This window comes from Passer montanus, unplaced genomic scaffold (genome assembly GCF_014805655.1).
Source record: "Passer montanus isolate IOZ18808 unplaced genomic scaffold, ASM1480565v1 scaffold12, whole genome shotgun sequence".
Taxonomy (NCBI): Eukaryota; Metazoa; Chordata; class Aves; order Passeriformes; family Passeridae; genus Passer; species Passer montanus.
Genome location: NW_024358722.1, coordinates 99,276 through 243,454, shown reverse-complemented (window position 1 = coordinate 243,454; position 144,179 = coordinate 99,276).

The window sequence follows — 144,179 nt, the reverse complement described above, 5'->3', positions numbered from 1 at the left end:
ATCCAATTTATATGTTCTTGGATCTCATTGAGAACCTCCAGGCAGTTTGGTAAAATGTACATTGCTGATGTATCTACAATGTATGCAGGACAGGACTGCATTAGAAGAGCTATGAGCCTATGCCTAGGGTCTCAAATTCCTTTCAATATTTGCTTCACCCAGGAGTGAAATTCTCATTAAAACAAGTTCCTGGAATTGCTGTTTGCATGCAAGAGCTTGGAAGTGTGACCAAAACATTCTTGAAGGGGTAGCACATGCTGGCTGAAACAGGTTCCTCAGTGACACCCCCAGGCAGTTTGGTAAAATGTACATTGCTGATGTATCTACAATGTATGCAGGGCAGGACTGCATTAGAAGAGCTATGAGTGACACCTAAAGATGCCCCAGAGAAGGGGTGGGGGGTGTCCCTCCAGGCCACCTCAGCCCAGCCACCCAGCTCAGCCAGTTGTGCATGGGCCAGAGGCCATAAAAACAGGGGCAGGTGTCATCTGCTGGTGCCCACCAGGCAGCTGGGACCCCGCTCAGTGCTCTCTCCAGGGTGCAGACCAGCCCTGCTGCTAATCCCTGATGACAAAGTGAATGAGTGAAGACTGTGATCCTTCAAATGTATGTGCTTCCTAAAAAAACCCAAATCTCATAGTATTATTTTTGCACTGATATCCTTTTCTTTCTCTGTTGTTCCAAAGATAATCTACCAAGGTCCATAATAGTTCTCTATCATCTGGAAATACAGACACTTTATAGATATGTGTGTATGGTGTTTTAGAAGCACAATCAATTTGTTCCAAATGTCACAGTGTGTTAAGTAACCACTGGGCTTTTTTTTTCTTTTTAATACATAGGGTGGAAATAACCATCTTTTATTTCCTTACTCTTCTCCAGTGGAAAGAAACCTCCAGGGATTTAATTATCTAACTTTCCTTGAAATTTCTGAGCCATCTTCCCTAGGATGAAGCGCTGCCAGTCTCTGGTAGTGCTGTTTGAGAAAGAGCAGTCCCTGTGTCCCAATACCCTCAGTACTGCAGAGGCAGATCCACTGCCAGCCATCTCAGAGATGTCCTTGGGCTCTGAAGGCAGAGGCAGGTTCAGAGCTCCTTATGGTTTGGGAGTCTAGAAGCAATTCTTACGTTTCTGACTTTGTTCTTAGTTTTTAGTGCAGAACAGTAATTCCAGTACTGAGCAGAGCTATTTTTAAAAAACAGACTTTTTTTTGTTTGGTTTTGTTTTGTTTTGATTATTTTTGGGGGTTTTTTGTGGTTTTTTCTTTTTGTATTTTTTTTTTCTTGTTTTAAACAGAGACTTGGCAATGCATTAAAAAACCAAAAAAACTTAAACCCCAATGATCTTTAATTTTGAGTAGTGACTATTTTATCATTCAAGGCATTTAGAACTAAGACTTCCCTGTCATATATATGTTTCTGAGGTACTGCAAAGAAAAACAAAATAGAAGATGAAAATGCTGAAGCTTATGCTTGCAGTATTTGCAATTAAGGCCCACTGATTGTTTTATTTTTTTTTCTCTCTCATAGTAGATAGTATAGTATAACTTGCCTTTGATTCTCATTCTTCTGCATATTTTAAAGAGGGCTTTGAACCATTCTAAAGAAATCTGTTATAACCACGTAAAACTTAAGGGAAAATACTTATCTCAGGAAAACTACAGTGAGTATAAAGCTTACTTACTATGTTCAAAATAACTTTTTGGTAAAACCATCTTTTTGATCACATGTAAGCTAAAGAAATCTGGGGTGCAGGGAGGCACTATTTCACCTCTATGTGCATTTTAAATGGAGCAGGAACAGTGTTTCTAATAATGAGGCTGTGAGTATTCACCTATGTCCAAAGTAAAAGCCAAAAGGTTTCAAACTATCCATTGGAAAAAATTCCTGGCCATAAACATACCACAGATAGACAAAATTCAGTTTGTCTCTAATTAAACACAGGCTTAATTTTCCATTTATTTGAGGATCAAACCTCAAAATTCTGTCAAAATTTGTAGATAACTACAAAGAAGTTCCTATTACAGTTTTTTCTCTCTACATTACTGTTCTGGATCCTAACACTTTCAAAACCACCAGCTTTAATTTCGTTGTTAGTGCTTAACAATACACAGAAAAAAAAGAATTTCCTTTTCTCTAGGGAGCACTTAGATCTGCCAATTTGTCTCAGTATATATCTAAAATTTCTTATTTTTTATTAAATAAAATAATAAAATAAAGCTCATGTTGGCCTAATGAGCACCCTCTTGAAATCCCACATCTGGTTACTTGCAGGTAGCAGAATTTTTCAACCAGCCTTTGATCATTACTACTAATTTCTTCTGAGACACGAATTTTAAAAAGACATGTGAAAAGGAGTAAAGAACAAAAGGGTATAAGGTCCAAGCCCATAAAATATCAGAGTAAAGGATAAGGGTGATCAGAGCTGCAAGAAATATGGGAGATAAACTCAACAAATGAGAAGTGTTATTTGGATTAGGCTGAATTTTTACACCTACACTAAATGCTACATTATATACTTCTGCATTGGGCTTAATGAACAGTGGAGTGGTAGAAAGGCTTGCTCAGAGGCCATGAGTCTAACAGGGTCGGGCATAGTGTTAGAAAAAAGAAAATTTCAAACTGCAACAACTACTAAAGATTTCAGAAATGTGTGACAGTTGACATGCTAGACAGGGAATTAAGGCAGGAAATGTAAGTTAATTGTTTCTCAAAGAAAGAAGTTTCAATGTAAAAAAAAGCTTTAATTTAATGTTATATATCTTGATCCTGTAATAAACCTGGTATTTCATACTTCCCTAAAGATACTCTTGGGTGCTTCAGTTCTGATATCTCCAAAGTGTATTGGCTGAGTTGGAAACAATCATAAATGTAAGTAAGAATCCATCATCTGGGAGCGTTTCATCAATCTGAATGAAAACTGAAGGGAATCAGGAAGGAAATCAGCCTTTTAATTTACAATAAATAACTAGTGCTTTTTGATATGGTCTAGAGGCTTAGATATGCGATCTATGAATGACATTAGGCCATTTCTTACGTCAGCCCTTTTCCAGGTGCTTTCTAGAGAGGGACCAGTTTGGATGCCAAAGCCCTTAGATGTCTCATCCAGCAGCTTTCTGTACAGTAAGGTTGAATATATGTCTGAGCTGCACAATATTTCACCAAATATCTCAGAAAGCATCAGCATTTGATAACAAACCAAGATAAAATGTTTCGATGCACACTGTTCAACCTTTGGAGAGAGTATATGGCTATAGATAGCACAGTACTGATGCCAGTTATGTTGCTCCATGTGCAGCTGAGAAACACTTGGATATTCCAGTGAGGGATATCACATAAGAACAAAACCAGAAACATTCTATTAAATTTAGAAACCTACTGACTAACAATTTTTAAACTTCAAGTACATATGTATAGTCATGTTGAAATGTTGCCTACACAATATCACATACTAACTTAGGATAGTAAAAGCCCATCAGAAATATTTAATTATCAATAAAGAAAAGGTTCCTCTTTTGTTGTTGTTGTTTATGTTTTTAAGTGCAGAGATTTTATGCTAGAATGTTTCTAATTTTATTTTCATACACTTAAAGATAAAGCTGCATTATTAGAAATTTACTAACATATTTTCCCATCTTTCTACTATGTTTTAGCAAAACTGCAGAGAGGCATACTCGGTAACAGAGAAAGTTTGTGAATTTTGATATTCCAGTTCATAGTTACATCCTCAGCTGATGCAGCTGAGCAGAGCTCCACTGATTTCCTTTGCATTATGCTCACACTGACTGCTAAGCCTTATAAAGGAGCTACACTGCGGCAATTATTTCTGGGCAGCTGACACTCTCCAGGAAGGATATAAAATTGGGTGGGGTTTTTTTTGTTTGTTTTCTTTCAGGACTGAATTTACTTAGAATTTTATAGGCTTTTTTCCTGTAGAGATGTGTTTGTTGTACTTGAACAACAGATGTTCACTTAGATGCCATGCTTCATAGTCTTAGAAAAACAAGATAAAATTGAATTTAATATTTTTTGCCAGATTGTGGTAAAGCTTATATTCACTTCAGGAAGTAACTTTGCTGAAAGGTGTCATCTTTCAGTGGAAGGTGAAAGAAAGTGAAAGCAAAAGGCAAACAGAGGGTGCAGTCAATATTCAATTCAAAAAATGTCTCAAAATCTAGACATGTGAAGAGACCTGGCTTTATATTAAAACACAGGTCTATGTCAGAAGTTCATCAACAAGGCCAATTCTTTCAGGAGACTAGTAAAAACATAGCAGAGGGTAAGGTGTGGATCTGAAAGTATCTCTGCGAGAACTACACATTACAGAAGAGGTCTGGACACTGAGGTACATCCTGCTTTCTGAATTTTTTGGTAGTTTAAAAGGCTGTAGAAGAAGCACTAATCAGCTACATGTGATTTTATTTTGTCAAGATTGGCTGTGCATCATTCCCTCACTAGAGCCATTAATTCAGAGACCTTTAAGGCCCAGAATGGTTTATAGGTCTCCTAGTCTTGTTCTGTAAATGACCTAGGACACTGAAGTTCATTTCAATAGCCAGTATTGCATCCAGGAACGTATTGCATCCAGGAAATAGATCAAATTTTCTAGGGAGCTTTCTAGGGACCTTTCCTACCAGATTGCCTCCTGCAATTGTTATCTGTGAGAGTATGGTAATGTAAAGACATGATTACTACCATAAACCAGCTTGTTCAACAGTGCCGAGGCTGCAACTCCATTTGGGGTGACTTGAAATATGGAGAAACAGTGAGGATTTTACAGTGACAAAAATAGGTCTACTTGCCCAACTGCATTCTCACATGCCAGCTGGCTCTGGCTAGAGTAATGGGATTTGAAGTGACAAAAGTGAGAACTGGTAACTTCAGATAATTTATGCAGGCTGATGGTGTTTCCCTTGCAAAGAATATCAACATACATGTTATGCTTGCAGGAAGCAGACTTGAATACACAGGAGAAAGAAAAGGTTATGTTAATTTTGTGCTATTGAGGGAACTGAGTTTTCCCCATAGGCTTTCTATGATAAGAGCTGTAGGGCCTGGAGCGTTAACACAACAAACATCTTGACAGATTTCACCTGCACTGTCAGGAAAGAGATAATCATTATTGCACTGTAAATATTTAAAAGGTAAGCTTTCTAGCAGGGGCAGTTTAAAAAAATGATCATCAGGCCTTAAGCTGCAAAGATTCCTATTTTGCTTCTATCTGTAGTTTTTTCCCCCCTCACCTCTAATGTGGAACAATGTGGTGTCCAATGCTCCACCGAACATTCTACCAAAGGCCAGAAAGATTTAGCATTTCACACTGGATTTCTCACACACACCTGGGATGAGGAGACAAGGAAAGTTAGTAAAACACTATAAAAGTGGGGATTTTTAGAGGCTGAGGACTATTACGTTCTACATAAATAGAACAATTAGAATAACTAATTCAGCAATACTGGTCATTATTTATGAGTATAAATGAACACCGTTCAAATTAAAGTAGCAATTTGTTCTTAGGCAACCAAGAAAGTCAACAATTACCAAGTTATTAAGTGTTAGATGACATTATATTGAGCAAATGGGTCAGAACCAGCTGAAATAATGAAGGAAATGTGAAAAAGCTTCCTATCACTGTCTCATTAGCTAAAACAAGAAAGATTTGTCTGATTTAAAAAAAGGGAAAAAAGGTGTCAAAGTCTTAAATATGTTATTTGATCACAGTGTTAAATGTTTCTACTTGTTTTACTTTCACTTTTCTTAATTTCAATCTGTGTTTATCTGAGATGTCAGGCTTGTCCTACCCTTGTACCTATCTGCTTTTGTGCATTTTCAGCCTTCAGTCAAATAAATAAAATTCCTTTGCTGTCCATTTTTCATTTCTTTCCTCTTCATTTACTGTCCACGATTACTTTTCATCTTGAAATGCAGAAGCATGCAATTTACATAACAAAAAGCTCTATCTAAATAATAATAGATTTTGGAGTCTCAATCAGAGATTGTGCACTGTTTCTTTATATCACTTTTAAAGAGATCACATAAGAAAATGCAATTGATAGCATATGAAAGCAGCTCACCAATCTTGATTTTCCTGTGTCTGTAAATAGACTATAAAAAAAAGTTAGAACTTGAAAATAGGGAAAACGATCTAGCTAGAACTTAATGTCTCCACATACTAGGCAACAGCATTCAAGTAGGCAGGTAACCTGCTGATGTTCAGAAGTACCAATGAATTTTAGGCAGTGGTGCCAGTAATTTTTATTTTTCATCCATAAATTTCTTTTGTATTTGTATTTGGGATGCCTGGTTTTCAATATACTGGAATTTTCCTGTAGGCATTTCCCATCTGTATCTGCAGTTTAGGGAAATAAGAAGTTCAATATCAGAAATTAAATCAGTATTGGAAATGTATGCAGTTACTTCTCAGTAAAATTCCTCAGCAGTTCATTTCCTCAAGCCACAGAGGACTGAATGGAGAACTAAATATTCAGTTAATTGATAAATATGAATTTACTGAGAATATTAAATATTCAATTAATGGAGAGAATGATATTACTCTGAGCACTATTAATCACATCTATTTCTAGAGCTAATAACTGTTTGAAAAGATGACATGTGATGACCATTGTTTACAGTTTTTTGCTAAAAGATTCCTGTCTTGTTATCTATCTGTTTGGTACATCTGCCTGGTTTTTTCCACATGGTAAATTATTTGGGAGAGGGAGATTTATTTCATTGTGTTTTTACATGGTGAAGCTTCGTAGCCTGAAATCTCAACGCTGAAATTCTACAGTAACACAAGCAGTAATATCAATGTGACAGGAACAATGATTCTCCTTGATACAGGAAGTAGGACAATGTATCTCCTTGATTAGGAAATAAGAAGGAAATCTCAAAACACATTTTGTGAATATCAACTGCTTTTTTAATCCTCATTGTGGTGATATGTTCTTTATTGTTGTTGTTTATTTTAATTATGGGTATTTCTGTGCTCCATTTGTAAGGCATCATTTTTACTGGAAGTTCATAAAGATGGGAACAGATGCCATGGTGTTTCATGTGGACCTCATAAAGATTAGCAAGTGTGCTTCCCCTGAGCCACTGAAGCTCACATACGCATTCACCTGGGCAGTACACACACCAAAGTGAATTTGATATCTCAGCAGTCCCAGAAACTTTGCTCTTAACTGACACTAGGACATGACCACTTACAGCAAAATCTTCAAAACAATTTTCAATGATGCCTCAAAGAATAAAGCCTTGAATATAAATAAATAAAGAGAACAAATGCCAAAGCTATGAAAACCACACTGCCAGGAATATACCCATCAAAATCAATGCAGACCATAATCAATAGTTAAGATTTTAATATTCTGAGTAAGTCTTTGAAAGCTATCCTTATATATGCAAGCTAGGAAAAGCTTTGTAAGCAGAAAAATCTCAGAAATATTCAGTGATAGCTTATCAAAAAGAGGAAGTCTTGGTTATGTTCAGACAATGCTGATAAAATACTTTTGCCTGGATTTGTGCAAAAGATCAATTAAACTAATGCTTGCAAAGTTCTTTGGAGGTGAAAGCAGTGGGTGCATGATGCTATCATGCTAATGATGCCACTGGTGAATTCTCTTGCACAGCACTTCTTCAAGACAGAAGAAAAATAGGCAAGAAGAGAAAAGGCAACTCCCTTTGTATGAGCACTGAGAAGCAAGGCACGGATTGACAGCCACTTTGCTGTTAGGGGCTCTATTTCCCCTATGACAAGTTTCACACAGCTCTGACTTCATCCCTTGGGATCCTGTATGCATTCATGGGCAGCCCAAGAGGGTTACAGCTGCAGAGACACAGCCTAAATTCTACCCAGGATCATGCCATAGCTGCCATCCAAAACGGCAGCCCTGAATTCAATTTCATAGCATGTTTAGCTCAAATCAAAGTCCAGGTGGGCAACCTAACCACATTCAAAGTGTTAAACTTTGAAAGTGCCCTTGTGATGTGGCAGGGATGAAGGCATGGAACAGGTTGCAGAACAGGGGTGAGCTACATCCAAAGAGTAAATGTAAAAGGTGCTGCTTACTTCCCCCTTTCTGCCTGCTACACCTCTGGGGCATTCTCCCTGCCCCTCAGTGCAAGGGAAGATTCACTCCCTCAGAGCACAGGGGAAAAGTTTAGGTCTCATGAGCAGTAAAAACCAAACCTTTAGAGCATTTTCACAGTACTATAAATGTTCACAGTGCTATATTTTCACAGTAGAGGCAAGCTTCCTATTTGGAAATTTTTCTTTTTGGTATTTTAGTGTAAAAGAGTAAGAGTAAATAAATAAACATAAATAAATGAAAAAGTGCAAGAGTAAATTAATCTCTTTTTTCCCCTTTAAAAAATAATGATAGGACATTTTACTACATTTACATAAAGTTTGATAAAATTATGTATTGTGAAACAAAGTATTTTTTTGTACACGAGGGATATGCTTTTAATATAGTCTTCTGTTCCTAAACTATCCCAGTGATGTTCTTCACTAAAATCTTGACTACAGCTGCTGATCTAAGAAATAGCAGCCTATCTTCCATACATATAGCAGCCTATCTTGCATACATAATAATGTATCTGTTCCTAGGTGGCACTTAGCTACTCTTCTCCACTAATTCCCAAATAGAATGAGGAACACTAGAGGGGGGAATCGATGTGCCATGCTTGACATACTACCTACAATGCAGGAAAATGATTGCTGTCAGTTTTCTTTTTCTAGTAGACTACAGGTATCTTGAACTCACAACCAAATACATGAGGAGGTTTTATGCCTTTTATTTCTATAAAGAAGAAAAGTCTTCAAAAAAGGAGGAGATGGAATCTCCAGATCCTTGAGGATGTATATTTGCATGCACTATGCCCTACTGCTACATGAAAAAATTACTAAGAATATTTGGTATAACTAAAATTTATATTAGTATTTTCCCCTTCCATTAAAACATTTAAAAACTAGTCTCTGTCATGCAGTTATTTATTAGATCACTTGCAGTAGTACACTCAGTTAAGACATCAATTTAATGATTTGCAAGAGTGGTCTTGCTGTTCTGCCTTTATGACTGTCAGCAGCTACAGTATTGTTATCACACAAGTATAATCTTACTTCTGAATTATTAATTAATTAGTAATTTTTAGAAGAAATGAGAAAAAATAGATATTATCTTCACTGGTACCTCTCAGGGTGTCCATTGAGTCCGTGGAGAAGCCATCACCTCACTCATAAAATGGAACCACCTGTAAACTGAAATTGCTGTGTACAGTGTCAAGAGCAATATAATTTATTTTTTGTGTCACAAATACTATATAATTGGAACAAGATTTTCATCATCTACAGTACATTGTTCTAACTGGATGACTCTAGTAGCTTTCTTTCTTTGGACTAGCTCTCTTTGGACTAGCTCTCTTTGGACTTGTGCAAGGCATCTGACACTGTCCCACAATGTTCTGTGGCATTGAATCGCAGAATCAATATGGTTGGAAAAGACCTTTAAGATCATCAAGTTCAACCATTAACCCAACAGCACCATCCTGTTCACCACTAAATTATGTTCTCAAGTGTCACATCCACAAGTGTTTTTAACACTTCCAGGGCACTTGGCAGGCTTGAGAAGCGGGCTTGTGAGAAACTTATTAAGTTCAACAAGACCAAGCGTAAGGCCCCTGCATTTAGGTTGGGGCAATCCCAAGCACAAACACAGGCTTGGAAGAGAAGGGGCTGCAAGCAGCCTTTCCCAGAAGAACTTGAGGATCTTGGTAGACAAGAACCTCAACATCATTGGACAATGTGCATTTACAGCACAGAAAGCCAACCATATCCTGGGCTGCATCAAAAGCAGCATGGCCAGCAGGAGCTCTGCTCTTTCAGTCCCCACCAGCAGTAGCATGTTTAGTTCTTGGGCCTCCAATGTAGGAAGGACATGGATCTGCTGGAGCAAGTGCAGAGGAGGGCCAAGAAAATCATCAGAAGGCTGAAGCACCTCTGTGTGAAGACAGGCTGAGACAGTTGGGGTTGTTCAGCCTGGAGAAGAGAAGGCTTTGGGGAGACCTCATGGCAGCATTCCAGCACCTAAAAGGAGACTGCAATAGAGCAGGCTTGTTCTTGTTCCTACAGGAACAGATAGTAATAGAACAAGAGAGAATGTCTTTAAACCAGAAGAGAGTTAGTCTTATATTAGATATTAGGAATAAATTCCTTACTATGGGGATGGTGAGATACTGGATGTTTTGCCCAGAGAAACTCTGGAAGCCTTATTCCTAGAAGTGTCCAACACCAGGCTGCATGAGACTTTGGTGGTCTGGTGGAAGGTATTTCTGCCCATGGCAGGGGTGTTGGAACTAGAGGGTCTTTAAGGTTCCTTCCAAACAACACAAATGTATGATTCTAAAATATTGTTGTATTTAATCAGGCTGTCTAATATCATCATCTTAAGTAATTTTTCTAGTACTGTAAGGTTGTATGTGCAAATAATTACAATTTCAACAAATAAAAATAATCATATACTCCCGTTATATTAAAAGAATGACTCACTTGACATTCTTACTCTAATGGATACTTGAAAAAGAGTTTTAATATGATTTTATTTCTGGGATAACAGCAGAAAGTGAACATAATTTTAAAACAGGATATTTTAAGTCTGTTACCTGCTCCTTAGAGCAAAAATTTCATGATAACTGAAGTTAAAATAGGTGATACATTTTCCTGTGTGTAACTATAGTGCAATAAAATGGAATGTGTAGGAGTTAATCTTTCCAAATAAAGCTGAGGCAAAAGTCTGTTAAAGATTTTCTTTGGTATTTTTTACTTGAATTTGTTTTTGGAAATATTTCTGTTGACAAAGTGAGTTTTTATTTTCTGAATAAGTCTGTAATAATGTATTTTGGGCACTGGATGTGGATTACATCCTTCATTTTATATGTAGAAATTGGTTAACTAACAATATAAGCACGACAATTTTGCCTACTTAAATAGATCTTTGATGAAATAAACTTTACACCTAGATGGAACTTTATCATTAAAATAGGATAACTGGGAAGTAATGATTTTATTTAATGAAAGCACAGTTTCCATTAATTCCAGCGTGCACATAGTTCTTTGATATTTATTCAAATTATGCCAAGGCATGTGGTGGCTAAATCTTCCCAGATGTACTTTATTATTGGTTCCTAATGTAAAGTTCTCTATTAGGAAGACATGTGGGAATGTGTTGATTCATTCTGCACAGGACAGAAGGGAATTTATGAATTAAGTGAACATGTACTTCAGTGTGGATCTGTCTGTGGTGAAGAAACCACTGCTTCTAGTCAGGGGTTCTAACTGGAAGTGTGTGACATAGTAAGAGTATGCCATGATCCAAGGCACAAGACAGTCCAAAATCGACAATTTGTGTTTTTCAATACAAAGTTTGATTTTCAGTCTTTTTCAAAAGAAAAATAAGGTCACAGATTTCTTTTAATAAAGTTGTGAGCTTAGGATATGAAGATACTTGTACAGCTGAAACCTATTTCTCCAGGTCTTCTGTGCTCCCCCAGATACAACACTGCAAAAAAGGGCAACATTCTTCTTCCATGTTCTCTCAGGGCCAAGAAAGACAAACATCACAAAACTGAAGGGAGAGCAAGGAAGATGAAGGGCAGCTGTAGAAGACACAAAGAAACAACAGCTGGAACTCTAGGACTCTACCACCTGTGACTAGGAAAATTAGATCATGGTCAGCTTAATGCATAAATGCACAAATATTATGTATTAAAGCATTGATTTTAACAGAACAATTGATACAACATATGACTTTGATTATAGAAAGGACCTCAGTACTGCTTTGGCTTAATCCCTTTCTAGAGCATCTGTAAACCACGAAAAACTCTCCACTGTTACCCTTGGAATATAAATGCACTGTGTGTTTGCAACTCTGTCAGCACAATTGTTCTTTTTGACTAGTTTCAATTCCCTAGAGACACTATAGGAAAAGGAAAACAAAATTCAGATGACATTAGCAAGATTTTGTTTTATTTTTGGAATAGGTTATATTTACCTGTTAGTTTGCTGTAGCACAAGGTGTATCAGGGACCAGTTTGAAATGGCGGCTTTCTTTGACCTAAGGTAAGAAAAAATGCATTTCATGGAAGTGCTGAGCAAGCTGTTAGTCTGCAGCACTCTACCCCTTGAGAGCATTAATACTGTTAATAAAGTCATAGTATTTCTATACACACAAACCTGTTTCCTGCACCCTTCCCTCAGCTGATTCTCTGAATTCTTTGCTCAGTATTTGGACCATGACACAACTATTGACTGTGCTCTTCTTTTTCCCATCACTGGAATGGATCAGAGGAAGCTTTCTTTCTCCAAAAGTTCTTGGCTGGATGGTCACGTAACTCTGCTGCTGAAAGAGCTGACTGCTTGGCTCTGTGAGAAACACTCCAGGGGAGAGACTGGGACTGCAATGAGAACAGAGAAAGCCCCTGATGGACACAGTTCCAGAGCACACAAGGAGATCTGCTTTAGGTCAAGACTTCAAATGGACATAGAAACTTTTCTTTTCAATTAAAAAAGATGACCAAACCAAACCAACCAACCAACCAAAAAGCCCTGTAAAACAAAACAAAGATGTTTGGGAGCCTTTGAAGAAGGAGTAAAAGGCACATGAGAGTCAGGTAGGACAAGTCTATGAACAGTGAAATGTGAGGACAAAGAAAATGTTTGGCATATCTTAAAATGATAAATTAAATCTTAGGGTAGCCATTTAGACTATGCATTTCCCATTGAATGCCGATTTCCTAAAAGTTTTCTGGAAGATCTGGTAAATCTGCAACACTGTATTTCATAGAAAGTAGTATTTTCACTCTTCTAAATCTCAATATGCTGGATTACCAATCCTCTCTGGATTCGTGCGTGCATATGTATGTTTAAAACTGCTAGTCCTGACTACCTAGGCATATGTAGAAAATATATAACAAATGACAAAGTTTACACCGGAAGAAAAATATATCACTGACAGTGCCTTCAAACAGCATAAATTGCTAAAACCAGATTATAACAGAAATTGTACCATAAAACTATATTATTTTTATTTTTTTTTTTCATTCACAGTGTGTTTTTGGTGTAACAGATGGAAACGTGCTGTTACAGACCTGGTAATAAATGACAAAGTTTACACCGGAAGAAAAATATATCACTGAGAGTGCCTTCAAACAGCATAAATTGCTAAAACCAGATTATAACAGGAATTGTACCATAAAACTATTTGGGTTTTTTTTATTACTATTCACAGTGTGTTTTTGGTGTAACAGAGGGAAACATGCTGTTACAGACCTGGTAACGACTGCAGCTGCACCATGACAGGGAAAAGGGATTCCAGTTTAGGCTGCTATAGGTACTGAGATTAACCTACCCATGCTGCATTCCCTTCTACACTAAGTGACAGTAGCTTCATTTGATCATATAACTCTTGCTATGAGTAAAGCAAGTTTGCTCAACAAGCCCACTGTAAAATGCCAGAGTTGTGTTTGTTCAATCATATTAAAGAAAAGCAAAAGAGCACATGAATTGTTTTTTCAATGTCCATTTTCAATCCTGTTGCCATAAACCTTTCTGCCAGGGTTGTCTTTCCACTTCTCTAGCGATAATACTTGCCCTACACAGGGTTCCTTCAACCCAGTTTTGACTTTAATACTAGGGCAACCACTTGTGTACTGCAAGCAGCAGGCATCCTAATCATCTTTTCACCATCAGACTGACAAAGCAGTGCTTTTAAAAAGCATTTTTCTTTTATATTTAAGAACTAAGTCCCTAGGGAGCAGTACCAATTTACACCAGTCAAATATTTGAATCAAAAAGCCAAAAAAAAAAAAGGAAATTCCAACAAAGAGCACACTGAATGACTGATCCAGGTACTGAAGGAATCCCCAAAGTCTGAAAATACATCTGATCTTTAATTAGCACCATGGAGTCAGAGTGCCCTACTGTTCCTGGCTGGGGAGAAGCGAACAGAAACTACATCTTTTTCTTGCTTTCTGAGGAAGCAGTGGCATTTTCTTTCTCTGTCAGTAACTGCTCCTTTAAGGCATGCACACTAGGATTTTTCATCCTGCCAGTTGAATCCACTGCAAAATGATAAATTGTGTTCTCTGTGTTCAAGTGGAGAATTCACTGTACTTCAGCATTATCCTTTCTTTAGAGATCCTGGGGTTGGTATTCTTGCCCTGGGAGAACTGAATGGACCTTGTCACATTGCTGTGGCTGGGTGTGATGCTGCTTAGATCAAAGAACTGGTTCACTTAAAGCAGCTGCATTAGGAATGTACAGGCTGCCTTTGCTAGGACTGGTTCTAGATTTTCAGAATTTGCCTTTGCAACCCCAAATTTTTAACCTCTTAGTTTTTATTTATGCATGATAGGCCCCAGTGAGACCAACTATATATTATTCCAGTGTTGCATTCCTTACATTGTCCCATAAATTCCAATAAAACCACACCTGTACTTTTAGGGGGAGCACACTGAGTATGCTCAGGGTAGTGGTGCTCAGCACTCCTGCATGGTGAAAGGCTTGTCTGTGCCACATTCCAAGGCAGGCAAACTCAGGTCCTGCCAAAACGTCTGTGGGAAGGTGCTGCTTCTCCTCCTGCTCTGCACAAACTGGAAGCTTTTTGATCTGCAGGAGCTCCCAGCTGGGAGAAGTGAGCCTCTGCCCAGGAGAAGTGGTTTCTGCTAGAGAAAATTACTTTCACCTTTCCTCCATCCCTGCCACCCCACATACAGCTTGTAGGATCAGTATGCTTCTCCTTGCCCATGTAATCCTTAAATCCAGCAAGAGACCTCAAACACTGACCTGACTTCTTCCCTGCTTCCCTGTGTTCCTGGGCTAACCACAGGACAAAGAGCCCAAACTAAATTCTCTAGTCAGTGCGGGGTACAAAGAAGAGAGGGTGAGACCAGCATCATGAGATGCCTGAAAGGGAGACTTCTCCCTGTGCTTCCCACTCCTGCTGGGCTGCCCAGGGCTGACAGTTCCTTGGGGCTCTGGGGGCTGTGTCTGAAGTTGTAAATGTTGTCTTAGGCACAAAGTATTAGCAAGAGATTGAAAATATTTTGAGTTTTGGTTCTCAAAATCAGCTTTGAATGTTATCCCTTTCAAAAGAAGCTTCACATGTTGAATGAGAAAACTTTTAAAGCTTCAGTATTTTAGCTTGTCAAATTAGTGAAGAGGATCCAAGCTAATTTTTCTTTTATTTTTACTGTTAAAAAATTTAGTCTATCTATAAGGACTGTTTCATCTGATGTTTTGAAGAATTTTTGAAAGTAGATATCATGTAAAAAATTAAAATACTGAAAAAAAATTATTTTTCAGAGACTATCTATGCTCTCTTTCACATTACCCTTCTCTTACCAAATTGACAGCATGGAATGAAATTTTGATCTCCCTTTTCTTAGAGAAGAGATTCAGCCTTTTCTAATTATTTTCTATTTTCACCTTGGATGAAGTAACTTCAAAATCCAGTACTTCTATTCTTAAAATTGAAAAAAATTAATAACAAGAAATTTCATAAATATGTGAGGCAAGAAAAATTCCATTAAGTTACTGTTTTCAAGCAGTCAGAATTAACAATTCAATAAAAAAGAAGAAAAATATATTTTTGCATATTTTTTAGTTCTGAAAACATTACAGGATAATTTTACTGAAGTTAGAAATCTCTGATCAAAGCCTTTTTTTTAAATTCCCAGGTATAATATTAGAGTATTCTAAAATGAAGCCCTCAGTGAAAGTCCAGTTGGAGACATTTTTATAGTAAGACTATGAAAGTGTCAGAATCAGCATAAGTCTTTAACAACTGGTAATCACAAAATAACTGTTTTTAAGAAGAGATTTTAAGAGATGTTTTGCTTTTAAAATAATTCTGTATATATTCAGGTATTAAAGGTTATCTGAAATAAAGAAGTTGGAGGAAAGATTAACCAAGGAGACAAAGATATATGTCCACAACATCTCTATTCTTATTTGATTCTATAAAAGACTAGTACAATATTTGTTCAGATAACTGAAAATCTTTTGATCCTACTATAATTTTATTAATGCCTTCAGTTTTTGATTTCTGTGAGGAGAAAATGTGTGGTTAAACCTATTTTATTAATTCTGCTGAATATTTCTCCTTTTATATTATTAAATATGTATTTTTCTCCTTTTCCTTTCCTTCTAGGAGCATATTTGCTACCCTATTTTTTACTCTCTGCAGTCAGTGACGATCTATTGCAAAGTAGAAATTAATTATTTTCATGTGAGCAGCCATGATTTCATTTATTTACACTTTTCACTTGAGTTATATAGGTGTCATTTCTAGGTAGTTTCTTTAACTAGCTTGAAATCTCTCTTTGCTAAGAAGTTGAAATTCATGGTGGGTTTTTGTGTTCACCTGGGAAAATCATGGTAAGTACTGAAGGGCCCTGTCAGGCCATGTCAAAAAGTACTTCCCAGAAATTCTTCTGCTTTGACTTTTCTAGGGAAAAATTGAAACATTCAGTATGTCAAATGAATTGACTCTCTATTTCTCCTATTCACCCTCCTGAAACCCTATAATATGATATATAACTGGAAGATGTGCTGATCTATTGCACTGCCTGTTAGTGGCCCCTAGGTCTACTACTCCATGTATTCTTCTGGATCATGAGTTAAAGTCTCAGGGATGCTCCTGAAAGAGTCTCTGCAAGTACAAATGTGTCTGCTGATCAAGAAAGCAAACTCCAGCTCAGTGCCTTTTGATGAGAAAGTCAGCTGGAGATGTAATTGGTCAGGTGGATAACCTCTGTGCAGATGTTAAATGTAGGATGATGAAACTTTAGAATGCTTTTAAACTACATTTGGTACAAACCACCAATTAACACATCAAAGGCTCACAGGAAGCAGTATCACAAAAGCTGTGGAGATGAAAAAATATAGCTACTGGTGAATTTTGAATATCACATTGACAAAGCAGGACTTTTCAGTAAGTTTCCCAATGCTTTATCATGGTTGTGCTTTTTTCAGCTAAGAGACTATTTCTCAGTCTGATCAATATTCTTTAGTAATCTAATTTTCAAAAAATCTAGTTTTAAACAATAATTTACTGGATTTCATTTTGCAGCTTGCTGTAGAATCTTGAGCAATTGTTTGTTTTCTTTTCTTTTACACCAGTTTTGCATTTGTCAGCTAATACAAATTTCTTTAAGCAAGTCTGTCTATTTTGTGCCTTAATTTTCCCTCATAAATCATCTTTCTTTATGGGAGGGTGAATCTTCAAAATATCATTTTTCTGTTAGACATAATTTCTGCGCTAGCAAAAATAAGAAGTATACAACTGAAAAAAAAACAGAGAAAAAACCTCTAGAAAATGCCTTCCAAAGTGACAAATTTTTTGTAGCTCCTGTGTGTTGCTGTTTGAAAATCAGGGTCCACATTTAAATGACAAGATAACACTTACTGGTTGCTTTTGAAAATGCATCTATTATTTTAAAATCAGTAGACCTCTGAATGATAAAGCAGTGTTGTTGTTGCTAAAGGTGTTAAGAGTTTTAAGTTGGGGTTCATGGTAAGAGAAAAGAGCTAGTATTGCAAACATCTATTTTTTATTATTATTTTGTCAGATTCATCCACTTTAGCTCTTTCATTTAATTTTTCCCATCTCTGCGTCTTTTTTTCTTGAACAAAAGAAAGAGCAAATTGCTATCTTAATTCATCCCTGTAGCCACATTCTCCACACTAATTTTGAGCTCTGTTCAAAAATTCCCCAAAGACAGAATAGCAAGACAAAAAGTAAATTTTGTTGACTGAATTACAAAAAAGGGTGACCTTGAGAGCATGAACTTTGCTTGAGCTATAATGGGTGCAGTAGTGTATAAAATTTAAACTTTTCTCTGTGGATGAATGTCAACACTGGTTTGCTCTTTTCACAAATGATGAAGTAAGCACAATGCTGAATATACACAAAACCTTTAAAAAGTACCCTTTTTTTTCCCTCCAGAATATCCATCAAGCACATCCACAGCGATGGCAATTTTCCACTCGCCTGTATTGTGATACTTAGAGAACACCTTTCTGACTGAGTTCACTCAGTTGCAAGGAGTTAGGTCACCCAGGCTCTCTTTGGGAAACTATATTTTCGAGGTTTTCCAACTGACTTATCCTTCAAAAAACACAGTGCCACAAAGTAGAACAAATTGAAGAAAAAAATATCACCTAGGAAAATTTAATTTTGAAAGGCCAACTTGTAAAAAAACATGCCAAACTATATCAGTTTTGATGAATTTTCTGGTCAAACAAAGTTTTAGGTCTTGTCTCTTTTCAGTTGAGCCGTACCCCTTCCCTCTCGGACAGTCAGGTGTTGCCTGCAGATATGGGACCCCAATGGCCATGGAGATGTAAGAGAGCCTGGTTTTGCTGCCTTCTTGTATTTGAGGTGCACCAGGTTTCCAGGATCATCCTGTGGGAACAAGATGCTGGGAGCCATGACAGAAGAGGAAGAAAGGATGAAGGGGGAAAGGGGGACTGGGAATTTTCAGGTGTTTTCCTATAGACATGTGAGCTGAAAACTCCGGGCACTTCATCCATCTCATGAGGGAATTGCAGCGCTGCAACAGAGGCTGCCTCCATTGAGATATTATGTCAGCTTTGTCAAAGCTGGATTGAATTTATCCAGATAACCAACATATCCAGTTGCTGCTTCTCTTTCCCTGGCTAGCTGATGATAAGAGAGGGGGCGCTGCAGGTTCCCCCTGGAGCTCCGTTGAATCCCAGCCATCAGTTGTTTCAGAGCATTATAAAACACAGGCAGCGCACACGGGTCCCAGGGAAACTTTATTTGATGGTAAACTTCCCCTTTTCCTCTCCTGGGACCCCAATCAAGGGGCAAACAGAGACTTATATGTGGGGGAAGGTCAAGGGAAGGCACAACTTTCAACAAATCAGGAGAGTTGGGAGTAAAAAACCTAGGTGGGGATAACAATAATGAACCAATAAACTTTCAAGGCAGGAAAAACGGTTTCAATAAACGGCTAAAGTTTGGAGAAATAGAAACTAGAAATTAGCCGCTGAAATAACTGGGAAAAGGCAGAGACAAAAGGAAAACAGCACCAAGGAAAACTACCAAACCACAAATCAAACCATAAACCTACTAATAAAACAAAAAGCACAATACAACATCCAGTTGGTCAAGTCAGCTCCACATCTCCCAGAGCTTGGATATGACAGCCAGAAAGGCTTGTGTCCTACTCTCTTGGCAGCCCATCTTCTCTCTGAATATGAGATTACTCTTTCCAGTAACAAAGAAAGAGATTGAGGTCTATTCAACTAAACCACAAATCAAACCATAAACCTACGTGGTTTTTTTTTTGGTTTTTTTTTTTTTTGTTTTGTTTTTGTTTTTGTTTTTTTTTCAGTGAACAAAAAGGCATTTTGAGAGTTTTCCTCTTTGACTGCTTTTGTTTGAGAATTCCTTTCTCCCTCTCTGGACTAAAAGACATGATCTCCAGTCTGTGACTCAGTGTTTGGAGAGCAAAGGCAGAAGGGGCAGAGAGCAGACATCAGAGCAATGGGAAGGCAGAAGGATGTGGGCTGGTACATTACTGGCTAGATTTGAAATACCCGCTGTTATTCTTCTCACATCCCATGGTGTTTCAAAGACAAGATTGCATATTTTGTCAAGGTTGATTACTTAATGCTTCTTATTGCATTCCCAACTTCCTGTAAATATATTCATGAGAGCAAGTTTCTACCCATAACAAAAGCAGGCTACAAAGAAATGCAAGATGATGTATCTAAAAGCATTACACAGAATCATACCAGAGTAAAATTCTAGGGCACATTTGGTTTTGCTACAATATTGATTCTATGTTTATTTTCCAGTAGGAGAAGAAACTTCCCTGTGGCCTAGAAACATTTTATGAACACATATATGTAAATACATTATTTAAAATGAAGAGCAAATAATTACGTTATTAGCTGTAGTGACATTAAAATTCCATTCAGACAAAAATTAGAATTTAATTTACTATATGTTTCATGATTCTGAACATAACATTTTCATTTATTTTTCTTTAAAAAGAAAGAGTAGACAGTGGGAGAAAAATAGGTATTTGGAGCCAAATTTATCTGTCCCCTGCACATATGGATTTTGCAGAAGAGAAAGACATAGCCAGATAATTTGTAAGATTGAGGACTATTCCATGAACAGTTATCTAGAAATATATTCATGGGGGTGAAGAGTTTTGAAACAATTCAAACTCTCACCACATCACAAGGAAAAAATCAGTCAGCACTAAGTGCACATTAAATGCATTAAAAAAGTTTGTTTAGCTAAATGAATACATCTGGCTCTAATTAGCGCTGTTATATAGGGAGGCTTGATCTCCTTTAGTGGAAAGAGGCTGAACTTTTTATTTTTACTTAAATCAGTAGGGAATGCAACTTACAGCTTCATATCCTAATGCTAAAACTGGAAACACTCTTATTAAACCTTTGAGCTGGGTGTCTGGATGGCAAGTTACACCTTTCTGTGACAGAAACAGAAAATATGAAGGAATATCTTCTTGATCAAATGTTTATTTATTCATTGCAGATAAAGAACTCCCTGGAAAGCAATGAACTCTGCCTTCCTCGTGATGCTTTAAATCCTTGATGACTGTACAAGACACATATGTATTGTCCCTTTCATGTGCTGGGTTTATTGCCAATGTTAAAACATCTAGACTTGAGGGACAGTGGTGACATAAGATAGAATAATGTTAGAAAGACAAATTGTTAATTGCAACAACTGTTTTGTAACTAACTAAATGTGAGTTAAAACTTAGTTTTCTTCAAGCAGAAGTTCACAGAGGAAAACTCTGGATCTTTTCAGTAGATCTCTTTAATTAATCTCTTTAATTAATATTTTCACCTCAAATACAGCTATGAGAATTTTACTGAAATATATAATAACTGAAAAGATGAATGCTGTCATAGAACAAAACTATATTGCTATAGTGAAAGTAATTTAAAATCTTCATTATCATATATTGAGAACCTCAGTGTTAGTAAAAAATATATAATAAAATTGAAAATATGAACTATCTCCATTTTCATCCTAGACTTACAAAACAAAGACTGATAAGATGGCAACCAAAGAAATGGGAAGACACTGATGCTAATGAAAGATGTGTGATATGCATTGAAGTGAGTGGTTATACAAACTAGATTGAAGCAATTCTTGCTCTGCAGCAAGCAGAAGGATGTGGGAGGTGAGGGAAGTCTGAAGCCCCTGGCTGAGCAGAGTAAAGGTCTGTAAAGTCCAACAGAGCCTGCAGAGGGGAGCCAGGGAGAGAGTAGTGGAGGGAAGGGAGCAGAGACACTTCCACCAAGGAACAGTGTCAGCACCACAAGTACCAAGATCCCCTTCAATAACAGGTAAGATGTCACCAAACTTTGCTTCAGCAACCCATAAAGTATTTCACCATCACTGCTCATTTACAGCTAATGCACAGTTAATTTGATGTATCCTGAAACTGGGTCAGCAATAAGACACAACTTTGATAAGTAGCAGCAGAGCAGCAGATGTGTCTCTCTGCTTTGATGTCTCATGGTTGCCAGGATAGCTGTCTGCCCTGCTGTACAGAATCTGTGTCCAGGTCCTTTTAAAAAACAAATAAATTGTGCTGTGGTCAGAAGAGCCCTTTGTGCTCCTGTCCAGCAATCAGGGGCTGTGCAAAGCAAGGAGAACCTGCATCTTTTGAGATATGAGACAAAAGTTTCAAGAAGAAAAGAGTGGTGACATCCAAACACTACAAAGGACTGATGCTCCAAGCATCTATGCAAGTGAAAAGAAACTGTGATAAAAACTCAGCCAACTGCTTTGTAGAGCATTTCAAGGCCCATGAAGCAGGCTGAGGCTCCCCCAACTCCCAGAAGGGTTAGAAAGTTAGAAAATATTTCAGACATATTCATCCCTATGTTACTTTGAAAAAGGTAAGCAGTATCCTAGAAATTCATCCCTGTGTTAGTTATTCAACTCTGTAGGATTGCTGTTGTGCTGAAAAAAAGAAAGGTCTCTGGCTTTTGTTGATCAGATCCACCTATGAACAACATAGTACAGGTGCAGACACAGTGTTTTTATCAGTGTTGCAATGACTTGCCAGAGAAAACTAGCATGAGGCAAACCCCAGTGGCTTTAAGCTAAAAACCTGTCATGTTTTCAACAAATCTTACTCTCAAGAAATGTCTTCCCTAAAAAAAAAAAAAAAGAAAAAAAAAAAAGAAGTTTCATTAGACTTCAGGATTACGATAGCTGTTTTTCAACTCTTCAAGGAGTCCTGCAAGACAGATGAGACTGAAAGTGTGCTCTGCTTGGAAAAGCCCCTGAGAGCACACTGTCAGCCCAATTAGGCTGTGTGAGAAATTTTGAGGCTCAGGCAGTGGATAAAGTTAAGTGACAAAAAGCCTGAAGTCACTTGTCCCATACAAAGCTCTGTGAATGGAAGGGATGATGTTCACTCACCCAGACAGGGAAAAATAGATGTGAAAAATGAGATCTCAAGGGTGGCCCTTAATGGCATTCTGTGCTGGGGAAGGTGGGTCACAGGTAGGTGGGAAATATGTGAAAATTGAAATTAAATGGGTAAATTAATCTGAAATTAACTTCTGTGATTTCTGAGCTTCTTCTGTAGTTGCAAAAAAGTGTCAGTACTGAAGAAAAATGTGATGAATTACCTGCTCTCAGATTAAACCATTCATATTATTAACCTGCTATCAGATTAAACAGATCCATGCAAATATGTAGCTGACATATTGGAAATGTAGTGATGTCAAGTCACCTTATGAGGTGACTTATCCACATTACATAAAATGTAAAAAACAGATAGTTTGGATTTGGCATACTGCTATGAATTCTTGCTTTGATTTCTACTGCTATGAATACATAAAGCACAAGACTCTAGAGACAGTTTGTAGTGAATGCCCCTCTTGGGAATACCTCATAAATAGTTTTCCTGCTTGATACATCTGAAAAAATTTTGTAGATTTTTTTTTTTTTCTTCAAATGCAAATAAACATTAAATTGAGGTCACTCATTCCTAGCTGATTACATAATTGTCTTGTATTGGGTCTATAAAGTGCATATTTTCATTGGAAAGCTGCACCTGTACAAAATTGTTCCTCCTCCGAAGGCACAAGACATCTTCAAAAAGGTCACAGTGTCACTGTTGACAGGAGAGTTCATCAGTGCCTTTCAGCCACTGACAAGAAGAAATATTCTACTCTCAGGTACAGCTCACTCAGAGACAGATTTTTTTTGAGGGAGTTTTTCTTGTGCTCTCTGCTACTCAGTGGAGTGGTTTCACCAGCTGCAGGCTGCTCTGCACATGTGGGCACACACTGCCCTGCTGAAGGGTGCCTGAGGCTGCTGAGCACTTGGTGCCCCAAACCACGCAGCAGCAGGTGGGATTGTTTGGCCCATGATGTTTGACCTGGGGACAACTTGGCCTCTGGACCTTCCAGGGTCCCCATGACTTGCACCACTCTCTGCTGTCCTGCTCAGGCTGCTTTAGGAAGCAACTGCTCAAATGCAGAAAGCTGAAAGTTAATCATCAGAAGGTGTTTGATGAAGCCATTTTCACTTCTCTAAGTCACATGAGTCCCTCAGCAGCATCTTGTTGGACTGAGGCAAGAGGGCATGAACAGAGTTAACTTCTCTGCTGGCTCCCTGTGCTGTACTCCTGGGGAGACACAACTAAACTCAGGCAAATCCTCAAGTAAATCTCTCTGAAATACTTTTTGAAGAGTTCCTTGCATCTTCTCTCACTCTTTCTTAGCCATGGGATTTAATTTAACGCTGTGGGATTTAATTTTTCTCACACAGTGTTGAGATGGTGATACCTTAGCTTAAATGCTCTATCTTTCCTCTCAGTGGATTTCAACATTTCAGTAGTCAGTTTGTAATATCTTTCATATTGGTCAAAGCAGTTTTCTGTATCTTCTGCAGATAATTTCAATCTTTTTCAAATTCTCCCTTGAAAGAAAAACATTCTAATAACTTCTTCTTATGAATGAAGTTACCTTCTCCACTACCTGCTTCCCTCCCTCTGCTGTGGGTCAGTACTTTGCCAGAGCTATTCTTTCCAGATCACATTTCTGATTCCTTGTGACTGGGCCACTTATCAGATGCATCTTAATACTTCCCAACAATATGTGGGAAAAACTGAGCCAAAAAAAATTTCTTAATAATTTGTGTTACAAACTAATTTCTAAACATGAAGATTATGATTTTCACAGGTCATGTGACTAAAGTCAGAATTCTTGTCATAATAACACAGAATCCTGTGATCTGTTTTAGGATGGCACTCATGTATTAATAATTCATTAACTTATTTTAGATTTTTTTTAAAATATAGCATATTTAATTATATATAGAAACCACCGTGGACTTTAACAAGAAAAATTTCCTTTTCCTTTTCCTTTTCCTTTTCCTTTTCCTTTTCCTTTTCCTTTTCCTTTTCCTTTTCCTTTTCCTTTTCCTTTTCCTTTTCCTCTGTTTTCTTTTTTTAAACCTTTTTGTTCTTTTATGAAATAGATGCTTCAATGTGCATTTCATTGAAGCTTGTGCATTTCATCTGAAGATTCTCATTCTAATTGAAAATGTCTGACAAACAGCCTGGCAAGTGATTGGAACTGAGGGATACAAACAGACATTAGACTCAAAAAAGACATACCTCAGTACAGACAAAATCTTTTCATCACAGTGATTGTCCTGAAGGAGGCACAAGAAGCAAACAGTAAATAATCTCTTAATAAAACAGAGCCTTCATTTAAAATCAATTAGATAGTCCAATCTCTATTACTTATATACTTTCAGGGACTTCATTAGAAAATTAAATGGGAAAAAGAACTCCCCCTCTTCTTTCTTTCCCTCTAATTTTAGACTTAGAAAAGTAGACATTATATATATCAATATGATTATCTTAAGTGGAAGTCATCTTCTTCTGCACTTTGTATATAAACAGTCATTGTTTTTCCAGCAAGAAAGACTTTTCTTCCAGGCACCATTGATTTTATTATACACACATACACAGATACAGATGGTTACAGCATATTTTTTGACTTATTTAGTTGATTTAGTGATTCTGGTAAGCCTGGTATATCTAAGACAGCAGGAGAACTGCTTGTCTGTATTTTGCCTGTAGCCTGTTGTGATGAGGAAGACATTACTATATTATCTCTTGTAGGGGACTTACATTTTACCAGCTGACAGCAAAGAAAATCTGTTCAAAGGATCATGTAATTTCTTTGGTTTAAAAGACATAGATTCACAAAAGAAAAAAAAAAGGATATTTAGACTCCAGGAAGTATGTTGAAAGAGGAAAGGAAAAAAACCCAAAATCAAAGAGTATTGTAGGTTATAAACTCCAGGGTAAAAAAGAGTTTTTCTCAGAAACCATTCACTCAAAACCATGCTTTATTTTCTTTAATTTACCAAAGGCTTTTGGGCTTGACACCCTGTATACTCATGACTGTCCTCCTGGGCAAGGAGAATTGTACAAACTTCACTGAGGTCAGCTCTGAGAAGCTGACTCAGGAGATCCCCTTCCCACCCTTCTCTTTAATATTATTTAAATTAACTGTGATTTTATGAATAAGATTATTCTAAGCAGAATTCATTTATTTCTGCACCCTTTTCAACAATTTTGTTGTGTAATCTGTGAATGGCCACTCATTGTTTTTAAAATACAGAAGGTTATTTCTGAACACCAAATCTGTTGCTTACACAGAGGTACATGGTTATAGCTGGTTCCCATTTCCACCATGGGTGTGATTGTTCACAATTTTTTGTGATTCTTAGACTTCCGTGAAAACCCATTTGCCCCTGTCTGAGGTCAGCTACTGGCAGACTGGCACAATGCAGAAGGACAAGCAGCCACCACAAATCATTTTGTTGTTACCACTATCTAGAGGAAAAGCAGAGTATACATGCAGAGAAAATTCCAGAAAAGGCAGGAACAGAGTATGCATGTCCACTCAGGTGTTTCAAATATAGCACAAATATTTTGCTGATAAAATATCAGCAAACTCAGTTACTAAAAGGGCTTAAGAACTCCTTATGGTTACTGAATTATTCAAGTATTAACTGTAGGAGTGGGGATTATAGAAAGAATGCTCCTAAATCATAGAATCTTTAGAATCTCTTTAATGATTAGGGTTGGAAAGGAGCTTAAAGATCATCATAGTTCCAACCCACCTGCCATGGGCAGGGATACCTTCCACTAGCTAAGACCAGACTACATTCTTAATGTTCCTCACAGATTTCCCTAATACTGGAAGAAAAGCCAGTGCTCAGGGCAGAGCAGAGGAATACCTAGGTCAGTAGCTTGTTCCTGGAAGTTGAATATTTTGAGTGTGGGAAAAAAAAGGGTTTGTGATATTTTATAAGATTACAGATTAGATACAGCTAGATGTGACATTAGCTACATCATGCCGTGATACCAGGGAAGATCTGGGAATCAGGTAAATTGTCTGAATTGAGCAGAGAATTTATCTGGAAAAAATACAAACATCATATTTAATCTTAAATAGTATTCTGAGAATAATGCTATCATCTTGCCGGGCATCCTTCAAAAGAAGGGACATTAAACACAAAAAGAGAAAATGTACATTTTTTAATATAAAGAGAAGGAAGATCAGTCTCCCAGTGGATGCCTTTCAAGTATGTGGCAGGCATTTTTTCTTCATGTAATGAAGTGATTTTTGTATCTGCTTCCAAAAAAAGAGTTTCTGTGCACAAGTTTTTTCATCTATATTGGGAAAAAAAACCAAAAATCAAAATCCCGAAAACAAAACCCATCCCTTAACTCTAAAGCCATCTACTTAAATTTCAATTGAGATACTTCTGTAAGATTTAACCTTTAAAAACTTAGCTTCCTCCAATTTGGCAACTTTGGGACTATCTCATATCAATAAATAAATTACCTTTGGTCTGGGAGTGTTTAATGAGTGCTTTATGGAAGATGTATGAGGCATGGAAAAAAGGCAAGGAACTTGTAAATGTATTGCATCCACAATGAGACAACTTATTATCTTTTGGCCATTTCCAGTGAAACAAAGAGTACTTCTGAATACAAAAACAGCAGAAAACCTGCAATTTGAAAACTATGGGACTCCCTACCCCCTAAGGGTGAGACACCACATAGATGAGTTTTATAGCTATGAGGAAGTGAAGGAGGAATGAAAGTCTTTGTGCCTTGTTGTAAGCATATAAAACATTATTTTATTTTTTTAAAAAGTCTTTATAAAAGCTAACTTTTTGATAGTGCTTGGTCAGTCATTTATATGGACAAGAAATCTTGCTTTCAGAGGCCATCGTGATACATTTACAAATGCAAAAGTGCATGTTTTGTGTGGTGGTTGAAGCTTTTGTAGAAGTGAATATCCTGAGCTTTGCCTTTAGGCAAAAACTCTTAAATAGATTTGGCATTAAAAAATGACATTGTATTCTTTCCCCATGACCTGAATCCTTTTAAACATTTTCATAAATGGAAATTAAATGCAAAACCATTTCAGCATTCATTAGGAGCAATTAAAAAGAATTTAGCACGTTTATGGCTGTAGTTCAGTGGGTTGGTACAGCTCTGCTCTACATCAGAGTTGCAGCACTGGCTATTCCCCTCAGGGCAGTTATGCCAACAGCATGCTGGCACAGGAGTGCAGAACCACAATCTTCCTCTTCAGAGCATGGATGGGTAGAGCTTTCAGGTTGTTCTGAAATGTATTTTAGACCCTCTTGTCTTTGTTCTAATTCAAAGCTGTCTCTCCAACATAGCTAACGGATTCAAATGGGAGTGAATGTCCTATAGGATGTGTTAGTGTACCCAGACACAGAACCTGATCTCCATTACCTCACTTCATTGTACATTTAACCACAGCATTTCTCCTAGCTATTAATGTCTCAGAATTATACTATTTAAAGTTTTTCTGTTCTGTCTCACAGTTTAATACCCTTAAGTATTAACTCATGGCCATTTCACTTGTTTTCTACTATGTATAACTTTGCTATAATACATGGACAGAAATGTAAAAGTAGTTGAGTGATAAATCATGTCTGTCATGCACAAAATATCTTCCTTGGGGTAACCCATGAGTGCCTCAAGCAGTGTGAATTCCATGGCTTTACTGTTTAGTGTCCAGTGTATTAACACACTGGTATGTAAATCATATCTCATACTAATCACTGCTTATTTTACCCCAGGAACAGAAAATAAGCATTAAACTTAATCTTCTATGCCAAATTTTGCTTTGCGTAAAATTTTCACTAGCCTTAATTCTTGGGTAACTTCTCAGCTTGAACTTTCAAAAAGTAGAAAGCCTTTTTATTCTATGTGGTAAATAGAACTCAGCACTGCTGCAGCAGAGGGGTTTTCATCAGGTTGGATTTCCCATCTCAGTTCTTGATAACAGACTACATCCTTTAAAGCCCCACAGTGTCCTTCTGACTTCCATGCTACCATGCTTCAAACAAACAAACAAGCAAGCAAGCAAACAAAAAAACACACAAACAAACCCAACTCTGGATGCATTAGGATAAGCACGCCCAGCAGGTTTTCATTGAGAAATGCAGAGGAACCCTGATTTTTGCATCTGGATGAAAATATTTTGATGAGAGAAAATTATAGTTTCAATTGTGACTGTTCAAAAGTCTTGAAAGAAGTCTTAATAAAGACAAGGAGAAAATAAAATATTAAGAGATGTTATAGTTGAACACTGAATTTTCCTGAAGGCTACAGCTGGGATCTGAATGGGCTGGAATGGCAATATTTCATTTTCAATATGAAAAAATTTCACCTGCAGAAAAGTCTTGATCTGCCACTTCAGATAGCAGAGGAATTTAGAATTACTTACAGAGCTTACTCCCATCTTTATTGTCTGCAGATTTTTTTTCCAAAGAAATGGGTTTGTTATTTTTTAATCCTTCTGTTTTGCTCAGATGGTGATAAGGACCACATTATAATGAAATCAGGACATGTAAAGGAATTATTTTTTATTTAGAGGAAAAAATGTTTCTTCAGATTCCACCAAGGCAAAACAAACCTAAACAAAGAAGCCTATGAATCTGAAAACTGGGTTTACTTTCTTAAGCATGACTACTTCAGAGTGGTGGGGAGATTTTTACACTGCCTTTTTGAGGTCAATTTCTCTTTAGCTAGAATATGATTAATTGCTGAAAGGAAAGGGAAAAAACGGTTTCTGTTTGATTAAAATGGTGTTGAGCATATTTACTATTTTTTTCTGAAAACCAGGGAACTTAACAAAGACATTTCTGTGATTCTAGTGATTTGTTATCTGAACGCTTTGTTCCTAGAACAGATAGTGAAACAAGTGTTTCACCTTCCCTCCTTAGGGCTTTCACTTTCTACACATTTCTCTTTAATGCACAGATTTATCAGGATTCACTAATGAAAATAAGTACAGAGGATTGTACTGTCTAATGGGCTAGAAAAATACCATGTCTCAATTCTGTGAAGCGACATTTGCCATCATGCAGTGGCCTCTGCAGAGCCTGCAGTCAGATTCTGTTCTCTTTGCTGGGTATCAGTGGGGAATAAGCTATCCTGGGACTGGTGAATGTCACACATGTGACATGCCTGCCTAATAAGCTCTTTGCAGTCTACTCCCTGGGGTAGTTCTCCTTGCTGGGCTGTGAATTGGCTATTCTACAGCTTAAGCTGTTGCTAAAATGAATGCAGTCTGAGGGACAGTGCAGCTGCCTCTCCACGATGAGCAGTCTCAGACTAAGCTTTCCAAGTGAATGCTGGAGGTTCTGAATAGAATAGAACAGAATAGTTTAATTTTTTCAGCTGGAAGGGACCTGCAAAAATCACCTAGTCTAAATGTGGCCAATGGTACCTTATCTTCTCAAATTTAAGGTCTTGGGAATGCCAAAGAAGTCACAGTGTATGCAGAGACTCTGCACACCACCAAAGCAGTAAGATTTGAAGGAATATCAAGCCTAGTTTGGTCCTTTGAAAAAATGTATAATTACTAGTGATGGAAAATTGCTCTTTCAAGTAGTAGGAAAGAACTTTTATGCTTTACTAGTACTTCTTTGTCTGCTTACATCTCATTTTTGCAGCATGGAGTGTTACTAATTAATATATTCATGTATTATTAAAATTTGAGAAAAGATGCACTTGTATATGGAAAGCACTTCTAGGCAATTTAAATTAAGCTGCATACACAGCTGTGTATTCAGTTAAGATGGCACAGTACAGGCTTAAAATTCTGATCTCTTTTTTCATCCATCTTTCTGTCTCTACTGATGCTTGTCCTCATTTCTAAGTTTCCATGTAGATGTAAAACTTTGAGCTTCATGCTGTGGTAGTGTAATTTGACAGACTTCAAGACTGACTTTCAAAGCCATTTGCTCAAATGATTTAAGCTACTGCTAAAACCTTCTATTTTGAACACCTAGGAATGAACAACTTAGTAATCAGATACAAGTCATGCACATTTTTTGCTAACTGTTCTCGTTTCCATGTCTGTAGGGGAGATTGTTATTTTTATAAGAAGTTAAACGTTAGTTAGTGAGTGCATCAGCATAACTTGATTTGCCATGTGGGTGTAATAAAAGCAGTACAAAGGCCAAGAAAATTTTCATTTTATGTACACATTAAAAGTTAACCTGCAGCCTTTTCCACTTTGCTAAAAGTCCAGCAAGTACAGTACATAACTTTGTGCCCCAAGCTTTTAGATGAAACGAATTTAATATTTATTAGTTGTTTTTCATGGTAGAGCTACCACTCATCACAGCTGAATGCACTCTTTAGGCCAGCTAATTATCTGATTTGATCCGTTATCATAAAAACGAGGTGAATATTTATTTTTAAGTTCTTTTTGGTAGTCAAAGAGTCTGAGGAGGGAGAGGAAAATTGCTTGGTCTAGTGTGTTTGGATGAAGGGAGTAGCTGTGTTTAACCAGGGCCAGATTTATGAAGGGGATGCCAGTGTAAAGATTCCTGTTGGAAATGTTCCATGTGTAACACCGTGGTTTGACCCCAGTTAAGTCCACAAGACATGTCTCATCTAGATGGAAATTAGAAAAATTAAGGTAGTTACATTAAAGACAGAATAAAGCTGATCTGTGAACACTTGTGGATCTGCTCCCTAACTCTTAAGCCTATTGGATTTTTTTTTCTTAAGGTTATTTAAGTATTCTCACATTTCTTTGGTTGTTTTATGTCAATAAAAATCTATGCTTTAAAAACAGAAAATCCCTCTCCTGCACTGACAGTGTGTGTTTGCAAATTTCATTATGCCCTTGAATGTCTCATCATGAAATACAGGAAGGAGACATACTTGGTTTAAATATTATTTTTTTCAGGCATTCAATCTTAATCCCATCAAGGTATTAAAAGAAAATAAAAACAGATACAAGGAAAAGATAATCTACTATTCAAGTGTTCATAATGCAAGTGAAATAATTGGCTCTTTCCTGCTTTTCCTTAGCTCTCTGTGATTTTGATTTTGTTTTGGCACAGTGCGTGTTGTAATAACCTATAGACTGCTAGCCTGAGAGGGTGTTCTCATCTACATTTGTGGACTTGCTATAATATTTGGTACTTCAAGTTTTTTTGTACTGCTTGCTGTGTACACTTATCTTCAAAGTTATAAGATGACTTATTTGTCAAACTTCTGTCTCATGCTGGATTTAGAAAGTTATTTTGGTCTTTTTTGGTTCTTTTTGCTAATTTGTAGCAAATAATATTTTCTTCAAAATATGTATTCAAATCTGGTAAATAGATAATGAAAGAGCTTTTGTCTTTAGAGGTGTGATCCTTGGGAAATCCAAGCCAGTATTCTGCAGTCAAATTTCTTTTTTCAGCATAGCTGATTTTACTTTGTGGTTATAACTAGCAATATAAATTATGCAAGGGAATTCTGGTTGCATTAATACATCTCTTACAAAACCTAATTAAGGCATCACAAAGGAAGCAAAAGTCTTCCCATTTGACTTCAGAGGCTGAGGCCCCTGAAATATTGCAAAACCCATGAGGAATCAGCAGTGTGAAGGAGACTTGGTAAATGATAAGAATGAGGATGTATCGATTTTTAAAAATTTTTGTTTGCTTTTTTTTTGCTCAGGCTGCTGTTTTCTCACTCAGTTTCCTTTAAACAAAACAAAACAAAAAAGGAAGGTAAATATATTGAATCTGCTGAAAATTTCAGATGCAATTGTCTACACCATACACCTATTTTCTTATCAAAGTTGTTCTTACAATGGGCACTGGGCAACTTGCATCATCTGTACTTGTAAATTACTTGACAGGAAAGCAAAAGGCCATAAGAAAGCATGCATATATGGAATAGTGCAAAGCCAACTGGTGCCATTATTTTATTAAATGGAACAGCATATATGAATACTCTGATCCATGTTCTTCATATGTTTACAAACATATAAAAGCATTTGGGAGAACAGAGGAATCATGACTGTGTCCTACATGATTAAACACAGTCAGCTATTTTCTCACACTTGATATTTACCTTTTCAGAGCAGATTTCATTTTATTATTTTTCATTGTATAAGATTTACTTGTGGAGACTGACAGGAGGGTCACAGATTTCATTACAGCAAAATGACACTTAAGAATTTGGAGTTCATTCTTCTAAGAACATATTGTGACTTGTAGGTGTCTCTGAGGAAGACAATAGGTCTGTTACTTCTCTCTTCTTGCTCTGTATGTCATATCTCCTGCACTCACTAAATAGATAAAGAACAGAAAAAAAGAAATTAGAAACAGTAAAATAAATGCAGAAATATTTCCCCAGTAAATTGCTATATTTTATATATATATAAATATCTATATCACCTATATATAATCTATACACACACATATTTAAAGGACCGTTTATTAAGAGATTTCTACATTTCCCCTCTAAATAATGTACTCTGACACTCTCACTGGCAAACTCAGCTCTGCTATCTCTGCCACTTAGAAACTGTCTTATGAAGATCCTTCCTTTAGTGCTTATTTTTCTATTAAGGTGTCACCCCTCCAGCTTTATGCAGCAATACATTCCTGGCTATCTTATGAAACAAATGCAGAAATGCATGGAGAAAATTAAGGGGCTAAATTTTAAAACCATTTGAGCAATGAGGAATTCTTTTCTGCTTGGAAAAAGAGGAGAGGGAGAGGAGGATTGTCACCTTTCTCAGAGACACCTGACCATCAGCAGAGCAAATCAGGGTTTACCATGTTACCATCTTGACCTGGCCCTGTGCCTGTGAAGAAGCTGATGTGTGGTGCCTCTGTTCTACCTCCTTCTTCACTCATTGTTAGAGATTTAGTGAGTGTCTTTATATTCTGTGATAAAGCCTTCCTACTCTGCAAATTCGATTTGAAAGTGAAATAGTGCCAGAGAGTCTTTAAGGAGTATGTGATGTTTTTCAAGGGGTATCCACTGTATTTCAAGACACCAAAATCATCTTTGATCTAGGTTTACATCAAATGTTAATCCTAAAGTTATTAGTTGTGTTTGTTTTGTTGCTATACTCTCTTTAGTTCAGGACCAGTGCCACTTTTCATTTCACAAGTCTGGACACTTGCTTTTGATGTCAAAAATGAAAATAAATTTACGAAAAATACCAGGGTAAAAAAGGATTGGTCTGCTGTTAAACTGAAACTTTCTAGAAGACACACTAAAATCAAGACAAAGTCTACTGATTTCTCGACACAGATGATAAGTTTAATTTTCTAGTAATTTAGGGAGTACTAACAGTAATAGTAATAAAGTAATTTAGAAAATCTTTCAATATGGGATGATAATTGTGTCTGATACATTTTGATTTTGAAAATATTCAGTTCATACACAGCAAATAATTTAGACATTATTATCTTGAGAACATTTTCTTCTGTGTTTGTTCTTAGGACTTTTTTTTAAGAAAGCGTAATGTGAAGGTAGATGCAAAAGAAAGATGTGAGGGACTGAAAAAGTATCATATTGTTGGATTTTAATGTATTTAAAATCCACAGCAGCAAAGAAACTGCACCCTGATATATCAGGAAAAATAGGTACCAATGAACACATTTCAGGTAATGGATGCTTGCTATACAATAAAACTGTGCATGCTGCGAATATATGAAGAATAGGATCTGCACTTGAGCTGAACTCAAGGTGATGTGGGCTCACTTTCAAAAACAAGGAGTGAAACACTCTGGTTCTTCCTTGAAACTTGGTGCTTCCCTGGAAGCTCATCCTGCGCTATGGCAAGATTGCCTTTCATTGACATCAGCAAAACCTCTAGAAAAAGATATCAAAAATTAATTAAAAATCCCACCAAACTCAAAACTGTCTTGTATCTCATCTGCTCTATATACTCTTAAAGTCTTTATAATTCAGCATCAGATTCTGCCTTTTCAACTGCCTCAGAAGGAAAATAAAGAAGATGAATGATTGCTTTAATCCTTGGTTTTGCTTCTGCTGCCTGCAGTGACTTCCCTGGGGAGGTTAGCTGCATGGATGGAGAAGTGATGTTTTCAGCGGAGGCTATCATGGAAGTAAATTAAACCCCTAACTGTGCTTTCAGTCTTTGTACTGTGCTGATCACATCTATCCCATGATTAACATCCTTCAGCCCTAAACACAAATCTGGAAACATCATTTCTGTATTTGGCAATTATACAGAATATAATTAATCTAGCAAATTCTCAAGGAAGTGTCCAGTCTGGTCAGGCAAAAATGTCACTAAGGGGAATTTCCAATGGCCACTTGATCATTGGGCTTGCTAGAAATTAATGAGCTCTAAGTAGAATTTTTCCATTACCAAAAAATCCAACCAAAGTACTATTGCAATGTCTGAATGTTTTACAGGTGAATCTTTCTCTAATTGTTTTATGCTATAAAGGAAATCTATTTAAAAATGCAATGAGAATTTGTGAAACAACCTAGTGTATTCCATTAGGGATCCTCTGGCTTTTTTAGCAAAAGTAGGGAGTAGGAGGGCAAGTAACTCCAGAAAGCTCATGGAGGTCTGGGACATAAGGCCACACAGCCAGCTTAACTCTGTGGGTGGCAATTTCCAGAGGAAGAAAAATATCAAATGCCAGATCCACTTCTGCAGCAAGCATCTCACAGTGGCTGCTGAGAGCTTGTTTGTGTTATTTGGTGCGTGGTAGAGCTCTCTTTGGTCTGGTACTGTTTTAACACACTGATTAGTGCTTAGGTCTGCGTATTCACTCATATCTTTAACACTCAGGCTCCAGGGCTTTGGTCACTGTTTTCCAGAAAGAGAAAAACATGAATGTCTGTTGTACAGAGCAAAATAGCTCAATAAAGAATTCAAAATTCAAATGAAAGTATCTTTCAAAGTATACAGATAAATAGATTTTTTTACATGTGCAAGTACCTAGTTTGTCCTGGTGAAAAATTATCCATCTGTGCAAGTGTTAAGTCTACTCTTAGTCCAGAATACCTTGCAAGGGAAACAAGATTTCTTCCTGCTCCACATCCATCAGGTTTCTTGGTATCCATCCAGCAGGCAAGAAGTCCACAGTTTGATTTTCCTTTCCTTTTTCCACTTCCTTTGTTCTGGACACTGCCTGTTAATGAAAATAGAAAGGCTCTGTTTTCAATAGCCAGTGAAGTTGATCACATCAAGCCCGGCCCTGTGCAGCCTTAAGATGGTTCTAGTCCTTACAGGTGAAAGTGAGAGTAAAGGAGAAAGAGCTCCCTTGTACCCCATCTCCATCAGTAATTCTTGCCAGGGCTGCTGTAGCTGCAGTTAGTAACCCCATCACATAATAGCTACACAGCAATTTCTTCTGATCTAATGTACATAAAGCCCTTGAGCACAGTAGTGCTGATTCTTCCTCTTTTCAGAGAAAACTATCATTGCCTATTTGCCTCTATGATCCCTATATGATTGCCGTGCTTCATTACTGATTTTGCACTTGGAGTTGCAAACAGAAAGCCTCTTAATAAATCTTAATCTAATGAATCATTCAAGTCATCCAGCCAGTTGGCTGTTGGCTGACCATTTCTCACAGTAGTGTTTTATATATTAAGATATTTTGGTCTTTCAATCAGAAAAAGTTGCTAAGTAATGTACTGTATTTTCCCCAGAGGAATGGAATACTGTTCTAAAATATTCCCTTAGCTTAAAATTTTCTTGTCTTTGAGAAAGAATAACAAATAATGAACAAAACCCTCTCTTCCTGTCTGCTAACAAAAATTATATTTGGTGGTCTATGATTTATTCTTTCAGCAAATATTCTTTCCATTTCTTTGCTTATGTGTTATTTTCGATCTAGTACCTGTAAAAGAATTATTTCCCTAGACTGGAATGTATTTGCAGGTTAGAAAAAACCCCCAAACTTCTTTATTTTCCTGTCTTCTCCTTCCTTTTCTCTTAAGCATACATTGTGAAAAGCAAAATTTCTCTGATATTATATTTTATCAAGCAAAATCAGGCAACATGATTCAGCTTTTCAAATACTTAAATAACTGGCACTCAGTTATTTTTCAGATTATTAAAAATGCAGTAAATCCTCCCATATTGGTGTCTGCCTTTCAAAATCCTGAAGCACCCCTGGACATAGATTTGTTAAGCAGTGGAGCCATTAACTCTTTAGAAGAACCAGACCCAGTGGTACATTGGAATGCATCTTTCCATGTTATTCTGCGGAATTTTTTCTTCATTTTCATTATGCTGTCTTTGGTCTCTCTCATCCTCTGAGATGCTATATCTACTTAGAAACCACAGGGACATTTCCTCCTGAGCAAATATTTTCAAAGACTCAAGTAAGGAGCAAGAAAATAGTAAAAACATATGCAGTTTCTTACAAAAGCAAAAAAAAAAAAAGATAATTTATAAAGCATTTATAAGAAAGAGCTCTCCACCTTGCTTAGCTGGACATGCTATGGATTTGTAGAAGTGCATTGTCTTTTGAAGAGCACTGACATTAGGTCTCATTGCTGTCTATACTCCTCATTTTCGTCAGACCTGAGAACTGCAAGAATGACAGTGAAATAAAACAAAGGACCCATTTGTCATTGTCTCCACTCATAACAGCACATCCCTGCCACCTTTGTGAAGCAGCTGGGGATGATATGGTGCAGGTGGCCATATAGCTGGGAAAGCACACTTGTCAAGCTTGGCAACAGTTGCATACAGGAGGTACATCTGTGGTGTCTCTGGTCTTGTGAAGATTCTTGAGGCATTTAAACCCATTTCAAAATGTAATTTTGGTTTCTTGAAAAAGTCAACTTAGCTTTCCTGATCACGCGAGGGTGTACTAAGAAAGGAAAGAGTGGTATTTGACATTTTTTCCACTGAACTTTTCTATATGAGAGGAGCTTTATTTTCCAAAAAAAACCCCAATTTTCTTTAACCACTACATTTTATCCAGCTTCATTCTGATGAAGCTACTAATACTATAGGAGAGCCTGAAATGGAACACATGTATCAAGGTCACAGGAATTAACATTTGGGGTCAACTCTAAAGCTTCTGGTACTCCAGGACTTAATGGCAGTGTTCCAATGGAGAAGGAACATGCTTGAATCCCAGATATGGTACACAGGTTATAACTGAAATATAAAATTTAGACTCAGATTGCCCTGTGATTACTAATCAGCCGTTCTTATCCAAATATCTGTTTCTGTACTCATCCCAAGTTCTGCTCCAGAAGATTCGACCATGGTATTTCTTTTAACCAAGGGCATTTTCCTCCCCAGTTTTTAAACTGGTGTGTAGCTTGGAATGCAGGACACAATGAGCTTTATTCTTTGCAAAGAATAGATATAACTGCAGCCCATGCACTCTGTGATTTCCTTTCCACCTCCTTTGTGGTCAGGAAGAGGTGAGGCCATGAAGCTGTGGAGCAGTTAATGTGCACAAGCTCTGCATATCTCAGAAGCCTCAGAGGGATTATACCCCTCATTGTGCCTCCAGGCAATGCACCAGCCTTGCTATTGATTGTATCTAGAAAACATAACCTTAAGGTAACAAAAGAAAAATGGAAAGATAGCCAGCAAAACAAATACTTTCCTGATTCACATTTTTTTCAAAGTTGAGAATCACTTTCTCTTCTGTTTCATCAGTAAAAATCAACTCCCCAGTGAATACTTATCCCCAACAAATGGAGTTGCTTTTTTTTATTTATGTGACTGAGAAAAGAAGCTGGACCTCTCTGACTGGAGGATACTTTATATTTCGGTGGAGTTGTTGATTCCTTTGAGGACAGAGCAGTTGATTGTCTGAATTAAATTTACAGAGGCAAAAAGAATTTTAAAATTGATTATGACCTAGGCCTGTAATAGATTTTGATCTCTGTTGTTTCTTTGTCTATTTGCACAATTCTGAAATAAATTAATCTTGTTTTCCTTTCCTGCATTTTGAAATGCATTTCTTTTTTATTAATTAGAACACATGGTTTATCTTTCTTGTCTGAATAGTTTTCTGAAGTTCTAAACTTTTAACTAGATAATTCCAATAGAAATTAATGTTTTATAAGAGTTCTGCAACTTGGTTTCACAAGGATCATACCTGGTAATATTTCCTCTGTGTGTGGACTTGAAATTGAGATGGACAGAAAAAGAAAAAAAAAAAAGGAACAAAAAAAACAACCCAAAAAAACAACAACAACAAAACAAGCAAACAAAAAAAACCACCAAAAAACCCCAAAACAAAACCAAACAAACAAAAAACCCAAACACAACAACAACCAAAAAAACCAAACAAAACCCAAAACAAACCAAACAAAAAAAAACACCAAAAAACCCTCCAGTTTTGAAGCTTCTATGTTTGACGTAGTAGGGAGATCCTAAAACTGCTCATGAGTTGTTTATGGAAAGCTCTGTCTAAGGAAAGGCACTAAGTAGGAGCTACATCTGTGGGAAGTCTATTCTATTACCCTAAACATTTGTGCAGTCACAGTATCAACGACCATGAGGAAATCCCAAAGGTCTCTGTAATTTTTTCTATTCATGGAGCTTTGAATTTCTCTCTTAGGTTTGCCTGCAGAATGTGTCTGCTTGTAGATATTTCCAGTATAAAACTGATGCCCTAAAAAGTCAGATTGTGCCAGTTATCCTCACAGTTCAATGCAATCCATTTCTAAAATTACTGATGAGACTTTGCAGCCCTACTGTGAGTAGGTTGAAACAAAGCTAGAAAGCCCTGCTCCACTGAACTTTATGGCAAAATTCCCTCTTGCATTAATCGTGCCATAATTTTGTCCCCTGAGAGTGAAGGGTAGAATTTCAGTGAACATTTGCAGAAGATTAGCCTGTAATCTCCTCTGAGGGAATGTAACTGATTGCTATTACAGTGCATGTTTTTAAATTAAGCTACTTGTGCTGAAGAGAAGGTAAGGCATAGGACCATCCCAGTGTGGAGCAAAAAAGCCAGATTTTTTCCTAGTTTTAATAAGAAGGTAGAATGAATCTGGAGGCACTGCTGTTCAGTATAACTGGGACCAGCCGTTGGATCACTCTGATCACTCTTACATTAATGTCCCTCTTAATGAGCAGGATGATTGTGCTGGGTTGTGCAACACAGAAAAACCTGCCAGCCTCTTTTGAGGGGAGCAAACCAGAACATGTGAAAATGACAGAGTAATTAACAGCACTTTAATTACAAGTGTAGGATTTAAGTAGCTGATGGCAAATCCTGTTGTGAGTTACATGCAACAAGTGCAAGCATCTTTTGGGTAGCCTGGTAATGTGTAGAAGGCATGAAATGCATTAAGAATGTGATTAATTAATTGCCTTTTAATGGGGTGGACTACTCATTTAAAATTAAAACTTCCTTTCAGGTAGAAGGGACAAATGGTCACTAGTGAGTTGCACTATACCGAGCAGGTCACATGTAAAAAACATTAGCAGAGGTGAAGAGAAAAAGCCATGGATGGCTTCAGCTCCATCAGCCAGAGGATGGGTAGAGGTAATTTAGACATGTCATAGAAAGAGAGATACACTATCTGAATAATCGCCAGTAAAAGAGAATACATATGGCCATGAAGGAATATCATGAATAAATTAAGCTGCTTGTCTCTTAAAATCTCTGACTGACATGTGTGTATAAAATATACAGATATGTTGGGCATCTCATTAGAAACTTGCAGCTTAAGGGATACTCTACCATCCCGACAAACATCTTGCTGCTGCATGCAACTAAACTAAATAATTTCTTTCACAATCTGCTCAAATGTTACCTTAAAATTGCAAAGCTACTGTCTTTTCCCTCATGCACACGGAAAAGTTACTTGAAGGCAGCTGAGTTCAGGCAGAACTGTTCCAATAATCAGAAAGTTCTCAGACTCACTACATTCATGGACCTTTGGTGGTGATTTGTTGAACAGCAGTTTTAAGCTTAAATTATTCCTGTCCCTTTGATTTTTTCTACAATCTTCTCTCATCCTTAATTTTGGTAACAAAATAACCCAATTATCTCAACTTAGGCTTTATACCTACCTTTATTCATTTCTCTCCTTACATCCTCCGCTGTTTTTCTGTTTCTTGTACTGCTCAAATTCCTAAGATTTTTACCTTTGTCAGTCCAATTGTGATTAGAGACAGGAAATTTGTTCATACCTGAGGTTGTGGAGTTCCTGGGCTACTCGAAAAACAACACAGGCTAAAGCAAACTTTGTAAACTATTGCCAAGCCACATGTTCAAGCAACAGTCTTCTAAGGTAGACAAGCTTCTATGCAAAAGAAAACAAAACCATTACCTTTTTTCCCAAGAGTAAGGGCTCTTCCTTTCTAAGAAAAATGTCCTATGCATACTCTTCTGTTCAGGTGTTTGCAGGGATTCAATGAGCTACTGTGTCTCTGAGCATTTGGTATGAATTGCACTACAGATAAATTCTCAGAAATATTTTGGAAAGTCTGCCTTGGTAAACAGACTTTACACTTTTGCAATATTTATTGAGGGTTCTTTAAAGAATTATTGATGTGGTTTTATGCTTTGCTATTAATCAGGAGAGTTCACAGAACAGGTGCTACAAAGTAATTTAAAATTCTCCACTTCTATAACTAGAAATAATCTGATCTTTGACTCTATTCAAAACCTGCATTAAAGATTACATACAAATGAATAAAAAAAGCCCAACCAAAACAAATAGAATAATTTGGACAAAGTGTTCTGATATTAGAGCTTGAAATTCAAATAGTTTGTCAGTTATTTCTCTGCCAAAAAAGGCCTTTTATTTTTCTATTGACTCTCTCTCTGTTCATGTTATTTTTTTTCAATGAAACCACTGTAGGAAACTATAGAAGAAAAAATAATTAAAAATTTAAATTTAATTTCTCAAACACCCCAGTTTAGGTATGCTCTACCTTATGTGATATTTATTTACTTCCTGATTGATTGTTAAAAGTGAAGTTATTAACTTTGAATATTAAACCTATTGTGGCAGTATACAAATTTGAGAAAGTAGATAAGGCCAGGATATGATACATACCTATAAATTTTTTTGTCTAACCATGTTCTTATATTGACAAGAGTGTATTTGCTTATTGTTTCAAGCTCTACTAACTTATATAATTTAATTTGAAAATTGAATGTTCTTACTAGTATTTGTTCAGGTATATATTGCTACCAAAAGACGGTAGGTCCCATGGTAGTGTAAAAATTAAATTCAGCCACTTTAAACCTGTAGGATAAATTCTGAAGAAATGAATCACTAAACTCAGAGGACTGACTATAACATTAGATACAGAAACTAGTTGAAAACAGTTAGTTTAGTTTAAAATGTGGTACATAAAAATGTAAACTCTCCTTCTATCTGTGCATCTCCACTGATACCAGGATACAGCTGATTTCACTTGAAATGTTTTGAACCACAAAGTACAAGACTGAGCCCTGACTGATTAGGGATCTTTTTCTATTAGACACCTTTTCTTAGGATTTTTCTAAAGGCAAAAGACAAAAGAACTACTCTAACGATAACTGTGTGTCTTAACTACCTTATAATTCTGTTGTAGCAATTTAATACTTATTGCTTCTATCTCCAGTTGGGAAATGTGCTGCCTGGGGCCCATGGTTCATCCTAAAGAGTACCAGCCTAGCTTGCTGCAGTTTCCCAATGTGCTCTGAAAGACTTCATTAGCACTCAGAGCCCATCACCTTTTCTTATTAGCTGAGCCAGCTGATGACTCTGTTGGCTGAACAGTTTTAACTCCATCTGGTAAAACAGAGTTGACAACTTCTTCTTGAGTCAATTGCTATGTATATTCAGGACTCAATTCTGCTCTACTTGCCTTCACTGGATGAAGAAGTATACACGAGGACAGAATTTGGCCTTGAAAATAAGTCCTTGGGGGGATGAGCTGATGACTTGTTTAGCCTTATATAGAGGGGTGGCAAGGTGCTGCTACAAAGTGCTTCTGCTCCTGTGACTCCTCAGCAGACCAGCTCATTTGCAACCAAGGAGAGTATAACCCCTGGCACTGCTGTGAGGTTGAGATTAAATATTGAGTAAACACAGTTTCAGCTTTCTGGCTTCAAGGCAGCTGCAGAGGTGTAAATGACAATAACATTTTTTTCTTCAAAACTCAGGAGGAGTCTCGTAAAGAGGTGCTGTCAACAAGATCTTGGCTCTAGTATTGGCAGAGTTGTCAAGATAATGTTCATCACCTGTTCTTTGCCTGTCATTGCTCACAACAGCAGAGTTATTTCAAGTGCTTTGTTACCTCCACTGCTGTTCTGAGATCAGTATTTACATCTGAAGTAAACAGCACTTTGAGAGCCTCCACAGATTTCAACTGGGCATAACTAAGAACCAAACATGGCTTGTGGCATGAACTGTCAGTATGAGCTCCTCAAGTCCACATGCTCCTATGCAAAATCTCTAACTCTGCTTCAAAGAGGGGCAGGCAGCTGGAAGAGGTGCATGCAAGGACTTTTTTTCAAGAGACTCCTTTTTCCTTTGTATTTCCACATCAAATGCTCTTGTGCCCATGGCAGACAAAGAAACAGTCAGAAAGTCTTGGTTATTGTTATGATTTTGATATAAGGATAATTCTGGCCTCTTGGCTTATATTGTAAACCTACACAAATTATTGTTTTATTCCCCCCAAAAGTATTAAAAATTTGTATAAGATAACAGTGCATTTGGTAGGGAAAGGAAACAGGAATTCATACCAGTTCATCTGGATTTTTTACTTTCACTCCTCAGAGAGATTTGGAAAGAAAGCAAAAGGTTTTATGAGTTCCTGAAATGGGAGTTTTCACAACACAGAAATATTTCCAGAAAACATGTCACCTGAAAGCCCTGAACTTATAAAATTCATATGTCTTCCTCATTACTACCTAGATTCTGAAGGATATAGGATATAGGATATACTGCATAAAGGCAGTGGATAACTATATGATGAAGATTAAAATGATGTCATTTGGCAAATGAACCAGGGCTTATGGGTTAAGCTACTCAGATACTGTGTCCTTTTTCAGATTGTCTTCTTCTATATATGCGCTCCAAGTTTTGGCAGTTGGCAATTTATCCTGGGTGTGAAATTGTTTCAGGGCTCTTGAACAGGCTGAATCAAAGCTATATATTTAAATGAACTAGTGTAGGACTGAATTTCCTGATCAGCTGCATCTAGCCAGTGTGATAATAAACATCATTAAAGTAATATTATTGTTAAATAACAATAATTCTGGAATTTCTTTAATGAGATTTTTATCAGGCAGTATAAATTCTTGTCCTGGGCTAGCTGCTCAAATCTTCAGGGAAAACATAAGTTCTTGAGTATTTGTCTGAAACCCAAATAAAAGTTTGAAACACTACCCATAGCCAAAGGAAATTAATAGCTGGAGTGAATTATTTAGTTTGACTTTTTTTTTTTTTTTTTTGTCGTAAGTTTCATATTTTGAGCTCTTTAACACCTTCTGGTTTTAGGGAACAGTGCTATATTTTGTGCAGATTGCAGGAGATACTGATTTAAAGAAGTGACACATCCAGTGCAATATATTGAACTGGAATTTTCCCCCTTCATAAACAAGTGCACCAAAAGCACTGAGAAATTGACTCTCAGTAAAGTCTAGTTCTTCCTAAGGTATATACAAATGCGAGGGAGACAGTAAAAATATGTTGCACTAAAAATCTACCTCTACAGTTTCTCTCCTGAGCTTCTTACTAAGTAAGGCATCTTTACTTTTTCCATCTAAAAAATAAAATACAGATTGGATAAAAAAAACCATAGGGTTTAGAACTGTAAATTAACATCAGTATAAATATATCAATTCACTCTAACTTTTCATCCAATGCTTTAATGCCAACCAAAATTTCAGATGTAAACATATGTCAGTGGCTCTCTAGGTGTAACAGAGTCTGAAGTACAGACACCTGGTCTCAGTGGGCTAGTCTGGACTGCCAGAGCTGATCAGTTCAGCTCCCAATTAATTTAGCAGATAGAGCAGGGTTGTCCTGAAAGGTAATCCAAGAAGTTTGCACTGAGCAGACTGCCATCTAGTATCAGTCTTTTGCTTGCAAGCACATGAGAGAGTATGAAATCACCACCGTGTCTGTTTGTGCGTAAACAGACAAAGCATTGGACCCAGCATGAGACCCTCTCCTATGGAGACAGGCTGAGAGAATTGGGGTTGCTCAGCCGGGAGAAGAGAAGGTTCCAAGGAGACCTGACTGCTGCCTTCCAGTACCTAAGCGGGGCCTACAAGAGAGCTGGAGGGGGACCTTGGACAAGGGCATGTGGTGACAGGACAAGGGGAAACAGGTTAAAGGTGAAGAAGAGTAAATTTAAGTTAGATATTAGGAAGAAATTCTTATAAGGGTGATGAGATTCTGGAACAGGTTGTCTAGATAAATTGTGGATACCCCATCCTGGAAGTATCCAAGACAAGGCTGGTTGGGGCTTGCAGCAACCTGGTCTACTAGAAGGGAGTGGTCCCTGTTCATGGAAGGGGGGTTACAGCTAGATGCTCTTTAAGGTCCCTTCCAACCCAAATCACTCTATGATGACTCTGGAATTTAGACAGAGGGTTACCTGACCTCCAGAACACACCAAATTGTATCTTGAACGTAGGGCCTGTGTGTCACGGGCAGAGTACAATTGACTTTACATGAATAGCTTACATGTGGGTTTCTAGAAAAGTCTCATGCCGTATTTCAAGCATTAAGATTTATGCAACATTAGCAGGTCAGCTTTCTGCATTAATCTCTTGGACAAAACAAAATGTATCACTTTTGAATTTTGTCAGTCACTTTTTCTAAAATTTTTGCTTCAAATGCATTTGAAACTAATAAATAATCAGACCTCTTGACTGTTTCTTAAGCTTTTCTATTCCAGTGACAAAAATTTTTGATTAAATAAAACCAACTCAATAAGATTTTGATCAAAGTACCTCTACAACTGCATGTTAGCACTTTAATGATGGTATATAAGTCCCCTCATGTAATGTTTATGTTTGCAACATCTTCAAAAGCACTGGCAAGACCACTTATAGTACTGTTATGTTTGTATCACTAACAGGACACGAGTGTCCTGATGTGATTGAGATGTGATTTGTGCCAGATGTGATTTCATATGAAGTGTTTGTACAGAATCACATCTGTCAGTATATTCTACAGCTACACAATTTCTAACTATCTATGTCAACAAAACCCACTTCATAATATAACTTTCAGGCATTTTTCAAGCTTAAGAAGAATTATCTTCTAGCATAAGCACTTTAGTGAATAATTTGTATGCAGTTAAAAACAGATTCTCTGGAGGCAAACGTGATTTACTCCTAAAGTAGAAGTTCAGAAACATTAGTGAGGAAAGATAGTGTTTTTCTGTAACTGCAATCCCACTATGACACAAAAGTACTCTTCTGGGACAGCTTACAATTTAAACCCACAGATTTCTTGGCTTTTATCTTCATAAATTTCCTCTTTCTTTTTAATTTCTTTGGAAGACTAAATGAAAAAAAGAAGAAAAGGGAGATGTTAGATTGACATACTGATCCCTGCTAATTTAAATGTGACATTTTGGCTTCTCCTGGGTTAGTGTAAAATCTATCTGGGCATCATTAAGACTGGAACTGAATTTTTTAAGTGGGAAAATATATTCTTTACAAAACTGAACTTGGCAGTTATATTCTAAATATTTGTGTTACTTTGAAGCTTACACTAGTGTTAAAGATACACAAGAGAGAATTTGACCTGTTGGAACAAGTCCAGAGAAGAACCACTAAGCTGATCAGAGGACTGGGGCACCTCTTGCATGAGGCAGACTGAGAAAGCCGGGGTTGTTCAGCCTGGAGAAGAGAAGGCTCCAGGGAGGCTTTATTGCAGCCTTCCAGTACCTAAGGGGACCTACATGAGAGCTGGAAAGGGACTTTGTAGGACGTCATGTAGTGTCAGGAGAAGGGGCAATGGCCTCAAGCTGAAGGAGGGTAGATTTAGATTAGGTATTAGGAAGAATTCTTTACTGTGAGGGTGGCAAGGTGCTGGAACAAGCTGCCCAGGCAGCTGTGAACTCATTGCCCCTGAAAGTGCTCAAGAGCAGGCTGGAATGGGGCTCTGAACTACCTCATCTAGTGAAAGGTGTTCATACCCATGGCAGGGGAGTTGGAACTAAATAATCTTTAAGGATCCTTCCAACTCTAAATAGTCTATGATTCTGTGATTCCATTCTATGATATTCCATACACTTACACTGGATAACTTCATGAAAGACAATAAAATACTTCAAACCAGTGGGAGAACAAATGATTAAGGGCTGTAAAGATGGCCATGCTCTTGGCTGACATGAATCAGAGTGCAAACAATGACACCAGTGTAGCTTGGGTTATTTTTTTTGCAATTATATATTTCAGAGAATAAGAACGGGGAGTAGCTTGTGGCAATTTCCTGTATATGGCGTACATAAAGAAGCACATGATTGTGCATGTCTGTTTAAACCAATTTACTTTAATATTCTCTTATTTTCTTCCAGCTTTGGTCTCTTTCCACTCTGTGTGTGGGGGTTTATTTAGTTTCCAAGGTTTTTTTGAGGGGGGGTATGGCTTTTTTTTCATGTTGCCCTCTGATCCCCAGCATAGGCATTCACAAAAGTGCATCTTTTTCTGGTTTTATATCTCTGTAAAACATGGTATGACAGTACTTGGTCTCTCCTCCACTGAAAAGACAGAGTACCAGGAAAAACACTTTTGCAATTAATTTTCCAGGAGCTGATGTCTGCTAAGACATATGATTACTGTCCAACTATTCCCTATCAGCAACAGGATGGACCAAAAACTTCATTTCATGAAATGAACTCTAGAGAGACCTCAGTTTACAGTTTACCACAGGCATGATGACGTTAGCTAAACACAGCAATGAAGTTAAAAAATGTAATGGGCTTTCACAAAACCCCACAGGATTAGATTTTCAGCTGAGACTTCAGTGAAAACACATTTGAAGTCTAATTACCTGAGTTTCTAGGTTGATGTAGGCGATACCAAAATAATAGTGCAATTCTGTCTGACAAAAATATCACAAAATAATTATAGCTGAGGCTGCTGAGTTTACATTTGCCCCTTTAATATCAACAAAGCATGAAAGCTGTTGTGTCAATAATGTTAGATGATTACGTTATCTGCTTCTGAAGTTATTAATCTTTGTTGCAGTGTGCCTAGTTAAATCAGTCAACACAATCTTTTCACAGAAAGAATTTTTGTTGCCAAATAAAATCTGGTAATGCACATTGACAAATCATTTTTCCATTTAAGATAATGCAATTAAAGTTGATTTCTCAGTAAATTATCCTTCTTTTCAAAAATCAGCAAGAAAAGCCCTGCAGGTTCAAACTTTAATTATTTAAATGCTTATAAACGATACAGCTTGTGAGGTCTGGATGAGCAAATAAATTGAGGGAATGCTGAGCCAAGGCATTTCAAAACTCTTAAGCATTTAGAATAATTACTAGTTAAACCTGGAAAACACTTATAAAAAGGTAAGAAATGCCAGAGGGAGATGTCAGAAACAAGGAATCATCATCTAATCTTATTACTTATATATTTCCTTAGTTAAAAACTATGAGGAAAAGGTAGTTAAAGTCATGTTTGAGATTGTTGATTCTGTAAGGTAATGAGAAATTCTGTAAGATAATCAGGAACAAGCTTATGCTGATGTAAACACAGCCAAGTGTCATAATGGCTATGAGATTTTTAGACAGTTAAAAGTGTATCAACACTGGCTTCATCAGTGGTACACAAGTCATGTGCAAATCAATGCCTGAAAGCACAAATTCTTAGATGCAGTTGGCAAAAGCAACTCCTCTGAAGAATGGAGACCTTAATCTGAAATCTGTCCTCGATGATAAAGCTATTCCTAGATCTGGATCCAAGTATGGTTTTGTGTATTCTTTGCCTCCTTCCTACTTGCTGTTATGTCTAGTTGTTTTTCTGTCCCTATTTCTTTGCTCTCCACAACAGACAATCTTAAGCCTACCTTAGGGCTGCTTGAGTTTAAAACAGATGACTTAGAACTTCAACAAGTCTCCACATATCTCTCAAACTGATTCCTGAGTAGACAGTCTCAAAAGTTTAAAAGGCTTCTGGCCTTGTCAGCAGTCCATCATATTTTCCCTGTGATAGGACTTATCACTGCCATGTAAAGAGCTAAAGAAAGGAATTTTAACCTTACTTTCACAGGCACAATAGGTGGAAAAATGTGACAGTGATATATATATATATATATAGGGGAATTCAGACAATTTGACACGAGGGAATCCCCTGAATTTAACTCTTATCACCTAGGAATCATTTGGTTCTAAAACATAGCTATAAAAACCAAACATTTTTTCTTTGTGCTTTACAGTGAGAGTGAAATGGGGCTTGGTGTCAGAAAAGGGATCCCAGGTCTGGAGAAGCACCTTGGCCAAATATGAGCCAGCTACATGCTGACACCCAAGATGTGAGGAGGGAGGCAGGCTGGACTTCAGAGCACCTCTGGAAACAGACAGGTTTGGATCTGATGGAGGATTCCCAGCCCCGGATCAGGGCAATGTCTATCACTGCATGCCTTGACATATTCCTCAGATTTGTGTGCACCTGGGATGTGGCCTGTCAGTAGGTGTTGGTTTCGGTCCATGCCCCCTGTGTTTTAACCCAGGATTAAAAGAGACAATTGGATGATGAAAATTGCACAGATGTGGAAAAAACCCAAACAAAATAAAGTCAGGGCTAGCTGATCAAGCTGTTGTCTGAAGCTACAAAGCTGTGTGCAGATAAACTTCACAGCCTGGGAGAGGAGTAGGTTCAATCCAGCACAGCATGTGGGCGCCCTGCATTTCTCCTGCTGTGCTGAGGCAGCATCGGTGCCTGCTGGGTTTGTTGGGGCTTTCTGTGGCAGTGCTGTTCTCCTGCTTTGATTGCACTATGCCACAGATCATAAGGCAGCATTATAAATAATACATCATAATTAAGTCACATGAAGGAAGGTACAGAATCAGTATCCTTGAATGTAATCTAATGGGTAAATTAATGGGGACTGTGTGGGAAATTATGAAAACCAAATTTCAGTAGCGCAGGTGGACAGAGTAAATTGCCCAAGAGATTATCCTAGCTCTATACTTTAATATCCATAGATATTAAGTGTCAGCAGAAAGAACAAAAACCCCTCTGATCAAAAGCATGAAAACACAGTTCATTATGTTTAATGTTCAAAAAACAATTGACTGTATTCTTCTATCAGTTACAATGGCAGGGTGGGTAGGGGAGAGGGTGTGAAGTGCTGGCCATAAATGACTTTGTTCATGTGGAAAAACATGAACAAAGAACCCCTCTGCAAGAAGTTTGCAGGGGTTTATTTCCCAAAATTGTCCTAGTCTTTCACTATTTCTTCCTTGCCATTGTGTCCATGAAATATATCAAAATAGCCATGTTTTGATTTGTGTCTTGTGTGGCTATTGTGTGCAAACACACAAAGTACATATGGAGTTTTAATGATGTTCTGTTCAGGATCTTCATCTAGGTGGAAGTGATAGCAAGTGTTATTCTGGCATTACTTTTTCAGGAATGCATAATGATATTTCTACTTCCTAAGACAGGAATAACAGCCGTGAAAGCATATTACTGAAATATGTGTTTGGAAATTAAACCTTCAAAAAATGAGGAAAACATACATGATATTCCCCAAATCTTCTTCTCATGACTTAAATCTGTGTTGAAAATTGTATTTATTTCTAAGAGATATCTTGTATTGCACCTGTTATGGACTCACAAGACTAGACTCCACTCCTGAAAAGTTGTCCTATCTACTCTTTGGTGTGCCCTACCTCTTAGTCTGAGTGCACCAAGGTACATGAAGAGATATCTTTGCTTAGCCTCCAGTGAAATTACATATTAATTTAAAACATGTAACCAAGGAAAAATAGTGTTCAATTACCATTAAAATTTAATGTACTTGCATAAGCATTTCCTAGCAGTGTCAGGCTGAGGATACAGAAGCACAGTGCAAAATATTCAAATATGAAAGCTCATTATTGTCTTTTTCTCTCTTGAACAAAAATGAATAATTAACCTCTAGGTTGGAGGCTTGCTATTACTTTATATTCCTTTTTTCATTGCTCTACATTAAAATATATATAAGGACACATCTATATGTGTATAATGCATTGTGCTCATGTATTTAAAGAGCATCAGGTGCAGAGTTGGGATTTATAAAACACTTAAGTAACTCAAAAGTCTCTCTGCCATTGCTTTTTAAATGCACTTTGAGATCTCTGTAATTAGGTCCTCTTAAAAATTTGCCCTTGTTAGAGTCCAGCAGCATGAAGTGTAGGGTGATGTTTGGTGTTATGGGTTCACCCCAGAGCTGTGCTTTGACAAGCTGTTCCCTGAAAAGAAAGAATTGCCTTGACTTCTTTTTAGAGTCACTCCATGTTCTTGGTGTTACATCCTTTCCTTTTTGTTAGGTCCAGAAACTGGATTTCTATATGTACAAAGACAACTGTACCATATTTTGTGCTCTCTACTGAATTTGAAGAGATGTGGCTCAGAACTTAGAAACCTGAACAACTGCTCTAGAAATAGTAGCTCCTTACTGTGAGCCTGCATCAAACACAGTTTTTCAAAGCAATTTGTTACTATTACCTCTGTTCTTAGGTTATGTGGTTCCTTGTAGTTTAATTGTTTTTTGGGGTTTTATTTTGGGGTGTTTTTTTTGCTTTTTTGTTTGTTGGGGGTTTTTTTGTTTTGCTTTGGTTTTTTTTGGTTGTTTTTTTTTTTTTTAACGTGCTGAGGGTCTCTTGAGACTAATTTGAAAGAAATCAGCTTTTTTTTTTCCCCTTCAATTAAATATTTTTATGTGACACCCACTGAAACTAACTTTTTCAATAGAAGTTTCCTTGAGTTCCTGAGATCACAGCAGAGCTTCTGGGAGTGAGAGGAGACAGGAGTGAGATGAGACAGAAAATGCATTCTTACCTATAACTTGGAAATAACACATTATAGGAGATCCAAATTCATAGTGTCTGTACTAGAAGTCATTCACTGCTCTCCAGCTGTATTATCTTGGTCTTGGATTTAGTTTGGTATTGGCTCCATAATTTTTAAGGTCTCCATTTTACTTTGAATGAGAAAGGAAGCAAAGCATGTGGAATATGAAACCGTTCTCTTTCTACCCTCCTGCCTTTCTTAAAAGTGTCTTATAGTAAGACAAAGAAGTCCAAACTTTCTGATATTCAGCAGAGGGTATTTCAGCTAGGAGTTGGGCTCTAGAAACCTTCCATATTCTTCACTGCTTTGTCAAAACTGGGATTTTTATCAGGATTCTGCCTGCAAAAGAAGCACTGTGTATGTCTCTCTTAGGTGTAGTTGTACCAACAGATAGGTGGAACTTTTCCTTGAAGATGTGATTGCTTTAAATATCAACAGGCACTGTGTACATAATATTAATGAATAAATTTTATATAATCAGATATTTTCTTCAGAAAAAAAAAAGTGTCACTTCTCACTTAATAGGAAAAAAAGCCTATTTGTAGAATGTATAAAGCATTATTACTGAAAAATACACTGGACCTTTAACTTATTGTGATAAATATTCAGGACCACAGGGTTGAAAGACAGTTCCATTTTGCTCTATCACAGGAATCTCCAGGGGCACAAATGTCAGAAGGGATCCAAGACAGATAAAATTAGAAATACAGATACAGAATTCTAGATTTTCTCTGTGAGTTCACCCACTTAGATATACTTAAATTTAGAAAATATTTTCATGTATACAGCTTCGATACCTGTTCTTTCTTAACAAACAAAATCCATTACAAAAACCAAACCAAAACAAAACAAAACCACCAAAAAGCTCTCAAATCACTTTTTGGCAAATTTTACTTGTTATTCAGAGAATAATTCAGACAGAGATAATTTTCACCTACCTTATAAATTGTTCAGGAAAAAACAAAATAACCCCACAAAATCCTACAACACTGACTCCTCCCTTGTGATTTGCCTTGTCTTCCACTTTCCTCTTCTCTGAAAGATCACATATTTCTATACCTTCTGGTTGAAGGCCCAAGGAACCCTTCACCAGCACTCTTTGCTATGAAATGCAGTGTTCAGGGTGCAGAATCTGAGATGTGAGGCCATATGACACAATTGAAATAGAGAAATTTACTCAGCTTATTCTCAAGGTAATGTTGCAGCCCTAAGCCTATGACCATAGTTTTGACTCAAGAAATACCCCTGAGCCAGTGACTTTTAAACTTTGGTTTGAAACCAAAAAAGAAAAAAGTTCCTGTAAAACCATAGGTTCCTCAACAGTAAATGTAAGCTCACTGAGTTGGGCTTCTTATTCTAATTTTTTTTTGGTAAAAATAGCTCATGAACTTTCTGGAGCCAAAGAAAATGGTTTATAGATGAAAAGCATGATTGAAACCAAACACTGGACCTCAACTCTTTAAGGTTTCATGCAACATATTTTCTATCTTACTTTCTGAGACTGAGATGGTATTTTCACATCAATCTGGAGCCAAAGAAAATGGTTTATAGATGAAAAGCATGATTGAAACCAAACATTGGACCTCAACTCTTTAAGGTTGCATGCCAGGTACTTTCTATCTTACTTTCTGACTGAGATGGTATTTTCACATCAGTTTTAGTTTCCACTTATTTCCCTCTCAACTGAAATCATTAAGAGTCTCTATTTCCTCTACACCTTTTTTTCATTGCTTCTAACTGCTTGCCTGGAGTGGTCTGTACATCACAAATATTTTCTGCAGCCCTCTTCAAACTGAATGCATGTATGGGAAAAAAATGTTAGTCCTCAGGTGTCACTCTGCTGTCTTCCCTGGCAGGGGCAGTGAGATTCTGGTACCTTCTGAAATGTCAGACACTTTCCAACTGAGCCCAGTCACAGTGACTCCAGTGAACGCGTCAGAGAAATGCAAGCTGTGAAATTTCTCCCTCAGCCTGGAGGAGAGGAGCCCTTTCACATCCCTCAGGAGAATCTCAGAACTTACTAGACTCTCCCAGAACACATGCAATTCTCAAGATAAGGTGTGGAAATATGGTGAAATGTAAAGAACAGTGGGAAAGAGTGGCTAAGCCCAAGAGACACTAGCATGAAAAAGTGGGATAGCAGAGAAGTTCTTATTCCTAGTGTTAAAAAACAAAAAAAAACAAAAAAACCCATAATACTGTAAGTGTAGCAATCACAGTGTTGCTGTATCCAAGAAACTAAAATAAATTGTTCAGATGAAATATATAGCTATAAAGTCAAGGCATGGCATGAAAAGGTCATGGTTCTTGTTGAAAGGGACACTCAGTAGAAAGAATGTTTTGCAGGCTGGAAATCATAAGGAAATTTCTTTAGGTTGATATTCATAAGGGTGGCACAAATGCTTCCCCTCCTTAACAGAAGGATTTCTATAAGGAGCACAGGATCTTCAGGGGACATAGGGTTCAATTTCCTCACTGGACTTGTGATGCTCAGACTTCAGAAATTTTGTGTCAGTATAGCATCTCATCAAACAGCAAAAAAAAAAAAATTCGGATAATTTTTCTCCTGTTTATGATCATGTATAATATATTGAATTTCTTTGGGGAGATGGCATTTTTTCATTTTAGGGCATCTCATATTTTTCCAATGAATAACAAAATTATATGTGTGAATGCTGAAACAGTGGAGCCTCGACAGAAAGTTCAATGAGTTTATCTATTTTCGTCTGAGAAAATTGCTGTCAGTTCCTATTGCAGCTCCTCAGGTTGAAAATGCATCTTTCTTCATGGGTGAGATCCTCCCTGTGCTTTTCTTGTATGTCAGTTCAGAGCTGTTCCTTTGACTGAGGTGAAACAACTGTGACACTCCTGTACTGGAAGAGAATTCAGACTCCATCCCCAGAAATTTGCACAAATTTTTATTTGTCCCTCTGTGCACGAACAAAAGCCTTCTATTTTAGGTTTGGGGTTTTTTTTCAATTCATTAAAGGACTGAAAAATCTTATTCTCACAAGACTGAATACACTTTAATATTCACAATTTTAAAAAGCCTTAACCAGTTTCCCATTCATTCAGTGTGTGTTTGGTAACTTTAATGCACTCCTTTTAGCAGTGAATTCCTTTTTACATGTCTAATCGGACATAAAGCCACCAGAGAAGAGATTTCAGATGGTAATCTTGAAACTGAAGATCTAATTTTTTTAGGATGTTAGCCATGTAAAGGAAAGAGATAATTCTAAACTTCCTCCTTTCCTAGCTGTAGAACTGAGATAATTAGTGAGTTTTTTAATTGTTCCACGCTTTTTGAAGAAGAATCAATTCCTGTCTGACAAAAGAAATTATTTTATTAAAAAAATTTAGAAGAAATTTGTGCCACTTTAAAGTCCAGGGTAAATAAAGAAGGTTCAAGATTTTCTGGAAAAATTCTAGGCCAAATCAAAGGGATATGTCTGACATCAAAGACTGAAGTTAAAAACCTTTGGCTAATGTTCAGCTGCCATGCTTTACTGATTAAATGAAATAGTTTAAAGATAGTCTGGTGTAGGCAAAGGTTGGTTTTCATTATTCTTGAGACGTGCAAACAGAGCTTCGAACAACAGCACTGTGAAGGCCTGAAAACTGGTGTAGTGTGCTTCACAGGGATTTCCTGAAGGGATTTATTTTCCTATGCTTTACAGCCATTTTTTAAAATTAGTCAGTGACTTAAACCTGTCTGTGACAGAGGTCAAACTTGCACTGATTTCAGACCTTTCATATTCATGTCTCAATGTTATTTGCTGCAGATAAGCATGCAAACATTTGAATACTTCTCTGCACCAAACTTTACTCTAGACCTTTTGAACTTCACTCAGTACTACAACAAATCTAATCCATTCATGAATATTCATCCAAGGTAACAGTAATTGTGATGCTATTGTGTCACTTCTACATAATTGAAGGCTCTTCAGCAGCACCTGTGAAACCTGTCTGACTTTTAAACTAAGCATAGCTATCTTTCTTTATGTTTATGTTTTATTACATCACAAATACCACCCTGGGAACATGGTCAAACAGATGATTTTGAGAGTTGCCCTCTAAAGAAATGAGGAAAACATAAAAGCATTCTGCAGGGAAAAGTAAATTAGAAGGATTGGTTTCGTTAGAAGGCACATAAGCTTTTGTGATCCATCTGTTGGCAGTAGCTCTCCTTACTAAACAGACCTGCATAGTAAAGAAAGAATGAAAAAACCCTCAAATTTAAAAAAAACCTCTGGGACTTAAAAGTTAGGCAGAAATCACTGTTCCAAGCTCTTAGAATTGTCCCGGTGAGAGTAAAAATAGGATCTGTCCTGTGCAGAACAGGTGGCATTTTCTCAAGCCACAGATGTCCTGAAACTGGAGACGAAAATCTGAAGACAGATTGCTGAAGGACATGAGACATATTAATGCAGACCTTCTCCATCTTCATGGCTCAACACTGCCAGGGAGTATTTGTTCACACCTGGGATAAAGTCCTTCAGGAGGAACGTGTACTAATAATTACTCTGACAAAGGGGCTCAGACAGGTTTTCTCGCTTTTCTCTGACCCTTGAGTCAGCCTTTTGGTGAAATGGTGCTTTTAGTGAAGCTTATCCTCTCTTTTCCTGCAGTTGGCTGTTCTCAAACGTAGCAACTAATTCCCTCATTGGGTGGGCCAGTGGCTGGCTTTAGGCTGGGCTTCTTCCTTGTCAGGACTATTGAATCTGCCTCTCCCTCAGAAGAAAATAATTTTTCCTCACTTTTTCCTGGTTTTGGAACAGGTTTTTTCCTTTCTGGATGCTACAAGCTCCCTTCTGATAACCAATAGCATTCCTAGTTCCACAGGCCTGAAACTGATGGGCAAAATCTCCATCCCCGTTAGCAGCCAACCCTTTTCTCGTGGTTTTAAGCCACCATGGAAGCTGCATCCAATTGTCTGGTTAGCTACAGCTATAGCAGATAATGAGGCCATTTAGCAATCTTTCCAAATTGCTACCTGTGGGACTTTTTTCTTGGCTTTACTCTTTGTTAGTCTTATTTTCTCTGTCTGTAAGCCACAAACCTGAAATTTAATGAATTTGTATAATATTGTGTACAGAAATCTTTTAGAGAACTGCACCAGTACAAGACAAGAGAGGTACATTCTTCAGGACTAGAGTGAAATATTTAGATTCATAGAAAATTACCATCCAGGGATGATAAAGTTTTTGGCTGGAACACCTGAAAAATCTACTTGTTCCTTCAATTTACCACATATGAAATGATGCTTTGGAAAACTGTTTAGAAGGAATGATAGAGTAATACTAACTGTAAATTTTGAGCCTGAAATTTAATGAATTTGTATAATATTGTGTACGGAAATCTTTTAGAGAACTGCACCAGTGCAAGGCAGGAGAGAGAATTCCCATCCAGGGATGATTAAGTTTTTGGCTGGAACACCTGAAAATCTACTTGTTTCTTCAATTTACCATATATGAAATGATTCTTTGGAAAACCGTTTAGAAGGAATGATAATTAGAGTAATACTAACTGTAAAGTCTGAAAAATATTTGAAGAACAGGGGTAAACAACATCATCTGGAATACAGAAGACTTATCTAAAGGCATTTCAGGTGATTTTTCGCTGGATGTGGGGTAGAAGTAGACTGAAAAGACCCAGGAATGTTCTGAAAGTGCTGAAAGTGATCTTCTGATCACTTCTGAGTATTATTAGTCTGGCATTTCTGCATGCTCTGCAGGAGTCCAGATGCCAGGTTTACTTTGATGTTTTAAAACTTTAATTAAGCTTAATGAAATTAATCTTGAAGCCCTGTGAAAACACTTTCCTTCAGCATCCTTGTGTTAGGCTCAGTATAGAGTCTTAAAAGATAGAGTTTTCAAGGTCTCCAAGATACAGAGCCAGAAAATTAGCTTGAAAGAGGGTAAAACCCACAGTCCTTCTATCCCAGTCATGTGTGGTTAGCCTGACCCCATGTCGCTATCCTAAACATCTCCCAGCCACAAATGTCAGCACAGGCAGAGGCGGGAGCCACAGAAAAGCCCTTGCTGCAAAGAAATCCAGTCTGCCACCACTCTATATGGAGGAAAGGGAAGGAGCCTTTCTTCAGCTTTGCAGAATACACACACATATTTTGGCCCCAGACTGTGTTTAATTTACTAGTTCTGCTTGTGCAGAACAAACAGTTCACTGAGGACTCTTCTCAAGCCAAAAACCTGAAAAACCCACGCAGGACCTTTTGCCGAGCTAAAGGAAAATGTAAAATGTAAAATAGCCACTCCTAAATTCCTGATTAGAAACACTAGGATAATGTTTTCTATCTTTCCCTTGTAATCTTGTCTAAAATGGACATCATGAAGGTATCTTTATTAATATTTCACACTTCAATAATATTTCAGGCAATGTCACATGAGAATAAAGCAAAAATGCACTTCTGAGCTACTTTAGTGACTATCTCTCTAACATGCTTGACATGCAAGACACAGATTAATCTTTTAGATGATTAGATAACTGGATTCTTTTTCCCTTTTGATGTCTAACATCTTCTTGCTCCCTTTTTGAGTCCTAGATGCATAATGTATAGCTTCTCTATTTAGTTCAGTGGTAAATTCTGAATTGCTTCCTAGTCTTCCATCAAACATGAGTCATGGGCCAAGTCTGCCTTAGATAACCTGAAGAGATTGAAGTATATAGTCCAGCTTGAATCCAGTGAGGAATATTTCTGTTCAGTTCAATAAAACCCTTATGGATTTTTTTTTTCCTTATTCCCCTCCACAAACTTCTAAAACTTAAAGAAAAATTAGTGTATCCCTGACAAGGCTAAGTTAAACCTTTCAGAGTTGCATAGCTTTTTTCAATATATTCAGGAGGAAATTCTTCCAAAGCACAAGTCATCTTTTGAGTTGTAATAGGTGTAATATTAATACTGTTATGGTATTATTTCAGCAGTCATCTTCATAACAGGACTCTATATATAAAAGCATTTTTCCTTGTCTATTTTTATTCTCTCTGAAAGAGCAAACAGATGTTAAAACAAATAGAGAACATTTGTTTCAATTGTTATTTTGCCTTTCAAATGGTGCAACTGAATAGACTGACTATTTAATTAAACATTGCTATAGACTATTAAAACATTGCCTATGTAATGCTTCACAATACTGAAATGGCAAATAAGCATTGTTTTTACATACATGTCCATGCATACCTTCTTGCAATGTAACCTGGTAGATATCTGGCAGCTGCAGCTCATGATAATGCAACAGTACACCACAGATTTAGTTCAGTGGCATACCTTTTTAAGATTTTGTCCCTTTCCAGTGTAGAATGAATTTTTTTTTTATTCAGTCTACATCATGAAAACAGGCTAAGCAGACCTGATTGTTTGGCCAATCATTTAATTTTCTGCAATTCTTCCCTTCTATTACACCTGATTGAATCAATTTTAACATCCCTGACTACTTTCTAAATACTGTGTAGTTGAATGTTGGATTCATTCTCATCTGTTCCTCGAAGGTACAGAAACAGAATAGATTGAGCTTTTATAAGAGGATCTGACAATTATGGTTTTTGTTTGTTACTAAATACGTCCAAGTAAACTCTCTCCAATTTCAATATATTTTCTTGGAGTAAAATTCATGCTATCCATACCAATGTTATCAATGCACACATACTGCTAGTCTAAACATGAATGTTTGCTTTCAAGCATTACATTTTCCAGGTCAGTATGGGTCAGCTGGGTATTAGGCAGAGCTAAACATATTTCTTTTTGCATTTGTACTGTAGGCTAAAGCAAAAGCTTTTCAGATTCCTAAGATATAAAACATTTACAATTAAGCCTAAAGTGAGTAGACCTATCTCTTGCAAAATACACCATCTGCATCTCAGTCTAAATCTAGCACTTTAGATAGACCAGTGTTGGAAATTATGTATAAGCCTGACATAGTCTATTTTAATCAAATAAAGTCATAGGTCATAGCTTCCTCCATCAAAAATCAGCTTTTTCATAAAAATGGAATTTTTGTTTTGAAAAACCCCTAAATTTCAATGTCCTGTAATCTATGGTATTTGTGCTAGTGCTTTATGTAAATGGAAAGAAAGGCATAAAACTATGTCAGGGGTGTGTGTAAGTCAGCACAGACAGGCAGCCTCTTCACAGAGAGTGAATTTATTGTCATTATCGTGCTGATCATGCGATCCCCAAAGATGCACCATGGCAGAGGTGAAAATGCAGGCACCAAAAACTCAATTCCTGCTGGAGGATCACCATCCTGCTGACCACATCTGTTTATCAAGGGTTATTCCCAGCTACAAAGTCACTTGAGCATATTTACAATCCTACTTGCAAGTCTTCAACTTTTAACCCATCCCTCCCTGCAGGGTAATAAGATAAGAAACACACCCATAAAAAGCAAGCACAGTCATTCTCCAGTTGATTAAAAATAATTAAATCCTGCATGGTTTAGAAAACTTTGATCTGAAGATCAGTTCTATCTCAAAGTCCTACTGTAAATGCAATGTTTCCAGTGTTTTAATTTGACTAAATCCACCATGCTATTTCCTTGTCCAAACATAAGTTTGGAAGTCATATTCATGCTACTTGCTTTGGATACTGCCACTAGATTTTCTTTGAAGCCATATTTGTAGGAGCAACTCAAACTGTGTTCAAATATCACTGTCTTAAATTATTTGGAAGTTGAATGGTAGCTGAAGTGGTAAGCTAGGAAGAGAATAGCAGACAACTGTCTTGAGGACCAAACCTTTTAATGTGAGACTATTAAGGCTATTATTTTATAATTAATTTTGTCCATTCGTTCTCCATCTGCCGAATCCTCTACAAAGTGGGTGGTGACAGAGGTTAAGATTCCAGCACATCACATTACAGGCTGCACAATGACTTTATGACATCACCACAGATTCCCAGAGCATCACTAAAATAAAGAAAAAGATCATAATTTGATTTGGGTTAATATGTTCATTTCTTAATTTATTTTCTCTTTCATTTTGGCAAAAATTCCAGTATCTTTTCTCATCAGTAATGAAATTTATTTAGTCCTATCCTTCACTTGTACATTAAGCACAGAAATGTAAAAGAAGCAACAGGTTCATTGGATGTTGGTATTCATTCAGTAGCAGCAGAAAATTGCAGGATTTTTTTTATTGTTGTTTATGGTTTATGTTTTTCTTAGGATAAACTACTTTCACTTTGGGGGAAAAAAAGTGCATTTTCATCTAACTCAGACATGTGGAACAGAGTTTTATTTTACAACCATCATCTCATATTGGTGCATACTTTCTTTCACTTTGCATGAATTATATCAAAATCCCATAGTCTGTGATGTCATTTAACCAGTTTTGCATTAATTTAAGAGCATTCCAAGCTGAAATTCACTCTGGGATAGAAGTATCTTGAATTGTGTAGTCAATTCTAGTCACTTATTTAACAAAATCAATTTAAAAACAAGACATGCCTGAGCAGGAACTGAACAAAAGCTGACTGATTAATTTAAGTATTTGCTCTGTGATATGTAGAAGTACTTCCAATTTCTTTGCACAAAGAGGGTAGATTTAAGTATGCAGTTAAATCACCTGTAAGGAGGAATTCTCAGTGATGAGAGATCCATATCCTTATAATATAATGCAGAGAATAAAATAAACTGCCTTGCTGCAGAGAAGAATGTTCCCTACAATTTTTTCTAATAAAGGAACCATCCACAGTGCCACCAGGCACTCTTTATGTTAGAATCAGCAACTGAATATTTGGCCTGGTCAAGATGTAGAATCATAGAATAATTTAGGTGGAAAAGGACCTTTAAGTCCCATTGTAAAGCTGCCACTGTTATTGTCACAAAGTTATTCTAGCTGTGCCATATCATTCTCAGAAACATGTTTTTTAGACACAGTAGTGTTTTGAAGCATTTGATTTCATACATGTTAGTCTAACATTTCCCCCCAAAATTAAACAAAATATTGTTGCATGTGGTTTTAAACAAAAGGCAGTAGATAAGTAAAATAAGACAGAAAACATTGTGTAGTCAATTAGATCCTTTTGATAAAAGTAATTTTATTCTGTTATTATTTTCTTCCCTACAAAAAAATATGGCTAATATCTGCCTGTCTTTCTGGCCAAGCTTTAAATAATAGTGCCCAAAAGAAATCACAGGCTTACTTCAAGCACTCCAGTAAAAATAGATGAAGGAATACATTCAAAACTCCAACTCATGGCGTGACTTTCAGATGGATTAGCACAAATATCTGTTAGCAGCAAATTTACTTTTCAGATTTGTAATTGTCTGAAGCCAAGTGCCACAGTCCTTATTCCAGTATCCTCAACCAGAGCATTATTGCAGCATTCTGGCAGCACTATTATTCCCTAGTCATTATCAAATAATTAGGGGTGTTGCAAGCTAGGCACATATTCTCTCAAATTCTAGAGAAGAAATGTACAAAGGGTAGAAATTATATTGACATCAATAATAGATGAAGGATTTGTTCTGATGGAATGATAAAAGTAATGGGATATCATTCAAAGATTAATAAAAAGCAGTAGAAAATTGCCTTTCCAACATGTATACCAAAGCATTTTCTGATCATGACTGATCGATGTGCAAATGTTGCAGATAATACGATTTAAGGGGCATAGGTGCATCTGATGAAGCAAAAATGGCAGGCATAATAAACAATATTCTCTTTCCTGTAGTGATGTATACCAAAGCATTTTCTGATCATGACTGATCGATGTGCAAATGTTGCAGATAATATGATTTAAGGGGCATAGGTCCTCTGATGATGCAAAAATGGCAGGCATAATAAACACTACTCCCTTTCCTGTAGTCATATATATTTGTTAAAATTCAATATACCTAAAAGAACCATTTTTCCATTTTCTCTTTTGGTTTGATAGTTTTTTACATCATTTTCATAGTACTTCATAGTACTTCATCATACTTGATAGTACAAAGAAAAAAAAAATCCACAAAACCAAGCTGAACAGAATGAAGCTTCTGAAAAAATGAAAATATTCTTCATTTTTAGAGCAATATTTTAGATTTTCAAGCTTCATGAAAAGAGATTTAAGCAAAACATGAAGAGCATGCAGCTGAACAGAATGAAGCTTCTGAAAAAATGAAAATATTCTTCATTTTTTAGAGCAATACTTTAGATTTTTAAGCTTCTTGAAAAGAGATTTAAGTAAAACATGAAGAGCATGTGATTGTTGCTGGTTTTAATAGTCTTTTAAAAGGAAAGTTTTATGTTTGTTGAAATACTTTCTTTTCTTTCTACACAATCTTCTTTCAGCTGGCTTTTTTTCTTTTCAAGCTTTTCAATTAGATCTTTCTATTAATATTAAAATCAATTAAATGAAACACAATTGATTTTCTCCATTGAGACTATTGTATCTACATTTTCCTCATAGAAATAAAATCATTTCCACTATGTACTTCAATTATTTACCCACATCTCTTGGTATTGTTTCATTGTTTCTATTTTCTGGTCTAATTAGATTTTTAAGTAATACAATTTTATTTCTATCTAACCCAAGGGAGAAACACATGTTTCATTATATGCAACTAATAATCTCATGTATTCCTGAAAATAACAAAAATTTATAAATCTGCTTAAATGATACACTTTGAATATTATAAATACACTGTTTACAGTGTTATTTCAAAAGAAAAATTCTTCCTCAGCAAAGAAATATAAAACTTGGAAATTCTTTAGCAATACAAAACTGCTGATAAATCAGACTTATATTAATACCATTGAAATGTTTAATGAGAAAATTGTGGCAAGCAAAAATTTTCAAGAAAAATTTTCAAGCAAAGAAAACAATGTCATTAGAGCAAAAATCTTTTGAGTCACTCTTGAACTTTCTTTTGCAAGCATATATACAAAACTGCTGATAAATCAGACTTATATTAATACCATTGAAATGAAATATTTAATGAGAAAATGACAAGCAAAAATTTTCAAGCAAAATTTTCAAGCAAAGAAAACAATGTCATTAGAGCAAAAATCTTTTAAGTCACTCTTGAACTTACCTTTGCAAGCATATTTGTCCTTGGATAGACAGCCCCTGCCAGTATTTGTAAGATAATCTGCCATCACTTCACCATGCATTGCTTCCTACCACTGCCTCACAAGCATTTTTGGAGGTGTCTCCAGGTGAGTACCCAGTCAGCAGCCTGCAGAGACACTGCCTGCTGCTCACCCCTTCAACCACCAAGCAGAACCTGAACATGGTAAACACGGCTAAAGGCTGAAAGTATCTAGACAGGGCTTAGGATCATATGACAAAAAGGTGAAATTGTGGTGAAATATGGATTTTACCACCCCTGAAAGACTTTGTCAAAAACATTAAGTATTATTAGCTTTGGGTTAATATATAAATATGTGCATTTAAAGCCAAATTGTCTTGTATTTCTGCATATAAGGTAGGAAAGTATTAGTTATATAATAATTTCTTTGCCTATTTTTTTCCAAAAGAAGTTCAATGTATTTATTCAGCTTCAATTGTCCAGTAAAAATAGTAATTTCATTTATACATGCACTGCTGTCCTTCAAACTTTCTATTAGCAATTTCCTGTTTGGTCTTTCACAGAGTCGTGGATGTGAGGGATATTACACGTGCAGATCAAATTCAGTCTCTGTAAAAGACAGTAAGATGTCACATAACTACTCCATAATCTGCTTCACTTTTGACCAAACACAAGATGGTAAAACACCAAAGTACTGGTCAGAGCTCTGTGACACAGAATTCTCTGCCCCATGTCTAAAAAACTACCAATTTTGTTTCTTGATATGTGTGTTTGCTTTCCACAGGGGAGAAGGAAGAGGGCAGATGCCAAAGGAAATGAAAGAGGGGAATCAACAGTAGAGTTATTACAGTTAATTGAAACTCTATAGTATTTGTACAAAAGAAAAATTTCAGATACTCCACAGCTATAAATCAGAATTGGTTTTTGACACATAAATAAATTACACTGATTACAGAATGTACAGACACTTTTACATTCCATTGTTACAGTGACAAAGATGTTCACATGGGGGTGGGATTGTAAAAGATACATCTTTTATCAGATGAACACCTCAGCAAAACTTCTTTGAAGGCAGTAAGTTTCCCTGGGAACTCAATAGGATCATGTAAGTTGCAGTAGTTATTGACGTCCCTGCAGAGGTTATCATGAACAATTTCACACACCAATTTTCACACACCATTGCCAAATGGGAGACATGCCTTAACCTAAGTACATGCAGAGCTGGAAGCAAACCACCAGAACCCTTATCAGGCATATTAAAGAAGTTACAGCACTTTACAGTGGTTTGTCCATAGTAGCAAAAACTACTTTTCCTTCATTATCATACATCTGACCTTGCATAAGTACACAAATACTGGTAGTCTGCTTTTAAGAATAATTATTATTGCACATTGTTAATGGTCCTAGGAATGCCACTTCTACCCACATTTCTACCTAATCTCCACCTAAGCTCATGTAATTCACAGATTTCAGGCTGGTACACTTTACTGTCAGGTAAGTGAAGAGATGGGCTTTCAGTGCTAGGGAATAGCTCACACTGACTCCAATGGGAATTCTGCGTGCAGAGGAAGACCCTGCATCCAAAGGGATAAACACAACAAAATCTCCTGTGAAGCCCATAGGTGGCCCCAGGAGCTGAGGATGCTCAGAGCTCTTCAGATTCAGCCTTTCAGGACTGTGTCCTGGAACTGATGGGCAAAGTTCTCTCAGCACTGGTATCCATGGAACTGCTGAAAAGGGAGGTGATATGCCATCAGAGATTTTACTGTGAATACTAAAGCAATTTTACGGGATTTATCCTCAGATAAGTAATTTATATGGTTAAAAAAAAAAAAGAGGAATACAAGCAAAGTGTATCAGAGAAGGGAAAAATACCTTCTCAAAATCAAACAGAATATTCCTGTGATTATTTAGTGTTCTATTTTACCCCTATGACAGACTTCAAAAATTAACTGATGCCTCGAAGCATTCGAGTAATGGTGCTCTCAAAGCCGTGTTAGCCACATAATTCAGTGAAATCCAGGGGGTGTCCTCAATACAAACAGAACCCTGGAAAATGTTGTGGTCAGCATCAGCACACCAAGTAACTGCAGTAAAAATGGACAGAATTTATGGTACAGAGTGTTTCAACTTAGAGCTAGCTATTACGTGGGATTGTTTGCATCGCCTACTTCAGTGCAGCATAAAATAAGTCAGCATTCTATTTACATCTGTATGAGAGAAATATCATTTGGGGAGCAGTTTGTTAGATAGTTGTAAATAGCAGTTTTATTTCCCCCTTTGCATTGCTTTGTAACACTTTGTTTTGCTGGAGAAGAGCGAGCCCATGCTGCTCTGCTGATTCCTGCCCTTGCAGCTGCAGAATCCATCTCACTGTTCTGGAAAAGGGTAGAGGAGCAGGGATCCCCGTGCCTCTGCCACATTTCTCTTCACATTGACATGCCAGGTCCTAAGACAGCTAGAGAACAGTTGCTGAATACTTTCCTCCCTTTCACTTCTGCTTCCTTTTTGGTGCTCAGAATCCCCAGGATCTAAGCATACCCGAACCCTTAAGAATCAACTGTATCTTATCCCTTGATTTTCTGTTTCTCCCCCCATTTCCAGATGAGCTTTATGGCTGTATTCCAAATATGCATTTTTTGCCTTTTCATTTTTCATCTTACTTTCAATTACACAGCCTTTCAGTCTCTGTGTCATAGATCTCTCTTCTCTGCTTTTTCCTTTGTGATACCAAATCTCTCAGTGGGCTGCTTTTCAGTACAGCATGCAATTTGTCACACACATGCATAAATTGCTCTTCCCTGCTGCTGCTGCAAAAAAAAAACCAAACCCCACAAACCAAAAAAACCTACCATTTAAAAAAATGGGTGAAATCCATTTGTGGTGGTGATTGGATTTCTCTGGAAAAGTACCAATATCTGCAGCCTGATTCAACCACTGGATGGTCTCTCCATAAGAACCTTACAGACATGCAAAGGGACTTAGGATTAACGCCAAAATTTTAATTGTCTTTAAATTTGGTTAAAGAATATGTGTGTGTGTGTATATATATATATTTAAATTAGTCATTCCAGTATTCCTTGGCTTCAAATGGGAATCATAACAATGACAGCACAGCTGAAATGTGTCTCCCCTCTCAGAATGGAAAATCTCACATGCTCAGAGGCTCCTCTCTCAAAGGTGTAGCAGCTTTGCCATAACATCCTTTTTCCTCTGGCATATTGCTTTGCAGCACTCCAGTTTATGTATTGGCCTCCTGAGCTTTACAGTAATGAAAATCTAGAATAGTTTATAACAAACAGTATAAATTTTATATATTACTTAGTCCTGTATCATAAGACTACGTAGAGGTCACAGCCTATGCAGTATCCTCTTGTGCCATGGACTGTACAAATCCCTAAAATGTACCCACTGACCCTGAGATTTTAAATAAACAAGGTACAGTGTGAAGGAGGAAAGATGCTTAAGCCCTATTTACATGCAAAGAACTGAGAAATTAAGAGGCATACTAAGATAGAAAAATATCCACAGAGAAGTCTGGAATAGCAGCAAGTTTCAGAAAAACTGCTTTTCTTCTTGTTGACATGTCAAATATGTTTGAATATTTTGGTTTTGAAAAGATAAAAAATAAAATAGAAACTGAATGACAGAATATGAGGAGAAATGTATATATATTGCAGTAGCAAAAAATAAAGACATAGAAGTTTCTGAGTAAACAGAGGTTTAAATTGTCAGCCACTCTACTCAAAAGTGTCAGGGAGATTTAACCCTCTGAGCTTCTGAGAAACTAGAGTTTGAAAATCAATGGGTTTGGAGCAGATGTCAGGTATTTTCATATTTGATAAAGGACACTACATTTTTAGTTTTTCTTTAATTCAGCCTGGAGAGAGAGAACTGAGTCATGAACTTCAGCGATCTGAAAAGATCAGTTAAACTATAGCTGATGAACTGTAACTGATAAACTGTAACTGATAAACCATGACAACTGCACTGCCCACCTCAACACCCCTCTGCCCCTGTGTGGGGCATCAATGGTACATCACACCATGTGTGCCAAATATATGATCATGTCTGCTAAACATGCAGATTAAAAGGTCAGATATGTAATGGGGCATCAGCACCAAATTGTTCTAGAAGACAAAACAACGACATTTTGCAGAAGCTGATGGGTGTACCAATGCCAAACAGAAATGGAACCATGAAGAAGAGCAGATGCCATGTATTTCCTTGAATGACAGTAGGGAGTCTCCACTCTCTCTTGTCATTTTTCAAGCTGACAGGGAGGACTGGCTCCATCTGGATCAAATGTCACCCAGAATTACCAACCAGAAACCAGAACCGATGCAGCTGCCCAGACTTCACCAATAAAGACATGAAGGAATCATTAGGCAAACCTGCTGCACCCAAATGCACATGACTGTAATTGCTGAATGGCAAGGTGGGCAGGTATAGCTTTCTGCCTGTGCAACTATACACCATAATATCTGCACTGCTAAAGTTAATTACAGATTCTAATTACAAAAATTTTCAACCTAGAGCCCTTGACACAAAACATGTGCAAATATTTTGTGACAACCATTCAGCACAGTCTACACCTCATCTGTGGGCCAGCCCTGTTTGTCCTGCCTCTGCTTGTATAGGATTGGGAAAAGGCCTGCTGGAGTATTTCTGTGGCTCACACATGTGGACTCCTGCCCATGTAGATCAGGGACTGGTGGGAGGTGCCATAAATATCCATGCCTCCTCCCACACTGATGTATTTGACTCTCCAGGCCTTAGGCTTGAGAAACACTTCCAAATCTCACAGGATATTGATAATTTTATGTGCTTTATTGAGATGTAGTTCTTTCAGTGGAAACTGCTCTAACAAAGAGAAACAACTGTTTTTTAAAATGTAATTTTAACATGATCCGCAAAGAGTGAGTATGCTGAGCCCCAATGTGGAACCGTCGATGGTCCCAGGACACTCCTCCTCCAATCTGCAGGGCTGAGGACAGAGTGACACGAGGTGCTTAAACACGTGCAAGGTGTTTTAACTTAAGTTATTAAGAAGATTAAAATATTAAAACTGATTGAAAGATTAAAAATGATCTGTAGGATTTGTTTGTCCAGACAGGTGTTATTCCATAGAATTCTTCCACAGAGTTTTCACCAAGAGCTAACATCAAGACATTCTCTGTTTCACTCCCCACCAGCAGAGGAACACTGACAAGGATTTTGCTTACAAATGTAGACCCTGCCATCACTTACACCCATAGACAACTATTAAGTTAAATAGGACTGTATGAGGTTAACTGGGCTCAAAATTTGGCCATATTTATTTTCCACATATGTCCACAGTTTTAGCCTGTTAATGCTGCAGCGTTATGCGTAATATTTGCATTCATAGCTTTTGCATTGCAAAAATGCTAATTTAAATACATGGCAAATAAAAAAAGAAGTTGTTGTTTAGCCTCATTTTTACTCTTCATCTTAAAAATGAATAAATGTCAGCTCTGAGGGACAGCAGCTGGAGATTATTAAGCTTTTTTGTAAGAAATCAGCCAAAGACTTGTCTCTCTAGTACTAAAAAAAGTTAGTGACCATCCTTGCTCTGTGGTGTGTAAATGTGACCACTTTGTAGCCAAATGCAAGGCAGCAGGCAATGGCTGTTTTTCTTTATTTGAAATCTTACTTAACTTATTTCAAAAAAAATCAAGCCCTAAGAAGATGTCTAACTTAAGATTTATTGATTGATTGATGATGTGCGTCCATGGTTTCCTATCTGTATTTTAATAGCTATATATCAATGTAATATCCTCTTATGCAGCATGATTTTCACATTAAAGAACCAAACTTGCTTTGTTTACTTTGTGCTATGATGTATTTATTAAAATTGCAGAAATTTCTTTTACAACCGCAGGAAAGTAAAAAAGAAAACCAAACACTTGTCATTTCTCTTCTGACACTAGGTATATTTCATCAGCTTTGTCTATTTATGAAATCTGTCATCAAAAATTTCCTAAATTATTAGTCAAAATCAGTTTTGTAAACTTGCTTAAGTCACTTGAAAATATGAAAATAGTCAGTCTCAGTTTCTAATGGATGGCATTCTCAAAGCCTGAAAGACTCTAAAATAACTCACAGAAATATGGCGATAAAATATGTTGTCATTAATAATCCATCAAGGGTCAAAAAATGATCAAGAAAATAGCTTTGACAAAGCACTAATACAAATGAGGAAGACCTCAGCAGTAAGAGTGTGAATGATGACACTCATAGACACCTTTTGCAATTTTCTATTTTGTCTTGGATTTATATATTAAAATATATTGATATCAGAATATTAATAATTTTCCACCACCAAGGCATTTAAAAATATTCCTATATGAAAAAAAATACTAATCACAGTACCTCATATTTAAGGCTCCCATGGAAGCTGTCATGGAAGCAACTGTAAGCAAAATTGGGTAGCAATGTCAAATCACTGAGGAAAGGTGAAAATCACCAAGTTTCAAAGGACCAAAAAAAATTGTGATATCATATGGAGATAATGAATTCTTTGTTATCCTATGTTACGGGATAGTGAAAAGGCTGATGGATGAATAAAAGTGAACCAATACATAGTTATATGGATTTGACTCTTCCTTCTCATTGTTTTAACATTACTTTCCACATAGACCTTTTTCCTGCCAAGATTTTTAAGCAGATAGACTTATAAGAAGCATGAAGTCATGAATATTCAGAGTAATGAGTCGTGTTTTCAGTGGTCTGATTTTTACTTGTACTGCAGTTGCAATATGTTTTATGTTATAATATCTGTATGATATTGTGAAACTTATTACCTCTTCAGTGGTCTGATTTTTACTTGTACTGCAGTTGCAATATGTTTTATAATATCTGTATGATATTGCAAAACTTATTACCTTAAGGAAGCTAACTTGTGTAATGTTAGGGCTTGTCTTCCTTTATTTACATGATGATTTAAAAGTTGGTTTGATGATCTGTTTGCCACCAAGAGTTAGCAATGATGTAAAGCAATAAAAGATGTCCTCAGCCAATAGCTGAGATTATGACCTTAGGGAAAATTATGTTAAATTCTAAGTATCCTGCCATCTCTTCTACCTTACATGTATAGCACTTCTGCTTGCAGGTGATGATAGGATCCCTGCTTTGTTTATTCATTCTTTAAAACAACCAAAAATATAGGCTACTGGACTTACATGCGAAAAAACATTCAAAATTGTCTGTAAATCCCCAAACTGAGTCTAGCAGATTGCTTCATTGACTCCTCCAGGCCGTTGGTATATTGTTGAAAAACACTGGCATTTTCTGTTCCAACAAATCTGTAATAGTGCCTCTGTTAATTTCTGCTGCCTACTTTATCCCCTCTTTTGCTGCTGCCACCTTCCTTTTGAGATAGACTGACCACCTCAGACATTATCCTCCTGAATCCTTTTCTGGCCTTGAAGAGTGAAAACTGCCAGACTGGGGCAAATGGCTGAACAACAGAGTTTACTCATGTCAGTGGCTTAATGTTCAACTTAAGAACCATGTAATTTATTCTTCTAAACCTATGAAAAAATTGCATATCTCAGAAATTTAATTCCAAAGAAAAAAAACAGGGAAAAAACCCCCAAACTCCAAAGCCTAAAATAGTTTGAAATGCTACCTGAGGTTAATTATGACAAGGTGATTTGGCAATAAATTAATTTTCAATGTAATGAAAATATATTTATGCAGGGTTTATTAATGACCAGATTCTGGTAAACTTTTCCCTACTCTTTTCTTCTTGTGGGTTGAATAAATAAAAAGCTCAGCTGGAAAATCAGCTGGGATGTCCTTTGGCCTCTGAAGACGTCAAAATGAAAGCTGCACCTCTGAGAGGTTAACTAGGCTGTAAAAGTACAGGCGCTTTATTTTTTTTTCATACACTTTACACAGCCTGCGTGTAAACCTCTATGGGTTCATTAATCAATCATAATTCATTGCTAATTAAGGGTTAGGCATACCAACAACAGTTGTGACAGCTGATATGCTACAGGTAATTAAGTTGTTCTAATTATTTTTAACATTAAATTCATTCTCATATGACAGACTTAGAATGCCTTTTTAAAAGGACTTCTCTTACTAAAGAGCTTGCTTTTAGTTAAGAATAGAGAATAAAAATAGAGTCTACCTCAAGATTAATGAAATTATATTTTAGGTTTTTTTTTCTTCAATTTTTATATATTCTGTTTTGCTGCCACTCTGTAACTGGAAAGTTTTATTCAGAGGAAAGTTGATTATAGGGGAGAAGAATTCAGTGCTACAAAATGTTATTTTTACATTGTCTTATTTATAATATTTTTATGTCATAGTAGCATACCATACCAAGAGAAAAACCTAAAAGAGCAAGCATTTTACTTCATAGATGGGGATACTTTTACTAGCTTTGTAGTGCTAGCAATTATAGAAAAGGCTGGGTAAAAACCCCAAAAATTTCATCCGAATTCCATACTTTTCATGAGCTTGAGGAATTTGGCTGATCTCATTAAAAAACACAAGAAGCCAAATCTGACAATTTTCTATCCCTCACAACACCTGAAGTTGTTCTGATTCAGAGTTTTGTTTAGGGTTATATCTTATTAGTGTAGGATTAAAATCAGATTTACTTGAAGGTTAATTGTAGAGAAAAGGTCTGTAACAGACAAAGAGAACCAATGAAATTACAATTCCTTCTATTTCCTCTCCCGAGAAGAGAAGAGAAGAGAAGAGAAGAGAAGAGAAGAGAAGCTCCACATTTTTTAATTGTAAACCTGTCATTTTATATTCTCTATTTTTTACATACTGCTAGGTGGAGACAATAATAAGCTTGCTTGAAATCTATTCTAAAAAATATCATCCAAAACTCACTATTTTCAATTTTAAAAAATCTATGTGGACTGCCTTACTTAGTTTGGTTTAATTTTTCAAGGTTTTTGAGCAATTAGAGAGGACTCTGGATAGCTGAACGAATCTAAAGCTACCCACCCACAGCAAATATGAAAGGGATAAAACCCCATTAACAGAAGAAAAGAAAAAGATAATTGCTGGATGCTCTGGGACAGCTATTAATTTGATTCTTGCGTTACTGATCAGAGTGGCAGGTTGCCAGTTTCTGGCTGTTGGCAGTGTTATGTGGTGGGTTATGAACATGTATGTAAACATTTTTGTAAGTGCTAGCTTTTGAAAGAATGAAATATTCATCTTCTCTTATGAAATATTAAAATAACATATTGACAAAATGGCAGATTCTACACTCACTCCATCTGAAAACAAGGAGCCTAGAATCTATCTGAGCAATTAGTCATGTATTTTAAGCACACTCCCATGTTTAACTCCATCTCTTTTCTCAATATGGTGTCATAAATTGTAAGTGAGAGAAATGCCTCGGCACACAATAACTTGCCAGGCAATGAATTTGAAACAGTCAGCGATTCGTCATCTACCTCTTCAATTCTTCCTCTTAAATGCTTTTAATGTGCCTGTAAAAACCTTTAGATTGCTGGCATCTATGGGCCACTCTCTCTGGTCCATCTCCCTGTTTCTGCTGGAGTTGATTTTCATGTCTCCTTCCCTGTGATCTCTTGATTGCCTCATCCTCCGTTAATGCAATTTCATCCATTTCATTACACTAGGGTTTACTTGGGATTTCGAGCTTGGGCTTTTTTGGGTTTTTTTGGTGGTGGGTTTTTGGTTTTTTTCAGGAAGAGTAATAAATCTCAACTTCTTATCTGGATATAGTCCCTGCTTTTTCTTTTAGTAGTTATGGCATACTTAGTATTTCAAACTGTAAAACATTTTAATAAATTATTTGATCACTGAACCTGCTTGTCTTGTTGATTTCCAATTTTAAGACACTACAGTAAGTAGAGACAAAATGTTTCATAGTCAAGTCAAAACTGTTTCAAGTCTGCATATGGCCCCAGTTCAATGCAGTACCTAAACATACACCTGAGCTCAGATGCTCCAGTACCTTGCCCTAAGCTACTCTCAAAACTAAGTTCAGTCACAGGTCTAAGTCTTTTGATGAATCAGATTTAACTGCAACACATGCAAAGCAAATCATCAGAGTTTCATCGAACACACAGGCTTGTTGAGCATTCTGCCCAGTGGACAGTGCTGAGAAACCTTATTTGTGTAATTAACGATGACAGGATTATTCCCATGGGTCTCTGTTTTGTGACTAATGCATGCAAGTCCCTTTTAGTGCAATTCATCTTCCTTTAATCTTGCAATCCAAGAATTAGCTTGATCTAACATGATTTTCTAGGCTGCTTCTTTAGTCAATAAAAAGTGATGGGTGTTTAGAGAGAAAGCTGGAAGAGAAGCCTAGATTAGCTTTTACCAACATTAGATAATAGGGATCCTACTTCATGCATCAATTAACTCTCCATTCTAAAATGTTCATTTCAGTGTTATTCCAGAATCATATTTTTAAACATTGGAACAGAATATTTCTTAGAATTAATAAAGTGAGCAACATTCCTTCAAATAATTTCTGGGATTCTGTAATCAAATGTATGCTCAGAAAGGTTTATTTTTAAATAAAAAATGTGCTTAAAAATAAGGGCTTAAAGAGACAGAACAATTTATATATGTCACAATTTGCAGCACATGGATGGGAAAAGTGAACTTACATTAGATATTGATGCATACAGAGAAGGATGCAAAACATTTCAGAAACTGAGCAAAACCTGCTGACTTGCACAAGAAATATACTGCTGTTCCTGACGGATTGTCAGTTAAACCTAACACTCCTCTTTCTGAAGAAGCTTTTGGCTCAGAATGTGTGGAAAAGGAAAAAGGAACTTAGGAGAATGGCAGCTGCTTCCTCGTCCAGAGATACCTTTTGCCTTGGAAACCAAATATTGTGAAATCCTTACCAGTCAGTTTATAACAAAAAAAAATAGAGTAGTAACAGAGGCAGATCAGCAATGTGCCTGACCAAATCTGTATGATGGACAGCTATAGATGTCTAAGATATTTTTTATTAATATTGGTAAAGTCAAGGAGGATTTACTTAGATATTATTATTATTATGCACTCAAAAACTAAGCAAGTATTTCTCATGGGAATGTGTGAAACACTTTCGTATTCCAAAATTGTTAAAATATTTTATAACACAAAAGTACACAGGGGAAAATATCCTTATTTATCAAATTCCAGCTTTAAAATGTAAAAACCAAAAGTTACTGTCAGGGGTGGGGTTAGGAGGAAAGGGAAATGTCCCTGTTCTCTAACGTCAAGGGGTTTGGGGGTTTTAGAAATGCTTGAGTCTGTCACCTCAGCACATAGTCCGGTCAGACACTTTCAATACTGTAATCATGACATGTTTTGCAGTCCCCTGAGGCCTGCTAGTGACAATAGCATTCCATGTCTGGCAAAAAAAGTAAATGTTTTAGGACTTTTAGATCAGAGTACACCTCTCAAAGACATGGTAATACTTTTGTCATGGTTGATAGTAAAGTGTTTGTCAATAGGAGCAGAGTATGCAATACCTGAGAGAAACCTCTTATTTTTAAGTCTGAATAAAAAATAATTTTTCAGATTTAAATAAAAACGAACTAGTTGAACAAAAACCTCATTGATTACCCATATTTGTTTTTTTGTTCTGGGCACATAACCTCTTTATCTTGAAGCAGAGATGATAATAGTAATCTCCGTGTTCTGAAAATGCCACATGCAGAAATGCAATCACACCTAGTACCTGGCCTCATTTAGATGCATAAAGCATTAAATATTTGGCTGATTTTCTGTCAGTTCCACTGGAGTTACTCCAGATTAACACAAATGTAACAATTTCACTGCTGGCTTATCTGCACCCTGGGTGGTGTGTTGAATCCTCTCAAGTACAATTTGCATTATTGCCTTGACTTAGGGCTAAGGATCCCGTAGCCAGGACAGATTAACCAGGTTTATCCTGGAGCTGATACTGAAGCTCATCTACATAATTTGCCATTTTCCTTCATTTAACTGTAGCAAGCTGCCACTGAAAATGCCATTAAATTATCCTGTGGATATACACTCACACCTTCTCTTTGCTCTCAGGCACAAAATAGACCCTCTGTCCATCAACTGGATTTTTCTGTTGTTTAAAAGCTGGTATATACAAGCACTTAATCTATGAAAGGGTCATACACAGACAAAATCTCTTCAAATTAGAGCTGTCTTTCTCCATCATGAGCATGTACTTTGCTCATGCTTTGGTACCTATGGCACCCTCTGCTATGTCTTCCATAAACACAATACCCAATTCAGGGCACAGTGTCATAAAATGCTAGAGAAGCAGCTGGGACCTTCCTGGTGTAGATGGCCTTGGGATGCTATGCTTCAATCTCTAAAAGCATTTGTAAATGTTTAAAGTGTGGATGCGTTTTCATCAGTATTTCCATCCTGAGTGCCCTGAAGGATCCCTTTTCTGTATGCTGCTGCTGCCCTGCGCTGCAAACAGCTGGGAAGGCAATGCCTGAGGAATGCATGCCAGGCTGGATGTGCACAGTGGGTGACTATACAAGATGTGTCTATTTTTCAGAAGTGTTACCTATGTGGAGGTGTTTGCAGGACTAATCTTTAAACTAGTCCAGCTCTATTTACACTTCAGGTCATTGCTAACATAAGCTCTCCAATTTCTGTCACCCACCTAAAGCTTCTCTTTTACTTGCTCATTTTCTTCACCACAATATATTTGCCATACACACCTGCCAGTAAAGTGCAAAATTAGCTTTTGAGGCAAGTTAAATCTATGTTACTGTCTTCATGTGGCTTATGCCACCATAACCCAAATTTTAATTTTGAAGTTGTGATTTTCAAAAGGATTGCAATTTAGGCTAATGTTTCTTAATCTGTACTACTAATAATAACTCATGCTATCATATAGCAGGCAGTAGTTAAAGCTGATTAGTCACATGGTGTGTTATGATTTGTATTTTAGAAAAAAGTAGTCATATGGGATTTGAATGTGAAAGAAAAGAGAGATAGGATACTGACATAGAATGAAGATCCAGATTTCTGTGAGCTTTTTATTTCTTAGTTATTCTTGTCATGCATATACTTGGAATATCTGAAGGCTATGTTTTAAATGTCAGGGTTAAGTTTCCTCTTTCTGGTTCAGAAGGCATGCAATGACACACAAAAAATATTTTATTTTCAAGCTTAAAAATACTTAAAAGTTTCATCATGTTGAAGCTTTGCTGGGTTTTTTCTATACTTGCAGTAACAGCTCAATACTATATGCCCCAAAGCTTTGAAAATATGTGTAAATACTATGACTAAAATAATCATTTTTTGAACATACAGCTGGTTGCTTGCCTTTATGTGATTCTCTCTGCAAAAAAACACAAGTTTTGAAGCACAGTCTAAATAATAGCTAAATAATATTGACCTTAACTGGAATACCTTATACATTATATAGTACTTACACACTATACATAGAATATACACCTACATAAGTACACACATGTGCTGGTTTTGGTTCGGGGTAGAGTTAATTTTTGTCCCAATGGCTAGTATGGGGCTGTGCCTCAGATTTATGCTGAAGACAATGTTGATGATATAGAGATGTTTTTTTGTTATTCCCAAGTCATTCTCTGTTTTTCCTACAGTCACACTGGTGAGGAGGCTGGGGTTTCATGGGAGGTTGGGAGGAGATGTAGCTGGGACAGGTGACACAAACTGCCAAAGGAATATCCCAGAATGAATGGCATCATGCTCGGGATATATAGTAGGGAGAAGAAGGAGGAAGGGATGGATATTTGGAGTGATGGCATTTGTCTTTCCATGTCACCATTATGTGTGACAGGGTGTTGTTCTCCTGGGGATGGCTGAACACCTGCCTGTCTGCCGGAAGCAGTGAAAGAATCTCTTGTTTTGTTTTGTTTGTGTGCAGGGCTTTTTCTTTTCCTATTAAACAGTCTTTGCACCAATATACACTTTACTCTTCCCATTTACTCCCCAATTCCAGTAGTGGGGGCATGGGTGAGTGAGTGACTGTGTGGTACTTGGTGACTGGCTGGGGTTAAGTCAACAACAAATGTCTTTGGGTGCTGTGCTGACAATAGCAATGAGCCCACAGAGTTGCTATCCTGGCCAAGAGGGGCAACAAGTCCTTCTTGGACATTCTCAGCTATTTCCCAGGTCAGACCTAACCTCAAGAGCTCAGACATGGAGGTGAGGTACTGTGTATGGAGTCTGCAACCTACTACAAGAGCAGCAAAAAGCATTCACCTCTCACTGCATGTCAGGAATTCTGGCTGGGACCACAAATGTCTTTACTTTCCACTAATGGTCTCAGGGCCGCATCACATGTATAGAAATGGAAAAGCCATTACATTCCTCCCAGGAAAAAAATGGTTTCAGTTTTGTGGGTTTTTTTCTTCCCAGACAGACTGCATTTATGCATTCCCTCTGACTTTTGTCCTGAGCATCATTTTATATTTATTTACACTGAATTTCAGATCACATTTTATCACATATCATTTTATCACATATCATCCAGTCTCTTTCAATTCTGTCTATTACAGCAAGAGGCTCAGCCCTGTGGCTCACACTCGATGAGCAAACTTCAAAGAGCAGCACTCAGCTGCATTTCTGCAGCGAGACACAACCTGGCTGGGGTCCTGCGGCCACCAGGGCTGCCAAGGACTGTCACCTGCATCTCCCACCACTGGCACTAGGAGTTTCTAACCAGGTTCAAGCCCTCAGGAAGTGTTCCTATTCCACACTAAGCCGGCAAAGGGAGGTTCAGGTTGCAGCCTGCTGACCTGCCACTGCTCCACCTTTACCTGCACTCTCACGGGAGAAGCCCAGAGGTAACAGAGCAGCTCCATCCAGCAGCTCTGCCTGGATGCATTTCGTGACTTGTACAGCTCTACTACATTGGCCAGAACATCACTGATTCGGTAGAGGGAGGAAGCGTTGGTTGTTGGTTTTTGTTTTTGTTTTTGTCTTTGTTTTTTGGTTTTGGTTTTGGTTTGGTTTTGGTTTTTGTTTCTTTTTCTGTTTCTGTTTCTGATTTTGTTTTTGTTTTACAGGAAAAAAACACTAAATATCTAATCAAACAATTCCTAACCACAGCTAGTCACAACAAGATCACTTTTTTTTCTGATTGATTTGTGGAGATTTGGGGCACAGTTAATAATTTTTCCTATTTCTGATTTGCATCTGTGTGATTTCATTAACTGATAATTGCTTTTGATGTGGATTGCAGAAGGAGATAAATGACTCATGAATCAATAAGTGATGAGGTTTCAGAGTCGCTTATCGATTTTTATCTCAAATTTACTCTGCACTGAATTTAATTATAGGCATTACACTCGATTTGTTTGAAAATATTGCATGCAAATATTTGGATGAGCCTTGTTCAGTGAAATTATTCTACAGTTGTTTTAAAATAAGTAGGGAATTTTGAGCAGAAAAACGTTATTGGGTTGACGAAATATCCAAGTATGTCAACCCTTAATCATTATCTGGAAGCTCTTGAAGAGATTCATGAATACTTAAAACTTAAAAGCTTGTCTATGTAAAAGTTTTCATTAGCACAATGGGAATTCTAGGCGATTTTTTTTATTTCAACAGTTTGCTCACCTGAAAGTGTATTTTAAGTCAAACAGATGTAAATAAATGTGGTTTTTTTTATAGAGGAGGGGAAAACAGAAACAGAGAAATACCTTTTTAGTTGAAGCACTGAAATTTGCCTTTGGTTACATGACTCTAAACAATTTCAGACCACAGGTCCATTCAGATGTGAATGGCTGTGTGTAGATCCCCAAACAGTACAGGCGGTAGCAGTTCAAGGGAAGCTGGAGGGGAAGGAGGACTTCCAGATCCGCCTTTGCTTCTAGAAGTCACTGACTTGGATGGCTTTTTACTACCTTCATCTGGGAATCAGCATGTGTTTCACAGTGCTCCTGATCTCATTGGTGTCCATGTTAGTTCTTTCATGTTTCTTTGAGTTTTATTCTCTTCTGCTATTTTTTTTTTGTTTGGTTTTTATTTGATTTTTTTTTTTTCTGTCAGGTTTGGCCTTTAAGCTTGTTTAAATACAAAACTGAATATAGCAAAATCTGCACTCTGCTCCCAGATGACTCTTTTTCTGTGGCCTTTCAACAAACAACTGCCTCCACACCATTAATGTCACCTCCTATCATGGTGTTGTGCAGGCACCTGGGGCCACAGTGATGGAGCCTGTGTCTGTCCCACTGCCCAGCCAGGAAGCACCAGGGGCTGCCCCAGCCCCGAGCACCAGGATCCTCTCTGGGATTTGAGTGTTCAGGGATGTGGGACCATAGAGGGTCTGTCCCAGTAGGCACCATGGCTGGGCAGGGCAGGGCTGTGGGGAGCTCAAGGCTGGCCATGGTGTGACATTGTTGGGAGGGGGAGAAATAGAGTCCTGGGCCAAGGGCAGGCGGGGAGAGGCTGTGAGTGCTGGCCAGGCATGTAAGCGCCCTGGCACCACTGAAACAGATGCAGCAATAATGTGTAAAGGGCTTGCAGAAGCTGACTGGGCTGTGATTGTGTTTATGGTCTTACAGCTTGAACAAAATGGTTCCAGTGATAGAAATTCTGCCAGGAGTCCTGGGGTTTGATCTAGCAGATCCAGAAGCTGTGCCTGGCCAGGGAAGAGGAGGAAAGGTTGTTTGGGGTGATTCCCCAAACCCTGTTCCTCTGTGACCTGCTGCTGCCCATCCCAGTCCGTGTCCACAATTAGCACCATGTCTGGCCCCATTCGAGGGCTAGGGAGCAGGTTAGGGGGGTTGTGCCTGCCCTCCTGAAGGTAAATCTGTTCTTTGCTCCCAGCTTTTTGTGTGAATGATGCAGCACTGCTTACTCAATAAGAACAAATATTTTGCCAGTGAGCCATAAAGTTGCTTCTCCAATGTTTACAGTTTCTTTTTGCAGGAGTGCTTTAGGCACAGGGCAGCTTACTGTGAACAAACAGGCTGTAAGTGCTGATGTGGATAATGTTGTGAGGTGCACTCATGGATAGGGCAGAAAACACTCATTTTACTGCTAACACAAAATAGACCTTGTACCAGTAAGCATGCCTGTGTGGAAATTACTTGTCTCCAAAACCAATTTGCCTCCAGTTATTATGATTCAGACCTCCAAGACAGAAGCAGAAGTATTTAATTATCAGTTTTTAATTATAAATAACAAATAAGCACCGTGGCTGCTTGAAGAACAAATCACAGCCTAAATTTTTCTTCACAATGCATTTGTAAAAAGAAAAAAAAAATTAATGCATCCTACACTTATTCATTATTGGGAAGCAAAAACCATGCTTACTTCATGTCATTAGTGTTTTCACAATGAAAGATATGAATGGTGGTCCACCTGGTGGATTTTCCATGGGCCTGTAAGAATGAAGGGACTAAGACTCTTCATTCACTATAAAGTTAAGCGCAGGTGAAAGCTTGTGAAGGTTTGGAAAGAACTAATATATGTGGGCACTGCATCAAAATGCATGAATAAGACACAACATAGTAGTTATTGTGGTGATGTGGTCTAGTGAGCTGGAGGGAAGGAAAAAAAAGAAATAATTCAAGGAGGATTGATTTATTAATATTTCACCTCTCTGCAGTTTGACACCTTGCTGTTTTCCTCAATTTTTTCCCTCTTTCTTGTTTTTTATTTTTTATTTTTGCCCTTCAATATATGCAATATGAAGCTTTTCACACCTCAGCAGAGGTATTGAGGAGCTGGATTCCTTTTTTTTCTCATGGTTGAGGATCCGTGGCGTGGGATCCAGTCAGCACAAAATGGTTGTGGAGACACAGCAGCTATTGAGCCATACCAGGACATCATCTCAGGAGCCACCACTAGCACTGGGACACAGGTTCATGTCAAAGGGGCCTGGGTTGTTCTCCCTAGTCTCTGACATTGACCATATCAGATGTTCCAGAATGGATTAACAAAGTCTCCATGATGAAAGGACAGCTTACCTATGGGGAATCTAACAGAACCTACAGTGACTAATGTTGTGACCTTGACAATTTATAATGCTCCTGTTTAGTTAAACTTTTTTAAGTGTTGATGTTTTTCTATCACTGAATCACTTCTGCAAAGGTCTAGGAATCAGGCATGAGAAGGTTTCCTGCCTGACTCTGAACTGCCTCAAGCCACTGCTTTTAAATATTATCAGGCACCCTCCTGTTCTTATAACACAGTTTTTTCTTTTCATTTTTCTACTGAAAATATATGCAGTCTATTTCATAGGCTGAAAATGTTCTTTGTTATATGAGTTTTTTCCCTACAATTTTGATTGCTGATAATGTCTCCACAAATCATGGCAGATTGCACTATTTGGGAGAAATAATGCACAAATATTCAGAAGCGTATAAAAATTGTATAATTTTTCCTTTGAAATTACCTGAATCTATCAGACAAAGAACATAATACAGATGCAACATGCCTTTGATATTGGATAGCTGAACTCCTCAGAAGATGCTTGTATGGATATGTATGAAGGATAATGAGTTTATTCAGTATCAGGATCTTCTGTAAAATACTGGAAAGGAGGCACATACAACTGACCTTGCCTTTTACTGGTAGACTGCAAATATTTTATTTTTATTAGCTTGTTAGGACACCAGGACTCAGCTAAATGGTTTTATAGTTAAATGGAGAAAGTTTAGTATATTAATATCCCACTTGTCCACACTAAATTAATGGCCTGGAGACTGTGAAACCTTTATGACAGATCTGGGTTGTACAGAGCAATTTAAAGCTCCCTTTACTTCAATCTTTGGTGTGGGCGCCTTGGCTTTCAAAGTGACTGAGGAGTCCAAAGTACCCAGAACACATAAACCCCTGAGTGAGGAGGATTTCTTATGGCTAGGTAACATATGGCTATGCTGAAACACGTGATTCTGAAGAACATGGGAAGAGAAGAGTGGTATTAAAACAAATTTTAATTGTTTTAAAAACTGTGTGACGCGCAAGTTCACACAATCTTGAAGCCACTGAAAAAAGCTGTACCAGCACTTCCGTGAAAACAATTTCCAGCCCACATGAATCTTGGAATTGTTTCTTCAAGTTCTGCTGCTAGGCAAGTATATCAGTGTGAGTTTTGTTTTGCTTTGGTTTGGTTTTTTTTTTAATAAATATGTGTTCCTCAAATGAGAGCTGAAATATTTAGAGGTGAGATCCTTTGAAATGAATGGGGGAGACTTATAGGAATTAAATGTTAGGAAAATTTAACAGTTTTCACACAGTTTTAATATTCTTGTCTTCCATCATCATTTTCCTGTAGCGCTGTTAGTGTCCAAACAAATTTTCATTCTCTAGAGGAATGCAGAAGGGTGGCTACTGCCATGCACCACTGTGCTGTCTGTGGACCAGCCAGCTGCAGATCCTTTTTGTGAACAAGACAGGTTAACTGCAGATGGTATCCTCCCTGTAGCCAAAGTCACAACATTAATTGATGAAATAACTCTTTGTTCTGCAAGGTAGGATAGTATGGTCCTAAGTTTGGAGCCAGTTCCACCAGTCATGATTTCTTCACATTCATTTTAAGACAGTATAAACTGAGAGTGATCTGTGCCCCCAGGGCAAAATATAATTACATCTCATTTTAACTTAGTAACTCTGGGGGAAACTGCAATGGAAAACCTAAACTGCTAAATTAAAGGAATTGAGCCATCTGTGTTGTTTGAATGTGACACCACCAAAGAGAATATGAATCTGCTCCAAATGTAAATTTCTTTGCCGAGTTTATTTTTTTATGTGTTGAAAATTCCTGGTTACTCCATGATTTTGTGTCTGCTAAGACAGTTTTAGATGTATATAACAGAAGATTTAGAAAATAAGAAATAGATTCTCTGACTTGAACCTCTGTTGGATAAGTTCTGGATGAGAGGTCCCATGTCTGCATGGAGCAGGTGTTTTTTCATATGATTACATTATTAACTTTTTCCAGTGAAGACATAGAAACAGACCTTTTTCAATCACTTTTTTTTTTTTAGCATTTTAGCATTCCTGTTATGTTAATGAAGTATGACAGATATTAGCCACCTTAAAAGGAACCTTCTCTTTTTGGTGTGTTTCCTGAAAGGCAGCTAACCCTTTATATATTGCTGTTTATTTTTTGTTAACTTGCCCCTTATTTCTCCATAATGATATCCACAAACCATCTCACCTTCTGTGTGATGTTGTAACCTCTTAAAAATTCATCCCTTTCTATTGTAAAATTTTAAGCTACAAGCTACTTAGACACACATCTCCACTCATGTGCACATACAGACACAGAGCTGTTTATCTGTAGTGCAAACTCATTGAATCAATGATTTTCTAATAGAAAATAAAAGTTCCCATTTTGCATCATACATATTATCATGTATATAAGTACTTATGATAATTTCAGATGCTTTTAAAATGGAGTTTTGACTTTTGAAGTAATTTGCATGGAATGCAGTTTGGTTTTTTTGAATTGCATTTTATTTCAATAGGAATGCAAATCCTGACAAATTTAGCAAATTTAGACATTGTGTGTGATTGCTATTTTGACATTACAGAATATCTATAGAAGTAAAAAATGTAAATTTGAAAATTATAGCCCAAACTTGCATTAAATTAAAATCTCTTTCAATAAGATTATGAATCCCATAGTGGTGTGTATTAACTCATCATGTTTTTACACAGAGTTAAACACAATATTTTACAGTTCAGCTGTGTGAAAAATTTAAGAAGATATAATAAATTAAATCTTTTTTCTGGGTCTCAAAATGTTTTCCATAGGTTTTGTGACCGAATAATGGTTAACTTAATGGTTTTATTCTATTATCATTTTTCTGTACATGAATCACATATTTTAAATGAGATTTCAAAAAGCATAATTCCAGGAAAGATCCTGGAGTAAAAACTAATTAAATATTTTAAATAATTAAGATTTTTTACATTAAAATTAGACATGTTGACTATATATTTTAGCATTAGAGGAATATGCTACTCTTCTGAAATGGAATTTGAATGCTACCCTTTAGGTGGAAGAAGTTTCAGTATGCCCTCAGGTATACTTTTTGTGACTTAGTTTTTTTAACATTGATTTATTTAATTACAGCAAGCACAATAGGATTTCAAAATTTGCATGTTCTGAATGTTCTTGTTATCTTGCCTGATGAGTTATTCAGATATCTCTTCTAAATTGCTTATCAATCCTCTTGTGTCCATTCTGCATTCCTTCTGCTTCACAGAATGAAGATGGTATGAGATGGTTTAGGTACACGGACTTTTGGTTTTACAGATTATTACCCTTTCCTTACTTGTTTGTTTTTTGGTTTTTTTTTTTGGTCTTCTTTACTTCATGCTAAACACTGCTCACTCGATTGTCTTTTCATTATGAAAATGATATTTGTACACCCTGCAGCAGAAAATTTGAAATGATGCATAAAATCAATTGGATTTTGAACACTGCACTACATTTATCAAACTAATTTTTTTTGTCTTCAAAGTTATATAGGATCTTTGGTATTCATACTGGTAAAAAGCAGCCATCTGAGAATTGTATCTCACAGGACACTTTTCAAAACATTTGAATTCATAATCCAGGCTTACAACAGAAAAAGAGTAAAAACACATAAGACTGGCTCATTGAATCACTTCAAAATATCACGCAGTCTCTCTGTGGAGATTCTTTGAGAAAAAAACAGAAAGTTATTAAATATATTGTTTTCAAAATTGGTTAAATTTGAGGCCATGATAGAGTCACTGCTCCATTGAAATGCACAGGTAAGCTCAAAAAACCTAGAGTACTCTGTTCAACTTTAAAAAATAGTTCCATCTGAACTAAGCTCATAAAACTGGAATGATTTGGTCTCAATTATACATGAGTTTGTCTGTGACAATGTACATTCTGGAATATCTAGCAGCCTTCTGTGCCCCCAATACAGTGAACTGTACATCATACTGAAGGAACCAGGCCTTTGATAGCACTTGGGGATTGGGCTTTATGTTTTTATAAAAATATTATCCAGCTATTAATACACATAGAGTCAGCATAGTGCCTTACATAAAGTGAATTGTCACAGCTTATAAAAGATGGAAAAATCCAGTTTGGCACCCAAGAATTACATGGCTGCTTCAGAAACATATATCCATGATAGCCTCAGAAACACAGTATGACTTATCTTGAGACAGGGCATGGAATTTAAACCTCTGTGTTCATAAAAAGCTGCATGTGTATAGATGAATTTATAGAATTAAACTGATAAAAAATGCTGTCATGTAAACAACTGGGCCCACAAGAATTCCTATCAGTTGTTGGAGGCCATTCAAAGCTGAAGAAACCAAAGGGAATTCTCATGGGACTGTATCCACAAGTGGAGGACTGTCGTTTATGTGGGTCCCGAAAAGAGTGGAGATCATTTTACTTCCCAAGCAGAATATAGGGAAACTGCAGACAAAGAGCTGTGTGGTCCCCAGAGGGAAGTACCACCAGGCTTGCTCTGCTCTTGTACTCCTTCCCAGGCCACAGCTGCTGGTGCGTGCTGGAGATGAGCTGATGAGCTGCTGGGGACCTTCATCCACGGTCTGTAGTGAGCCTCAAACAACTCCACAGTGCAGGCAGGAGCACTGGGAGGCTGGAGCTGTCTTTGCTGCAGAGTTCCTGCGCAGAAAGCAGCTGGGTTATGTGCACAGCACTGGAGTACGAGCCATAAACATCAGACTATTGTTAGTCCATATCTGAGGGGCCACTGGGACTGCAGGCCCCACCGCGCTGCCTCATTGGCCCTGTTTGTTATGCTCATTGTCATTCACAGCTATTGTCAGGACAAGATAAATTCTTCTTGCAACAGTGCCCATCATGACAGATTTTGTGGCAGACTTCAGTGCTCTCTTTCCCGGTGCCTTAAAACATTCAGAGTGAGCCTTCATTCATCTTTATGGGAAATGATGAATCCAGCAATTTTATGTTGAAACTTTGCTGCCTTTCTCTTTAAACTTTCAGAAATTGTGCATAAGTGTTTTAAATGTGTCAAAAGCAAGGCAAATTCAAACTGTAAAATAGTTCTGTCCTTGCACCATCCCAATATATTAAGAAAAGATTCTGCAGCTGGATCTGGTGAATCTTGGGCTGGGTAATTAACTCGGACCAGAGAAATGAACAGGCTGACCTACAGATTTATGTAGACATCCTATAACCAGCTTTTTTACCTCTTGTTAGTGACAGTCAACCATAATATTGCCAGGCTGTAGAGAAATTAAATGAAACAAAATATTTCATAGTTGTAGTTTCAATCTTCTGGTTATATCTAAAAAGAGAATAGCTGAATAATTTTGGGATAGGACATAATAGCAGCATGCTCCTATAGGAGAAGCTCTTCTTCAGCAGCCTTAAGGAATGAACAACACTCTGTTATCTTCTTTTCCTTGGTCTACAGTTACAGCACAATCCATATAATTCAGTATTTCCTTGCTGGATGTCTATTCCAAAACAAGTAAATATATGTTTCCTTAACCTTGGATTAACTATGTCCCCTTGCTGCCTATGTGGTTATATCTAACAACACACATTTAAACTTTTGCTTAGCAAATGAGTGATGACTGTGGTAGATTCAGGCTGCACTGTGTTAAGTCTCACTGCACTTAAGTCTCAGCCAACAGCTACCAAATACCACAGTAGTAATCCCTAAGAGGCTGTGATTCAATAGAGAAGTATTTAATGAAAAAAAGAACACTTTGAGGTACTTGTTTTTTATTCTACTAAGTTAGTTATGAGCCCAGAACAAAAGAATAAATTTCCTTTTAAATCTTTTTTTAACTGTTCAGTATTTATGACTGATTACATGTAACCATAGCAATCACTGGACAATTTGATGGTATTTAAAAAAAGAGTAACTTTTATCTGCATGCAACTGTTTATCTGAAAAACACAGATATCCAGAGAAAAGGGTTCAACATATTTATTTTAACTTTTATGGATTTTATTCTTATTTTCTGGCATATTTTAAAATTGGTAGGTATGTTGATATTATGGTCTCAGACAGTTCTTCACTGATGCCCAGGTAACTGAAGACCTGTGTTCATTATTTGTTTATTGTATTGTTTTCACTGTTTTCATCTGTCCTTCTCTGTTATGCCAAATTACCATGATATATATGTACATCTGATATCAGCCCAATATAAAGCTTGGATCGAGATTCTGATATTGTGAACTCTTCCCAAGGATGTAACTTCTTATAATAAAAACTAAATGAGTTATAAACAAGAAGTTATCATGACTCTCCTGTTATACACCTAACAAATCCCACCCAGGGCTTCAGGAAAATGCTTGAGAAATCAGACCAATTTTCTGGCTTTCTCATTTTATATCTTGCTGACAAATTCTGTCCCAGTGTGTCTGCATCTCATTGTCCATTTTTCTTCACTTCAGGGCATCTCATGTGATGCACATGTTTGAATGAATCCAAGAATGAAATGAAGGAGGAAATACAAAAGAGTGCAAATCATATTTTCAGATGACACAAAGCAGGAAGGGATAGGAAATTCATGGGAGAATGAGAATAGAATAGAGTTTAGTCATCATAAATTGGAGAAATGGCCTGAAATCAATTAAACTATTCATTAAGGATACTGGCAAAGCGGCTTACATAGGAAATAACAATCAGAACAAAAAAGAAAGCAACATTAAAAAACTCCAACAATAACAAAAGAGAGGTTAAATGCAAAAAGGAAAAGTTTATGTTTAAAGTAAGGAGAAAAAATGTGGGCTAAATTCTGAATATCATGCAATGGTTTCTTCTGATTTCATCCAGATAGTACAAGAAAAAATCAAGCAAGAGAGATTTCTGAGTGAAGTTGTGGACTCCCTAATATTGTCTAATACCATTTAAATTTGAAAGCTGTTCTAGTTTTCACTCAGAATTTATCTTGGTGAGATGCCTGAGTACTTGCATAATGACAAACTTCAGAGTAAACTAAAAATATGCGTGAGTCCTTTCCATTCTTCTCCCTTTCTGAATACTTTCAATAAACCCTTTTACATTGGAAGCCACATAATTAAATAGCTGCTAACTAACCCAAAATGTCTGCCTTTCATCCCAAAAGACATTTTATGACTAGGGAACACAAAGCCTAATTCTGTACAGTGTCAGCATATTACAAGTAGCATTCTTCTTTCATCAGTCACAGCCACACAGGACTCTCTGTCAGTCCTGCCTTATAGCCCTTTCTCACTGGAATTATATCTATGCATTAATTGTATTGGAGGTCCCAATTAAGCTTTCTCTTACTACAAATACTAACTGGAGTGATATAAATAGAGAGTGCTTTATGCACACTAAAAAATGGTCATTAGAGAAATAAAATGCATTGTAGGAGCAGATTTTGCCTCAGGGGAGAGCCAGACGGAGGGGTAATAAGGGATTTAGCTTTCCATTGCTACTTCCCTGTGTACCACAGGTCACAAAGTGGAATAAGAGCTGGGTAAATGCTGAACCTCATGCTCTTCTTTTTTCTCTCATCGTTTCACATTATGGTTGATTCCCTCCCTCAATTTCTTGTGAGGCTTTGACCACTTTAAAACCTATAAAAAACAGGAATGGGGGCAAACCCTGTCCTCAAGTGCCTTTCTCTCATGATCTGTTTGGAAAACTGAACAAGCAATTCTCGTAATAAAATATTAAAGTTCTAAGAAATTCATTAAGGTAGGTGTTTTCTTTAATTATTTATTAGATTGACTCAAATATACAGCCAGGTTGTTATGGCAGAAGTCCGTTGGCCAAATCTAGCTGGAGAAGGCTGGAAGGCATAATATAGTGCCATTTTATAGCAGTAACTATTTTTTGCACGTTGTCATATAAGTTAGTATAAGTTTGCATTCATTTCTTGTATGAGAGCACACCACCTACTGATCTAAGGCCAGGATTACCAGTTGTGGCATTTGAACACATTCCAGCAAAAACATCTTTACACATTCTGTCGTAACTCTTTAAGGAGCCCCCAAAGCGAGAGCAGCACCCTTTCATTGTCTGATTGCACTTTGGGTGAGCCTTTCAGAAAAGGTTTTCCTCAAGTGGGTACCAAGGTGTGGTACTAGAAAAGAAGCCAAACATTTCTGAGGTTAAGGCGCATTTTATGTTGAAATTTTCTTTCTCAAGTTTAGAGGGAAGTGCCGCTGACTATTCAGGATCTTCTCCTAAAGGTAAGCCACAGGCCTTTAACATATTGACTAAGGACATCTGGGAGCATCCAGCTCACACTGCTTCCAGGTGTTGGTGGGTACACTTAGCCTGAAAGGTGCTATATAAGACTAAGCTAGCTTCTTTCCTTCCTTTTCTCAATCTCTCCCTTGAGATGTGTAAGATCCCAGGAAAGAATACAATTTCTGAAGAGTAGTGATTCAAACATGAACTTTCTATGTCTATGCACAAGAATTCTTCAGGGGAGACCCTCAGGAAAGTGGCGGTGTTAAATAAAACTAAAGAGTGCTTAGCATTTAGGAAATACTGCTGCAAACATAACCAAATAGTGTGGATAAATAGTGGTATTATGCTACTGAAGGTGGCATTCTTGACAAGGAAATCATGGAAATCATGGATTGTCAAGGAAATTCTTGACAATCATCTTGACAAGGAAACAAGAGGCAAAGGAGGGGAACTGATACATTAGGTTGTATCCACAGGTCCTACAGTCCGACGCAATGAAACTTTTGGCTCTCTGTTGGCACTGTTTGCCAACAGAAGTCCTACTGGCAGAAAATATGGCACTTGCTGTGTTTAGTGAAATTCCTCTCTTAGCTAATCTTCATTTGGCTTTTTATGCCCTGTTGAAACTGGCCTACAACCTTGTTAGTTGGTATTGCTCCTCCCTTAAGAGATGGGAGTGACTATAGCATGCTACTGAACAACTCTGTATCTATTTCAATTATAATAGCTGAATCATTTCTGTGCAGGGTGGTTAAGAGGCGAATACTCCACTATTACTCTGGCAGGAGAGGAAAAATCAACCACATATCTAGACGTGGAGAAAGGAATGAAAGGGGCTTCTTCAAAAGTGGTAAAAAAGGCAATGGTTGCCTTTGAATGAAGAAAAAGACCATCAGTCTTTTCTGCAACCTACCCAAGTGCAGCTGAATGGCTAAGAAAAGTGCATAAATATGATGCACTAATTAGCATAATTGGTCATGAACTATCAATCGCCACTTCTTCCTAAGCAGAGAAATCTGGTTTCATGAGCTACTTTCTATAGTAGGGTGATACTAAGGGTGGATGATGCCTGTCCTTTATTGTGTTCTCAGGAAGAAGGGGGGGGTTGGGCAAGGAATGAAGGAATGACTTTAAAAAATGAAGATGTTTAAAGTACTGCTAGTACTGAAATGGCTTTTTTTGCTTTGTCTTTTTTTTTCCCAGTATAGACTTGAATTAGATGTCCCAATTTGGGTTTGTTGTTTGTTGGTTTGATTTTTTTTATAATATCCCTTACTATGCTTGTCTTGCTTATTTCATTCTCTTTTCAAGTCTTCCTGGTGACACCTTGCTATATATTCTTTCCTTGGAAATGCATGTTTTCCTTATGTTTTAAAGCATGTGTAGTACTAAAAGAAACCAATTTACATTCAGCCTGGAGGCTGAAAGGATGAATGGGAAGAAGGGTAGTAATTTCCAAGGGAATGAGGTAGACAAGGAAGACAGGCTGAAAAAGAAGTGAAATAAAGAATAAATTATATTTAGGCAAAGCTGCATGACTTTCTGTTTGGCTGGTGGGAGGATTTATGAATGGACCAATCAGAGTTTGAAAATCAAACTTTAAAGCCAGCTACAAAAGTTACTACATTTTTCCCCCCTTTGGAAACCTCCCCCAGAAAAGATTTTTCATCTGCTGTATCCTTAAGGAAAGTTTTATTTGCTTAGGAAGAAAACCTACAGCTTTAGAGCTAAATTTTAGATCTCGGCAGACTACCAAGCCAGGCTCTGTATGAAATCTGCCCTGAGAAGGACAAACCTGTGATGCAAAATCAGTTGCTACTCCTCTCCCCTCTCAAAAGCAATAGCAATTCACTAGTGAGAAGTGCCCATAGTCAGCTGGGATATTGCCCTTGCTGCCCCATTACCTCACTGGCTGCCCCCGGGTGCCAGAGGTGGGGTGGCTTTTGTCCCTCACTCCCCAGGGAACAGCATGAGGGAGCAGCCCTGCCAGTGCCTGCCTGCATGGCAAAGATTCCCACTGTGACAGCAACACAGGAGCATGTTCAGTGTTTGGCAGGGGTTCTTCTCCTGCCCTCCTCCTCACTTGCTGTCCCATTTTCCCAGTCAGAAGCTAGACTTCACTAAGAGAAACAAAGAGAATAGAGGAAGTTCTCGAGGAAAGGCAAAGGTAAGCAAAGTAAGGCAAAGTACAGGTTTAGCAAATGACTCTAATAAACAGTACAGCTTCCACTAAATACCAGAAGGAAAGCAAGCACATCCTTAAGTGTGCTGCTGTTAGAAGACATAAAAGCAATTTAGTGGAACAAATCAAATCCCAGCAAGTACTTACCCACCTGTAAAGGCAATAACTGAATTGTCAGCACCAGAAGGATTGCCTTTGTTGTTTGAGGAATACAGCATCTCTTGTTATGGAGCACATAGACAATAGGAATACATTACAACAAAATACTTAGAACAAGCATGAGAGAAAAGCAAGTATTCTGTTACCTCCAAAAACACTTCAGTCATTTCTAGCCAGGTAACTATTAAAAATACCTTTGTGGAAGTGAATTTTATAAAGTTGTTATCAAAGTAACTAGACTCGTCAGAGTGACTTGTCAGCAAGTGGCTTTATAGACATAATACCTGAATGTGGAGGTATGTTTGTAGAACTGTGCAATTACTGAAAATGGCAAACAACATTTAGAAGTCTTTATTCTCTGCTGGAAGTATGTGTGCAATACAAACTAAAACACTGAAAGAGATACAGCACATGGAGTTAATATTTAGGCTGCTGAAGTCTCAGTTACCTAATTAAAAGGAAGCAGCTTCTGTAGGATTTAGTTATGTTTTTTCATACCATAAACTGTTTCCATTAGGGTTTCATTAATGTAACATATTTCATATCAAGTCACAGAATATAGGTGAAAGTTTCCAGGAAAGTTTGGAAAAATTTCCAAACACTATGCACTATGAACAAACTATTTTTGCTTTGTTGAGAGTATTGTGGACCAGGTTTGCTTTCCTAGAACTCTAGCACTTCTTGTTTTAACTCTTCAAAGTTGTTGTGCAGTTACTCTTCAATGAGGATGAGTACATGTGACATGTTTGGAAAGGTCTGTGCTAGAAATGAGAGCGAGAGGCATGTATAAATTTGTTAACCTCTTAATCTGCATCAGGTTACAGCAAAGGATACCATAAAACGTGCCAAGTGTTCCTGAAGGTTATAATACCTGCCAGATACATTTGTATTTTTATATTTATCACTCCATCTGCTGACCTCTACATCAATTTTTACCCACAGGCTAAAAGGGGATCTTTCACTTTGTCGTGCTATTTCGATATCTTCCACAGGAAAGCCCAAGCTGGGTTTTTTAATCATACTGAATTCTGCTCCTTTTGTCATTAAAAATGTGTAAATACATGCCAGGATAAATATGAGTTCCAGAAAAGTACAGTTCAATTGTCTGTTTCAGAAAATAAGTAGCCTTAGACTGGGAAAGATGACCTCTGGGGCATCTACAAGATGAAGTAGGAATTTTCTGGCTATGCCTTTTTCTCCTGAAGATGTTGATTCATTGATAGTTGACTAGTTGATGTCAAAAGATTCTTTCACTTCATTTTTGCCAAATAAGAATAAATTAGATAAATCTAACATTTTTCTAGATGAAAATAATCAGCTTGAATTTAAATGTATTTTTTTTAAGCTAACATGAAAATAAAAACTCAGTCTACAAAGACTTTTGCCTCTAACTGATTTTCTGTGACTTGGATTTATCTTGATGTTGAAGGGCGACAGCTTTCTAAATCTGTCTTGTTCTTTCCTGTCTTTTTCTCTCCTCCAGTGGGAAACCAATTTTTCATTCAGCTATGATTACCATAATCTGTCCTTAATTAGGTGTGACATAATGAAGAGTCTATCAAATGTTATGTTCCTAAACTGCAATGGAAGAATTGTAAGTGAAGATCATACAGCTCCGTGTAGCTGTCTGTAACTGTCTCTCTAACTACCTATCTCAGTGTGGACCTCGGTGCATAAGAATGGTATTTCACAGTGAGATGCATGTTAAGAAATTAAAACAGAAATTCCATGTTATTTTGAAAGGAGGAGATCTTCAGGGTGAAAACCCAAAGGCAAATATTTAGTAATTTACAATTTTTTATTTCCCTCCCTTATACCAGCCCATTTCTATTATTCAGTATGCTTCCATACTTTTTTCTAGAGGTACGAAAAATAGGAAGGTATTAATCTCTCTGCTACAACTGCCAACCTAACTACCAGCTATAGCTCCCATGGGTTTCCTCTGTAGTCATGCTTTCAGCAGTTCAGGTGCAGTTTTCCTAGCTTTGTCCCAATTTCCAAAGCCATATTTTCATACTCTCCCCGCAGCTCACCCATGTTAGAGACCCGAGACTCCAGGCCCTGCCAGCGTGGGCAGAAATAACACAGTGGGGCTAGCCACCTACAGCCAGGGGGGTCCAGCTGTCACCAAGTCCTGAAGTGTCCCCTCACACTGGATGATAGAAGTGTGACCTGCCCAAGGCTTTGGCACCTCTCCCAGTTCTTGCCAAAATTGCTGGAACCTACTGAGGGCAAGCAATGGAAAGAGAGTGAAGGTGCCCCAGTGATAAAAGTGCTTGTGGTTTGCTTTGATTGGCTAAACATGCATGTTACCCCTCTTTGCATTCAATGAAGAATGTTTCAAATTTGGCAGGGAGGGAGATCCCCTTCCTAACATTTTCTGTGAGACCAGGAGTGCCTGCGCCACTTATGCAAGACTTTGTTGGTTTTTTTTGACTTCCCATGATTTTTGGCCATGCTCACATACTAGCTCACTGACAGTGGCTGCACTGTTGGGAGGTCATGCCAGTTCTCATCCTCCTCATAGCTGTTTCCCATTATTTGACTGCTTCTGGGGAAAAAAATGTGCTCAGAGGTGTTGGGCATCTCCAGGGGATCCCATCTTCCTGCTGTACCTCATTGCATGGGAAGGGCCATGACTGAGGTGTCTGCACAAGCCCTGGCTTGCCTGCCTGCCTTGCAGTGTTCCTTGGTCCAGGTCAGAGTTACACAAGCTTGCCTGCATGCAGCTGTCGGAAAAATCTCAATCTACAAGCCTTTGTCTGCAAGGCTTGGGAGCTGCAGGCATCCCATCACTTTTGATCAGTCGGCCAGTCGTTTACTCACTCCTGCCTTACACATGGTTATGTCTAGGTGGCACTTTTCAGGTGGGTGTGAGGTGTAGAAGCTCTGTCCCACCTGCCTGTCTGGGCTTCCCCTTCCCCAGCCCTTCAACATAGGGACCAGGACAGGGAGAGGAAAGTAGAGTGAGGTGCTGCTGAACATGGGATTTCAGATCATTCCTGAAATCACAGTTCAAAGAGAGTGTTTGAAAATATGTACAACCCTTAGGTCATCTCATTGTCATCAATTTAGAAGGAGTTTGAAAATCAGGATGTATTAAAACATCGTTTTAAAAATTTGCTCTCCACAAAACTTCCAGAGGCAGGTGCAACTATGACAAGCATGAGATTTTCCTCTAATTAGCAGAGTAATTAGGGATATGGGACTTAGGAAAGTAATAAAAAATAGAAACATACAAGAATATTAATTCATGCTAAATTAATTGAGACACTTTTGAAGGATACAAATGAGTCTTGTTGATATACCTAGCAGAGATCAAACGGTCCAATTAGTATATACGGAAATGGTCAAAAGACATGACTTCGGAAAAGATGTGACCATTTTGCCTTTTCAGGTGACCCAATTTCCACAGCCTTTGGCTACAAAAGCCATAGGTTGCTAGCATGACCTTCTACAGAATGAGGCAAGTTGAACTCTGACTAGTCTAAAATTAGAGAGGATAGGAAATGCATTAATAAAACAGATAAAAAACTTTTTGAGCTCAGTTCCTCAGGCTAAATGTCCAATTCTGTTTGCTTCTTACTCTGTTACATTATTATTTTGTATTTAATGAAAGTGCATTGTATTAACATACATAATGCAATACGTAATTCTTCATGGAAAAAAACCCAAACAAACAGGAACCAATCTGAAATAGTTTGCATACTATGGGGGAATGTTTTATTTTTGTTACTTAAAAGTGTTGTGCATTATTTCCTCTTGGGCAGAACACTCCTTTGACTGTATAACTGGTAAGTGTTTATCAGTAATAAAATAGATGTCATATGTAATTTTATGCATTTATCTTAGAGTAAGGGATAAAATTCTGTTTTCATAGGAAAAAAGTTCCTGTTTTATGCCTATCTTCTGAATTTATTTGGAATTTCCAATCTTCAACTCAACAGGTGCTGTTAGTGCTATTCAACCTGTGGTACTGAGGGCAGATTCAAGCACACTCTCCTATCCAACCTGCTCCAGCAGTTGTTCATGATAAAAAACCAGCCTCCTCCCCAGACACATCACCTTGTTCCTTGCCCCTCAAGCTTATTAAAAGTGTTCTTCAATAGTTGCTCATCAAATCCCACTGACTCCAACTGGCACTTTCTGTGTATACAAAGAATTTGAGGTCACGACTCAGAGCTGAAGCATCCTAAAACATTTTTAGCAGAATAATTGCTGAGGGAACACATACTATTAGACTCTTTATAGAATGACAACAAATTGTCAGAATTGGCCCAAATCATTCTTTTTTTTTAATGGGTGGACAGGACTTTTGTAGTTTAGTGATTACTTTTATATAAATTATTAGAATTGCAAAGGTTCCTTCTCATCCTTTCAAAGCACAGAGTAATTTCAACTGTGCCCCTTTTTTGTATATTTCTTCACTTTGAAAGAAAAGGTGACTTCATTGAAAGGCAACACTTTCCAGCTTCTTAGCACTGAAATGTGGAAAGGCCTTTGTTCTGCTTGATGTAGTTCAGAAGCTGAGAGTGCATTAGGCAGTGCTGTCAAAAATCCAAGGCATATTACAAAAATACAAGCAGATATTGTTTGCAATATTTCCACTGACCTTCTGATGTGTATAGTAATGTGAAAATCTTACACAGCTGTGGGTTTACTCCCTGGAGAATATTTGGTAAATATATAGTGCCTTTCCAGTAGGAACGATATAAGAATGCTTGGAAAAATTATGAATTTTTTTTCAGATGACAGAGGATTAATTAGGATTAATTAGGCTTCTTTCAATACCTGTAGTATCGGTTGGACTCAATGGTCATAAAGCTCTTTTGCAAGATAAATGATTTTATGGCTCTTTGTGAATTTGCAAAATTTTGCATGACCTGGGTAATATGGAAAAAAACTCCTACCTAAACAAAACTTACTTAAGACAGAAATTCTACTTTTTGCACATAACATATGCCAGAGAGAAATACTGAGCACAAGGTGTGACTGTCAGATACTGGATAATTAATCCTTGGAATCTCGTGTGTTTACGTGTCATGTACTCACTACTGGTACGTTTTATTCCTGAGGATATATTAAAGACAAAGAGGGTAAGGGGAATATTCTATATGGTGAATCCTTGCTAGAAGAAATTCCCACAGCATACAAATGTCTATATCTGATGTAGCCATGTCACAGGACCTTGAGAAAGCAGTGTGACACCAAACAGCTCCAACCCAAGCAGATGCTGAGTAGCAATTCCTCTATGTGGGTATAACAGCCTGTTCACCCCTGTGCAGCCCCATGTGGGACCAAAGGGAACTTGGAAGTGGTAATAGTGACTTCTCCAACACATTTGTCTTTCTGCAGGATGATGGAAACACTGCCAGGCAGGTTGGCTCTTGTTTGCCAGTCACAGGAGGTGGAGAGGTGGCACCCAGCTGGGCACTGGCAGGGACAGTGAGCTGTGCTCTTGGGCTGAAGCACTCCCATATTTGCCGTGCCCACCCTAACATTACAGGGGTTGTAACTCCCCAGTCCTGTGGGGAATGTAGCCCAAAATCATTGTTTTTGTTCTGAGGTTTAAGCTCTGGCTCTTTCTGTAGGCTTTCCCTGCAAGAAATGTAGCAGATCACTTCAGTCCAAATACATGTATACAAATGTAAATGATCTAAAGTGTGTATGTGTGTATGTGTGCATGCCCATGCATATGTGTGCAATCAAGATTATTCACAGCTTATTAAAGGTAATAGTTTCTTGCTTTTTAAATTGTAAGATTCATCAAATCATGGGTGTGGTTTCCATAAGAACTAAGTGACCAATCACGTTAATAGTCTTTGGGGACACCCTCAGAGCACAGCATAGTTGGAGATGTATTTGTGCACAATATTCCAACCACGTCTGCAAATCAAAAACACATTTGCAAAATCTGAAGTGAGAGTAATTCACTATTTGAAAAACGAGCTAAATCTCTAAGATTATTTATTCGAAACTTGGAATTAAGTCTGCTGTAGATGATATTAATTTAACAAGGATGAAATTATTGATTTAAATATCAAGGAAAAAATAATCAAGTCAGATAAACTGCTTTGTTGCTCTGGAGGAGAGGAAGGTGATTTTCTTTTCAAAGATGTGCTGTAATCTTCATTAGGTGCTCTCTTACATTTGTTTGTGGATATTTCCTTTATAGGTGGAACAAAAGATGATAAGCTGTGAAACAAAATGCATCTGAGCTAGGAGGCAGCATGCCTCTGGCATGGGGAGAATTGGGGGTCCCAGGCTGATGGCCACAGAGAGGACACATATCTAGAAAGGTCTCTGCAGCTGCTCTCCTTATCCATCAGCAATCTCTGTAAGGAACACCCATGATTAAAGTCTTTTACAGGTCACATGGAAAGGCACTGTGGGTCACCAGTGACATGACTGCATGGCTGCCTGTTATCCAGCATATCTATTACTTCAGTCATATTTTTATGATCCACTGAATTTCAAAGCGACTTTTCTCTTTTTGGGTGTTTGCTTTGTCAAAATAGAGACACCACGAGCAAAGGGTAGCATGTGAAAACCATGGTCTTAAAATCAGACAGCAGGAATTGCTTCCAGCCTGTTGTGGAAATTCTCAGCCCTGCTACTCTGTTTTTCTTCCAGGCACAGGTACTTACTGACCCCAAAGGCAGTGCCAGAAATCACAAGTCCATATTCCCATGTAATTGCCAAATGTTTCCCATTGTGAACTACCTTTTCATTTCAGTGAAAATTATATGGCTAAATCCTGAGCTGTTGCATTTCTATCAGATGTTTTCAAATCTTTTAAATGTTGCCAGGTTGGCAAAATCTGTGGTTGGTGGGACAAGCAAATGCCTTGAAAAGACTAATCATGTTTTTTGAGAAACAGTATGGTAAGTCAGACTTCTCTACAGTGTGTTCTGTAGTACAATCATTCACTTCATGTTTCTGTAGGAGTTCCAGGGATTTAAACCTAAATTTAATTTTAGCTTGGCACCAATGAACTCCAGTACCCGACATCATACAAGTAGTAATCATGAAAACAAATGAAGCTCTATGCTTAAATCAAGATTGAATAATAAATTTAAGAGACATAAAATCATACAGACTGCTATTTATATGCATTTCCTTGGGTAGGTGCCTGAGATATATTAATGGGTGATTGCTAGAATCAGGGAGTCTGGAAACTTTTCTGATCTTCAAAATAAAAATAACAACAAAATTGATCAGAAAACAAAATGAAACAAAACAAGCAAACAAAAAAGGTAATTCATACATTGAGAAAGGGAAAGAAATAAGCAGTACATTGTTTGTAAATTTCCAGTGCAAACAGGTCAGCTATTCTTACTCTCCCAGCACACCCTTCTCCCTTTCACTTCTGAGTGACTTGAAAAGCCTGTTTACAACCACTGCATTGATTTCCTTTCCTCTGACTCATTGCAATCTGGCTCCAGCCCTCCCCATTCAAACTAATTCACCAAGGTCTCAAATGACCTCTTTCTGGCTAACACCAGGAATCTCTGTGTCCTCTTTGACCTTCCTGTCTAATCTGATACCCTTGATCACTTTTTTCCTGGCCTGGCTTTTGTGGCAGTACCCCCCTTGTGGCTTTCCATCAACCTTCTTTATTGCTCTTTCAGCATCTTTTACAGCAGCTCCTTCTCCTTTCTTCATGGGACTCTCTCAAAGCCACTACAGACTCTGTTTTCTCATTGTATACCTTTTATTCTTGCTTTCTGCTGTAATTCCCAGGCTGAACATTTTAACCTTTCTGTCCTGTCTGTTTCTGTTCCATTCTACCAGTTGAATTGACAGCTTAGTGTATTCAGGATGATTCCCTGTCAGTTGAAGCAAAAAAAGATCACAGGTAAGTCCTCAGTTTGAACCTGCCACTCTTCCTGCTCTGCTCATTGCTATTGACAACTTCACCATTCCCCTTCAGCTCTAAAAATCAGGATCAGATTTGTCATTCTCTTGCACATTCCCATGTGTTTAGGTAATCATGGCAAACTTGCTGCAAGACCTGATGGAAATTAGGGAAATATTTCCCATACAGCCACAAATGTTTAGGCAAAGCTCTAAATATCATCTTTTCCCCTTCCATCTTTTAAAGGCCCTATCCTGCATTTTGCTCCAAGATCCATACCTTGGCCACGGATGCAGCAACATTTTCTTCTCTCGATGATGCTCTTCAAGTATCTAATACTTCTCAAAAGTATGTCTCTGATAGTCTCTTATCATTTTTCTTCAGGATTGCTCAAGGTTGTTCCCTGACAGCTGATGGACCAGTTGATCAATGACCATAGTGATACAGTCTCGACAGCTCAAATCAGTTAAGGCAAATTTCTGGGTTTTGTCATCCTTTTTAACATGAAATTCCATTTTTTATGTGCTCTTTGCCCCGTCAGAAGTGTTGGGCTGGATGTCCCACTAGTATGACAGGTTGGCCTTGCGTCACAGAATGCCAGTTGTTGTATTCCGTTCTACAAACAAACTTCCTAAATACCCTCTGCTCTCATCAGATGAAGAATTATTATGGGGGAAGAAAGTCTCCAAAAGAATCTTCTGCTGAGGAATTCACTATAAGCATTTTGGGTCAGACAACTTTATATAACTGACAATCATACAAAATGAGGATGCCTCTGAGCTCTGCTGGTCAAGTTTTATCCTAGATGCAGACCTCAATAACCACCCTAATTTTACTTTGAAGTATCAAAAAAGACTTTCAAGACAAATGCTTCTCAGACAATTTTGGCTTGCATTTGCAGCAGTGAAAGGCAAAGTGAAAAGTCTTTCTTCAAACAGCTAGGTGCTAATAAATCACAGGATATTTAAAAGAGCAGACCTTAGGATCAATATCATTAGTGCCTTTTTGTAAGAAAATTCAGTTCATGGTGACTTTCCCTCTTGTCGACACGCACACACTGTTTTTGCCTGTGGTTACCCACACTTTATGAATTTTTGTTTCCAAATGGTGCCAACTGAATTCCCATGGAGAAATTAATCAGCTGCACTATGATCTCATTTCCCTTGGCATGCCACAGCACCAGACGCATCATATTTTCATTGCTGCAACCTATTTCCCCAAAGTACAGCAGCTGAGAGATGCTGCCAGGAAAAATGTGACAACTGTAGCAGAATTTACCAAAAACCAGCAGTGACACATGGGTATTGAAATATGCCACCTAGGTTAACTGATACCATACAGCTCTGCTCTAAGGGAAACTATTTTTTATTTGAATGACAGGAGTTTGGGTTTGTTTGTTTGTTTGCTCGGTTATTTTTTTGTGGTTGTAATTTGCTCTAAGTTTTGTTACAGTTTAACCTCTTCAAGAAATGTGTATGGATACACTAGAGATGGAAGAAAAAGAAGTGGATGGATGAAATTGCTCACAGATCCTGAAATGCGTTTTCATAGATTTTTCCAAGTTGGAGACATATTTGTATTAAAGACTTCAGAGACATACACTGAAAGACCCAGTGTATCTCAGGAGTGCGTTGTTCAAGCCAGAAATTATTTATTGTTTTGTGTTTGAGTTAAGAAAAATCAGCAATTAACAAGCAGAAGAGCAAAAATTTAGTTCAAAAGAGGAAATCTGAAAGCAAATAACAATCTCATAACTGTGCAAAACATTAAAAAAAATGGAACATTAAAAAAATTTAAATAATGATATTGCATTATTGAAGTTATGCCTTTGAACTTATGCCTTTGTATTATGTGTTAGTACAATCCTAGTCTCTTAAAAATAAAATCTAGTATAAGAAATAAAAACTAAAACAAAAGAGATGAATCCACAGATACATGCCGATCTCTAGATAACAGTAGGGAAAAAGCAATAAGTAGTTTTTAATCTTCTTTTGTCATAATTCTCAATTTTACTTCTTGCCTTCTACTTTTCTAGCATATGTAGACAGAAAATTAGATAGACACTCCTATGAAATTTGGAATGGTATGGCATTGACAGAATCCTCTTAAACACTCTTGCAGGAGATAAGCACAGGAGCATTTCCAGGGCTGCAGGACATAAGAGCAGTTGCTGGGATCCCAGGGACATGGCTTCCCTCCATGGTCAGCCTGCAAGCTGACCACGCACATTTTCCCATTTGTGATGGGTATTTTCCTGTGCTCCAGGCTAGTAGCTGCAATCAATTCAGAGAAGGAAAAAGCAGGCAAGAATAAGAAAGAGAAACAGCTGAAAACAGCAGTGGCAATTAGCTGGCACCCCATCTGCTGCCTTTTGCACACTGGACAAAAGCAGAATGGCTTCCCAGGTAATGATTTCTCAAAAGAAATAGCAGTAGGTTACTGATGCTTCAAAAAGCACTAACAGTGGTGAAAAGAAAAAAAAAATGTGCTAAATTTACTCTCCTTTATGGTGCAGTGTATTCAACAGATTTCTCTTTGAATCAGTAAACCAGTCTATACCTCAGTATTCTCTACATGGACTTCTCTAAGTTTTGCTTACACAACCACTACAGCTCTTTCGTGACAAATGAACAAAAATTGTTCATGACAGCGTCATAACTTTCAAGGCTTGATTACTCTTAACAAATTCAGAAAAGGCAGAAAATCACCACACTGAAAAGTTTTGTCTGGGGAAGGACATTAATATCCAGCTGATCCACAGTATGGCCTCACCTCTGCTGCACTAGCTGCCTTTGAAATATCTTCTTGCACAGAAAGCTCCCACATTTATTTTCAGAGCCTTGAAGCATGCAGGACATCCAGAGGTACTTCCAGTGCACCCAAAGGATGGGCTGATTCTGAATGACCCTTGACCTTAACCCTTCAGCCCTGGTAGCCTGTGGGAGTTACCAACCCCCAAAGGAGATGGGTATGAATTGGGTATGAACCTCTCCTTTGCCTGTCATCACTCCGGAAAGTGGTAATGCTACAAAGCAGCAGCTCCCGGATGAGAACTCATGATTTCAAATTCTAATTTTCCCTTATGTGTTCTAGGTCTTTCTGCCCTCCCCCTGTGCATTTTATTAGCCCTTCTGGGCTGCTACAAGCTTCCAGCAAGAATGAGGAAGCAAGTCAATGAGATTCCACAGAGAAAATGGTAAATGGGAGCATTTATACAGATGTTCAGGTTGGAAAATCATTGGGTTAACAGGAAGTGGCTGGATAAAGTGGAGAAAGAGAGAATGAAGAGGAGAGGGAAAACAGACCAAGAGTCCAACTTTTTAGCACTCTGCCTATCTTTCTCCTGAATCTTCATCCTTCACATGGGAAGTGGGTAAACTGTTAGGTCTGTATGAGATGTTAAACTGGGAGTTGTTGTAAATGCAGAAATAAATTAGAAAAATGAGAAAATGGTTTTTCTCTACTGAACTTGCAACCTTTAAGCTCCTCTATAAGTTGCAGCTCAATAATATGTAGAACAGCCTTGCATAATAAAATCCAGCAGGAGCAAAAGCATCATGATGAATTTACCATTATTATTCATAGAGCTGTCATGAACAGTCTGCTTACTCTACACAATTCACCAAAGAAATACCGGTTTGCCACAGATTGAACAGTGCATTTTAAAACAGCAAAGTGCCATTCAGTGCCCTACCCTTTCAACCATGCTGTACACACACACACATAGCAGGGAACTGTCAAATTACACTATTTTGAAAGGTAGTCAAGAGACTGAAAAAGACCAAAAGCTAATTTTTTGTCAAGAATGTACTTTTTCCTACATTATAAAAAATCACTAGACACGCTTTCTGTCCGCTAAACATATGATCATTACTCTGGAATCACTTTTTGCTACTGAGTCTTGTTAGGAGAAGATGTGAGGTTCCTGGCAAACCATTTTTCATTATAAAAACATAGATTCACTAAAGCCATTTGCAAGAATGGACCATGTTAGACAAGTAAGATCTTTCCAGTTCCCTAGGGAAATGTGGCCGTGGCAGGGTTGTATGACAGGGGTCTGCCCCAGGGGATGCACTCATTCCTTGTTGCAAGAATGTCAGAGTCCTAATGAAACTAGGATGTCCTGGGAGACTGACACCCACAATATCTCCCTGTCCCAGCTGTGGGGCTGCTCAGTTGAAAATATTCGTGTTCAATTCCTCCACAGCTGAGGAAAGAGCTGAGCATGATAACATACCCACTCTTACTCCCCTTCTGCTGCAAAAGGGATTACATTAACTCAGGAGTCAGAATGTCTCTGCACCACTGCAATGAGAACCAGCTTCCTGTTGTAAATGATTCTGTGGGTCAGAAACCTGGCGTGTTTGAAGTGACTGGTTACACCACTATCTTCACTGGATGCTGGATTTGCTCAGTGTAAACAAGTGGGGAATTCATACAAAGGAATTAAGGACATATTAAGGAAATAAGGATTGAAAACTTTTTACATTGAGGAGTTAGGTTCAATATCTGTCAGAAATCATGGAGTCAGAAACATGAATCACAGTTCATACATAAAAAACAAAGAGGTGTTGTCCACAGGTTGTTTTCTATATGTTAATTTTGGAAAGCCTAAATACAACCATCTGTGTATCTTCAACCAACCAGCAGAGACCAAAGCCCAACCATACTAAAGCAAAGGCCAGAAATTCAAGTGATGCCTGAGAAGGCTGATGCTACACATAAATATTTCCATCTACTATGGAACTAATTTGAAAACTTTGCTATTGTGAAGCAATATTCATGATTAAAATCAACTTTTCTGAAGAGCCCTTCAAGAAAAACATGCATTTCTACACTCTCATGGTTTTTGCCTCAGTGTATCAAGTCAGGCAGAAACCGGAGTTTGGATTCAGCAGCACAGTTGCTCTTGGAGGAGAAATGGCTACTTGGAGAAACAACTTTCAGCAGGGAAACCTGTTTATTCCCAGTTGGGCTACATGCATGGTGTCCCTGCATAGTCACAGAGCCGAAGAGTTAAGCTCCCCTGTTGCCTGTGGAGAACAGCTGTCTTGACTATTTCCTTGAGTTAGATTTTGTCTCTCTTATTTTCCATACAAATTCCCTGCTTTCTCTTCTGTGCAGCAAGGTCATGTCAGCTGAACACTTGGGAATTCACCTCTCCATTGTACAAGCACTTTTAAAATACATAATGTACTTTTTTGTACGTGTTTGCAAGTTAATTTTTTTGCTGGCAATGCTTGTCATTCATAATACCAGTTTCTGTACACTGCTTATCTAAAACCAAATATATTTATTATTCCACCTGTCCCACTCCCACCAGTTTTAGTATCATTATAAGATGATTCTGCCACTGAAACTGCGGGAAAAGCAAAAACCCTCCAACATTTTTAATGTTAGATAGTTAAAGCATTACTTTATTTTCTGGCCAGGAGGTACCCCATAAATCATATCCACACACAACCCGGGTGTGCAGAGAGAATTATTCCATGACACATAGTTTTTACTAGATTTTTCAGATCTTTCATACAGTTAAAACTCATAGACACTAATTGGGTCATTGTTCATTGATCCCAAATTGCATCGTTCTTAGTATTTGGTCTCCTATTGGATCTGATTTTCTTTGCTTCTGATGTTAATTAGATCTTAATTCCTTGATGTTCTTTTCATTCTTTTCTGGAGGAGATGTCTCCAACTCTGCCAGAGGCAGAGTCTGGAGTAGATGTTCATAGATGGCCGCTGACGCCCTTTTTCTTTTGGGTTATTCCCAGTCTGTTGAAATGCTAAGCCCATCAGGCCTCAGCTAGTGGAACAATATTCTGGAAAGAAACTTAAAATTCTTTTTCCTGGGCAAAGGCAAACAGAACCCTTTGACTAAAGTTATACAAAAATTTATAAACTGTTATGTTTTCCAACAATTCCAGTGAACATAATTATTTCCATGCCCTCAAGACAAGAGTCTCGTCACACTAATTAATTTACGGATACAGCATGAAATGGTTTTCAAAATCAAGATGAGAAATGCTGTGCAGAAAAAAAGAATTGTTATAGCCATTTTATAGATGAGCACAGCCACAGAAGGTATAGCTAGAAAGATTTTGGCAGGTTCATACCCATTTAGACTGAAATATAAATTACCCAGAGCCAGTTGTGTCAGTGTTGCCTGTAGGAATCAAGCTGGACTAAAAGCTTTTGTGTTTGTCTCCTTGGAAAGCCAGCTGGTTCACTCCAAACTAGTCAGAATGGGAATCATCTGAAGATGTACAACTGACTGGGGATCCTGGAGTCATCTGTGGAGCTACAAATATGACAATATGGCTTTAACTGGAGACCAATTAACTTGCAGAGATCTTTACCTGCAAAACTCAAAGATATTTTGAGTTTGTATTCAAAACACACTTGCATGGACTTGGTAATAAATGGATCAGCTTCACTCTGCCTCTAATATCCATATAAAATGTACTGGGTTACTCTCTCATTTTTGATGAATTCAAAAATTGTGCAGAATATGCTAAATTATTGAAACCCTTCCCTCTGAGAATTCATAAGGCATACTTTCTGAATCATATCAATGATACTTCACAGTAAATATTTGTATTACTGCACACACAAAGAATATATACTCATAACTGAAAGCCAGAATAGAACTCAAATATGAGGCAAGAAAAACAAACAATAGTAACTGAGAGACTGGAGAGAATGAATAAATAGTGATGTTTATGAGCATTTTTAACCAACAACGACTGGATCTGACAATGCAACTGTCCTGTAAACAGTGGAGCTAATTACAGTATGCTTCCCAAGGTCTTTCCCAAGGGACTAGGTGACCTTGGAGCATGTGAAGCAAGAAATTAAATACATGGGTGAGCACAAGAAGGTAACTGGCAGCACAAGGAGCTGTATATGCCATACAGTGGGTGTCAACAAAACAGTACTTCAGATTTCAGCTGCAATTGTGACAAAAGCTGTGGTAAAAAATATTGCTGCCTTGTGCCTGTTTTCCTAAGCAGGGTCTGGCGAGGAGCTGGTGAATAGTGCAACCTGTCTCTCTTCCACCCAGTGCACAGCAGGCAGAACGGAGAGAGGGAAGCTGAGCTGTCTGCTTCTAACATCAGCCACAGACAGCAAGAGAAAAGAGAAAGGATCCTCCTGCCATACTATTCGTGAAGAAGAGAGTGGATCTGGTTCTCATGTTTTAAACATTTTGTGGCTAAAGCTATGAAGTGATTCTCAACTGTTATCCTTTCATTTTGCAGCTCCTCCACAGACTGATTTTTAAAGGTGTTTAAATACATAATTTAGCACCTAGATACCCAGACCTCTTCCATGTCTTCCATTCTTAAACTATAAAGCAAAGATTTTGATAATACTGGGTTTTTTACTATTTCTGCCTTTCTTATTAGTACAATTACAACACTTTGAAAAGATCCTGCCTCTTGTTAGGTGCTTAGAGAGAAAGCAATATGATGTGTTTTTTCCCAGTCTTGTCTAGGAACTACAGGCATTGTTGTGACAGAAATAACAACAAACTTAAGGGGAAGTAAAACAGGACATTTCCAAGAGGAGATTTTAATCAGAAACAAGAAAGTTTGGGAGGCTGACTCTAAAAAGCCTGACTTATAATTATGCAAAAGAAATTTCAACCTGGAATATTAAAAAAAAGATAGAAAGTGAGTGGACATTGTTGCCAACATAAAATTGTTTTTCTGGTAAAAGGATGGAGAAAAATGTTAGCAAACGTGTAAAGCAAAGAAAAATAGAAAGAGATACAGCAAATGGTTGGTGTTCTTTCTACAAGGCTTTTAAAGAGAGCACTATTCAAAGAATTAACACACAAGAAGAAACTTGCGCAGAAATGCGTATTCAGCAGATTTTCTTTTTTATTTAAATCACTGTTTGGTCAGTTGAAGGCCTGGAGGCAACAAATTCCTCTTGCACAGAATTCAACAGTGATAAATAGTTTGGAAATCACTGAACTAGTTGTGCTTGAGGCATTTGCATTTCAATGTTTCAAGTTTCCAGCACAGTCGATTTGCTGTGCTGGAAAGCAGGTGAGGACATCATGAGGACATTTTCTATGAAAGTAGGTGAAAGCTGTTTCCCTGAGAATTATGCAGCCATCAGTACATTTACTAATCCTTATCGCATTTCCCTCATTATCATATTTTTCAATTTATAACATCGTCTAGAAGAATATGATGTAAGACAACCTGCTAATAACTTTGCTACACATCTGTCTTCATAAAATACCTATAAAAATGTGAAAGCTTTTTTTTTGCGGGATTGATTACAAAGAGGGTTTTATGAATAAATTTCTTCTCAAAACCAGGAAGTGCTTTAAATTGAGCACATTTTTTTCAAGTTCAGATAGGATACTTAGAAGTTATGCACCATAGTAAATAAGTGGTATGGGTAATGCAATAAACCATAAAAACAAAGCATAAACAAATCGAAAGTTTACCACATAACTGGTAATACATCATAACATTGCAGTTCATAGAATTTTTATATTAGCTGCTGTGCCACAGCAACAGCTACAGCAAGGGATAAAATGGCACATGGTAGACCATTGGATGCTCTGTTTTGTTGTAGTCAGATTTTAAAAGTGTCTAATTTGGTAGGAGTCTGTCTCCTTCAAAAGAATGATTGTTGCACTAGTGGTGAACCAATAGGTGGGAGCAGGGCAGGCAGCCCTGTGAATTAGGAATATGGAAATAAGTGCGTAAGGGGAAAGTGGGAGCTGTTCCCAAGTGTACCTGGCATCTGAAGAAAGAAATAACAATTTGGCAAGGTGCTCACCCAGTAGAAGGCATACCACGAAAAAGACCCATAATACAATCTGGTGGTGCTTGGTTTTTTAAGGGGGGATGGCTTTTGGGTTTTTTTTAAGCTGAATACATTCTATTGTGTTAAAAAGCCAAGTACTCATAAAGTATGAAATGAAAACGAATGAAATTTTAATTCTTCCTATTTATGCATATGAATTATGATCAACTCTTTATTGTGATTGGAAGAGGTAGTCAGCTGTTTTTTCAGCTCACTTAACCAGGCTGAATATTCAGGTATTATGTAAAAAGGTGATCAGAAAGTCAGTATTAAATATAATATTCACTTAGAAATGCTGAGGAATTGTGGGAACAGCTTCCCTTTTCATAATGAAACAAAAACTAAAAGCCAAGAAATATATAATTTAAGGACTGCAACACTTAAAGCAGTAAGAGTGTTTCTAATAATTCAAAAAGAGTCAGATCAAGATAAGAAAAAGAGGCGCTGATCAAATGAAAAAGGGGGCTGTGGGGCAGTTATTATCATACATTTAAAGGCTACAATATAATGCTCAGGAAAGCTGATGGTGAGACAGTCTTATTGCTGGCATGTCTTACCTTTTAACTGCTTGATTTGGCATTCTTAACAGCAGTCTTTTAACATCTTTTTTAATGAACTCTACCCATGCTTCTGGGCATGATGGTAGGCAGCAATTCTATATGATACAAAATTATTTCATCCACAGAGCCCCTGGCAGAGACTAGCATATTAAAAGTGTAATTCACTTACTGAAAACTTATCTTGATTTTTTTTTGGTTTTTGTTTTTTTATTTTTGCCACATCTGGTCTGCAAATGAGCTTCTCAGCTGTGAGACTCAAGGAAGTCTAACCTAGTAGCAGATACTTAGCTCTTGCTGTGTCCCCTGCTGAACACCATCTTTACACCCGTGGGAGGCAATGTCTGGGCCATATTGCCCAAAAGCATAAAAGAAATAAAAAAGTTGTTTCAGGGGCCATTTGGAAATCTCTCATGTCTCAAAGGAATCCTGTCATGTTAAAAATCAGTCACCTCAGCATATTATGTCGTTCCATCCTAGCTCACTGTCTGGTCCATAGCCTGGGCATTCCTGTTTCCATGAGCCCTGAGTGCTTGGAAGGGAGCACTCTGGACCTGCTTTAAAACTGGAGGAACAAAAAATATTTTTATTCTGACTACACTCTGCACTGCTTGTGCCATCAGCTGGCCATCATAACACAAACTGAGCTCAGTGTTACTGTATGTAGTTGTTTGCAACTCTGTGGAAGCATGCAAAACCTACACAACTGATCAAAACTACAGCTTGAAAAATGAAAATAGGCAAAAAGCTTGGGAAAAAAACAAAGAAACTGATTTAGGAGAATATGTCATAACTAGTAGGGATGTAGATGAAAAGAGTGGGTGGTAGAAACACAGCATACCAATGCAACAAAACAATTGAAAACTAGCTTCCACTTTCACCCTATATGGAGGTTTCACCAAGAACCAAAGCAGAGGAGTGCAAGGTTTGGGAAGGCACTGGGAGGGACTCCACAGATTTTTCTCCCTGATATTGTTCACCCTATATGGAGGTTTCACCAAGAACCAAAGCAGAGGAGTGCAAGGTTTGGGAAGGCACTGGGACTCCACAGATTTTTCTCCATGATATTAAGGGCTTCTCAAGGAACTGCCAGAAAGGAAATGACATTGCTGATGGTTTCAACTAATCCTTGATCTACCTGGAAGGTGAGATTTACATTATTGCCCTAGTTCCCATGTGCCATCACTTGTTTACCACCTTATCCCTTCCTTCCTCTCCTTCAATATAATATTTTAAAAATAAGTAACTAAATTTATAGAATTCAACTTAGCTGCTTCAGAGTTCATCTTTTGCTGCCTTATGACCATAAGCACTTCACTGCTCATAGTAATGTTAAAATAGCAATCTTAAAAAATGGTGCACATTTGCTGTACGCTAACATTGACCATGTGCTGTGAAAATTACCCTTAAGTGGGGCTACAACTGTTGGATACCTGAGGGAAAAGCTTAATTTCAATCTTGCACTGGTATTATGACTGTACTTTCTGCAAAGAATCTGCTTCAGACCTTAAAGAGTCATAAAACTTCTAGCACATGTAATGTCATAAAAATTAAAATTAAAATATTAACTATAATTTAAGAAGAATGTCAGAGTTTTGTCTTTAGACTTTTCCTGTCAAGGAAAGGAAAAGGAATATCTATAAGTTGAAATTATCCTTGTGAAGCTTCAGGTTGAAATACCAAGGACTAAACTATTTAAAGGACATTACAACAGTGACTATGACATTGTACTGAACAGGCTGCCACCTCTTTGTAATGAAAATCCCGCACACTGCTGATTTCTTTCATGTTTGGGTAGGGAATACTAGCATTTTTGTCTGTACAGAGATGTTTGCTCCAACAAATCCATTCCCTGCAGAGGTTGGTGCAGAAGGTAAAACTCGTAGAATCCTGCAAGCATGCTGCCAGGTTGACCTTTTCAGAAGATGCTCTAGTTGTGTTGTTCTCTTCACATGTCCCAAAAGAAGTGCTCCCAGAACAAGGAAACACTAAAATCAAAGAACTTTACATCTGACAGCTAAGAGCATTGGGAGCTGGGGTGGGCAGGTGGGAGTCACAAGTCCCTGCTTCTGATAATATTATGACACATTAGACCTGTAAGCTAAAATATAAAATACAATCCCAGATCTTCCATTTGCAGTTAGGTTGGTCCAAGAGGATTTAACATCAGGATCATGAGTTTGCTTCTTCATTTTTTCATAAAGGATAAGTTCAATAAAGTCTGTGTTTTGATAAAGCTACTGAGGGACATGTGGGAGGGACCGCCTGTTCTCTGAAAATATGAACATGCCTTCAGGTAAATATTTTCCTGTATAAATAATTTGCCTCACCTGAGAAGAATGATTTAGAAAACACCTGCTGTGAGACATAATTAGAGCACGAATATGTGCAAAACTATGAGTCTGCCAGACCTCATGAGGAGCAGGAGGTGCTCAGTTCCTTTCCATGCCTGCAGAGGTTTAGGGTTCAAAAACATTCTCTGTGACTCAGATACTGCAGGTGATTATATTCACTAGGACTGTAAATCATTTACCAAAAAAAGTGGGTGGCAATGTGATTAGCACACACTGAGCAGGGAGAGAGACATAAATTACTTAGAATCTCTTTTTTGTCTGAGTCATGTATGCTTAAAGCCACAACTGCAGCAAGGCTGAATGTGATCAAACAGAAGTTCTGTTGTAAGGCCTTTGTGAAAAGTGTTTAAATTATTTCTGAGAGAGAATACTCTATTTGGCTACCTACCTGAAGATGTAAAAATAAGTTATTTAATAAAGAGTTTAATTTGCAAGTTTTTATCTCATCTACAGAGTCTCAGTTGAGCAAAGAAACAAAGAAATCTGTGAATATCCCATTAATTGCATTAGCATTTCATTAAGATGGGCCTGAAGCCTCATAAGCAGCAAACCTGGGCTTTTAGTGAGCAGCAAATTCATCAGTTCTTTAGTTGGAAAGGAACTTATTTCTTCAGGAAAGCTGCAAAGAGCTCGATTGCCTAGGAGTCTCCTACAAGGCAATTGTTCCTAAATGTTAAAATAATATTATATTTGAGGGAATTCCCCAGTTTTCAACAGAGTCCATGAAAAGGGTAGGTTTTGGATCAGGTGAGCCATGAACCATGATCTTTTAAATGAAATTCATTTTAGCTGTAACATATGTGTTTATAGTTTCTAAATAAGCTATATTCATTTTCCACCTGCATAATTTCTGCAAGACATAAAATAAGAGATAACTGCATTATTGGAGAGATAGCAACTAAACTAAATCTTTTCTTAGATAAATGATTGTTCAACACAATCAGTGTCAACTAAAGCTGACCTGAAGGAACAAAGCTAGTAGGATCTCCCTAGCACAGAGCTACATTCAGTGCTTCATAATAAGGAAACAGATGAATGTTTGAATTTTCTAAATGAGCTGTTTAATTTTAATCAGCCATGGGGGAAAATGTTTCAAAAATTAGAGCAAGAATTGGATACTTACCCAGGCTTCAGGCACTTCACCCTGCTTGTTCAGGACCAACTTTCTCTTTCCCACCCTTACTTCCAGACCAGCTAATGAAGTGCAGGTTCAAACTCAGATGCTTCTCCATCTTTTAACTATTGTAATGCATTCTAGCAGACAGAAGCACAGTGAGCCCTTGTAGTTATCCCTGGGGCAATTGACACAGATAAGAAACACTTAAGCTCTCAAGCTGTACAAAACACTTTAGTTTTTTTTTTTTTAGATAAAGTCTAGGTACTGTGGTTTTCCTTCCTCATATAGGAAGGAGACTTCCTTCTTTTCCTGTGACTCTTTTTCTGTCTTAGTCTTAGCTGGTATTTTCAGAAAAGCATTCAATTAGGACGAATCATTCCCACAGAAGGCCAGATTCTCAGCTGCTCTAAGTCACTGTAGCACCAGTGAGGTTCCTCTGGCTGCAGTGCAGATAGACTAGGGAAGGGACAGGTTAACTCTCCTGCCCTTCAGAGATCTCAGACAGGTTCCACATCTGGCAGAAACACTCTAATGTCTGAAATAAAGCCAGGCCCCCACGACTGTGAGGCTAATATTTTGGTCTCCCTGCCACTGAAATTACCTCCATGTGGTATTTCACATATGACAAGACAGAAAATGATTTACAAATTGCCTAATTTCTTGGCCATTTGCAATCACAGATACAGGAACTATTTAATTTCAGTTTTATTCCTTCTTCTCTTATCTCTGTCTAACACCTGCTAAGAAAATATACAGTGTCACTTTTTATTCGTTTGCTTTTAGGGTCTTTCACTGTTTTATCTTGTCTATTTATTGCAAATATTTTCCTATTGGGGTCTCAACTCTTGAAATAAAATCTGATTGTGAGACAGAGTTTCTAAAAGAATTTATCTCATATTTTCTCTCTGGTTTGAAAAGAAGCACAAAAAAGCCCCAAAATGCTTCTTATAAATTTTTGTGGTTTTTTTCTTCTTTCTTCTATTCAGCAGGTGAATCAAGAAATTTCTCAGCAAATTAGATATGGGTTGGCTCAGGAGATACGAATATTTTGCAGCTTGCCCTTAAGAACCTTTACTGCAATAGCTAACTCCAGTTGGTATGGCAAAAACACTCTCAGAACTACATTAGTCAGTAGCTGAAAGCATCTGAATACTCCCAGCACAGACATAGACTATCCTGAGCTGGAGGGGACCCATAAGGATCATAAAATCCATATCCTGGCCCTGCGCAGGACACCCCAAGAGTCACACCATGTGCCTGAAGCACTGTCCAAGCACTTCCTGAGCTCTGTCAGGCTGCTGCTGTGACCACTGCCCTGGGCAGCTGTTCCAGTGCCCACCCACCCCCTGGGTGGAGAAACTTTTCCTGATATCCACCCTAAACCTCCCTGACACAACTCCAGGCCATTCTCTCAGGTCCTGTCACTGGTCACTGTTACGAATGGATGTGGGGGTTTAGATAAGTCCTTGCCTTTTGCCCAGGCTGTGGCAGCAGGCAGTAACTTTATGGAGGTGGCCAGCACCTCAGGACCCACTCTCTTTCCCAAGCTCTTTAATAATAACTGATTCAGTCTATCATAGAGTGAATTATTTATTTAATAGACACAAAATTAACAGACATAAGACTTAACACAGACTATATACTACACAGGAGTAAGGAAAGAAAAAAGCACTACTAGTAGGTTAACGCAGGATAAGATATTCTTTTCAGTTACAGTTCACTACAGCTAGTGAAGAAATACTGTAAGCTTAGGATTAATGTATTTACCATCCAATTGTTGGTGTAGCACACATTGAAATCCTTTTCCCCAGTTCCCAGGAAAGTAACCAAACACCAGGGAGAAGTTCCCCACACCTTCAGGGTGTGCATGTAGAGGCTTCTGCCTTTGTGATAACTGTGTATAGTTTGCAAGACAGTGTCTCTTAGTCGAGAATATTTCCTTCATATCTTCCCACATCTGCTCTTCAGACTAAGATGTTGGTTCTTAGCTGAAGCCTGAGCCCTTTTGGTGCCAGAGATGACCCTTTCCTGGGCCTTTTAGCCTCTCAGTTATCTCTTTATGCACTAACCCTCTGTGCTAGAGAGGAGTGGGAGGAGTAGTCCTGCCAAGTCACCAGAGAGAAGAGATCAGTGCCTGCCCCTCCTGTTCCCCTCATGAGGAAGCTGTAGCTGCAGTGAGGTCTCCCCTCAATTTCCTCCAGGCTGAAAAGACCAAGTGACCTCAGCCATTCCTCATATGCCTTCTCCTCAAAGATCTTCATCATCCTCGTTTCCCTTTGGACACTCTCTAATCACTTCATATCTTTCCTACTTGGCACCCAAAACTGCCCCCAGCAATCGAGGTGAGGCTGCCCCAGTGCAGAGCAGAGCAGGACAATCCCCTCCCTTGCCTGGCTGGTGATGCTGTGCCTGATGCCCCCCAGGACAGGGTTGGCCCTCCTGGCTGCCAGGGCACTGCTGACACTTGTTCAGCTCTCTGTCAATCAGAACCCTTGGGGGCTTTTCCGTGGCACTGCTGTCCAGCATCTCATTCCCCACCTGTCTGTGTATCCTGGGTTGTCCAGTCCGAGGTGCAGAATCCAGCCCTTGTCCTTGTTACATTTCACACATTCGGTGATTGCCTATCTCTCTAATTTGTTGAGGTCTCTCTGTCTCAGAGAGAGTCAACAGCTCCTCCTAATTAAGTATTGTCAGCAAACCCATTTTTATATCTAAGAAAGCATAAGTCAGTCAAGTCAATATGGGAAATGAGTGGCCTTTGCTTCTTCGACAACAGCCACATGTTATCGATCACAGTTTGAACAAATTAAATGCACAAATTGCTGAAGGAAGTAAGGCACAAATTACTGAAGGAAGTTTTACGCTTACCTTGTCCATTCAGTGCTTCTTCTTTGTGATCTAAATAAATCTGGTTTTAATTACAGCTTTCCTCCCCGTTAGTCCAATGCAGTTCTGGACATGACTGGACTTTAAGGAAACTTCTGTGTTGCAAGGTGAAAATCTGAGATAAACCCCCACAAATCATTCTGCTGCAAACAGTGAGGTTGGAGAAGATGACCTACACTGTTGTTAATGACTCTGTGAGTGTGAACCCAGGTTTTCAAACACTGCAGCTTTTTTTTATTTTCTTTTTTTTTAAACACAGCACTGCATTTTTAACAGGCACCTCTTTAGTATTTGAACAGTTGATCTGTGGAGCCTTCACGTCTGAAGAAAGCTCTTGCCATAACCTCTCTCTTTAGAAGAGGGATAAATAGTAATTAGACTGGTGAGAAGTAGTGTTTAAAAATGTGCAAAGTTCAAGTGAGGGTTTTTGTTTTTTTAACATGTGAAAAAGGAAAGATTTTACCTTATGTTTTCAGCTCAGTTTGAAAAAGTTTAAATTTTCTTTTGTGCATGGTTAAAAAACAGGTGCAAGGTGACATGTGGTCTGAGGTACTTCACCCATCCAAAGCCAGGGGATCAGGCTTTTGTCTGATGGACTTTGCAGATGGAAAAAACCTTCTCTGGTAGTGTTAGAGAGTGTTCTATAGTGATAGATTTTCCTTTAGCTTAAATAATAAAATATTTTTCTGCATTACGGGCTAGAGCTCTCCTTGGGATGTGTGAACCCTTGGACCACACTATGATTCTCATAGCAGTATACTGCCAAATTCATTGAATTATCCTAAGAAGGGCAAGATATGAAAGAAAAATTTACTGTCTGGTGATACAAGTTTGTATTTATTCTGCTAAGGCAAAGTGTGGATCAGAAAGTAAATCCCCTGCTTCTTTCTGTTCCTCCTCTCTGATTTTACCTAGTCTTCTTTATACATATGTGTGTATATCTGTGTATTTTTAAATCACAGTTTTAAAGAACTATTCAAAGAATCCAATTCAAATTCATCTACTGGGCCAACACACCTTTTTTATTTTTTTCCCAGTGAATTAAATTGCTGAAAAGATTTTGCCAACTTTTACCTGTGGTGGTGCATGTTATCTCAGGCTAGTTCTCTAAATTTTGTCATCTTTTGTTTACATCTTTGTTTACATCTGTCTATTTTAGTCGCAACCAATACAGACTTTTCCTCCTTGCTATGCTCCTGGCTGAAGAGTCACACACAGGTGCCCCAAGTTCTTTTCCCTTTGTAGCCCTAACTTCTCCCTTTTCTGCAACTATTGCAGCATTGGGATTCCCATTAATATGAGGATATTCTGCATGGCCTGTCAGTTGACCAAAATTTTTATAGTCATATTATATATGAATCACTGATTGCAAGATAATGTTCTTTTTTGCAGACAGCACAGCAAAGGTGGGACCTCTCTGAAGGAAACATATCCTTAGGATCCCTGTCTTGGTTCTTAAATATATGAGATGTTTAAGACATAAATAGATGTATAAATGACATTGGCATTTAAGAGAACAAAAGCAGGGTAGGTCCGGAAATGTAGCTATTGGGAAAAGCTCCTGCATGTAGTGATTTCAAACTTTGTGCTAGCAAAATATCCTCATGGATAATTTATAGCCCATGACAGTGAAAAATGTCTGAGTTAAAACAGCAAGTGTGTGATCCAAAAATTATTGAAGTCAGTGGGCATCTTTCCATTGGCTTCAGCAGACTTTGTCAATGATGCAAAAGTGGTTGAAGGGATTTAGCTCAAATGTTCCAATAGTTACCCTCTGGACTCTAAAGTGGGGGGAACATTTTAGCCTAGAAAAAGAATTAAAAAATGCAGTTGAAAAAAAGCATGAAAAAAATTATCTGCAGTAGAAATTTTCATGATTGAACAAATATACCAAGAGGAGAAGGTGCTAGCTCTCCCAAAAAGACTCACTACAAGCCAATATGACTGTGTCAGTGTAACCCAAACAACAAAAATCACTCATGCCTTGATTATACAAAAATCTTCTGTACGGTGGGTAAGGAAGGGTTAAGGACAGATAGCTTCAAACATGCGAAAAGCTGATATTATTTATTTTATTTGATTGCTAAGATTTTAGCATATACTTCTACTCTTGGTAGCTGGAGGCTACATCTTCTGCTACTGTTCTTGTAGATTTTAAATCAGTTTCCTGAGTGAATTTAACATAATTTGGATTAGTCTTTAAGTGAATTGTCCTTACGATTGTTCTTATGTGAAGAAGGTAGATATTTTACTTTTGGACTACCTATGACCTTAAATATTCTTTATTAATGTGTATACTTTAGGAGAGTTTTAAATTTACTGTAAGGAACCAGTCAACAATGAAATGGAAAATACTACAGGGAACTTTTTGCAAGTAAAATAAAAATTGATTGATATGCCTTTCAAAAATATTAGGAGGGTTTAATTAAGATCACAAAAATATTTTCCAACAAGACACATGATACTCATGGCCTTTAATGATGGTTTTACCATACACACAAAAGCTATTTAGCAAAGTGTGGTTTAATTTGAAAGCACTTATAAAATCATTCTCTGAATTTAAACAGGAGACAAAAAATATTTTTCTCTTTCTTTTCTTTCTGTTCTTTCTTTTCTTTCTTTTCTTTCTTTATTTACATCTGCTCTTTCTTTTTCTTTCTTTCTTAAAATCTTGCATTCTCTTCCTCCCTCCACTTGCTTCCTCCCATTCTGCCTTCCTGTCACACTGCCTTTCTTTCTTTCTTTCTTTCTTTTCCCTTCCCTTCCCTTCCCTTCCCTTCCCTTCCCTTCCCTTCCTCACAGCTGCTAAAATACACTTTAGCAAATCTTAAAATGTTCATGCAAGAAAAAATATGTATAGTATCATATAGCTTTTTAAATCTCTCCTTGGGTTTCTGAAAGTGATACCAATACCTCATGCCTTCACTAGCAGGGAAAAAACCCCACCTTGTACATTTAACAGGGGAGTGAGAGGGAAAAAAAATCAGAACAGTAATCCAGAACAGCAAACAAAACCTGTCCTTTGAGGGAGCAGTGGGAAATGACAACATGCTTTCATTTTCCTACCTTTGGGGAAAGACTTTCAAAACAGTTCTGGGCATGATGTCCAAAAACTACATTTGAAGTAAAAGTGTATAAGCCACTACATTCAAAGAGAATTAAGCATCTGTCTTAAACTCACCAAGGTAAGGAAATTCAGAATTAAGACTGTAACTCCATACTTAACTCACACCTTTGTAGTCAGTCCATATGGAATGACAGATCACCCACTGCTAAGAGACCACTGTGATTCCAGCTTTAATGATGAATATCTTTGCTCTCTAAGTGCTGAACTACATCTGGAATGTTAACCTATTTGTTAGTTTTTCTTTTTTTTTTTTTTCTTTCACATCCATGGGGATAAAAGCAAATAAAAACATATGAAAGCTCATGTTTTGAAATAGCTTTTATTTTAATTTTTGTAGTTTCTGGATTTTTCCAATGATCAAATTTGAAGAAAAACTAATTATGGGAAAAAACATGGTTTTTTACTATGATCTTTTGCCAAGTTTCAACCCAATGCAAAATTTTACAGTCATGCGAGCCCCTAAAAGGAGAGGTTTATAATGGAAGCATTGACAAACTCTTAAGCAGAGCAAGGCAAGTAGGTGTCTCTATAATATTGCTCAATAAGAACCTTGTCATTACAGGTCTCAATAGAAGGTGGGAGTATAGGGGGAATGAAGGATTTTTCTCCATATGATATTTCTGGCATAATTTGTGCTGAGGTTTGTTGAGCCATAACCACAACTCACTTTTCCACTAACAAAATATTAATAATACAACACTTTTTCACTAGACTGTAGAAAAAAAAATCTTGTTTCCTTACCAAATCTATATTTTTCTTTTTTTTTTGCTTAACTTTCAATTATAGCTAAGAATAATTGTAGCTTTTGTACTTTCTCTAATTTGTGAAAATTGTCCTCTTGTGAGAGGAAAATGTGACATTTCAGCAAAAATCACACTTCATTCCAAGGGAAAGGATTTTGAGGGCTTTTACTTTGTGAGTTCAAAATCTCCACTGTCAAGTCCTTTGAAACTATTCCTCTTTATCAAAATTTAAACAGGCATAAAAACTTTTCAGTGATTCATTCAGTCAGGTTATTCAACTGCAGCTTCATCTTTAAAACTTTATGGCTGCGATCTTCCATCTGTAATTCTTTCCATGTTGCATTAAAGATCACCCTTGTCTACTTGGATGTGTCATTTTTTCTCCAACATCAACACATTGCTCCTGTAACATCCTCCAAAGAAAAATAACCACAGAAAAGTCCTTGCAAATAACTTTTCAGGATTGGACTACGTTACAGTAAGAATACTGTAACTGTGATCTCATGTAGGATATCTATCTCTAGGACAGGCAGGATGGAGGGGGAAGAAAAAGGAGAGATTATCTAGTAATTTCAAATACAGAGAGACATGGAAATATTAGCAACAGTGCGGAAACGGACAGAAATATAAATCAAGGCATTCTGGTGAGATTAAAGACTGAGTATAAAAGGTGTAAGCTTTTGGCAAGTATTCTTGAATATGAATGTCCTTTTTTTTCATTACACACTAATGGTCACTTTTTTTGGCCCCTACTTGGGTCACGTTCCCATTAACCTGTCTTTGAGCTGTTTTTTTTTCCATATAGTCTTTGATTTACAGCACATTAAATAAACTGAGATTAGCTTCCCTGAAACCAAGAAAGCTTTATGCCAGCATAAATCTGATGTAGCTGAAAAGACAGCTCAACTTTGAGGACATTAGGATTTGGCTTTAAATTACAGTGTTAAAAATCCTCAGAAAATTGAGTCTCTTCTATCAAATCTTGCTGGAAAGACAAATAAGACCACTTTAGATCTTGTTCTCCAGGTTCACTGTACACGTCCATTGCTAAGCCCCACTGTACTCCTTTTCCCATGCTGCTGAAAGACCAATTTCTCCACCCATTCCTCTGTGGTGGATGAAAGGATGGCAGTGGTATAAGGTGAAGGGTAAATGCTTTTAATCCAATCAGAAAAAACACCCTTAGCACAGATGCTGATGAAGACAGCATCTTCCCCTCCAGCCACAGTCCAAGAAAGGCACGGCAGAAGCTGTGCAGGGTTGGCCTCTGGGCAGCACTACTGTTGCCTTCAAAACTGATAAAGTTTTACTCCACAAAAGTGTATGTCCAAGGCACCAGAACGGAGGCTGTCCCTTGATGATTTAATATCCCCTTAACCACGCAGCTTCATTGTGGAGAGTATTGTGGCCTCTAACTCACAAAACAGATGCATCACTCTCATGCCAGATGGGACTGATGATACAGACCCAACTCCTTTGACTGTTTTTGACTGCATTGACCTTGAGGCCAGAGATTTTCCCAGGGCTGCCTCATATTGTTGTTCCAGGATTATATGTCTTCCAAAATTGTTGCTGAACTACAATATGTATTTTACTGTCCATCTGTTAATTTTCTTTTTTTTTGACAATAATTTAAGAGCATATAAAAATTTATATATGAATCGCACACATGCAGGTGTATGTGGAAACTTCCCATCTATATTATGCTCAAAAGACCCAAACCAACCATGCTGTCTTCCCTTGCATGGGATTAATGGCTCATCCATCTTTGTCAGTTACTATTCCACCAAAGCTATAAATATTTCCATTTCCAACAGGATATGGAATTTCTTCTTTAAAGTCAAGTTAGTACACTCTGTTCTGTAGCCACAAATTGGGTAAGCAACCATGTAGCTGTGCCCCAGCATCAACTACATGTTTTAATTTGGATTCAGTTTAATCTTGCAGTGAACAGCAATAGCATGTTATAGCATCAAAAGCATTAACAGAATTAGGAAAATTGCTCTCCTTCAATAAGATACCTGATAATCGATCCATATGCCCACAGGCATACTTAAATTTGGGGCCTGATTTCACTCTAGGATGGCTAATGACATTCTAGAACAGAGATGTTAGGCAGTCCCATGACAAATCAGGTTGGTCCTGTGAGTTTAAAATGTCAGGTAATAGAAAAAGAAAATGGTTAACTCCTGAAAATTGTTTCAACTCAACCAGAATATGCACTCTGTACATAGTTGACCTTCATGCCACAACAGAAATGTCTATGTATTTATCACAGTAGAAGGGCAATCACAATATAAATGCAATTTTGTCTTTAAAAGTTATATTGGTGATGCAGGAATAATTTTTTGCGTGTGGAGGATTTAAATTTTGAAAACTAATATAATTTAGACTTAAATTTCTAAAGCTTTAATTTTTGCTGAGGGTTTAAGGAAGAAAGAGAAGGAAAACACAAAGAAATTCATAGTAGCACTGGTAAGAGCTACTCTATCCACAGGACACAGTGGAGGCTGTTGTGCTGTATCTGGCTGGTTTGTGGGCCAAACTCAGACTCTGGCTTTGCCTGAACATGTAGGGCTGCTGAAGGCTGCAGCTGGAACTTGGTCTTTCAGGACATTTGTGTAATCTTAGTGTTGCATGGTGCCTCTGCCTAGCCACAGTCCCTACTGGCCCCTCTCTTCCTCATCCATTCTTGAGAGGCATAGGGCAGTGTGTGTGTGTGTCTGTAGGGAACATGTGCTGTTACTGCTCTGCAACAACGTGGACAGAGCTGCAAATGACTGGCCCAAAAAAGCATAAGAGCCCTGGTAGCTGTTTTGGTGGCCTTAAGGGGAAAAAATTCAGGACAAATCTGCGTTCAGAAGTGCTGCTTTCACTTCTGAAGTAAAGTTGTGTTTATAAAAAGCACAAATATCTATAAATGTTTCAGATTAATATTTCCCAAGAGACCCTTTTTACTGTGCATAGGGATAACAGCCTTTGAAGGGCTATTTCTTTTTAGTGTGCAAGGTCATTTTGGATCTTGTGCTCAGATTGTGACAAAATCCTCATTTATTAAACGTAGACCATTCCTTCCTTGGCCATACTCTCTGGGACAGCACCCCATTCTCCTGAAAATTTATCTCATGGATTGTGATTCTTCTGTCATGTTTTGCATATTGACCTCAATGCCTTGGAAATAACTGCAAAAATTCCCAGCTCAGTTTACAAATCTTTTCCTTTTCCATTCTGGGATTGTGGTGCTTAGGGACATGGTTTAGTGCTGGATTTGGCAGGGCTGGGTTAGCAGTTTGACTTGATGATCTTAAGAGTCTTTTCTAACTTAAATAATTCTATGATTTTATGGGGTTTTTTTGGGGAAAAATAGGCAGCCAGAAACACCTGAAAAGGCTAGTGAGTATTATATCTCTTTGTGCTTGAATATTATGTGCAGTTCTGTTTTTCCATCAAAAAAGTAAAACTAGTAGAGGGAAAAGTAACAAGGATATGGGCACATACTGAAAGCCTAAGAAGGCATAAACAGCTCAGAGAATATGATTAAGAAAAGATTATTTGTGCTATCTCCATACAACACCTAGATAGATATCAAATAAAAGGATCATTTGTCAGAGGGAAAGCCCACAAACAGCAATACTTATCCATAAGAAATTTTTATGGAAACCATTGCAGATTTTATGCAGCCCAACACTTTTTTTGTGATTGGTGAAACCCTTGGAAATACAATCCAACAAAGGCTGGTGAAACAAATCTTCTATCCCTGTCTCAGAAATCACAGGCCACTTAGATATGATGAAAAATCTTAGTGAAATGTTTATCACTGACACTTTGGTGAAAGAGGGACAAGCCAGGGCTAACTCTCTTAAAGATTTATGACTGATTTCTAATCTCTCTGTATGTTTCTATGATTCATAAAAAGATCATTCTGACTGGCCTTAACTCAGAAGTAATGTTTACCAAATTTAAAATTTCATCAGGAGAAGATAAAACAGTAGTGAACTAAAACACCTCATAGAGACAACAACATAAAGAATAAAATTAATAATCCATATAACTCTGAGAATTAACCTTTGAATTTCCATCAGGAGAAGAAAGCAAGATAACTTGTAATTTCTGTTGATCTCTTTTTCTATAGAAAAGTTATAAACTATACTAAATTTAGATGATTATTGAAAGAAATAAACTGGAAAAGCCCATGGATACCCAATGCCAAAATCCACAGTAATTCCAGCTTCCTAGCTGCAAGGTTTTGAATATCTCAGAAAAATGCTTTATTTCTTAAAAAAACAGTAGAGAAGTCAAATCAATGAACAACCTATGATGCACAGAGGATGAAGTGTAAAAAATTTTATATCTGTAACCAAAGGAGGGACAGAGAAGAAAAACTGCCTTACATGACATACCTCTTTCCACAGGGGGAGAAAAAAGTTCCATGAGTTACCACAGCACTCTGTTGCCTCTCAGATTAATTATTAGAGCAGGAAACATCTCAAGGAAATGTGAAGAGCCAGAAGCAGCAGAGGCATTCTTCAAAAAGCTGGAAATCGAATTGCGTTACAAGTTGGATTTCAACAAAATGAACTCACAGAATATGAAGAAACACCTAAAGATTGCTACCCAGTAATACAAAAAGCTAATTGGAAAATAGATTTAAAGGAAAAAAGTACTTCTGGAGGAAGACAGAGGAAATAAGAAGAGAAAAATCAGCATAATATGCAATAGAAAAAGAAAAGGATGCCTGGTGAAAGAGAGCTTCTACAGTCAGTGTAATTCATGGTATTATTATCATTATAGTGATATACTGAAACCTTGAAATACACGTTCCTTGTGTGTGACTATAAAAGATTTCTAGTCAGCTATCTAAGATGTAGGTACTTTTGATTTGTTTCTAGAGCTAGGGAAGATAAATGCCGTGGTCTTCAGCACCCTTAAAAATTTATGACCACTGGACTTCAGCAACCCTGGGATTTCTTTACTTCTCACTCTTTACTTTTTCTGGGGGGAAAAAAATCCAGAAAGATTAGCTGAATAGCGCAGTACTAGTGTTAGTATTCTTCTGTAAGGGTCATACATTATTTTATGATATAGAAGAGATGTGATCAAATCTTTAGTCTTAATCAGAGGATGGATTGAATCATATTCTTCTACAGCCAGAGTCTGTACCCTCTGTACCCTGACATACTGTTGGCATGCCTTTGAATTTGCTCAATTCCCTCTCTCATTTTGAGTAGAACCATCTTCCTGGAGATAAAAAACCCCACAATCTAAATAATTTTATGTTGAAGTTTTATCAAAACAAGCAAAACTCAAAAAAAAAAATCCTTACAGGAAAAGACAATGTCACATAGGAAAAACTCCCAACTTTACTGGAAAATCCTTTATTAGAACTATGATGCCATTTGCGAAACAGATAATGGAAAGATATGTAAGAGGAAACATATAGAGGGGACATGGAACTGCTTAAATTAGCAAATTTGTGTGAATAGTCTAATGCAATTTGGCCTACCAAATTTAAGTGTGGAGCCACTTGTCTTCCCAGCAATGGATTCCATGGTGCTGAGACCTCAAATGGCAGCTTCACTAGCACCTCCCTCCTATAACAGAAAGGGAGTTATGTAGAACCTTATGTTCTACCATGTAGAACCTTGAATCTCACTAAAAATTGTGTGACTTGACTTTCTGTGTGATGTGAGAGAAATGAAGTTTGTCTCCCAGACTGGAGAAACCTGCATTGCTAAGAGTGAGACTGGACAGGTGCTGTGATCTCAGTGACACACTGACACGTTGGAAGGACACTGGCACAGCAAGTGCTTCCTGATCCACACTTTCTCTGAAGGAATCTGGTATTTGCCAGTGTGAGCAGCTGCTCTGCAGTTAGTGGCATGAATTCCTTGTTAGTGATGCTGTGATTAATATGTGCTTTTCTGGGAATATGAATTTTTTTCCTTCAGCTTCATGACCTCTCTCTTCTTTTCTCCAGAAAGGGTTTAATTTCTCTACAATTAACCTCATTTTGTAGAACAAGTGTGTTTCATTAAAATTCAGTGCTTTACTGAGGAGAGATGAGTCACAGAATCACAGAATATTCTGAGTTGGAAGGGACCCACCAAGTGAATGGCCTGTGTAGAAGATACAACAAATCAGGATTTATGTATCCTGCTGGTTTTATGGGGAGATGCTTCCAGTCTCAGAGATTCCTTTAGTTCTCCAAATCAAATAAATATCAACAGTACCTCATGTTGTCTTCCAAAGCAAATCCCTAGTACTTGAAGGAGAGGTAACCATAAAATTAGTCAATACTTACCTCACTTCTTCTTGGGGTTGTTGTTACAACAAAGCAACAATGATGTGAAGAAAGAGTAAATTATGGGATGGAGGCCAGTCAGGTAACAGCTGAAACAGAAGCTGGAATGTGAGCCATGGTAGCAGTTCTTCAGTCTGCTGGAAGGGGTTTTAATTGTATGTCTAAAACCTGTGACTTTGCAGCACAAATAAAAATTTCAGCTAGGCATAACACTAACATGGAAATGCCATTAGATGTTGAGTAACAGAGTTTGACCCAGTGCCTTTTACTACTGTTAGAAAGATCATACTCTATTTTGTTTTCATTTAAAGCAGATAATATTTTATCCTTTATTTCAATAGCTATTAGAAAATGCTATGTATTTAGAGGGTGGCAGTCTTTTGGGCTTTTTCCCAATTTTTGTTTTGCATCTGTTGACTATGTGTTGTCTATGTGCCACTTCTTTGAATCATTGTGGTAATTACACTTAGCTTCAAATTTATAGAAGAATCTCTTTATAGCTTCTGAATTGCTGTGAAAGCAGGCAAATAAGTGTATGGTAATTAAGCAATTAAAAACAAAGCTTTGCTTGCTTTAAGGTCCTCTGGCTTTTAGGTTTGACGAAGTACTAAGTAAAAAGTATATGGATTCCAGATTTTTAATAAGATGACTTTCCTAACAATGGGACAAAACCTGTAACAGGTAAATTGAAAATTTGTGATTTCCAAATAGTGTTAACTGTAATAAGAGACCAGAGAAAAATTATTTGAAAAACACATGTGTAACATTTGAGAATATGAATGTAGCACCTGCTTCTGAGAGCTAAATTTCTCTGACTCTTTGCAGTCATGATGGAAAGATAACACAAGAAGTCATTGTCACAATTTTCCTAAAAGGAAAGGATGGGTATACTTGACATGTGGGAACAACAATGGCAGACTGGAATCTTTCAGTTAGCTGTCAGTTCATGTCAGCTACAGGATTTCATACGCTTGATTTTATTTTTCTACTCAGCTAGTCCTCTTCTATTTTAGCATACTTAGTGTTCTCACACAATATTCTTCCTGACACAACTGTTTTCATGTAAAATAATAAACTCAGGGTGGAAGTAGCTTTCAGTAAAAGGTGATATTTTCCACAACAGTGAAGTTAATTTGTTAAGGGTGGCTAAGCATGTGCTAAGTCCTCTACTGCAGTCCCCTACCACTGTCAGATCATGTTGGCTAGACTAAGCCATGTTATTCAATACTCATTTACAGCCACAGTGTATTTTGCATGACTTCAGGTACCTGAATCAGTTCTCACAGCTCAGATTATTCCTTAGGTTGTGGACTCCAGCTCTCACTAGCAATCATGCTAGTGCCCAGCTGTCTAGGTAGTTGTCTGAACAAAACTGAGGTAAACACCAGGCTACAATAAAGGCACTCAAGATCACAGAATCACAGAATACTGTGAGTTAGAACAGACCCACAAGAATCATCAAAGTCCAGCTCCTGAACAGGACCACTCTAAGAATCACCCCACCTGCCTGAGGACCTTTTCCAAATACTTGTTGAGCTCTCTCTGTCAGGTTTTTGTGCTGTGGCCACTTCTTTAGGGAGCCTGTTCCAGTACCCTCTGGGGAAAGAACATTTTCTTAATATTCAACTCAAACCTCCCCTGAGACATCTTCATGACATTCCCTTTGGTTTTCTCACTGGTCATCAGACAGGGGAGATCAGCATCTGCCCCTCCTCTTCCCATTGTGAGGAAGCCGTTGACTGTAATGAGGTCTCCCCTCAGTCTCCTCCAGGCTGAACAAGGCAAGTGATCTCATCCTCTCCTCATATGGCTGCTCCTCAAGGCACTTCACCATCCTCATGGCCCTCCCTTTGTACTCTCTCTAAGAGCTTTATGTCTTTCTTACATTGTGGCACCCAAAACTGCCCCCAGCACTCGATGTGAGGTCACCCCAGAGCAGAGCAGAGCAGGACAATCCCCTCCCTTGCCTGGCTGGTGATGCTGTGCCTGATGCCCCCAGGACAGGGTCAGCCCTCCTGGCTGCCAGGGCACTGCTGACTAATACAGATGTGTGGAGGAAAGCAATGTGTTTGATGGCAGACTTCACTAAATAGAAATCTACTGTAAGTACTTGGACTGCACACTTTTCTAAGATCACCTTGCTGAGGCATTGCATTTGGTTCTGTCCATGCACACCTCTGTGGCTGACTACTCTCCACTACATTGGACAGACAACATTTGTAACCAAAATCCAGGATTTGACTGGAGGACTGCAACATCAGGGGATCTAACAAATATACCAGCAGGTCTTGCCTGATTTGTGAGGGAAACCCTGCTTGAGAGAGATCATCTACAAAAACTAATATAGGTAGAGAAACATTAACACCTTGGTGCTGTGCTATCAGGTGTCTGCCATTTTACGTTTTGCATCTTTGCTTCTTTTTTATTAGCAATGTGTTTGATGGCAGACTTCACTAAATAGAAATCTACTGTAAGTACATGGACTGCACGAGAGGTCATGTACAAAAACTAATATAGGTAGAGAGACATTAACACCTTGGTGCTGTGCTGTCAGGTGTCTGCCATTTTACGTTTTGCGTCTTTGCTTCTTTTTTATCTTCTTGGCTTTCTCTCCCTTGTTTCTTAAAGCACAGGAAGGTGGGAAAGTGTTTAGTGCATGTGAGACATTAATGTGCTCTGTATTGCCTCAAACTGAGACAAAGCAAACCCTTTTATCTGCATATTGCTTTGATGCTATCTGGCATACATCCAGGAGCTGTACTAAAGCTTCCCAGTTCTTTTCTTTGCATTGCTACATCCATACCCCATGTCAATGTCCACTGCTGTCCTCTTGATTACTGCTCCCCACACTTTGACTTTTTTCTTCTATGTTCTTCCTCTACCCACAAAACCCCCAAATTATCCTCAGCCAAAATGGTGACATTGTGAGCATTAAGTATTACATTTAAAGAAAACACCCTTTTCGCTGTTGCAGTAGTTACAGAAGGGGGAAAAAAAGTGGTTTTATCTTTTAACTAATGTGAAGCATGATATGGTAAACCGGTCATGTCACACAACACAAGTGTTTTCAGCAGAGAAAGAAATTTCAATTACTGCAAAATTCTACCTATTATTGCAGCACCCATTATGTTGATCCATGAGTGTCCTCATTTCAGGAAAAAAAGTGTCCAAAGGTGCTTGATGCATGGTTTGCATGGCAAACCAGTTCACTTGGCACTACCCATACAGCCCATTATTCTCCTTCACCCTCTTCCAAGGTCTGAAAGCACCATTCTGGCAAATGAGATCACTACATAATTTCTCAGCTGGACCAATGTCCAACATTTTCATTGATAGAGGACACACCTAATGAATTTCAGTGTCTAAAGCAAGGACTATCTACTGGAGTCTCCCTGCAGTGATCAACTCCTTTCAGTAGCATTGCCTTGAGAACAAAATGCTATATGCACCCTATGGGAGCAATAAAGAGGTTATAAGGCAATGAAGAAACGAGAGATGAAAAAAAAAGAAAGACAAAACCATGATAGAGTTGGCATAGACACAGCTAAGGAAGATAATGAAAGTGCAAAGAGAGTATCTGGAAAGCATGGTGGATAATGTGACAGAACACTGTAAAACAGCCTATATAAACCTCTTCTGTTTTATCTGAGTTTAAGTTTTTAACTGGCAAATTATCATCTCTGTTTAATAATACTTCTTACTGGTCACAGTTGTGTGTTTAATCCTTCTGCCATGATAGAGTTGGCATAGACACAGCTAAGGAAGATAATGAAAGTGCAAAGAGAGTCTCTGGAAAGCATGGTGGATAACGTGACAGAACACTGTAAAACAGCCTATATTATATAAACCTCTTCTGTTTTATTTGAGTTTAAGGTTTTAACTGGCAAATTATCATCTCTATTTAATAATACTTCTTACTGGTTACAGTTGTGTGTTTAATCCTTCTCTTTTCTACTGTTCACAGAATTTAATTTGGCATCCTCATTGTTATTTATTAAAAATTCATTGAAAAGTATCTTTGCATTCATGGGTTCCAGTCTTGAGTGATTCATTGAAATGGCTGCCTTCACTAATTCATTAAACAATTAATTAAAATGCCTGCATTCACTGAACATTCAGATGCTTTATTTTAATCTCCAAATGTGCAGAATTGAAAAATCTCTCAACAGAGTACACTAAAATCCCCACATGAAGCATGATAAAAGTTTCATAACATTGTACCTACACCTTAATGCATGTTAATCACAAATCTTATATGGGAAGTTGTGCACATTGTTTACAGGTGGTCTGTGTGGAATACATTCCTTATTTTATTCCTACCATTAAGCGTAGTATCTCAGAGTAAACTCTTCACTGTGTTAGGGAAACTTCCCTGTCCAACCATCCAGGAGCCACTATGGCAGTCACTCTTACACCAGCTGAGCTGGGACTGAATTTCTTTCACAGCTACACACTCCACACTCACACAGCCAGACTTCACAGGCTTGACCCCAGGTTTCTCATAGCAGTGCCTCAGATGTCTAGACCCTTACAATAATTTAATCATAGTGCAACAACTAAATATCTAAATAACAACATAACGGCAGATCTGGGTGCCTCTGAGGAGGGACACCTGACAGAAGAACACCTGTACTTTTATACTCTTACAGACTAAGCATGGAAAGATTTGGGAGTCATCAGCTCTTGCTGTGTCTCTCAGTGTCTGGTCACCTGCCATGGGTACCTGAGCCCTTTGGTTTGCAAAGGGTTGGCAATTCCTGCCCTCTTTTTTTGGGCTTGGGCTGGGGTTACTGCCCCCCCACCAGAGTTCAACCTCAGCTTGCACACCAAACTCCTGCACTGAATGCATTCCTTGACAACTGGGCTACTAGTCCAGCCATCTGCACACTTCCATCCTTGATTTCACAAAAGTAGAACCAGTATCAGCAAAGACCTGCTCTAAGAGCCTGGATTCTGTTAACAACCTCTTCCTTTTCACCTCGTGTGTCCTTACTTCCTCTGGTCTGAAGTTGCTTCATCACCGAAAACTTGTTTGCACTGAACAGTAGAAAGTTGCTCACCAGGGGTTTGACATGCTGCCTCTGAAGGGCCAGTAGAGCAGATGTGCTAAGACATGAGATATGCACTGCTTGGCCTCTGAATGGCTTTGTCTTCAGGTCAGACTCCCAGGACATGTAATATGAAAAATCCCAGATATAAATTCAAGATGGGAACAGCACAATGGCATAGCAAGAGGGCTTTGAAGGCTTGACTGGATGAGGGAGGGTTGATTTCAAAATGCCCAGTGCTGTGTGGATGCTAACAACTTCAAGGGACAGAATGTTAGCTCTGGCACAATGTGGCATACACCATGCATGGAACTGTTCTTGTGACTCATTCAGAGTTTCTGAAAGGCTAGACCATTTTTCAATTATAAACATGTGCTAAAGAATGGAGATGTCTTCTCCAGATGAGTGCCTGTGTAATTTACAAGTGTTGTCTCAATTACTCCGCTGTAATATCTTGCATAAATACCATTCTTTGCTTTGCAGTGATAGTAATGGAACACATTATCTGAGGGCCAGTGCCTCTTATAGTAAGAAATACAGGTGTGAGGGGCAAAAACTGAGCTTTCAATGTCCATTTCTTCTTTCGTCTGCATTTTTTACCTACTGGGAGATGCTATGAAGTCTTCAAAAGGTAAAGAACTACAGTATGGTGACCAAACTATTTGGGCTAGAAAGTTTGATTTGAAGGAATGAAAAATGGCAGATTCACAGGAGAAACAAATAGACAGGATTAGAAAAGTCTGTGTTCAGAGAATTCACCAGAGTCAACACAGGTCTGTGGTGTGTGAAGGAACATCTAATTGTATTTCATTCCTTAGGAGTGAAATAAGAACAGTTCTACGTTTCAGAGAAAACACTCTTCCATGTTATCAAATAGACCTAAGTTACAGAAGGAATGAATATCCTTTGATTCAGATCACAAGAGCACAAATCAAAGTGTAAAAAAAAATGTTTGTTTTGTTAATTTTTTTTTTGCAAAAAATACGTAAAATTTAATGCTTACTTTGCATATTTATGTACTATTACTTTGCACAACAACTGCAGAAATCATTCATTTAAGTGGTTAATGGTCATTATTCTCATGTATCACTGAAAAATATGTGCAGCGATCTATAATTATTTTTCAAAAATATGATGTTTATAACTGTTTAACAAACCTTTCAAGGTACTATTCCTGGTGTGTGTTTCCATGGAGAATAAAATTCTTCCCAGCTGTAGTCTTAAAAACACATCAGCCTCCCAGCATTGGGAGAAAAGTGTCATATTCTGACTTCTCCAAGCTTCTCCAAGTGAGTATAGAGCTGTGTCCTTTCTGGGAAGCCTGGTGACAAATTAATCCCATTGGGTTGAATTGAGCAATGTTTTTGAATAGTCAGTTCATCGGAAATGTGATTTGGAGAATACTGAAATGATTTGTGATGAATCAAGCCATAATTTCAAAATAAAAAAAAAGAAAAGAAAAAAAAAGAGATGGGAGAGAGGAAAGAAGAGCTGGAAAAGTTGAAAAATAAACCACAAATTTTAGTTCTGAGATTGATCAATAGGTCAGGAAAAAAAGAATATAAAAGAAACCTCACAAGCAAGAACTAAAGAAGCCTTAAATGATGCAGTTCAGTCTAACGCAATTTCTTGTTGCTCAGTCAACAAACAGAAAATTCAGGCAGTCCTGCTCCCAAGGGGCCTGGAAGCAAGCAGAGTCTTGACTTAGCCTGTTTCCCTGCACAGTCAGTCTGTCCCATGTGCTGGGTTAAAACAGTAGAGCTGTAGTAGCATCTTCAACCATCACCTCCTTTTAGCTTCACCTCAGCTGCCCCAGGATTACACCTGTGACTTTTCTTTGCAGCAGAACAAACAGCAGGGCTCCCACTCCTCTCCTTCCCAAAAGCTGTTCCAGAGGTTGTCAAACCCTGTGTCTTCAGGGTCAGAGGGCTGATTAATCAGTGCTACCACCTCTATGGACCTGGATCTATGGAAAATCACACACCAAACACTGTAATCCAGACCCTGGAAATAGATTTTGTTGCAGATTAAAAAAGGATGCTGCTCCATGCCACAAAGCAACTGAATCAACTCATTGTGCAAACTTGGCAAGTGAGTAGTTATTTTGGTAAATATGTGATTTTGAAGATTTCTCTACACAGTTAACTGCTGTCTGTTCAGCAGTCTGGCATGCGTTTGCATAATTGACTGTAGAAACTGCTTTTAACATTTTGGTGGCTGCTCCCTTTGGTGTTTTGAAGCATGCAAATAGACTCATTCATCCAACTCTCTTCTGTGACAGATTTGGCAGAAACTAGTTCTCACTTCCCCCATCTTTTTATGGGCAGTATCTTTATGCTAAAGAAAAAAAGTCACATTTATAATATACTTTCATTTTTATAAGGTGGCCTATTTGCAGCATGAATAATTCCCTGTTCTGCAGATTGGCAGAATTTTATGGTTTCATATTCAGTTCCCCACAACTGCCCATGTTGAATGTGATGGTATGGGATGTCCTGGGTTCAGACTCCTCTCTCTCTGAAATTTGTGTATTTAATTTGACAAACCATTGCATATATTGTACTTGGCAGAACTATGAATAATTTCCTGGCAGTTAAATTCTCTTCTGACAACATTTTGCAATTCAACCAAAATTTATGCCCACCAGAAGGCTGATATGAAAAAATATCTTGCTGATGACCACATGCTATTAAGGGTTCCTGCTTTCACAGGTTATCTACTGCAGGTTATTGTTTATTCTGTGTCTGCCTGAAAGCTTTTTTGTGAAAAACAGACCATTCAGTTTTTTTATAGAAATATAAGGTTCAAGTTTACTTTAGAAAACAGTTCATTTCAGAACTAAACAGAGCTAATGAGAGTTAAAAACCCCCCTAATAAATTACATTTTTACCAGCATTTCAGATCCTGAATTTGAATGTGAGGTTGCTTGTGTATAGCGATATATTGCATACTAATTTCCTCCAGATATGCCCTTAGAGGGATAATAAATCTAGTTTTTCAATCCATCCAGAACTTTACTTTAAGTGCCTGCAATTTTTCATCTTGATGGCAATGGATATAATCAAAAGCCCAGTGAAGTCAACAGGAGTCTTTTCATCAAGTGTTTGGAATAGGGGCCAAGGATTCATGCTATTTTTTTTAAGGCAAGCTATTCATGTGACAGCTCAGCAAGTCCACCATGAGCGTTTTGGTCAAGTTCCTTATTGAAAACCAGATTGCTGTTATGACAGCATAATGGTTTGGGTTTTTTTTAAGGAGGACAATACAATACATACAGTGTGCCTTTGGAGTGAACTCAAGGTGGCATTTCTGCAGACACAAATTTCTCCACAACCTCTTGAGTTTTTGTGAGTGTACGAAATGGGTGTCAAGCAGTAGGTGAGAAATCACACCTCTAGCTGCCCATCTTGGAGCCTCACAGGTTTTTATTGCTGTGAAAATTGTTGGTCTTTATAAGGGATATCTTCATTGCATATGCAGAAGACATGTTGAAAGGACAGGGAATATTTAGTGAAAATTTTCTTTAGAAAAATCTTCCTAGCATGTTACTGAAATACAGTGGTTCCCATAAACAGTTTTTTGGATGCTGTATAAAAGGGTTGGCCTTAACACGGCTGTCATTTGACAGAAATTCTTTGTTTGTTAGTTGTCAGCTGCTCTGGGCAAAGAATATATGGTATTTCACAGATTTCCAAAGTGAAATGCTGGATGAACAGTGTCAAACTGAGACAGGACAATTATGTAAAAACTGTGGCAGAACTCCACAGAAAAAAAATAAATTACTAATTCACCTAGTCCATGTTCATATCCCTTTCCGCAGGGACTGCTAGACATCATGCAATCTTATTTTAAGTGCCTAAAGCAACAGATTTAAACAGCTTCTGCAGCTTCACAATGTTCCTTCATTTATCAGTTTAATTTAATCCTGTTGTGTCTAGCTAATTCTTGTTGTAGCATCCAGCATCTTCTTGCTTCCCTGTCTACCTCTTTGTTCCAGCACATGCATTTGCCAGGTTTTGATCTGCAGCTGATATTTATTTAGCAAAGAAAACAACTTTGAGATGATGACCCTTTAGACTATCCACATTCTTGTTCTCTTAACAGCTGGATTTTATCACTTGATCCCATAGTCTTTTCCTCTCTCTACCCTTGCCCTTGTCCTTTCTCTGCCTTCTCAAATTGCTTGTGGCTTGTGTTATAATTAAGCAAGAGAAAGCTGCTCTCCATGATTTGATGCCTTCAAATCAGGATATGCCTAAAATCAAGTGCTATCCAGGTAGCACTATATTATACAGCCTGATTTTTAGATTTGATGCAAAAATTTCTGCGTAAGTTTTCTTCATTATGTTAAAAGAGAGAAGGCAGAATAATCATGGTTCCTTGGACAAACAACAACTCTTAGTACAAATATTAAAATTATCAACTGAGTACAGTAACTTGGTTTCTAGAAAGGCCTTCAAGAGCTTGATGCTGTTACTACTCATGCTCTCCTAAAACAAAGAACCCTGTAGCTTTTTCAAACTTCATACTGAGCTTTATTCCCTCCACAAGACTTCAGACTCTGCCATGTAACCATTTTCATTGTCCAAATTTATTTGTCATAAGCGATCACGAGATAGAAGAGACACTATCTGGGTTTGAAAATATTTTTCTTTGACATTGTAACCACTAGGAGTTCCAGACCTAATTTTTAAAAAGGGCTGATTGTATCTCAGCTTGCCTGGCTTCCTAGCTGCCATCAGAGGGTTTTTGTGCCAGTTGGCTTTGAGATTTGTTCTATCATAACTTAGCATGAGCACATTTATTTTTCTACTGAGACATGTTGATGCTTTAAAGGTTCATGAGGACAATAGCAACCACCTCTGCTTCCCTGGCAGACAACACATGCCCAGCAGGTGCCCAGACCCTGAAACATATAGAATAGCTAGAGAGTAATTCAGAAACTTTCTACATGTCAGGGAAGAGTAGTACTGGTGAGTTAGGCATTTCAGTCAGATAGAGGGGTCTTTACATGTTTACTGGCTTATGTGAATTTTCTTGCCTAAAGAAAACTCCATGTTCTCTTGCTACCACAAAACACTTTAATTCCTGTAATACCAAAGTATACTCTGATATGCAGAGCACTTTACATATAATGATTTATCTATAATTACATATTACTCTGTAGTTTTATTGATTTGGATTTCAGTCTGGCATCCTGCAGCACTTTTGGCTGCTGGTTTCCCTGACCTAACACTCACTGCTGCCCTTTTTATCATCAAGGACCATTGGGTTTCACTGACTTTCAGGATATTTTACAGTAACTGTTAGCTTTGTCATCCTCAGGTCATCTGTATTTTGTGGGACTTCCTCCTTTTACAGACTTTGTTTTGTTAAAGCCTTTGTATTTCTTTAGACTTTTGAAGTTCTTTCTGCAGATTATTTCCTGTTGCCTCTCTAGTTTACTGCTGCAGAAATTGTAACATCATTGTAATCACTGAGCAGGATTTACGTTTTATGTCTATTCTCTTTTCCTATTTTCTATTACTTTCGGAGTGAAAGAGTTGAATATTCATCTCTCTTTTGCCTTTGGCAAGGGCCACACCTTTTCAACACTGATTCTGCAAATCATATTTTGCATTTTGCATATACAGTCATCCTCTTCATGACCTGAGCCTTTATCTTTGGAATGGTAGAAGAGAAGCAACCATGCCAGTCTGCTAGTTAAGGTGTCTGTAATAGCTGGCGTATGTACCATGTTGTGCTGCATCTTATTTTGCTCCATTCTTTATTCAGACAGTCAGTGTATGTGAATCAATAAGGACTGTACCCTTTAAAATATATACTGTTCAAGAAAATATTTTTGTGTAGTTGTAGGTGAATTAAAAAGCAGCATGATACAAATGGAGCAAAAGAGATTCTGTAGGACCTAATGTGATTTTGCAACTACCTAACTAATCATATGAAATAAAAATGTGTCATGCACAGTTTAGGTAGTTTGCCAAGTTTTCAGCCTGGTACAACATCTTTGAATCTAAGGAATGTGACATAGGATAGGGTGAGATTTTCTAGAATGCCAGGGCCTTTTCATGGTAACAGCCAGTGTTTTTGTTTAGACCTTGTGGCAGCCTGTTCCTAGACCCAGTTTTCTGGGATATTCCATGTACCCTGTGCTGAGTAGCAGTACAGTAGCAGCTGAGTAGCAGCTAAGGGGCAAATTAGAGGTGCTCGTTTCTAGGGTAGGATGCAGAATTCTAGCACAGCACTGTCCCTCCTTACTCCTTCTTCACAGGTTTTTCTCTAGCTTTTACCGTTTCTGTTTACTCAGAGAAGCACTCTTGCTTTCCAACTGATTTGGAAAAAAAGAAATGGAGAGAGGAATGTGATTACAGTAAGTATAGCTCATCAGGATTGATGGGGTGAGAACTGACCACCCAGTAAAAAGGCCACTGCCTTTTCTTAGTTATACAATGTGCCAGGATAACTAGAAGTGTTTCCGGAGTATCTCAAGGGCCTGAAGTATCCTGTCTTTTAGAATTCTTTTTTTCATTTGTTTTCCAATTTTCCTTTCCTCTACCCCTGAGGAAAAAAAAATAAAAAATAAATAAAAATCTTTGCTTTTCATGGGGGTTGGAACTGGGACATATTAGCATGCTTTTTACCCACTCCCAGCATTTCTTTCATTCTTTCCACAAGTCCAGCACTTTCTTTGCTTCTCAGAATCATTCAAACTGAAGCTACTTGATGGTAGATGTTTTCATGCTTAAGGGCTTAAAATAGAAGCTACTTTAATGAATCCAATATGCTCAAAGAGCAAGCATTATATTTTCTGATGCCCTTAGGGGAAGTTTACTAACTCTGTGTTAGAATACCACTTGTAAACAACCACACCCTTTACTTAGCACAGAGTAGTTCTCTTTTTGGTCAAAAATTTTTCATGTAGTTGTGAAGGGATTTCTATTTACTTTCCAAGCCCCTTTTGAAAGACTTATTGCCCATGTCCTATTCATGTTAAAAAGTTAGCCACATGAGTCACAACAACCACATAACTGGATATAAAGGACTGCCTGATAGGGCGTTGTGTCTCACATGTGTCTGAGCCTGAAAAAGCAAGGTGACCCATAATGCTGAGGAAAGGAAACATGAAAAGGAGTCCAGTGGGAGCTGTATTTGCTGAATTAAGGGCTTTGGAAATAAGGTGCTGCTGGACATCTCCATAAGCTTGAGAGTCAGAGCTCAGAAGAAGTAAGTGTAATTTAAACATTTAAGAGCTGATGTTAAACTAAATCCAGCTGTGTGTTGAAGTCCATTTGAAATTAAGGTCTAGGGATTTTCAGTTCCAAAAGTTCTGAAAGGGAAGTTGATGTAGTAAAAACATTGAAATGAGATGGAACTTCTATAAGACCTACTGTTCAAAATGAAAACTTTTGCTTCATGCAGGATGTATAGAAATGATTACTTGTATTTTCAATTTAGCAGCAAAGTGAGGTTGTATAAATCCTTTCCAGTGTTATCTGGGATGTTTTCAAAACATAGCAAACCGCATATTTGCCTAAAGTAAAAAATATTATTTCCAGCAGATTACACTGAAAATCAGTTGCTTATTGCTCTCATAATAAGATTTGTGTCCCTGGCCCTGCTCAGAGAAGTGTTGACAGCAGTACTGTCTGGTACAAATGCTTAAAGAAGTCAACAGCACAGAGTCTGCTTTTGTCTGCAATTACCCTGATGCAGAAGACCCAAGAAAAGTCATTGTTATTTTCATATTTCCTGGAAAAGTCAGCTTAAAAATAAGAGAACCAATCAAAGGCAAATTAATTTAGCAAATTCATTTAACTAACTGCTCTATAAATCAAGGTATCTACAAACAGGATATGAGGTCAGCCAGGCTTGAAGCCTACATGGAGATGTTCCTGTATGCATAGGAGCCCCAAAATGTCTTGTAGCTATGCTTATAGGCTTATCCAGTGACTTAACACTCAGCTAGACTGGAACTCACTGGGAAGATAGTTGTGCATATCATAATCAAAATAAACAAAACCAGTAGCTGGCACTGACTAGATAATTACAAAGCTAAGCTTATGTAATGCCCTATCTAATATCCTTATACCCATATCTTCCCTGTCATTTTTGAAATATGTAAATCTGAATAGGTAATAAAAACTCACTTTTTTTTTTTCAAAATTTGGAAAAAAGAAAAAAGCCTGTTTATGGTAAATAGAGCCTATTACTGTGAAAAGAATAAGATAATAACAATGTGAAAATTAAGCAACCATTCCATTTATAAAATAAGTATGCATTAAAACAAAACTGTCGTAATAATTAACCCTGATTATATTTATCCCAATTAAATTTTGATTATATGCTACATTCAGTATGCATTACTTTTTGAATTTAAAAGAGTATATATATCATAAATCAAAATATAACATTAGAATCTTTCATTCAGATATAGGATGCTACTAACAATCAATCCAAATGTGGCATACTTAAATGCTGTAAGCTTATTAAGCAAAGTGTGTTCACCCATGGGAGAACTGGCAAAGAGGTTTTCTATTTAAAATATCTTTGTTTTTTAATTTTTCATCTGTATTTGTGCCTTAGTCAGAATAATAATACTGTATTCATAGTCAGCTCCAGTGCTTCAGCCAGTAATTTCTTTGTGTGGTGAACAGTTTTCTTGTAATTAAAAAATCCTGTGATGATGCCCCACATATCTCATCCGGGACTGCAGGCATGTGAAGAAGGAATAGGTGCTCAGCTCTTTAGTCTGCATTGATATAACCTCAGACCAAGTATCTCCATGGTCATGAGCACCACTGATCTTTAGAAAACAATTAGTTTGGTGATACAATAATGAGAGCCCAGAGAAAGTTCCCCTGATGCACTTTTCTAACTGTGAATGAAGACCACTCCCAGCCAAAGGTTGCATCCAGATGATCATGCTTAATAGACAGCTGTTAACCAACATATTTTCTGTGAATATGTCAAATATTCTGAGTTCCCAGTGACACTGAATTCTTGACAATTTATCTTACTTGAAAAGTCATTTTCTTTTGTTGGTTTTATATTTGCTGCCTAAAAAAAATTGTTGTGTAACCTCAGTGCTTAGAAAAATTCTAAATTATTCCTTTTTCCTTTCCTATCACCCTACCATGTATAAATTGCAATGACTATCTTTGTCAAGAATTTGTTTCTTGTGGGACAACTGTCCCATAGTCAACAATATTATTATAATTGTTTTACTTTATCTTTCTAGTTTTATTGTCTTACGTAACTGCAATCAGTAAACAAGATATGAGTATGTGACAGTGTTTTATGGTGCAACATTGATGTTTTCTATTTTATTTTTCCATTATTTTCTATAATTTCAGATACAGCTTTCCTTATACCTTGTCCTTTAATTTCATGTTTTCCTGCTTTTAATTTAAACAGATTTCAAAATTAATATATTGGTCTCTGTCATCAGGGAGTAGCCTGTTGTTGGAGTTACTGGCTAAGAGTGATTGTTGAGCCAGTATGTGACACTGGGAATAAAACAAAATATGTGGAGAAGGGAGTGGTTTGTAATCCTACCAGAGGTGAAATACTGCTGGAACACACCATTATTTGCAAGCAACATGTGTTAAGCAAAAAAAAGTAACAGCCAGGAAGTAGCTTTAGTTATGACAAACTTAATATTTTAAGTGCCTTATAGCAGTGAAAGAAGCCAACTGAAACACTGAATTCTGATGTGCTTCATAAATTCTTTAAATAAGAATGACAAATGTTCAAAGAGTCAACCAATGATGAAGATTTGAAGAGGTATTGATGGATCTGAGGTGGAAAATCAGGTTTTTTCCTTACAATGCTAGAGGTCCTTGAAATAAAAGGTCAGATCATGTCTATTACTGTGGTCAAACCACAAAAAGCATTTGTGGAAAATAAGGACTGTTCATTTCTTACAAAACAACTCAAAGATGCTGAAAAAAGGCAAATCACTATACAGAGTGATTCTTCTGGAGTATGGATGATGATCCTGCACAGAAGTTAAAATATTTCGGTGAAAGAGGCGGTAACAGGAAGTTGGCAGCCTCAAAAGGCAGCACATGAACATGTACATCCTGTGGCAAACACCCATCACTGTAATTGAGAGTTTTTGGAAGAAGATGGAAGTGTAGTGGATTTTATCATGTTGCCAGGGGTTGCAAGTACCAGCAGAATATGAACAGATACCAAGGACAAAGAGGATGACTACAGAGCCATTAGCCCAGAGCTGTTCCTCATTGCAGTAATGGCCAAGGTAGCAGCAGAAGATGAATGAACTGTCAGCCTGAAAACAAATGGAACACTTTTTAATTTTAAGTTGGACACAGGTGCTCAAGCCAAGGTGGTACCTGGAACAATGGTATTAGCTCTGCAAAAAAAACCAAACCAAACCAAAAACCTCTTGACAACCCAAAGGCAAAATAAAAGTGGGTAAAGCTTGGGCTTATGGCACTAAATGGGTATCTGCTGAGGGTGCTTGAGTATTAAACACTGAGAAATATTGGAAAGATACATAATAGTACCTCAGAAAAATATACAAATCTTATATTTAAATTTTTGACCTCCTGTGTTCTTGAAAGGGAGGCTGCAAATGTTTGGACAGTGAAAGATGTCTTTGCAGGGGATGGTGGACTAGATGATCTTTAAAAGTTACTTCTGATCCACTCAGTGATTCTATGATTCTATGATTGTATGTCAAAACTACACTCTATCCATCTTCCAGAAGTGAGAAAGACAGAGTTAGGTTGGAAAAGTCTCATCACTCCATAGCCTTGGGAAAGATTCTGCCACCCCAAGTCAAATACTCAAAGATTGAAATGCACATACTTGGAGTCCCCAGAGGCCAAAGGAAAAAAAATAAAAAAAGAAAAAAAGAAAAAAAAGGAATGACTATGTACAAGATAAGATATTGAGGGGAAGATGTATTAAATCTATTTTAATGTATGTAATGTATTTTTCTACAACTGGATTCTACAACAGTTCTCATGTGGAGAAGATTACTATAGCATGGTGAGTTCATCAGCAAAATAAGGCAATACTTTACAAGCACAAATGGACAGCCTCTATAAAATTTGCTAGATTATTAACATGGTAGCAGAATTGGGTTAATTTCTCCTCTACTTGTCTACATTAATATGTGGGAAGGGACTGCTATTGTCACACTGGGAAACTGAGGACACAGCTACTGCTGCCCATTCATTTATAAAACATATGGTCAAACAGGAAAGAAATTTGATTAGTTAGTAAACAGGTCTCTGCTGCTTTTATGAAGATCAGTATTTTTGAAGACTCAACAGCCAGTCTGACCCTGATGCAATACTTGGGATCCCCATGCAGTGCAGAGTGTAGCTCAGAGGAAGCAGGACAGAGTCCAGGGATGCTGTCAGAGTGGTGTTTACAAAAGACTCATACATGTTTATTAATAACAAGAATTCTATAATCAGCAATAGGAGTGAGTAGACTCTGGGCAAATATCAATCTCCTGAGGATGAATCCAATAGCAAAGATATATGTAGAAAGATCTTATGCATACAGAGTTTGCATTTGTTATTTATCTTAACAAAAAGATATACACTTCAGATTTACAAATATATTTAAATGTACTTGTTAAAATAGCAAAACTTTGTGAGCATGGTGGTGATAACACCAATGTTGTGTGTTTAATCTCTGTGTGGGCTACTTTAACCTGGACTAGATGATCCTTGTGGGTCTTCTTATGCATACAGAGTTTGCATTTGTTATTTATCTTAACAAAAAGATATACACTTCAGATTTACAAATATATTTAAATGTACTTGTTAAAATAGCAAAACTTTGTGAGCATGGTGGTGATAACACCAATGTTGTGTGTTTAATCTCTGTGTTGGCTACTTTAACCTGGACTTGATGATCCTTGTGGGTCCCTTTCAGATTGGAATATTCTGTGATTCTGAGTGTAATATATGTTTATCTAAATTACATTTATTACTTTTATATTTCTTAACATTATTGGTAAATATCTATATCCATATCTGTATCTATCTCTCTCTCTCTCTCTCTATATCTATCTATCTATCTATCTATCTATCTATCTATCTATCTATGTATATTTGGGATTCAGCTGTAGATATTTTTGAAGAGATTTACAAAGAAACGAAGAACTAAAGAAATAAAAAAGTTTAGTATGGAGAGGAAACAGGTTTTGGGAAAGCAAGGGGCATCTGTAAGATGTAAAAACTAAATTTATATGTTCTGTGAGAGCTTAAAACCAGGCTCGCCAATTTTTTGAACTAGATCCCAAGCCAGCAATCTCAGAGTTTTTCTGTTGTTGCAGCAATAAGAAAAGGGGAGAAGAGGATACCATATTTAAATATGCAAGGGATTTAGGAAAAATGGTGATTCTCCAAACGTGCCAACAACATATGCTAACAGACATGTATTAAGAAATTAATTGATCTCAATCACTGTTTAAATTGTGATAATGCCCACTTGCAAGTACGTAATATTTACTTTATATACTCTAGAATAATAATTATACTTTATGCTTTCTGGCTGGATCTAGAGGTAAAGGAACATCAGTTTCTAATATTTACATGAGTATGGTTTCTGCCCTTCTGAAACTCTTTGAGCTGCACATTGCATGTTGAGATGAGATGACTGGAGGTGATAATCAGATGAGCCCAGGTGATAATGATGAATTTATAAAGAAGCTCATGGTCCCCTGTTTAGTCACTTAATGAGACAGTGCCACATGTTTCTTGACAGAGACAGAAAAATAAATCATGTTGACAGACAATTATTTCCACACTTTTTTTCTTTGGCTGCTGTGCTTATTAAGACACTGCTAATATGTAGGATTATAATTCAAGTTTGCAGATGCATTCATTACCAACCATTTAATCTTCAGAATTAGCTATATGATGATTTCCTAACAAATGTTGCATAGTATAAATAGATAGACTTTAAAAAAAATATTTGGTTATTTATTTATTTTATTTACCAGACTAATTGCCTCATAAAAACATAACCTGGATAAAGAGGTAGAAATTTGGGCTAAAGTTATTAAAGATAACAAATAATCTCAGATGTATAACCCCAACTGTGAAAATAACTAGATTTGCATAACTGACTGGCTTGAAAGTCGGTTCTCTGGAGCACATAAAGGGTCAATGTTCAGTATACAAATATGCATTATAATATATCTGGGTCAGTATAAAATTATGGAAAAGGAGTCAGAAAAGTCATATTAAGTATAGGTACTTTTTGTACCTATCAACAAAAGATGTGTGTCATCTTAAGAGTGGAATATTTGAACAAATTTAAAATTTCTCTATGCATATTTTAGGATTCATAATAAATAAATTACTGGTAAATATATTAAAAGTAGCAGCAGCCACTGCGGATGTGCAGGATTTTTGTTTTCTGAAATGGCAGTGACAAATAAA